The sequence below is a fragment of the Oratosquilla oratoria genome, chromosome 1 (assembly GCF_046742065.1).
Source record: "Oratosquilla oratoria isolate Oo_2021 chromosome 1, ASM4674206v1, whole genome shotgun sequence".
Lineage (NCBI taxonomy): Eukaryota > Metazoa > Arthropoda > Malacostraca > Stomatopoda > Squillidae > Oratosquilla > Oratosquilla oratoria.
This window is the reverse complement of record NC_134777.1, coordinates 10,861,034-11,005,212: the sequence shown is the minus strand read 5'-3', so window position 1 is coordinate 11,005,212 and position 144,179 is coordinate 10,861,034. Positions and strand designations below refer to the sequence as shown.

The window sequence follows — 144,179 nt, the reverse complement described above, 5'->3', positions numbered from 1 at the left end:
ATTACGCTATGGTATATTACGCTATGGTATATTACGCTATGGTATATTACGCTATGGTATATTACGCTATGGTATATTACGCTATGGTATATTACGCTACGGTATATTACGCTATGATATATTACGCTATATTACATCACGCTTATTTACGTTATGTTACGTTACACTGCCTCCCGGAGCAAAGATTCACTCTCGACTCCCACTTCCCGTGTGGTTGCTACGTTATCGATCTTTCCCGGCCACCCACCCGTCCCCTCGTCCGGGACGCACGCCGAGTCTGAGCAAAGCCGACAGAATGTTTACGCCTTCCCACTTCCCGAGGGAATCGGGAGGTGGGATCTCTCATTCCGCAGGAACAAGGAACGTCCTTGTCTTGAGATTATGTTGAGCTAAGGAGGAGGAGGAGCAGAAGGAAGAGAGGAGGAAAAATTACTAAGCGGAGAAAGAAGACAAAGAGCACACAGAGAGGATGTGGCTCAGATGTGTAGCACATCAAGTCTATGGTTCCTTGACTTAGAAATTATCATATTCTCATTTTACATGATAACTTTCCTTCAGGCAGACAAGTCACGCTCGAATGGTGTTCTCCATTTGGCAAGTTCTATATGACAGTGCTCCTGACCGCCACGTACGACGTGAAGCCTTGCAAGTACAATACTGTTGTGTGTGTGTGTGTGTGTGTATTCACCTGGGATCTGCTGCAGTCTCTGTCGAGACAGCCAGACACCACCCTACGGCAGTGAGCTCAGAGCTCATTATTTGCCGGTGTGTGTGTGTGTGTGTGTGTGTGTGTGTGTGTGTGTGTGTGTGGATCAGGGAGACTATAGTTAACGGTCGGACCGATCCAGCAATTACTGACACAAAGGGAATTGACATCAAAAGTGACGAAATTTTCACACTGAATGAGAATCAGATATGAAACAATTGTCTCAAACTGCCAGGAAGTAGATTTAATTTGGAAGTGTGTAGAAACAATTTCGCTAACCGTGTATCAAACGCGTGGAATAAACTTCCTGCAGAGGCAATGCAATGTAGTGTAGTTCGTAGTTTTAAGATTCGTTTAGATAAACACCTACGAAATATGCTGCAATGCCTGCCATTTTATTTATTTAGTAATTATTTGTTTTTGCTACATATGTATCAAATGTTTGAAATTATTGTTACTTTTCTGTTTATTTATTATTTATCATTATCTATTTATTTGATTATTCATTTATATACTTCTTTATTTGTTTATTTATTTTTTCAGCATCGGACCTGGTAATGGACCAAAAGATATGTTGGTATGTTCTTTTGTGTGTGTGTGTGTGTGTGTGTGTGTGTATTCACCTTGGTCTTTGGATCACGTGTTGTACTCGTGATTGACAGTTATTAACCTCCCGGATAAGAGCTCAGAGCTCGTAGTTAGTTAGTTAGTTTATTATTTAACATTAGTACATGAATATATACACAATCACATACACGTATGTATATATACTCGTGCATACATATACTTATAACTATATACATATACATATAAAAATGCGCGGGCCACAAGCCCGCCGCTGGGCTTACGCCCCGATATTTTGCTACCATGTTTCAGCGAGGGGCGGAATGTCTCGCATGATGGTTAGCAATTTGCTAGGTGTGTTAAGAGCCCGCCTGACCAAATGGGCGGCCAAAGCTTCCTCATCCTGTGGGCCCTCGATGGGTTGCTGTCTTAGTTGAGCTGTGGCGGGGCAGTGAACCAGGTAGTGTATCAGCGGTCGACGGCTCTGGAGGCCGCAGTGTTCGCACTCCTGACCACTGAACTCGGGCCGTAGCTGCTCCAGCGTGCCGTACCCGAGCCGGAGCCTGTGCAACCGAACTTGGTCGGCTCTAGTTAGCGGACGGCCGCATTGTAGCGGCTGGTAATTTGTGGTGGCAGCGTACCATGCTGCCTGCCGCGAGGTTCTCTCCATGGTGCGATGGTGGTGATGAGCGGAGTGCCAGGTGCTCCGCTTAGCCTGCGTCTTGATCTGCAGGCTGGGGAGGACGTAGCAGGATACTGCGGGCATGGTGCTAGCTGCTCGGGCTGCTGCATCCGCCAACTCGTTCCCTCGGAGCCCCACGTGACTGGGCTCGTATGACCGATCTATGGGTAATACTGTGACCTTACACGCACACACACACCCAACTCCCCACCCATGAGAGTTGGAGTGTGTGTGTGTGTGTGTGTGTGTGTGTGTGTGTGTGAGAGAGAGAGAGAGAGAGAGAGAGAGAGAGAGATTCACCATGGTCTTGGATCACGTGTTGGAGTCGTGATCGACATCTATTACCCTCCCGCAAGAGAACTCACATATGACTGGTCTATGGGTAATGATGTGACCTTACACGTCATAATCCTGTCCAGTATTCGTGAAGAGTTGGAATCCAGGAATAAAATACACATAGATACACAAATACCCGTACACATATACATAACCCGTAAAAAAGAAATATAGAGGAATAAATGAATATAAAAATAGATATACAGAAAATGACAACCAACCACCACAGAGTTGGGGGAGAAAGTTAAAGCGCGCACCTGTAGGAGTATAGGAGGGACAACACATCACTGCTGGCCAGGCGCCCTCTGCCCAGCCTGTCCCTAGTGCTCTCGTAAATGGGTTTCAAGTTGACGGATTTATTGACACTGGACTGGTAACTTGCCCAAGCTTCTAAACATAGTCTCACACCTTTACCAGCCTTTTTATACTTGATGCCTGCATTCTACCAATCCATCTCGTGTCGTTGGTCTTCGCAGTGTCTCAGCATCGCCATTTTTACCTGTGCCGTTTTTACCTGTGCCATTTTTGCCTGTGCCGTTTTTACCTGTGCCATTATTACCGTGCACCGCCGATCTCATATTCCTCCTATTCACTGCCCTCCGATGTCGTGTCGCCAACTTTTGACTTGTCTCTCCTACATGATGGGTCTCTCAATTCTTGCACATTATATCGTACACCACCTCCATCTACACCTTTCATCTTCGTCAAAGCCCAATGCAGTGTGTTCATTGGTTTGTGCGCCACTTCTTCCCCGTGTTTTCTCAGCAGTCTCGCTGTTACTTCTGATGCACCTTCACACACGGTATCGTGATTCTCGACGCGTTACGGTTTCTCTCGCTCCCTCTGTAATGCTTCTGTGACGTCATCGTCCACCTGTTCACCACTGATCCGGGGTACCCGTTGTCTCCGAAGACCTCTCTAAGGTGGCTCTTCTCCTTCCTGATGTTCTCACTCGTGGAACACACTCTCTCCCCTCTTGACCACAAGGACTTAACCACGCTTCTTTTCCATCGGGTGACAGCTGTCATAGGCGAGAAGCCGGTCCGTGTGTGTAGCCTTCCTGTGCACTCCCGTGGTCAAAGTGGAACCAACTCTCGTAACCATGACGTCAAGGAAACGCTCTTCCGTATTCATCCTCCTGGACTGGTGTCCAACCTGGTGATAAATGTACTGTCTGGCTAGCAAGCGTCGATTAGGAGATCTTTTCCAGGGCGGCACGCATGCTGTTTATATTGACCCCCTTTGCTATCTTTGTATATCCCTGAAGACGAACCTCGGACAGGGTTCGAAACGTTGGAATAGACTTATTTTGACGAGTCCAGCGTTTACTTCGTTCGTCTGTATAACGGGTCCTGGACTCCAGCTCTTACGTAATATATATATATATATATATATATATATATATATATATATATATATATATATATATATATATCGTACGTGGAGGAATTACTGCCATATGGAAGTCAATGTTATTATACAAACGAATTTCATGGTTTATAGGTAACAACTCACATGCAGTTGCGAAATCTATCGCTATGGCTGCGTAAAGATGTTATCAGTCCCTGATCAATGCAAAATATTATACATAAGTGTCGAATTGTGTTGTGTAAGTACTGATCTTTTGTACTGAATCTACTTGACGGTTTTTGTGGCATCTCCAAACATTTGACTTACGAGTTTTCGTAAGACAATCGACTCGGAAAGCCGTTAACATTCCGCCGTTATCTTGCACTTGGCAGCACAGCGCCGTTGCGAGTCCACGTTATCTGCATGCAATTGCTTGTGTGTACACGTATGTGTACAATATTGAGTTACGTTACATATCTTACACATGTAGTTAGTAAACTGTAGCTATATACGAATATGGGTTTTCTTGCATCATGAATTTCCTTAAAATGTGCAGCATTGTTCCTGAACTGTGAACTGAGCAGCGGACGGGAATAACAACTAATCTAAAAGGATGGGTTACCTTTGCTGGCCCACCAATCTTGTACTCGTAAATGGCAAAGAACCTTTTGGTATATGTATGTATATCCTTCTGTTGTTCAACACTAAATTTCACATTCAAAATCCGGTACAGTACAGTAAGTACATAAGTTGCGCACAAATTAAATTAGACGATACCCCCTAGAATATACATACTCTTTTGGATTTACGATTTTGCAACTACGTAATCTTCTGCAAGGTCTGTTTTTAAAATGAATTTTATGTTATCCATAACAAACCTTGCCTCAGCTCTGCACTCTATCCGAAACCGGGTCACAGTATTTCAATCTATATCAATATAAGAATCAAATTCTTTCCAAGAGCTTCCCTTCCCCTGCCACACTAACCGTCTTCGAGAAAAAAATAATATGGAATAAAAAATATAAATAAAAGTGCCTTGGAATGTATGGCCAATCAATGTCAAAATATCGCTGAAAATATTCTCGCAAAAATGCAATGGGAAAGGATCTTAGCATATCCACTGATTCTCCTCAAACAGTATGCAAACATACACACGGTTATATTTTTCATTCGTGTTCTTCCTTTACATAACGTTCACTGAATCCTCCAATTAGATAAACACCTTTGGAAAGTACTGGAACGATTCTCCGTTTATCTTTTTTTTTATCTTATTTACTTGCGTGAGTGTATGGTTATTAATTTTATCTATTCACATTTCCATGTTGTTTATCTAATCATTAAACTAATTTATATATATTTCTTATATTTGCATATACTTGATAATTTACCTCTTCCATCGTCTGTTTCAGGGTCTGTGGGCGGGAGGTCTTCTTATCTGTAATCTAATATAATCACTTGAAACACTCCTTATATAAGTCATCTCTGCCTGCAGGAAAGTCCAATGTATTTACGTATTTTCCTTGTGACACTGTGCCACTGCATTCGAATATTCAGTAAAATATATATGTGAATTTGGATTTACATATTTATGGACAATATATTATTCTAAACACAAGAGGTGGCAACACTGTCACTATCACTTTTGTTTTACTTTAGACAAGATAATATGTAGTTCAGACTCTCTAATGCAGGTGTTCCCAAACTACGGGTCATGAGCCTTTATCTGGGGTTCATTGAGGGACCATGTATGTACATTTAGCCACGCTGAGCCGCGTACTGATTTGCTTGTATAAAAAACAGCTTTCTCTTTTAAAACATACTATCAGATCAATCTTTGTCAATAAATATCGATAAACAAAAAATATATATTTTGTTATTTCTCTTTCTCTGCTGTGGTTGATAAAGTAATGTATCTGCAATATTAAAAATTAATATTTTTCAGAAGGCTTATAAAGGTTGTGGTCATTGTAGTTTTGGTAAAACTGAAAGGGGTCGCGTACTGCAAAAGTTTGGGAAACACTGCTCTAATGGCATGTAATGTTGATCCCGTCAGGATTTTCACTTGGAAATGTAATATAATTTCAAGAATGGAAACCGATATTTTTTATCAATGAAAAATAGTGCTTCCACAATGAAATACAAAAATGGATATGTAAGTGATTCGTGTATCGCTGTAGCTCAAAGGACTGATGCACTGGCATGGGATTGGACAACACAAACCTTGGTTGCTTGTCACTGTATATACCAGATAGATGTATAAATAAATAAGTAAACAAGTTAATCCTTCAATCAACAAATGAATAGATATAAATAAGCAAACAACTAGGTAAATTATCAATATATAAATGTTTGGATCTATTGGTGAATTGATCATAATATCACCCGACCGAAGGACCCGTCCATCTTCGTGGGGGGTAATGTTCACAACAAAACAAATTAATTTGTCTCAGTGAAAGGTCCATGCAGATCTATTAGACGATCTTGCTCAGCTATGGCGTGGTTCACTAAATTTGATAACCTCGTTAGATGTTGGCCAAACATAATGTAAAGGGCGTACCCGTTTCGATAAGATTAATCAATACATTCAGTATATTCTTAATCATCTTGCCAGAATGTCGAAAAGTAAGTCCAAAGAAATCGTCTGGTGTTAGCTATGATAAAACTGGTACATAACGAAAATTCCAACCGGATTGCACTTCTATTTCTATTCTGGCTATCACCATGTCATCTTACTTATTTTCTCGGCAGCCATTTCATTAACCTTCAGGACAACTTTCGTAGAATGTGAGTATTATGTCCGCCTTAACACTGCCAAATGAAATATTGCAAATCTGAAAATAATTTTACATTTTACGGTAATTTTAGATTTGCTACAAAAACAGCTATGTTAGTCGTCATTCAACGAAGAGAACAGAAATCCTTAAAAAAAGAAGTCGTTATGACGTCATCCACCCCATCACCCAGCCCTTGAAAAAAATCACAACAATGCACGTTCACCAGCAAGGACAAACACTACACATAAACAGGGTATCATAAGCTAAGGAGCTCCATCCGAAAAGTAAGAGCTGTCGAATGAAGCACGTGAGACAGTTGGCTATGTTCGTGAATATAAATTAATGAATTAGATATGTGCGATAGCCACCGGATTGGACTGGCTAGAAACAGCCTTATCAATTCACATATTTTTTTGCAGAAACCACTGGGAAATGAAAAATACTGATATTAGTTTAAATCCATTAATTACGTGTAATAGACTCCGAGATCGAATTTAATGTTAATTTCTAATTAAAAATTTGGTATGGCCTGCATGTGGGAATCGTTTGTCTCCAATTTTGAGCAATTTGTATATGGATTTTTTAAAGACAATTATTACCTGACATTCTTTCTACTAATACAGTTTGGTGTAGATATGTTAACGACATATGTATTTGACCTATTGATCAACCTTTGGATGCTTTTACGTAACAATTTAATAGTTTGGTGCGTCCATTGAATTCACAGTTGAGATAGAAAATAATATATTACCATCTTTAGATGTGAAAGATATTTCAAATTTGAAGTTTATAGAAAACCAACCATTCATTTTTACTCTTATCACCATGGAGTCACACCAACTTGTCCGTTTTTTATCAATGTTTTTGAGAGCTTTTCGAATATCTCCCACTGAGTTTCTGGATAAGGAAATAAAATTTATTTATGACATTGGGGAAAATTTTAAATATACGATTGACAAGGCACAAAACAACTAGGAAATATTTTCTTAATACTTCTCATGTAAAACAATTTAATCATAAGAATGTTAACAATTCCTTATCATGAGAATTTAATCAGTCTTCCTAGCATACCTAAATTTGTTGGTATCTAGGTGTTTTTTAAAAACAATGTTAAGAGCTTGTTGATTAAAAATTCACTGAGAGAAAAGGAAGGTTGTGTATGCAGCATACCATGTAAAGATTTTAATTTTATATACATAGGCCAAACAGGTAAAGGTCTGAACAAAAGAATACACAAATACAGCATTAGAACGGGGCAATTGTCAAGTGGACTATTTGTTCACCAAAAGGAATATGGATAACTTTGACTGGAATAAACGAAAAGTAATTACATCTTGTAATGATATTGTAGAAACTTTATGGAATCTTGTTATATTAAAAAAAAAATTGAAAATAATATGGGTTTATACAAACTGGACAATTTTATGTGAGATAAAAACGCATATCTCCCGATCTAACAATATATATATACACACACAATATTCACAATCATATAGTGCTTAACACGTACACCACAACACTCAGAGATGATGTATGACTCGAACTATTGGTCCTGCTAAAACCTTACACCAGCGTTTCTCAACCTTTTTACCCTTGCGTAACCTTTAAAATAAATTGTATGTCTCAAGGAACCCCTGCGCAAAAAAAAAAAAATATATATATATATATATATATATATATATAATTGAAAGTGAAAGAAGTTGATGAGGAGATATGGCAGAATTTACGCCTTAACGTTTCGACCCGCAGGGTCTTGATCACAAAGCTAACAACTCAAACGTAACAGGATGTTTTATACACGGACGGGTCATCTTACGGGACGCTTCGGAGAGCTTGCTATTTTATTTGCGTATTCTTTTGTTATTAATAGGCTTGTGGCTTTTGCTAAACATATAAAGCCTTCTCTATGGTTAATGTTGTTATTAGTGTTGATATAAGCTGCCTCAATTGTCTTCCTTAGTTTCTTGGATGATCCTTTGTTTAATATGGTTGTGTTGTTCCAGTCTGGGAGGTGACCATGTTTATCCACATGCATTACTATGGAGTTAGATGTCCTATGGGCTTTTACGTCATTTTTATGTTCATTTATCCTTTTATTAAGTCCGCGACCAGATTCACCAAAATATGAAGAGGGACAGCTTTTCTCCCATATCACCTCATCAACTTCTTTCACTTTCAATCTTATTTGTCATAATATAGTCAATATATATATATATATATATATATATATATATATACATATATATATATATGTATATATATATATATATATATATATATATATATATATATATATATATACTGACGTAAGCGGAGTAGGGAACACAGACTAGTTTCGTAAGTATGCTTGAAAAAGCATACCTGCGAAACAGACTCCTGTGTTTCCTACTCCGCTTACATCAACCTGATATATACAATATCTTTCTCATTTGATTTTCATCGTAGTAATAAGTTAGATAGGATGATGTCTATTTTACATTATTACAATAACCAAGAATATGTCGTGCGTGTTAATTATATTACGTATATAAAATTAAATAAGAAAAATCAAAAGTGTATTATTTTATCTCACTAGTTCTCACGGAGCCCTAAGGGTCGTTTTGCGGTGCCTCAGGGTTCCGGGGAATCCTGGTTGAGAAACGCTCCCGTACACAAACACGCACGTGTATGTGTGATTCACCGTGGTGTTGGATCACGTGTCATGACTCGTGATCGACAGCTATTACCCTCCCGGAAGAGAGCTCAGAGGTCATGTATGACCAAACTCTAGGTAATGCTGTGACTTTACACGCACACACAATTCCCCGCCCACGAGAGTTGGAGTAACGACTCGCAGCGCAGCGATACTGAAATTATTTCAGCCCTGGGCAGGATTCGAACTCGGACCGCTGTGGCAGTAGTTGCGAACGTTATCACTGCACAGCGTGTGTGTGTGTGTGTGTGTGTGTGGACACTGAACCCAGTACGTGATCCAAGACCCCGACCACACAGGTGTATACTGTATGATTAATGTTATCAGGTGTGGCTCTTAATTCTATGACTTCAGGCTGCACCACTTGTTCCCTCAATGTTTTGCAGACACGGTAGATATGAAAGCCTATAGAAACCATGCAATGCTCTATTCACATATTCCTGAACACAGCAAGTCACTTAAAATTGATATATTGTCAACAAGACTGTCTTTATATAAAAACATAGACACCTACATTTATTTTCACAATAGACAATTGTTTTAGCTCGTCTACTGAGCCTGCCTTTTCGGAAGCTTCCAATGCATGCACGGATAATTTCAATACTGTCAAGATAAGTCGATGCCGCCAAAGACAAAGAGGTCGTCACCCGATTTAGGAAGAAGAAAAAAAAAATGACGTTTATTCTTCTGGTGAATTGATGCCGTCGCATCTAAGAATTTTGTTCTGTTTAATTGTAACGGGTACACCTTCCATATCAGTAGTATTTTCATTTTTTTTTTTTTTTGGTGTCCTAAGTCGTCCAGTCAGTTGCAAAGGGATTAGACTCTTCAACTTGTTGAGGTGTCTTCACATTTGATTTGGTTTTAGCTAAAGTCAAATGCATTCACTTACAATAACTGTTCAAATTTAACAGATAATAATTTTAGCGCCACGACATACGGCCCAATGAAGTCGTTAAAGAAATAGGAATGGTAGAATTGATTCAGTATTCTCTTCTGACTGGAGACTAGTCTTCTTATCTCAGAACGAATAATATGTGACTATGGGCCGTAGGGGTGTCACGAGAGTCCATACGGCATTAACTGCCTAATACGCATGCGGTCAATATCCCCAGTCGGTGCTAGATTTAACGGCCACAATGCTATCGAATGCTTGACTGACGCCATGTTCCGGTGATGAGTCATGGCGTCATGTCGCGTCGCGTCGGTCTCTTCATGCGACTGAACTTCAATTGCACTAACCATCACCAACCACCATGGATCCTTCTCCTTAGGTCAGAGGGCGATAGACAAAATATTAAATTAAGCTTTTATGAGGCCACGTTGCCAGAGTGGCAGGAATAAAAAAAAAACGCATTTTTTTCAGTTTTGTTTAATTTATACCTTCTCACTGGCCAGGCTGGTGAGTACCAGGCGCTGGTCGACCGTTCGGCGAAAATGAATAAAATTATAATAAAAAAGAGGAATTTTGCCGGTCTGTATTTTATTTTGATATCGGGGTTTCCAACAATGAATAAAAGAGGCTGACATAAACAACTTCAAGTCACCCCATTTCTCCCTCCTATCTCAAACAAGAGAAACATTGACTTGCCCGTTAGTACGATAATTCTATCCCCTGTTTGAATGCAAGGGGAAGTGAGGCGTCGATGGAAAACTGGAACTTGAAGAGTTCGAGTTTGGGTAAGGTGATTGGGGAGGGAAGGATCCGACGTTAGTGAAGTGGAGTTGGGAAAACAAAGGTTGAGAGGGAGGATGAATGCAAGGGGGTAGGTGAACGTCCTTAGCGTCAACAGGTATTGCATGTCTGTCTCTTTCAAGTTGATTACCCAGGACTCGGTGTACACATAGGAGGTTGTCAATGTGCGTGACTCCACACACTTGTGCTTCCCTCTCCTCCCTTCTTCTCCTTAGCCTCTTTGTTCTTTGTTTCTTGTATGCGTTGTTGGGTATTTGGAGTTAAACAACTATGTATTTCCTAGTGCCTCATGGTATCTTTCGATTCCATCTGTTACACAGCAATTGGTAATGATGTAAATGATTTTCATTACTTTTGATAATGATTATAACAAACGCAATAGTAATAATAATAATAATAATAATAATAATAATAATAATAATAATAATAATAATAATAATAATAATAATAATAATAATAATAATAATAATAATAATAATAATAATAATAATAATAATAATAATAATAATAATAATAATAATGAATAATAATAATAACACCAACCAGAAAAATTATAACACATTTTGTTGCTGATAATTCAATAGCCAATTTTTTCTTCTCGCTAATTCTGTTTCCATTCCCTCGACTTTATTGTTCCCGTGGTAGCATGACTCGCCTTTGCAAGTGCCTGATAAAGTATTTATATTCTTATTATAGTGGTTGCAATAGTAGTAATAATAATAATAATAATAATAATAATAATAATAATAATAATAATAATAATAATAATAATAATAATAATAATAATAGTAATAATAATAATAATAATAATAATAATAACACCAACCAGAAAAATTATAACACATTTTGTTGCTGATAATTCAATGGCCAAATTTTTCTTCTCGCTAATTCTGTTTCCATTCCCTCGACTTTATTGTTCCCGTGGTAGCATGACTCGCCTTTGCAAGTGTCTGATAAAGTATTTTTATTCTTATTATAGTGGTTGCAAAGCTGTTTTATTCTCCCGAAAGAGCCTAACACTGCCAGTCGCGACCAATTTTAATGTGTTACCCCAGAATGTCCACATGAAGAAGCGTCACCCCGTGAGATCCCACCAGTACGCCGAATATCAACAGTGAAATAAATGTTAGGTTAGATTAAGCTGAATGGGGGTTATGGTTATTGTCATCAACTTATACAACCCAAGAATCGTATACCCAGGATGGGCCCACATGAAGAATCGTCACCCTGTTGAAGTCTGTGACCCGTTTTGATTAACCCAACACCGACGTGCATGATATTTCGTGTACGTCAGACTGGCGCCAGGTTACTGCCAAGGTCTAAATAAAGGTTACTGCTATCCAGAACTCGCGCATTTGCTTTCTTAGTGTGTACGACCCTAACAACAAGATCAATAACATCGTTTGGAGGTGGGTTATGTAGTAAGAAGATTACCCTAAGTGACTTGGAATTTAAGAGAGGCAGAAAGGAAAAGTTGACGCGGTGAGGAGGGCAGCGGAAATGAAAAAGATGTCAGATAGAGCTGTTGAAATATTATTGTGGTGATTTAGACACATGGAAAGAATGAGTGATGAAAGATTTGTAACAGAGGTGTGGAAGGCAGATATGCGGGGAGTGAACTTCAGGGGTGAAGGGGGCCCGGGCGCCGTGTTGAGCAAGGGAGGGAGAAGGCAGGAAGTAGGGATGAGTGGAGAATGACTGTGTAAGGATGATACTGTTATGCAAGGAAGGGAGGAATGGGGGAGTAGGGGTGCTTATGTGTGAATGAAAAAATTGATTCAGTCTGAAGGGATTTCTCCCCATCTTCTCTTTTTCTGCATGGTGGGATGTACTGTGTCTTGCTGTATTGCGTTTGACCCAGGGCAGTTGACGGATGCAGGGGTGACCCGTCATCCACAAGGAGCCGAGATGTGAGGGGTGGTGGGAATATAATGGGTGAGAATAGGTACGTGCCCCTTGTGAAAAAAAACTATTGATATATAGCTGCGTAGATAGATAGAAGTTAACAATTAGGGTTGCCCATTTCAGTTAAATAAGATAATTTTCCAGTGGACTGAATATGCGTCATGTTTGGAGGGAAAGTGATGCCGACTTCTAGTCGCCACTAAATCGAGCTGACTTGGCAAGACATGGCGTGAACACAGCCCGCTCGTGATCCAGTAATACACGTTTTTTTAAACCCTAAACGTGTTTATTTTTTGCGTATTTATCAATGCGGCATGGAGTATTTTTTGTACAGAACATAAGATAATTCGTAACAAACATCATAAATGACGCGTCAACAGTAGCACATAAGGCAGTGGGGGTGGAAGGGGTTGCCGGCGTTGGAGATGGTGACGTTATGGAATAGTGGGAACAACAATGGAGTTAGAAAACAAATTGTGGATACGGATGGGGGTGGCACAGGAACGGCGTTTAAACAGGTGACAGAAGCTTATCAACGCAGTAACCACTATCACTGATAACTTATATGACGTTTGCTAGAATATACATTTTAAGGTATGCCACTGATACGAAAGGGTTGAATCGATAATGGTGTAATGTGCATGGTGACAAAGGTTCTCGTGGTAGTGTGTGTGTATGAGAGAGAGAGAGAGAGAGAGATGTTTGTAGGATTGCTAACTGGTAATCCCACAAATGAGTACCGATGACTGGCACTGTGACTGCGGTGGTGGGAAAGACGTGGCGAGGTGTGAATGGAGATTGATGTTTTTACTACTTATCTGCTTGACATAATCTCTTTTCCTTCCGGGCATTCTGTACCTCATGCCGTTCTTTAATGCATATTTTCCTCAAACGAGACCAGGAACACCTAAATTTCTTTTTACAGTGTGTGAGTCATTATGGCCTTTGATCACATGTACAGCAAGAGCTGCTACCTTCCCGTATAAGACCATAAGATCTCTGGGTAAATTCGTCGCCATATACACTCGAGGGAGTGAGTAATGGCGCGCACTTATAATATAAGCTTTTGCGTCGTGAGGGGGCCGCGGGTTCGGTAATGAATAACAAGACCCCACAACCCTAACCACCACACCAACAAGCCATTGCAATGCCTACAAGTGCATGAGTTGCATGTTGCGGAATTCGAGACGACGGCCAACAGACTCGTCCCAGGTTCCGGCAGATAGTGATTGGCAGCCCTGCGTAGTTGTTATTATGACGCGGAAGGTTATACGACTGCCCGTAAAATTTCATATCGTGGTCTAAAATTCTGTTTCAGACACGAAGTACAATTGTTCCTAAATGTCTATATGCATTTTTCTGCTTCCTCAACACTGAAACAGCGCCTATATTTTGATGTGTCACTTCTTTCTAGACAGTGAGTCACTTGCTTGTGTGTTGGCTAGAATACATTGATGTGAACGCTTGACTCGAATAACTAACTCTTGGGATGACGTGCGCCGTCGTAAAATTTAATACCCGTTTCATTATTTTCCAGGATAATAACTCCTCAATATAGAAGGGTTTAATTGTAATAACCACATCCACGTCCTTAGCTGAGGGGTATGATGGAAATGAACTAGTTAGCTTTAGGCAGGCAGTTGAGATAAAAAGAAGGGGTTAATCTCCGCTCTACATTCATTAATAAAATAGTCTGGCGATAGCAAGAATAAAAGGATGTTGTACACCCGGGATGGATCAGGATCAATTCAACCCTGTTCTCATCGGAGAGTGGGTGCCACAAGAAGTAAAAGAACTTGGCGCCAGCACAAAATAAGGAACGCGTGCCCTTCGATACATACGGGGTCGAATCGAGATAGATTTGACTCTTGACTTCTTTTTTTATTTTTTCAATTATTATTATTATTACTTTATTTACTTATTAATTAATCTATTTATTTGGGGTTGTAACTCGCCCAGACCTCGACCTTGCGGCGATCCGAAACAGTTCATACAAAAGATCAAGAATGTCGACGTGATGCCACTGTTAGGAGAGACGTGCTCAGAAGAGATTAGGAAGGGAGAGCACCGTCAATCTTAGGTGGCGCTACAGGGAGAGTGTCACAATAAGCGGGCGGGAATCAACATAAACGGATTAGTCATCATGGTAGGGAAGGGTTTAATAGAGAGGTCTCGTTCTTGCCGACGGGGTATCAAAGAAACGAGTGGTCGTTTGACAAGGAGGATCAAGAAGTAATTGATCGAGAAGCATGCAATCGAGACGACTTTAACCCATCAAATACAAAGCCTCTTCACATGAACATGACGTTAGACATGCAGCTCCGAGACCTATGGTCTTTACCTCCCTTTTCTGAGGCAGGAAATGGAGGCGTGGGGATCCTTGAGGCAGCAAACAATGCGGATATCAAGGAGTCGTTGAGCCACAAGTGAAGTGAGGAGAAAGGAGTGGGAGAGAGGTGGGGCGAGGAGTATAAAGGTTAAAAAACCGTTAGACTCCCTAGGTATTCTAGCTATTATTAATTATTATTATTAGTATTATTATTTATTATTATTATTATTATTATTATCATTATCATTATTATTATTATTATTATTATTATTATTATTATTATTAATTATTACTATTATAATAATAATAATAATAATAATAATAAGACGAAGAAATTTATCTAGCAATAAATCGAATACATCAAATACAGATAAAGAAAAACATAAATCAAAATTAAAATTAAAATTGCCGAGGATAACAAAAAAGCATGAGCTTATTTCCATTGTGGTCCTCAATGTAATTAAACCTAAAGACATTACAACGAGACAATCCAATCTAGATTAACCCTACGTGTGAGGCTACTAGCACGTAGAAAAATATTTGTAAACGAAAACAAAGGTTAGATTATACAGTAAATTTAATGAATACATGGGGACATGTGTGCGTATGCATAGTCTCTCTGTCACATACACAAGCTATGCCAAATTTTTACATATGATGCAAACAACACGAAAAGTGAAAAAACAAGGACTGTCGGCTTTTGCAATATATATATATATATATATATATATATATATATATATATATATATATTTGTGTGTGTGTGTGTGTGTGTGTGTGTGTGTGTGTGTGTGTGTTGCCATCTTGACAGGCTGTGAAAGAGGCCAAGGGGAAAAACACACAAATAGGACGAGAGTTTATTCTTTATCTAGTTTGGCACTATTGTGCTTCTTCAGAAAGAATGTTACACTACAGAAAATACTAGCAATAGATACAAAAAATGTGTGGGTAATGAACTAGGATAGGTCTGAGTAAAGGAGGCTCTAACTCTTGCGCGTTGGTCGTACTGACTCTCCGTGGGATGCTTCTGGTGATCATTCGTCCCGTTTTCTTCCATTCTTTTACTGCGTGTCGTGCTGTTGTCTCCGATCATTTTATGTCACTTACTCTATTGTTCGTACGTGTGTTGGTGGCTATGTACAGAGCTTCTATCCACATCTCTTGTGACGCAGGTAAGAAAATTAGTGACCTTATCAAACCAAAGATAGAAAATAACAATACCAAAAGTTTAGTTTATAAAATTCCATGTTCGGGGTGTGACAGTGCATATATATTGGCAGTGCCGCATTTCAATTTCTGCATGTCGGCCTCCATTGGGTCTCCCGATGCTGATGACTTAGAATTAAAGTATGTTGTGGTTGTTAAAATATATCTCTAATCACTGGGACCCATTCAGTGTTGTACAAATACATTCCCGCGTTTCTATACCTCCAATTGTACTATGATAGTGGAGATGTGTTGAACGCAAAATTTCATGTAAGTGTATGTAACAAGAACATACAAATATATAAGAAAAGTTGCGCTCAACTTACATCTCTCTTGATAGCGTAGTTGGTAAGTTACTGCGGCACTTGTCATGTGATTGCTAGGTTCGAGTCCTTGGCAGTACCGCATTTCAATTTCTGCATGTCGGCCTCCATTGGGTCTCCCAATGTTGATGGCTTAGAATTAAAGTGCATTGTGGTTGTTAATATATACATATATATATATATATATATATATATATATATATATATAACATAAACACTACATTCTGAAGAAGCCAAGAATAGAAAATTAACTTGTATAGAAAAGAGAAGTATCGGAATGGGGGAGGCGATCAAGATGCAGACTGGTTAAACGAAAATGGGAATATAGTCCTTACGTTGTAATTTCTTTAAAATATCACTATAATTCAAATTAGGACTAAAACATTTTTGTGATAATCTTAATTTATAATCATATATCAATAGTGAAAATACAGGGAGTTTTGTAAGGTCAAACTTAAAGTCACTGTGCCTCAACTCGAAAACGGGCACACAAAGGTATTGCAGATATACCGGATTGGGGAAAAGTTGTTAAAGGCAGTCATGAGGTTTTGTGAGAGTAGTTAAGCCTGTGTTAGAATAGGGGATAGATAGGGCGAGTAGTCTGAGGTAAAGGTGGTGATGCGACTGGGATGTGTCATGTCGCCATGGCTGTTCAATGTGTACATGGATGGGATGGTGTGGGAGCTAAATGCGAGAGTAATGGGCAGGGGGTTAGAGATGGTTAGAATAAATGGGGGAAAGGTGGAAGCTGAGCCAGTTGTTCTTTGGTGACGACACTCCGTTTGTGGCAGGGTCGGAGGGGGGTTAAGGGAGTTAGTGACGGAGTTTAGGGGGGTATGTGATAGGTAAAAGTTGAAAGTGAATGTGGGTAGGAGCGGGATGATAAGATGTAAAAGGGGAGAGGGTAGCAGAGAGTTGGGAGTAAGTCTTCTAGGAGAGAAGCTAGGAGAAGTTGATGGTTTTGAGTATTTGGGGTCGCATGTGACAGGGAAGGGAGGAGTGGAGATGGAGGTAAATAGTAGATTGAGAGAAACAAGTAAATATCTTGAGGTATTGAAATGTGTCATGAGAAATGGGCATCTGGTAATAGATGCAAACAGGCGATTATATGATGGGTTGGAGACTTGGAATTTAAGAGGGAAAGAAGTTTGATTGTGAGATGAAATATCTGAGAAGTATGGAGGGGTTACAAGATTGGATAGAGTAAAAAACGAGGAGGTGAAAGGGGATGGCAGATAGGGCTGATGAAAGAGCATTAGGGTAGTTTGGACACATGGAAATAATGAGTGAAGTATTTTTAGTAAAAGAGGTGTGGAAGGTAGAGGTGGAGGGAATGAACTTGAGGTGAAGACCGAGGATGAGATGGATGGTTGGGGTGAAAGGGGTACTTGACTTTTGAGCAGGAATGAAATGTCTGTTGAGCAGGAGACAGGGGTGAATGGAAAATTTCCTGTGTATAGATGATACTGTCATGCATGGAAGGGGTGGGGTGGGGTTAGGAAGTGGTTATGTGTAAATGATATTTTGACGCAGCCAGATAGAAAATTTCCCCTTCTTCTCTATTTTCCGCATTAGGGGACGGAGAGGTGGGTTGCCGATTAAATGAAGCAACCTTGCTGTGGATGTATTGTGTCTTATTGCATTGCCTCTGACCCAGGGCAATGGTTGGGAAACGGATGGCACTTTCAACCAAGAGGAGCTAAGATGAGAGGGTGGAAAGGGTAGTGGATAGGAGTGGGTACTTACCTTTTGACGGCTATCTCCCTTATAAGGGAGGAAAAACTATTGGTATATACAGATTATATTTTTCTAAACCTGTATGGTAAATAAACACGTTTGTTGTTTTTATCTCTTGTGTCTTTATTTTTCTTTATTTTGTATATTGGTAAATGATAATATTTTTTGTATTCACTGTATTACACATATATACATACGCCAAGGGAGGTAACCAAAGTCAAAAGGCATAAATCCACCCCCACCCATTTCATCCCCACATACTTTACTCCCACTCACCACTCACCCCTCCCTCTTTTCTTGGCTCCTCTCGGATGCATTTCACCCACTACCCTGGGTCAGAAGCAGTGTCGCAAGACACAACACATTCACAGCAAGGCCGCTTCATTTAATCTGCGCAGCCACCTCCGTCCCTTTCGGGCCGCGTCACAATATCATTCACACATAACCTGTTCTTAACCCCCCCCATCCTCCACCCACTCCCTTCCATGCATCATAGCATCATCCATACACAACGTTTCTCCACTCACCCCTATCTTCTGTCTTCTTCCTCCCTTCCTCAACAGACATCCCCCTATTGTTCAACGCCCCTTTTACCCCATCCATCCATCTCATCCTCGGTTGCCCCCTCCTGTTCACTCTGTTAATATGTACATAGAATGTGTTTCTGGTAACCCTCCGAATTTTGCTGGGAGCTTGCCGGGTATTTTGTAGTTAGAACATAACTTGGAAGATTAAAGCCAAGAACTCCGCCTGAGTTTCTTTCACCACCAATTGCCAATGTAGTGTATCAGCACCTAATTTCTGGTGGGCAGCGGAGGGATAGGAGAAATACAAGAGGACATGAAAAGAAAATCAAAAAGGACAGTTATAGAGGAAACCTGAAAAAGAACAGCTTTCCACACACATTGGTGGATGTCCGGAACATATTGGACGAAATAATAGTGTGTGCAAAAACCATACATGAATTTAAGAGCAAACTAGATATTGCGAGATACAAAGACGGGACACCACGAGCGTAGCTCCCCTTCCCGTAAGATACAACTAGGTAAATACACACACACACACGCACCCCACACACACACAAACACACACACACATTCTTCTGCTTCGTCCTACACTTCCTTCTCCTTCTTCCTCTTCCCTTCCTTCTCGTCATTCTTCTCTCCTCCCTAATTCGTTTTCCTCTTCCTCTTCCTCCTCCTTTCTCTCCTCATCTTACTCCTCCTCTTGTTCCAATTTGATTTCTCCTGTTTTATGTTCCCCATTTTCTTCTCTTTTTTCATAACAATACCTTTCTCCTCCCTTTCCTAGTACATGCATACATATACCAAAGGCTTTTTCCGCCTTACATGGGGGTAACCAAAAAGGAAAAGGCATAGAAACCACTCCCACCCATTCCATTTCCTATATATTCCACTCCCCTCCAACCTCCTCCCTCACTCTTATCTTGACACCTCCTGGATGACGGATCATCCCTGCATCCTGTCCACTTCCCTGGGTCAGAAGCAGTGTCGCAAGACCTTTATCTATTTTTTTTCTGCACACTCCTCTAACAAATTCTTTTCCATGGTCCCTTCTCGCTTATCTCCATCCTTGTCCTTCCTTTATTCTCGTCAGTCCTCCTCCTCCTCTTCCTTCTCTTCCTTTCCTTGTCCTTAATAAAATTGTTGTTGTATTTTCCTAAACTCTAGGAAAGAAGACTGCCTTAAGTATATATGTAATTACACGCGTGTATGTACTGGTATGTATGCATGTATGTATATATGTATGTGTGCATGTATGCATTATGTATGTGTGTATGTATGCAGGGCCCTTGAGAGGAAACAATGTGCTGGCGCGAGACAGCCCCCCCCCCGGGCCTTTCGGTTCGAATCCTGCCACCGGCGAAGTTGACCCAAGGGTGTGGTTCATTAAACTCCTAGCTACAAAGTCCTCTGTAAGGGGGCACCGTCCTAGCCTTCCGATGGGAGGAGTTTGTGACGTTAAACCATATCACATACAGAAACAGACTCCCATACTTGCACTTACAATCACACACACACACTCACACACACGACTCGAAGGCGCAGTGGTTGCGTTCGCAATTGCTACTACAGCGGTCAGAGTTCGAATCCCGCCCAGGGCTGAAATAATTTCAGATGTGTGTGTGAACTGCGAGTCATTACTCCAACTCTCGTGTGCGGGGAGTTGTGTGTGTGTGTGTGTGTGTGTGTGTGTGTGTGTGTGTGTGTGTGTGTGTGTGTGTGTGTGTGTGTGTCAGGTCACACCATTACCCATAAACCGGTCACATATGAGATCTGGGCTCTCATCCGGGAGGGTAGTAGCTGTCGATAACGAGTCCAACACGTGATCAAAGACCATAGTGAATTACACACACACACAGACGTATTTTTTGTCTTTTGTAATTCGTAATGGTTTCCGTGTACTCCAAGCGAAATGCAGATTTTCGTTTGCGCGTGTTTCTGTTTGGGTACGTGTGTCCGGCTCCTCCAATTTTCGGTTTGAATTATTTTGCCATTTCTGCCTCTCCTTGCGTCTGCCCTTGCTCGCTAAGCTGCACTCTCTCTCTTTTTGCCCTACCCAACCCACCCATGTCCCTTCTTCGCCCTTGCCAACCTCATGTGAGTTACTCAGACGAACCTAACTTGAAGTGACCTAGGCTGACCTGACCTAACCTAACTCATCCTTACCTAGCTTTACCTCACCTCGCCTAACCTAGCCCAGCCTGACTTGGCGTAGCCTAGCCTAACCTAACCTCACTTGACCTTACCTAGCCTAGCCTAACCTAACCTCACTTGACCTTACCTAGCCTAGCCTAACCTAACCTCACTTGACCTTACCTAGCCTAGCCTGTACCAAGCCGGCACTCCTGGTAAAAGGCCTATTTTACCATCTGTAGAGACCATCACTCCACGAATGACGTCACCACCTGGCGAGTCGTCGTTGGAGTCCCTTGGAGGCGGCGTTGTTATGGTTTCCCGGTCCGGTTCTTGGAGTCCGGACAGCACCTCCGACGAGGCTTGGCTTCCCGAGGGGATGGACTGGAACAACAAGAAGAGGAAAAGGGAAAGTCAAATGACAAGTACCGGGTCTAGTGGTTTCTCGTCCAAGAAAAGAAGATACCGTCTTCGGAGCGACACGAAGAGAGAGGAGTCTTTTAGAATATTAAATGAATTTATGATAGAAAGCCCAGAAGAATGGAGAAGCGGCCCAGAAAGCCCTAAAAACAAGACTGAAAAGGATAGCCCGCAAATAAGAAAGAGGAAACCTTTTGAGGGTGATAACAGAGACGAAGCACCCATTAGTAAAAGGGCCCGATTAAAATTTGTCACTTACAAATTACATGGAGAACGGGAACCCTCCAACATAACTCGAACCGGATCTGGAGAGTCTGAAGAGATCAACCGGGAAACCATAACGGGAGGAATTGAGAGCGTCCAAACGTAGACGGGGACGTTTGACGCCAAAGAAGTCGGACTCCAGACATCCCCTCCGGAAGTCGGGAAGAGACGTCCAAAGACCGAAGCCATCGTCTTCGAAGAAGAGGCACAGGTACGAGAAGCTTCCGACAGCGAGGGATCGTCCGTTGTCTTCCTCGGTTCCCTCACAGCGGCTGAAGCCCGGGAACTTCGACGCCCTGAAACACTGCCCTTAGACTCCTTCTCAAGTGACTCCGAGGATGAGGACGACACGCCGCCGAGAGGAAGAAGACTCTTCTTTGACTGTTTCCCTTTCTGGTCTTGTTTCTGAGGAGCCCGTCTAGAGCCCATGACCCTGCCCACACACACACCAACACTACACAACAAAATACACAAAACACAAACCACATTTTAAACACAACAAGCAACACACAACACACTTGAACAACACACTACACACGACTCAAACATCTTAAAAACGAGTTTCGATTAAAGCTGTTAGCTAACACCACCTTGATGGTGGGACGTTAGCTAACGATAGCGCTCTTGGCTCTCAACGCGAGAACAAGAGTTCGATTCTCGAAGGCGCCTTGGTATCGATTAAAGCTGTCAGCTGGCTCCTCCTCCTTAGGAGATGCCGGCAACAGACGGCGCTCCTGCCTCTCGTCACCGAGAGCCCGAGTTCGATCCTCCAAGGCGCCTTGGAAACGCAGACAACACCTTACACAACATTATACACTATTTCACACTCTGAACAACACGTCTTACACAACACTTACACACGCAGGGTCTTCCAGCCCCTCAGCTGAATAACGAAGCCGAAGTTCGACTTGGTCAACTTTTCAAAGTGCGGTTCATAATACCTATACATGTATACATACATACACATACATACATACATACATGTATATATATATACATATACACATATATATATATATATATGTATATATATATATATATATATATATATATATATATGTGTGTGTGTGTGTGTGTGTGTGTGTGTGTGTGTGTGTGTGTGTGTGTGTGTGTGTGTGTGTGCACGCGCGCCCGACTAAATCCCCTAAAGAAGACGATTGATTGGATAGCCCCATCGTGGCTGGCGATCATGACGCTCGCATTCGTCGTCTGTGCATCGCACGGAACAACCGTTGTTCCTCGAGTCCTTGGTTGACAAGGAGCTGCCTAGGGCGTTTTACAACATCGTGTGTCGACGTTTATTGTCCCAGTTGCACATCTCGAGACATGGGCAGGGTCAGCGCGGGATAATTAATGGTTGCGTTTGTGATTACTGTTGTCGTTCTCGTTTTCTTCTGAGTAACATTTTCGATGCTCGGGACGTAAGTACAAATACACACACACTCGCGCGCGCGCGACTTAATGGCGCAGTTGGTAGTCTCAGACTGTCACTACGGCGGTCCGGGTTCGAATCCTGCCTAGGGCTGAAGTAATTTCAGTATCGCTGCGCTTCGTGTCGTTACTCCAACTCTCGTAGGTGGGAATTTAATAATAATAATAATAATAAAAGGTTCATTTCAATTGCAGTAGTACACTGACAATAATACATTACAAAAGCTGATTAGAAATATAAAACTTAGGGTATATACACGGTACAAGTTGATTATGTGCACAATGGATGGGATGGCACTGTTTTTGTAGCGGTCAGTCCTTGGCGCTTTGATTGGTACGAGCCTATTTCTGTGTCTAGTGGCGTGGCGAGTTGGTGGAGCGTCGGGAGGGAGGAAGTGACGGTGTCTAGGGTGGGAAAGCAGGCTTTCCCCAAATTTCTTTAGTGCCTCACCGTGCCGCTGGGACACCCTAGATAGAGTAAGGGTGGTAAGAGCGTGGTCGTAACCGCTGTACTCCACGCCCAGGATGATCCTGCACGCTCTCTTTTGTACCCTCTCCAACTTTTGTCTCTGTGTGAGGGTGAGTGAGCTGGACCAGGCTGGTGAGGCATACATGAGGGTGGGGAGTATGAAAGCTTTGTAGACCTCCTGTAGCTCAGATGTAGGTGTTCCTAATGATTTTAACCTGCTAAGGATATACGGTTTGTAAGACGCTGTCCTGACTATGTTGGTCACATGTTGGTTCCAATTTAATAACTGATCGTCGAGTGTGATGCCCAAGATCTTGGTGGATTGGACCAGTTGGAGCGGGTAGGGGCCCAATGAAAGTTGTGGAGGAGCCACCGCCTGTGTGGAGGTACAAAAGTGCATCACTACGGTCTTGTTGGTGTTGATTGTGACGTTGTTGTCTTCCGTCCACGTTGTGTGTTGTGTGTGTGTGTGCGTGTAAGGTCACAGCATTACCCATAGATCGGTCATACGAGCTCTGAGCTCTCTTTCGAGAGGGAAATAGCTGTTGATCACGAGTCCAGCACGTGATCCAAAGACCATGGTGAATACACACGCACACACACACCCGCACATATACTAGGATATTAACACTATATATATCACGTATTAGCACTTATGCCTATACGACCAGACGAGGCAATTAGCTACAAAGACAATTAAACCAAAATCAGAACCTTCCCCTTTCACAAATAATGGCCTGTACCTTTACTCTGACTGGCGCTGAATCAAGACAAATTCTTCATCATCAGAGCTGGGCGCGTTCCTCGGTGCGCTCCGCCTCAGTTTGGCAGCGGGCAGCGCTCCCAAACTATTAATGCAATATTTCTTCCCTCATTCACTTTCATGTGTCTAAACCATCCCAATAGTCTTTCATCAACCCTATCCCCCAACTCCCTTTCCACCCCCCTCTCCTCCTCGTTTCTCACTCTATCCAACCTATCAACCCATACATCTCTATCCAACTCTATCAACTCATGCATTACATCTCAAAACACATTACTCTTCCTCTCTTATGTTCCATGTTTCTGCCCCATATAGTGCTGTCAGCACAATCACCCTTTCATATCATCTCCTCTTAGCATCCATTCCCCAAATGTCTATTTCTCATTACACTTTTTAATCCCCCAAGGCATTCCTACTTCTCTCAATCTACATTCTACCTCCACCCCTTCCCTCCCCAATACATGCGCCCCTCAAGTATACTAACGCTATCCACTTCCTCCAGCCTCTCTCCCTTACTACTAACTTCCAATCTAATGCCATCCTTGCACATTTCATTGTTATATTTTTCCCCATATTCACCATTTACACTCGTGTTGTTCTGAACAAAATTCTTGTGCAGCCCGCGCTCATTCTGTTACCTACTGTGAACAAAAAATGGTGACCCTGCGACAGAGGTTATAGATATTCATTACGATGAACATTTAGCACTTGCATGTGATGAACGCCATATGACGTTCATGATAGGTGGAGCAATTCATTAACAAACAACTGTACGAGAAATGAGCCCGAGAGGGTTCAGCCAGATGGGACAGTTTGTTTGTCTACTTGTTGTTTTATATCAAACTTTGCTACAAAAATAATCCATTGTAGTGACAAGGATATATGTCCAAGTTGACTAATACCAGAAGTGCAGTACCAACTGCATAGGTACTAGAGCTGTTGAGTAGTATTAAGCCAAAAATGTCAGGAAAGTGCTTATATATTTTTTTCTTTCATACCACCTACACAGGTCCCGTAGCGGCTCTCCGGCGAGCTTTGGCAACAATGCACCTCTGACTAATGCGAATCGTGGGAAAAAGTATCGTACGTGTACACCTGTGATCCAGGGGCACAAATGTGCGAAGCAAAAGCACCAGCTTTGCTCAGTTCGGAAATAATGATAAGAGTCAAATCCATATCATTGAATTCAGAATAACGCGAAGTCCAAATATGTAATCCTATTCCAAGGTATTTTGGTACGATAACGCATTTTACATATTATTGCTATAACACTTATCACCATCATTATTATTGTTGTTATTATTATTGTTATTTTTATTATTATTATTATTATTATTATTATTATTATTATTATTATTATTATTATTATTATTATTATTATCATTATTATTATTATTATTATTATCATCATTATTAGTAGTAGTAATATCATTACTATTATCATCATTATTAGTAGTAGTAATATCATTACTATTATCACCATTATTATTAGTAGTAATATCATTACTATTATCACCATTATTATTATTATTGTTATCATTATTACTGTTAATTATCGTCATCGTTATTATTATTACATTTCGGGCCGCGCGGTAGGCCACTGAATACCGTGTCGAACTTAAGGGCGGGTCATATAATACGTGCAGAACTGGAAACAAGTCGGCCAACTAAGACTGACTGAAGGGAAGAGGGTAGACGGCGACAGACATGTATGGGTAGCTTACTGCAGGACCTTGGAACGGGAACGAAAATTCACGACCTAACGAGACTGTCTCAAGATCAAAGACATGTCACCTCGGTAAGGTCATAAGATCGATTCCCGGGACCCGCTGCGGGATAAGTCGCGACGGTTACCGACAGCCCTGGCCAGGCGGGGAGGCGACCCAGCATCGGCCCAAAATGGCTTGCCTGAACTGATAAGGTTTCTCACTTCCAATCACGTGGGATATGGTGAGTTTTTATCTATTATTATTATTATTATTATTATTATTATTATTATTATTATTATTATTATTATTATTATTATTATTATTATTATTATTATTATTATTATTATTATTATTATTATTATTATTATTATTATTATTATTATTATTATTATTATCATTATTATCATTATTATTATTATTATCATTATTACCTCATTTATTTACTTTTTAATCCAAACGATGTAACTCGTATATGGCAGGACCTTGTGTTGGGCTTAGGACTACCTCGATGGTGTATACACTAAGTACCCTTTGAACAGAAGCATGGAAAGGTCAGACCTAAATGGGAAAGACAGGAAACAACATGGTACTGACATGAGAACAGTGACTGAGGGCACTTAGTCATCTCAGTCCCGCATGAGTATCACATGATTCACATCATGTAGTTCCTTCAGAAAACGGAGTCGCTCCTGTCATCGAAATACAAGCAAATAACTGCACATAAATACCATAACTATTGTGTGTATGCATTAGTAATAATAATAACAAAATTATAGCACATGCAAAAAATGGATGATGATGTAATAATGATTGCGATATGCCGTGTGTTATATTTGTGTTTAGATAATCACAAAGGACCTACAGTCGGAATAAATGGAAAATTAGAAATAAATCTATAGCCCTCCTGAAGAGGGCTACTATTAGCCGAAATATAGAAGTTACACTTTCTTCTAAGTTCCCTTTTATTCAGACTGTGGGTTCTTCGTGGTTATTTTTACAATTATGACATTTTTGTCCAAGTGATTATATTTTTAGGTTTTAGTGGAAACTGCCTTACGACCAGGCATGCCAACCCTTCCGGCTCAGTATGAATGCAGCAGGCCACAGGATCGAGCTACCGTGCGTTGAAGTCTGTAACAGCAACAGCATTTTACATTATGGAGTGCTTTTAAAAATTATCAACATCAGGATTCAAGTGACAGTATGTGAAATATATCAAACAACCATTTTAGTTTCAAGGCATTCGTAAGAAAAGTATTATTTTTCACATATCAGTGTTGGACGGAAAATTGCTTACTTTTGCATATTTGCAAAAGTGAGCAAATTTCCGTTCAACACTGATATGTGAAAGATAATACTTTTCTATAAAAATACTTGTCTATAGATCATGTCTATATAAAATACGGGGAAATACATATAAAGTTGGAAAATGACAAAACACTAGAGATCGACTGTTGGCACCCAAGAACTTCGAAGGAAATAAATATGTTGCTCTCGTATTAAAAAAATCAATAGGAAAACAAAAGCCACAAATACAGAGGCTAAGGCTTTCCTCGATGTAAAGAAACTGTTGGAAACAAAATCCCACAAAACGTCATTTAGAAAACGACCGTAATACATGAGAGCCAACAGTGCTTCACATGACTAATCTACTGAAATATTACAACATAATTATGTAAATTACAACAATATTAATTGTGTAGATAACATTCATCTGAATTTTGAAAACAGAATGGTTACTGTCTCGCAGAACAGACTAAACTCATTTCACATGTAAGAACAGTAAACTATGTAGCAGAAAAAAGAGCAATCGCGCATGGGCTATTTTGAATTGTAAAGGTTTCGTCTCGAAAGATGTTACGAGTGGAGTTCCCCAGGGGCGTTTCTATTTATGGTGCAATATAAATTAATGCATTGATTGTGAACGTCAATCTACGGTCACTAAACTCGCTGATTATTTAATATAAACTGGATATTGAAAAACAAACAGAACAATGTTCTCAAAAATGTCAGCTGAAGTTTTATCAAAATGAGTGCAAAGACATGTGGAATATTTTCATTCACGCAACTTTAAGTACCCAGTTTGTATCACAATTTGTAAAAAGAGAAACTAAATCATAGTATACTATTCGCCTCAGAAATGCTAAGGCAAACTAAGAAAAAACCGTCTTCAAACTGCACAGAATGTCGGTGCACTATTGTATTCACTGTCGTCATATATGAACATGTATTCTACTTTGCCAAGTTTGCGTTAAATCATGGTAATGATATACTGTATACAGACACGTATTGAATAATACTCGTGATCGATGCGTTCGTGCATTTACATTTTCCATACACTTCATCAGACGGCCTGTGATAATTATAGACACTGCTCTGAAATTAATGCAGTCAAACTTACATCGCACAACGACAGACGGGTACTTTTGCGGCAGCCTGGGCCTCATTTGCACACATGAAAAACGAAAATTATTACATTACATGTTTTTGCTCATGGATAACGAACAAACTTGCGAACACGGAACACCTGCAGTCCTTGTGATCGTGCTATCGCATACTGATGTACCAGAAAACATTAATTCTGTTGTTCGCTGGTAGAGGAAAATGCAATGTCTTTTTAACTCTTAGTGGAATTACAAATGGAGTATATTGACTACCAAAATTCCAGTTTTCAATATAATCTTTCAAATTCATTCGTGCTAACTGTCATCCTACGTGTTCAGCAATGAAAACACTAATTTGATGCCCCATATCCAATACATGTGGCATTACCGTACATGATGCGACATAAACCCCAAGTTGGTCTTGTAAACTCGGACATAAACTAATAATAATTCCAATGCTCGGTACATAGGGAATCTCTCACACCCATCTATTTGAATTTTCAGCATGTCAGGGTAACTTCTAGAAGGCGGTACCACTATTATCGAAGTAGCGAATACCAATACTGATTACTTTAATGTCCAGTATTGTTTATCTTTATTGTTTTGAAGAAAAATAATTGCCTATATATGTCCGCAGGTGCTGGCGAATTTTTATTACGCATCTAATTTCTGCTCGCCCGCTGCTCAGTTATGTGCCCTTGACCCACTACATATTCGCTTCGAACCTTCTACTCCGATCTTCGGACTCGTTTCCTGATATACGCCGTCGACTAATAGAGGAATGACAACAGTCGTGGTCTGCTGCTTCACCCTCAAAAATCCAATGTAGACAATTTAATGTCTTATAATTCATCTCATCGTCAGGGTATCATTATTCGATTGCGTGTTGGTCCCACACTAAACACTCACCTTGAAGAGGGAAGTCATTCTACAAGACATTGAGAGTGGAGAATTACCTCGTAGAGATCTCCTCTGGTAATTTTGAGTAATCTCCCAAGTCTCTCTTTTATTCAGTCTTTCCTAGTAAATGATTCGCATATGCTGGCTGACAACAAGGTAATATTACTGTTAGGTGGATAGGGAAAAACATGTGATTCAACAGGTGTGCCCAGATATGCTACACTGCATCCGAAACCTAGTGTTTCCACAAAAATAAGATTAGTTTCGTTTTATAAGTGGCCAATTTCCTTAAATTTCCTTACATTCGTTTTTCAGTTTCCTTGAAAATATCCTTTGGTAATAAATAAGAATAAGAACTATTTCTTTAATGAATAATTGCTCCGTAATATTTTAACATAAAAACATTGTAGTCTATTTCGAATGATACAGCGCTGAAATAATCATCCACATAATAAGATATACAGACTATACAGAAGACTTGTTTATGTACCAATTACCTATAATTTGATGTTTAAGTAACAACATATACTAGTAAAATATAAAGTACTTATCAAGAAGTAAATATGAACTAGCTCTGACAAAATTGCCTAAAAATATAAGAATACTGTTTTATTACTTTGCTGTGGCCAGTGGTGGACTGGAAATAAAGATGTCGGTACCGTAAAATAAATGGGACCTAGCTTTGACAAATTATGATTAAGATATAAAGAATACTGCATTAGTAATTTGTTATGTAATAACCAATGAGTGCAATTCTAATTAAATAAACCCTTTCTGGGTACTCACTCGTCCAGTACTCGTGTAGTGATTGTTATATAATCTAAGTGCGTAGTTAGAATCAGCGCCATTTCGCGCATTTTTGTGCGTCATTAAACCAAGTACGTACTGTAACCATTTACACAAATGCGGCAGTGCCATTATACAATGTAATATCACATACAATTGTATATATTCAATCTGTGCCCTTTTTTCCTGTACACATCGTGTATGTAGATGCTTCATATATGTATTCATGTCCATAATATAACTCTATTGTGTACGTTTATGACATCAGATTAGATCTGGGAACCCAGTATGCGCGGGAGGAAATATCGCATCCTCCTACACAGGTATCGTCAGCAAGCTGCCGCATGTATTTAGTGCTGCTGGTGTGTGTATAATGTAATCGCATTCGTGATTACCTGAATACATACCACAAGCTATGTCACTCACTGTATTATCGTTATCTTTCTCCACGTACAACAAATACACGTGCCTAGATTAGCAGTTGCTACTTTGTGGACTGGGCATAGTACAAAACTAATGAAAAGTCCAGTCCGCAACCTAATAATTGTGATTGCCAAAGTTGTATCATTAATAGTGCGACACACCATGTCTCTTAAATTAACAGTAATTATTCTCCATATGAAATCTGTTAATAAATTTCTGCTATAAACGCCGTCCCCCCCCCCCAATTCACCAACCTCGCAGTACTGTAATTTAAAATGTATGAAACTAAAATGACAAGAAAAAGTGAGGAAATCAAACATGCCACTCAAATGTAATCGTTAACATACTCACAATACTAGATACTTCACAATTTGCATCGATATTTTTTATACCAACGAGGGTAGTACAGAAAGTATTATTACTGTGGTACCGATGCGCCCACCCCTATTTCTAAAAACGATCGGGAATGATAGAAAAAACCTATAAATAGTTGTTCAGTTGAAATAACTTGTGGTTTGCTGAATAATGTGATGGTTATCTCCCCTTTCTCAGACTTCTAACTTATACCAAATCATGTTCATTATACCAATGTGTGTAACATGATGTGGTATAAGTTAGAAGTCTGAGAAAGGGGAGATAACCGTCACATTATTCAGCTAACCACAAGTTATTTAAACTAAACTGTTTATGGAGTAGGCTGGGTCTATTTGAGCCTTTTGCAGCGAGTATGTATGTGAAATATTTACTTCAGTTGTTTGGAGAGAGAATTATTCCATATCACTTTTGGGGTGGAGAACTTACTGGTGTGGTGTAGTCGACATACTCCATTGTGTCCTTTAAGGTTTCTCCTAGAGAATTGTGTCTTTTCTTGGAGTGGAAGGATTGTAAGTGTTGAGTTGGGTGAGAGGTTGACTTGGGGGTTCGAGTGGCACGGATGTGGGGACAAAGGTTTGTGTAGGGAGTTATTGTTTCAGGTTGGTGATCCCTTAGTGTGTGTATTTGAGTGTTCAGCTGCTGGTTTGTAGCATCTATATGTGATGCCTGGTCTGATCAATCTGGATCATATTCATCTATGGGCTTCTTTGAAACTGATGCATTCTATGTCTGAAACAGGACATTTTTCAAATTAGTATACTGTATAGTGAGGATGATGTAGGGTGATCTTAGTTATAGTTTGCACCTTTAACTGAGTTTGAGGATAGGGTACTATGTATGGGGCCTAGTTAGGTAGGTTGGAAGCTGGTTGAATGAAGGTCATTGTTAGTGTGGGGATAGTGATCTTTGTACTATTTATTGACCCAATATACTTGTATCACTTTTGATCATCTTACTGTTCTTTCCATTATTTCTTTTGTGTCGTATTGAAGTGGTGGAATGTGGACCTCCACACACTGGTTTGTTTTATGTGGCTGCCATGGCTGTTAAGTCTTGACCTCTTGATTGTTGTTGTCATTCTCTAGACCAGTGGTTCCCAACCCCAGGGTCGCGAGGGTGTTTTTGAGGGTCGCCAGAGGGTCTTTTTTAACTTTTTTTTTCATTCAAGTTTCAAATGTATTTAAATTCATTGTGCTAGTAAATATAAACTGAACTATAAAAACGAAAGTTTATAAACATTATGCAAGTACGTTGAAATATAACATGAAATGGTTGAATTTATTATTACAATTAGGGTCGCGACTCCAGGCTAAGAGTGGATTTAGGGTCGCAGCCAAAAAAGGTTGGGAAACACTGCTCTAGACGGTCTGGCTGAGCAGTCCCGTCTCCCTGGGGAAAGCCATGGCTAGAACAGATTTTTCCCACAAGTTCCCTATAGAATGTATATATTGTGTTGTTGGCATGCATGACAATGTACAATGTTATGTGTTGTATAGTATGGGGTGAAGTGTTGCATCCTGGACAGTTATCTGTGATGCAGTCATTGTGGTCATCCAGCTTAGAAGGGCTGGATAGCGGCCACACTGGAGACAAGCCAGGTGGACCCTGTCCTTTCAGGGTAGAGAGGATTCATATCGCTCACTGTTCCATCAACAAACTGAAAGACAATAGGTTTCTGAATGTCAGATCCCCTTATATAAATTTCTACTTAATTCTAATTCCATATATTACAGGAGGTTCCATGTCTTCAAACTCATCCTATACATTCAAGGGACATTTCTTATTCTTAGTAGGTTTCAGGCCATAGAATCTTGGGTTGTCCAAATGTCAATTTCAACTTGATATGGATTAAGTTGGTAATTGGCAGGGCTGGGTAGGCTTAGTTATGTAATATTGCTCAGTGAGATTGGGGATGTAATCACTGACTGGGGTGTTTAGGTCTATTGATAATGGTGATAGTTGTGATTTGGTGATCATCATCCCTTGTGGGGAGGGTGGGCAAGTGTTCCAGTGTTACTATTGTAGATTGTTCTTGAATTTGTGAGGTGTGTGTGGGTATTCATTCTACTTACAGGGAAGTGTTGGACAAGAGGGTGGGACAGCAATGGAGGGACCTTGGTTTTGGAAGGAATCTTGATCCCTCCCTGTTGTTTATTGTTTGGTTATCATTAATTTTCATGCCATGTTCAGGTTACCTTGCTGGAAGAGAATTCTTTGCCAGGTAAGTTTAGGAAGGCAATATTTAGGGCATTTTTTTTTTTCTAACAATTTCCTCATAAAGAGAGAGCAGAGTGAATCCTAATTAAGACTGCTAAGTCATGTAGGCTGCTACTGAGCTGTTGCTCTCTAGTCCCAGCATAGGTCAATCACCTGACCTATACTACTTGTAGGTTTGTTGTGACTATGGGCTCCCAGAGTTCACAATTTCCTGTGCCGTGCAAAATCAGCAGAAGATTTTTGGGTTGTTAGTTGGAAGAATGTGATTGTCAGTAGAAGAGAAATCTGACAGTCTCGATCACTCCCTCACTCTTAGCACCAACTCCTGGATGGGAGAATCCAGGGGCACCAGAGGTGGTGAGGTGATAGTAGATATTCCTTCAGCCCACTTCTGAATCCTGCTTTGAGCTTTTGCATCTATTTTCTTTGGCAGGAGCAGGGCGCCTGACATGGGTAAGTGCTGCCCCCCCCCCCCCACTACCACATCTGATGGTCACTAGCACAATTCACAGGTAACATTCATCCACAATACAATGTTACACATCATTCATACACACAACTCATGATAAATAAATAATGCATTAAAAGTACATTAGGGGGAATTTGCTTGACCTTATTTTCACCAAAAGTGCCGTCCCCCCAAAACATGCCACCCCGGGGCATTGTCCCCCCCTTCCCCTCCCCTTGTTGAGGCCCTGGGCAGGAGGTGAGGTAGAAAGGGGTGCAAGATCTTGAAAAGGGTAGAGAAAACCTCACCCCTCCACATGTGGGGTTGAGTAGACTGGTCCCAAAAAGGATTGCTCTGGTGTGCAGGTGGCTGCTGAGTTGTACTTCTGCCTTGGTCCCAGTACCAGGGGACCACTCTGCACTGCCCCCCCATATATGTTGTGACTTTAGGCTTCCAAAAATCCCCATCTGTCTCCACCATTGGCAGTGAAATGTGATCGAGGTGCACAATTTTCTTACCTTAGTGCAGGGATGACCCACCATCCAGGAGGAGCCAAGAAGAGGGATTGGAGTGGGTGGGGATGAAATGGGTAGGAGTGGATTTATCCCTTTTGAGTTTGGCTACCTCCCTTGTAATGGGGAAAAAGCCCTTGGTGTATGAATGTACTTCTTTGCTGTAATTTAAGCACACTCAGACTTTTTTATTTTCATAACTTCTGCCTGATATTTCTTTCATTCTTGTTGATCATGTTTCTGGCTTCTCTTGAAGAAGTTGTTGGGGCAGTAATGATTATGTGGTCTTGTCAGGATGGCAGATCACATAAAACCAAGGACATTTCCAGCATATCCTTCATGATAGCATCATGCACATCTAACAATTTCCTCGATATAAAGTTGAGGGAGTTTCTGGTAAAACCTTTGTGATGATATTATGCATACACTACTTTTTGCATGATATAATGGACTACTCTGGAAAATTGAGGGCATTTCCAGTAAATCCTTCATAACATTGTGCACACAGGACTTTCTGGTACCTTACTAGAAATTTCCATTCCATTAAACTGACTTTACTTATTACTTTTTTACCAGTCATGGGGTGTTGATCACTCCCATGCTGTTCTTGAATGTTGCATGTGACATTCAAATAAAACTAGGGCAGCAGCGAAGGTCGAGAGGAACAGGACTTTATTTCCCAGTTCCACTATTAGGGACCAATTTCCTTGAGACCTCATTTTCCCCTGGAAGTGAAAGTTAATTTCAAAGGGAGAACTTTGCTGCAAGAGATGGTCCACTGGTCCACTGGTGGTATTTAGGACTAGGAATCTCGGATACATCATATCAAGATCCGCTTTGTTTCAATACGAGTTGAGATGTGACCTGGAAGAGCAGGGTAATTCAGGGAACTCAATTTTGCTTAGCAGCATTGGAGTGGTAGTCAATGGCTCTGGTTCTTAGGTGATTCAATTTCAGTGGCAGTGGTAATAATTTCCCTCAGTGATGATGGGGATGGGGTTGTCTCTTCGATCATGAGGTGTCATGGAGTAGCGATGCAGCAGACTTTGGCTTTGGGAGACTTACTGCTCCCTCTCTTGTCTTTACTACAGTTTTAGAAAAGGTGCTTCATTGAACCATGGCCTTGGCAAAGTTGAACAAAGGGCATGGTTCATTAAATTCCATGCTACAAAGTCCTCTGTAAGGGGCACTGTCCTAGCCTTCCGATGGGAGGAGTTTGTGACGTTAGACCATATTATGGGTGACCTTGCTGAGGATGAGAGTGGCTATGTTTGAAGCACCTTTTCTCTTCTCCCCATGTTGGGTGGGCACAGAGGGTCATAATAAAGGCTGCTCAGTCAGGTAACCTGTACACAAACTGCAATACCTCTCAATCCCAATGCAGGGCATCCACCACCTGTTGTGTGGATAGTAACTAAGGGTTTCTAAATGTCACCATCTCCTGCTACCCACTATCATGTACCATTGCCTGAGGACTGGGTAAGTAATGGAATGAATTCAAATTACCTTTAGCTAGTTAAAATTTTGACAGTAGTTAAGCATACTGTCACTCTCAGCCAGTATTCCATACAGAGTACCCCCATCTCAGTAAGTACTCATCCCAATGAGGTGGTAAGGCAGCAATAAGTCTTTTTCCAGGAGGTAAAGTCTGAAGAAACTTCTAGTCATCCTGTATCATGTCATAAAAGGCAACAAAATGGGGCAAAGTGAGCAGATTAAGTATTCCTCATTTTCAGCAGAAAGTATGCTTTGACTTTGCAACCACATATGAGGTGTATTAAGACCTTTTGCGTATTTCTTCCAACATGTCACATAAACTCCAGACCAATGAATGGCTGCCAAATGGTAATCGCCAGTTATACAACAATGACATTCTCCAGAGTTAACTGATGGAATATCTGTTAATCAGGCATTAAATAATATTAATTTGGCTTTTACTCTTGGATGAAAAGAACTTCCTTTTGGACTGCTATCTCTTGCATATGAAACTCTACTGCTCATTTCCTTTTGCTGACATACACACTGGTGCAAGTAAAAACATCACATACTTAAGAGACATAAAGGTGCGAGTTATAAGAGATTGGTTCTGGGTAATATATAATAATTGTTACACCGAGTTTCACTGAATGGAAATTCTAGAGCCTCACACCAACTGGCAAGTGATTGGGTTCTTCCACAGATCTCTCTCTCTCTGGGAAGCTACTTTGGACAGTCATCTTTGTTGTATTGGTATGTTTGTTTGTTACCAGCTGGAAGTAGAAGGGGTACAGTCACCAGTTGTAATTAAGCAGACTCAATCTGTTTAAAAGTTAGTATTTAATAATGCTTAGCATATAGTATCAAGTAAAATGAGAAATATTTCCAAAATCTTTCAAGGAGAATAATTTTCTCAAAATAACGAGTTATATAATTTTACTTTTTCCATTTTGATAAAATGTCCTATCATTTGTTTATACATACAAAATTTTTATATGAAGCAATGGATTTGATGCCATAAAACAAAGGCATAGTTACCCACCAGCTTGAGGAATGTTGAATTACCAATTTATTATTCTCCATGTTCAACCATTTTTTTGCTGCCTGGTGACATCTGTCTTGAGTATTAATTCTGGGACATTTCTCACCCCTATTCCATTCTATATGGGTAACTTATTACATATATCTTACAATATTGTCAAGCTCAGTTAAGGCAGTTATATCTTCTATATGTTTTGGCTGCAGGAGCTAATAGGTCACAAGGGGTTTGGTAGTACATCGTTGAACAAGTATCATGCAACTCAAATCATAACCTAGACTTTGTCAGAAATACAAGAGATCATGATTTGGGGGAAATTCATAAAAATTGCCCCGGTCACATAGTGCAAGTTTGGTTTGAGATGATCCATGTGTATTTTTAAGAGGGAATACACCAGTGCACAGTGCTGGGAATTTCCTCTCACCATCTACCTTCCCTCCTCCTACCCAAAAATGATGCACTTTTCAGCCAGAGTCAATAAGACGAAGAATAACACCAAGTGGCCAAAAAGCCACAATAAGCCATAATTCACTGTTTATGAAATATATATGAACTATTATGACAAATGATTACACAATTCTGAAGATACACGATGGCTTGTGTCATAATTATTTTTCCAGGGTTTGATGTGTCCCCTTCCAAACAGGTATGTAGGTTTGCATTTGAAGGTGATTGTTGTAAATACCCACGAGTATTCAAACATTAAATGGATGGGATGGTCACCAATATTTAAGTTTACATTGTCAGCATAACTTATTAAGGAAATAGAAAAATTTATTGGCAATCATATATACACCACAATCAATGTTCCCTTTAATTTTTTGCTTTGAGCATGCACAGAAATTTCCTTGTGTTTAAACTTTGCCTTCTGAAAAGTATGTGTGCACCCATGTGCGTTACCGTCTGATCATTTAAGCAAATATGCACAATTTGTAAGTTTGCATTACATATTTACCTCCAATTATTGGTTTTGACGGTTGGCAAGTTACTTTATTTTTTGATTAATTTATAAGTTGATGTTTGGGTGGAGCTTCTTTATTGAATGGATTCTAATATAATTTGAAAACCTTGTGTGTGCACATTTTTTCTTTATGTGTGCTAGTTGTAAACGCACAGCTTAGAGGGAACATTGACCATAATGTGAGCTCTTCTAGAATCATTAATTAAACAAGGAGATAGGTTCCAACCTTCTTTTTGGTCAGAACATATAAGTAATATTCCTGCATTTGTGAAGATGATACCCATGGTTGTAAAAAGCTATCAGCTGAAAGAAGCAGTATACTATTTTCCTAGTAAATGCATCAACAGACAATCTGTTGCATTCCCGCAATGAAGTTCCAATATATAAGTAATATTCCTGCATTTGTGAAGATAAAACCCATGGTTGTAAAAAGCTATCAGCTGAAAGAAGCGGTATACTATTTTCCTTGTAAATGCAACAACTTGAACAGACAATCTGCTGCATTCCCACAATGAAGTTCCAATATATATTTTGCAAGTATTAATGTGCACCTACACAAATAATATCTACAACAATTATTTCTTACAATCTGCAAGCATAAAGAAACAAATCAGAACTAATATCACACTTAAGAAAGAAAGAAGAAGAAGAAGAAAAAAGTAGTGTGATGGTGGATCGAGGTGACCCTTTTATGAGGCACTTAGATGGTGTGAATGTTATTTGAATTTTAATGGGCATGTTGTGAATGGATTCTTTGATTCAGGCACTCCCCTTAGGCCGGTCACACACATGCAGTTTAAACTGACAGTTACAACTGTTCAGTTATAACTGTCAGTTGAAACTGCATGTGTGTGGGTATCTCAGTGATACTGAGATATCCACACACGTGCAATTTCAACTGACAGTTATAACTGAACAGTTGTAACTGTCAGTTTAAACTGCACATGTGTAGCCAGCCTTATAAATGGTGGCTGGATGAACCAAAGTACAAACCATATATTTTAAAACCCATTTAACACCCCTCCCATCTGGAAGAAAATTAATATAAAATAATATTTGATCCCTCTGTAATACTGCAGTTAGAGTTTGCTGGAAAATAACAGTTCACATTTTTATAGAGCTTGATAAAAATCAACATTATTTTTCATCTCTTTCAAATGTCCATGATATTCAATCCTTACAAAGTTACATAGTTTACATTGGAATGGCAAAAACATTAAAAGATGAAACACTGATATGAAAAAACAGAGCTGGGTGTTTTACTGCCAGACAGATAGTGTGTTACCGTAAAATCGGGGATGTATTGCTGTCAATGTGTTACCGATTTTCATTTTCTTAGAGTGGTCCGCATTACTGCATGTGTATATGTAAACATATATATATACACACACACATACATCCCCCACCCACTCCCTTCCATGCATTGAGGGTGAAGATAATTTTGTTTATTTAATCTGGCTATCATCAGATCAATGTACTTAGCCAAGGAAACCCCTTCCCACACACAAAAGTTTACGTAACAGCAAAGTGGGATAAATATAAACAACAATTCTTTATCACTTGAGAAATTTGCATATTACCTTTGTGCACAAGACTGGAATGTGTACGTCTTGTTTTTGTTCTCTACATATATATATACAAAACTTGCTGTCAGTCTATAAATGGTTACTTTCATAATGAGGTGACTCGATGTGGGTTAGGAACATCCTTACCCTTTTCTGTAACTTTGATCACACTCTTTCTTCACTCCTTCCTGCTCAAACCATGTGAAACCTGTACCTTGTTCCCCAGCAATACTCCAGTGAACCCTTCTTCTCATGGAACGGCCAACACCTTAGTCATCGACTCAGTCACACATTCATATTTTCACTTGACATCACGACCATACACTCTTTTGGCCTTACTCAGTTTTTAGTTTTCAAACACCACAAATTCATGTATCTTCTGTATACTCTCATCCATTCTTATAACCACCAGGTTCTCCTCCTATACTTTTTTTTTCCCAGAGCCATCCAGTCTAGTCCATTTGTAAATCCTTGTCATATTTTGTAAAGTCATAATTTTTCTATTCTGACACAGGTATGGTTGCAAACCAAACTCTTGTCATCTTATCTTCATTGAATTTCCAATGTCACTATGCTTTGAGGTTATCTTTGACATGTTGTGGTATCATCTGAGAGATCTTGGAATGTTCATCTGCAATTGCTGTGGCCAATACACCAGTAGAATTTCTGTAAGAATAAAGAAAATTATAATTATATGGATGAAGAGATGATGAGAAAACTCATTGAAACCCTGATATGTCCAAGACTGGAAATGCGTTAGTTGTATGGTCCCTACACAGAGTGTAGATTATAAGCAAGACTGAGAGAATACAGCAACCAAACTGGTCCCCAGCCTGGCAGATAAACCATATGAGGAAAGACTACAAGTACTGGGTCTACCAAGTTACATGCTATGCATAGCTGGGAAGGTTTATGGGAGGGTTTTGACTGAGAGGATTAGGAGAGGAAAAGAGGGAATAATTGGTGAGGAACATTGTGGGTTTAGAAAAGGTAGGAGTTGTGTGCATCAGATTTTTGTGATAAGGCAGACACTGGGAAAGCTTTCGCAAAAGGTAAGGATGTTTTTTGGGCCATTACGGATTTGGAAAAGGCTTATGACAGGGTAGATAGGAAGGCACTGTGGGAGGCACTGCAGCCATATGGGATAGGAGGAAAGATGTTAAAGCCGTCAAGAGTTTTTACGAGAATAGTAGATCCTGTGTTAGAATTAGAAATGGATTTTTTTTTTCTGGACACCCTTACCTATGAGGAACATTTGCATGATATGGGATTTGTTCTCCTTTAATATCTGTCATTATGCCTCCTGCAGCCTCTAATACAGCCTGTGGTGCACATGTGTCCCACTTCTTGCATCCTGGACTAGCAAAAACATACGCATGAGCAAGGCCCTCCAACAACAACATGACCTGTAAGCATAGAAGAAAATGTATTAAAATGATGAAGTTTGGAGTGCCAGGTAAAAATCATAGTGGAAAGTTGACTGCAAATTTGTTTAGGAAGAGAGCTGATGATAATTAAGTGTTTAAGAAAAAAGTCAAGCATAAGTACACATGGGAAAGGGTAGTGGATGGAAGAGTGGTTGATAAGGCATTAATGAACTATATAGTGGTATTCAAAAGAAAAGGAGGAAGAGTTCTGGTTGTTCATGTTCTTAGGGGAGAGAGTGGGGGGGAATATCAGATCATTTCTGGGGAGAAGATAAATTGAGAATGGAGGATAGGTGGAGAAAGAGGAAAAGGGAGGAAGGTGGAGAGGTCCCTAGAGCAAATGGTTTAAATGAGAAGGAGTACAAGGAGAAGCTGAGAGCAGTGTGGGAGGTGGTGAAGGATAGAGTAGAAGTAGGAGTGAAAGAGGAATGGGGGTATTTCACAGAGGGAGTGACAAGGTGTGTAAAGATACATACATACACCAAGGCTTTTTCCCCCTTACAAGGGAGGTAGCCAAAAAGGGAAAGGCATAAAATCATTTCCACCCATTCCATCCCTGAATACACTCCACACCCCTCCACCCTCCCTCTTATCTTAGCACCTCCTGGATGACAGGTCATCCCTGCACCTTGTCCACTCCCCTGGGTCAGAAGCAGTGTTGCAAGACACAGCACATCCAGAGCAAGGGCGCTTCATTAAATCGGCGACCCCCCCTCTCTGTCCCCCCATTGCATAAAAGGAGATGATGGGGAGAAATCCCTTCGGGCTGTGTCAAATTTTGCTCACACATACTACCTCACCCCCCATCCCCCCACCCATTCCACCCCATGCAATCAAAACATCATCCATATACAACCATTCTCCATTCACCCTTGTCTTCTGTAAAGATGGTATGTGGAATGAGGAGGTTGGGAGAGAATAGAAGGAAGGGTAGTGAGTGGTGGGATGATGAAGTGAAGAAGGTAGTAGAAGACAGGAAGCAAACATTCAGGGATTGGTTGCAAAGGCAGACTAGAGAAACATACGAGAGATACAAAGAAAAAAGTGTAATGAGGAATAGACATTTGGGAATGGATGCTAAGAGGAGATTGTATGAAGGAGTGATTGTGCCAATAGCAATGTACGGGGCAGAAACATGGAACATAAGAGAGAAGGAGTTTGAATGTGTTTGAGATGAGGTGTCTGAGAAGTATGATAGGGGTTACTAGGCTGGATAGAGTAAGAAATGAGGAGGTGAGGAGGAGAACAGGGGTGGTAGGGGAGTTGGGAGATAGGGTGGATGAAAGAGTATTAGGACGGTTTGGACACATGGAAAGAATGAGTGAAGAAAGACTAGTAAAAGAGGTATGGAAGGCAGATGTGGAAGGAGTGAACATGAGGGGGTGACCTAGGATGAGATGGATGGGGTGAAAGGGGCTCTGGGGAAGAGGGGAATGTCTGTTGAGGAAGGTCGGGAGAGGACAGAAGACGGGTGAATGGAGAATGGTTGTATATGGATGATGTTGTGATGTATGAGGTGGGATGGGTGGGAGGATGGGGGGTGAGGTAGTATGTGCGAGAAAAATTTGACGCAACCTGAAGGAATTTCTCCCCGTCTTCTTTTCTGCATGAGGGGACGGAGAGGGGGAGTCACCGATTTAATGAAGTGGCCTTGCTGTGGATGTGCTGTGTCTTGCGATACTGCCTCTGACCCAGGGCAGTGGACAAGATGCAGGGATGACCTGTCATCCAGGAGGTGCCAAGATAAGAGGGAGGGAGGGTGGAGGGGAGTGGAGTGTATTCGGGATGGAATGGGTGGGAATGGTTATTATGCCTTTTTCTTTTTGGCTACCTCCCTTGTAGGGGGGAAAAAGCCTTTGGTATATGTATGTACAAAGAAAAAAGAAGAGAAGCAAAACTTAAGATAAAGGAGGCAAAAGGAAGAGCAGATGTAAAAGGGGGAGTTAACCTCTTACAAGTCAAATATCTGCGCTCACATCCGGTTGGCTGATGTATGATGATGCATCACATTACCCGAATTACAAAATATAAAGTTATTGCTCTTATAGTTGTTCTCTCTTATCCTGAATAAACATAACATCACAGAAAACATATTCAAGCCTGTTCACAGAATATGGGGATGACTCGGCTACAACAAAATATAATCAAGAAGCCAATGCCAGCCATCTTGTATACCCCACATGCAGCTCATGCTGCATATATAGGAGTCGTTGTATTCAAGAGTTTAAGTATAGTAACAACTACCTCACAGTTTTTTTTTTTTTTTTTTTTTGTAAGATTAATATACTCATATAAGATGATGTATTTAGTCATAGTCCTACCCTACTAAACATTCAAGGTAGGTCCATCCTCAGACTTCCATTAGAAAACAAACATGGCATCTCAAAGTTTGCATTGAGCTATGAGTTGTCTGTAGTGTATCACATCTTGAATCTCAATATTGATGAAGCCAAATGCTTTAAAACTTACAGATATAATATAGCACAAATAACTTATCTATGTAACTTATTTATGTAGTATTAACTAAAAACAATGAATATCCTAAGAGTTGACAGTAGTTGTCTGTAATTAGTACAACTCTCTATTTATATACATTACGTTCAACCCGTGATGTATATAGGAAATGGAATGGGTGTGAGTTGTTTCTATGTCTTTTTCTTTTTGGCTACTGCCCATGTAGGGGGAAAAAGCTCTTGGTATATGAATGTATGTATGTATGTTCAAGACCTGTAAATGTACCCTACAGACAAATGGCTTCAATGGACCAGTAGCCCTCCCCCCCCCACATTTTAGTCTGTAGTTTCCAAATTCTTCTGTATTATTTTCTCACTTATCAACATTCACTCCTAGTGAATGCCATCCAGGAGGAACCAAGATAAGAAGGAGGAGGGTAGAGGGGAGTAGAGTATGTTGGGGATGAAATGGGTGGGAGTGGTTTATGCCTTTCTTTTTTGGCTACCTCCCTTGTAAGGGGAAAAAAACCTTTGGTATATGTATGTATCAACATTCACCCAAGCTTATACTTTTCTTTTAATTTACCTTGTGTCCAGCACCTCCAACTCGAAGTACTTCATCAGGCTTCACTGCAGCAATAGCATCATTAACTGTGGAAGAGGAGTGTGACCGTGTTGTGGTGACTATCATCTTCTCTTTGGGTGGTTTTGCGACCACTAAGCCACCTAGGCCCCCATCCACCACACCCCAGATTGTTCGCCCCAGCTCTCCACTGCAAAGAAAACTTTATTCTAGCATAAAATCATTAATAACATTTACAAAATCCACCTGTTGAACTAATGCTTACAACATGGATTTAGTACAAATATTAAAGTGATTCTTAAAGTAGAACATAAACCATTTTACTCAAATATACTTATGTTAATGGTTGAGTTCACGTATACAGCAACATGTTAAGTCAATAAACAGAACAATGGTGCTCATTTATACTTGCCAGTGAAAGTGTTGCTTATGTATGGAATAGGGGAAAATCTGTTGAGTATGGTAGTAAAAAATCAAAACATTGATCTTACTAGTGATGTGTGAAGGCTGGAAATGGCAGGTGTAAACGAGGTGAAAGTGAAACTACATCTGGATTGTATGACGTTACCATGATTGTTTAATGTGTATATCGATGCGGTGGTAAGGGAGTTAAATGTAAAAGTGCTTGGTAATTTGGAATTGGTGTGTAACAGTAGGGGGGGGGGTGTTGACGTGTCAACTGTGATATCACGTTCTCATCAACATAACACTAAGCCATACACACACACACACACCCAAAGAGTTGTGTGTGCTGGCTGTGATGTCACGGCCTTGCCATGTCGATGGTCTTTGGCCACAACCCTGGACAACCTAATGTTCATGTGAATGACCCTCCAACTTTGGAACCTACTTAAACATCAGATATGGTATGGGACAATTTGAATGCTTCACATTTGGCAAGAAGAGTGTTAATCCCATCTGAATCAAGTGAATGGATAGCTAGAGCCTGAGACATAATATTCATTCCAGTGATTTGAACGATATTCAGAGTGGAGATAAGGTTTCCTACAAACATGTGGGCAGTCATGAGTGGCACGGCACTGGAGTTGTGATAGGTAGAAATGGAAAACAGATCTTGGTGAGACATGGAGGGGTCTACATGAGAACTCATGGGTGCAGACTGACGCAGTACAGGGGCTAGTTGTAATAGGAGGGAATCTGTTCAGTGAAGTGGACAGAGATGGCCAGGAACTGATGAAGAACATGAGGATGTGTGAAGAGTCTGGAGATGGAACCAAGGTCAGTTCTGGTACTGTATTGGGACCTAAGGAAGCCAGTATCTGACAATGACAGAAATTCTGGGGGACCTGAGATCTATGAAAATCAGAATGCACTAAGAGACAAAGCCACCAAAACTAGGTGGGTCATAAGATATGAGACGTACACAATACCAGTGGGTATTTGATAATCCAGGTGAATTGTAACCAGAGCAGGAAAGGCAACTGGAAAATATAAAGATTGGTATAAAGTAAAGAGAAGGGAAGTTAAGCATAAGATAAAGGAAGCAAAGAGGAGAGCAGATGTAAAGTGGGGTAAGATTATGACAGAAGATTTTGAAAGCAATAAAAAGTTGTTTTGGAAGGAAATTAAAAGAGAAAGAGGAGGCGAATCAAGTAGAGATGAAAAGGTAAAAGGTGCAGATGGAGATATGATAATGGAAGAGAAGGCAGTGAGAGGAAGGTGAGCAGAGTATTTTAGGGAGTTGCTAAATGTGAAGGGGGAAAGGTTGTTGCAGTGGGAAGCGCTAAGAAAATGAATGATGAGTGAGGAAAATGGAGGAGAAATAGGGAAGGATGAAGTGAAAGCAGCTGTTAAGATGATGAGAGCAGGTAAGGCACCTGGTCTGGATGGATGCCATGCAGAATGTCTGAAGAAAGGAGGTACAGTTATGGTGGACTGGCTGGTGAGGTTATTTAATGTTTGTTTAAGAGAGGGTAGAGTGCCGTAGGACTGCATGTATAGTTCCGCTTTACAAGGGAAAGGGGGACAAGTGTGAGTGTAGTAGTTTCAGAGGGATCAGCTTGTTAAGTGTAGTTGGGAAGGCTTATGGGAGGGTCTTGATTGAGAGGATTAGGAGAGGAACAGAGGGAGTAATTGATGAGGAACAGTGTGGGTTTAAGACAGGTAAGGGTTGTGTAGATCAGATTTTTGTGGTAGGCAGATATGCGAGAAAGCTATATGAAAAGGTAAGGATGTTTTTTGGGCTTTTATGGATCTACAAAAGGCTTATGACAGGGTAGACAGGAAGGCACTGTGGGAGGTATTGCAGATATATGGGATAGGAGGAAAGCTGTTAGAGCAGTCGAGTTTTTACGAGAGTAGTAGAACTTGTGTTAGGATTAGAAATGGAGAGAGTGAATGGTTTGAGGTAAAGATGGGACTTCGTCAGGGATGTGTTATGTCACCCTGCCTGTTCAATCTTTACATGGATGGGGTGGTGCGAGAGGTGAATGCAAGGGCAGTGGGTCAGGGGTTGGAGATGATTAAAGAAAATGGAGAAAAGTGGGAGGTGAGTCAGTTGTTGTTTACTGACGACACTGCACTTGTAGCAGGATCAGAGGAGGGATTGAGGAAGTTAGTGACAGTTTGAGAAGGTGTGTGAAAGAAGGAAGTTGAAGATAAATGTGGGCAAAAGTAAGGTGATGAGATGTACAAGGGGAGAGAGTGACAGCAGGCTGGAAGTGAGCATTAAGGGTGAAAGACTGGAGGAAGTGGATAGTTTTAGATACTTGGGTGCAAATGTGGCAGGAAAGGGAGGAGTGGGAGTGGAGGTAGAATGTAGATTGAGAGAAGTGAGTAAATGCCTTGGTGGATTGAAAAGTGTAATGAGAAATAGAAATCTGGGAATGGATGCTAAGAGGAGGTTATATGAAGGAGTGATTGTGCCAACAGCAATGTACGGGGCAGAAACATGGAACATGAGAGAGGAAAAGAGAAGGAGTTTGAATGTGTTCGAGATGAAATGCCTGAGAAGTATGATAGGGATTACTAGGCTAGATAGAGTGAGAAATGAGGAGGTGAGGAGAACAGGGGTGGAAAGGGAACTGGGAGATAGGGTTGATGAAAGAGTATTAGGATGGTTTGGACACATGGAAAGAATGAGTGAAGAAAGATTAGTAAAAGAAGTGTGGAAGGCAGAGGTGGAAGGAGTGAATATGAGGGGGCGTCCTAGGATGAGAAGGATGGATGGGGTGAAAGGGGCATTACAAAAGAGAGGAATGTCTGTGGAGGAAGGACGGGAGAGGACAGAAGATAGGGGTGAATAGAGAAGGGTTGTGTATGGATGATGCTGTGATGCATGAGGGGGAGTGGGTGGGGGATGGGCGGTGAGGAAGTATGTACGAGAAAAAATTTGACGCAGCCTGAAGGGATTTCTCCCCGTCTTCTCCTTTTCAGCATGGGGGGACAGAGAGGGGGGGGTTGCCGAATTTATGAAACGGATTGCTGTGGATGTGCTGTGTCTTGCGACACTGCTTCTGACCCAGGGCAGTGGACAGGATGCAGGGATGACCCGTCATCCAGGAGGTGCCAAGATAAGAGGGAGGGAGGAGGGTGGAGGGGAGTGGAATATATAGGAAATGGAGTGGGTGGGAGTGGTTCCTGTGCCTTTTTCTTTTTGGCTACCCCCTTTGTAGGGGGAAAAATCCTTTGGTATATGTATGTATAAAGTCAAGATAGGATTCAGATGGCAGTAAAAGTTGGGTGGATTTTCGCAATGACTATGTCTTCAGATGGTGGATGATGATGTGGAAATGATGGTGCTCTTTAACTCTCAAGAGGTCTGGTGTGGCAAGAAAAAGATTAGAAATTGGCTACATAATGTTTATGAAGAAGTGGATGATTTTGGGAAAAGGCCTTATTAGTTTGGTGGGTGGTGACAGAAAAGATTAAGGAGGGTCTGATAAAGGCATGCTTGGTCACAAGAAGGTTTGAAGAGGACACAATAGGATTTAGGAAGGATTCCCCCACATGTTCTAAGGAAGCAGTGCATTTACTGTTGCCTCTTGCTACTACCAATAATTGGGACAATCATACTCTGGATGTTCAAGTGGCCTACCTAAAAGGAAATAGAACTGATCAAGTTGCCCTGCGGCCACCACCAGAATTTGCCATGCGGCACTTTATGAAGACTGAAGAAAATGCCCGAGCAATGCCGCTAGATATTGGTATCTGCAGGTAAAGGTTTTGTTAACTGATCTAGGTGCATCAGTGTAGTCATTGGATCTAGCATTATTCTCCTGGAAATGGAATGACAAGATAGAGGGAATATGCACATATGTTGATGACTTTCTTTGGGCTGGTGCACCTGAATTTGAGGAACAGGTGACTGATAATCTGTGCCAAACATTTTTCATTGGCAGCCGTGAGTCCAAAGCCTTCAGACATGTGGGCCTGAACATTATCTCCAATAAGATGTAGGACCAATTCCAGTATGCTTTAACACCTGTGACAAAAGGGATTAGGCAGCAGCCATCAACCATGAAATTCAGTGAGCTTTCAGAATCTGAAAAATCAGAATATAGAGCACTAGTTGGTATGCTTGTCTGGACTACCAATCATACTGGTCTGATATTGCATTTGCTGTGTGTGCAATGAGTGTCGCTTGTAGCAAGGCCACAGTTGCAGATCTCCAATGGCTCAATAAAGTAAGAGGCAGAGTAATGACTGACCATATAGGAATGTACATGCCCACGATGGAGAAGATTGAAGACACAGAATGCTTCTTGGACACTTCTTTTGTAAATTTGGCTAGCTGTTGTTCACAAGGTGGTTTTGTAATTTTTTTTAGGGATGGTAATGGGAGGCATTGCCGCCCTGTTGTCTGGCAGTTGAAGAAGATCAAGAGTTGTTAAATCTACTTTCTCAGCTGAAATGTTGGCATTGTTGGATGGAGCTGAAACTGCGGTGTACTTAGTGAAGATTCTTAGTGAGATCTCAGGATGTGGAAATCTCAGCATCAAATGTTTTGTTGACAACAAGAGCCTGGTGGATGAATGATCTCTATTCATGTGGAACTGGTGAAGACAAAAGATTGAGGATTGATATGGTGGTCTTGAGGAACATGATGGAAAGTAGAGAGACTGAAGAGATGGTCTGGGTAGACACATCACAACAACTAGTAAAGTGCCTTTCCAAAAAGAGGGCATCAACTGAGCAGATGCGTGCAGCAGTCAGCTGGGATTAAGTGTGGGTCATATTCAAAGGAATATTCGCTCCACACATTTCTTTTATAAGGTCTACTTGGTACTGAGGGTTCATAGGACAATAGTCTTGTTTATATATAGATTTACATACTATGAATATTGTACAAGATGCTATCCAAGAAAAAATTTGCTCTGTCAGCCCAATACATCAAGAAATATAAAGAGAAAAAGAAAATGACTAGTGTGTAGATGTGTCGACTGTGATATTATATTCCCGTTGACATGATGCTGCGCCCCCCACACATGAGTTGGTGGAGTGCATGTGCTGGCCTTGTCATCACAGCTGTGGGTAAAGATGTTGGCTGAGATGGTGAGAGTAAGGTTATGGGTGGGCATGTAGAACAGATCCAGGTGTTTGTGTATTATTTCATGTCAGCAAGCATTGTGCCACATCAGGACATACTAGGGTAGTCTTGGCATGTAGGGGGAAGGAGTGACTGACAAATGGGATGTGGAGGGTGGAAGTGGGTGGAATGAATAGGGGAAAAGGATGCCTCAGGAGTGTTTGTCAAGCAGGGAGGAAAGAGTGCAGCAATTGTATCTAAGAGTAGTTTTAAAAAATCAGTTAAATGTTATCCTTTAGACACTGTTCTTTCTGAAGAAAATAGTTTATATGTTTAATTTACACTTCTTATAATCCTAATTTACACTTCTTATAACCTAGCTTTTACTATGACAATCTTTTCCTAGTTTTTATATGAGGACCACAGTGGAAATAAGTCTTTTGACTTTCTGTGCCATCCTCAGATGTACAATTATATGTACTATGTATAATATTGAGTCTTATATGTATTGTACTTATTGTATGTATGATTGTATCCGAATAAAATTCAATTCAATTCAATTCAGATGGAAATGGAGGGAGGCTGTGAATGGATGAATGAATAATGTGGGCAGAACGGGTGTTTTTGCCTGCTCAGTAAAACATTTTAGTAGATGAGAAGGAGGGATGCCATATAACGAAGAAGTGTGAATGAAACAACTCTGGCTGTAGGGCATTACAAATGAGAGGAATGTCTGTTGAGGAAGGATGAGAGAGGACAGAAGATAGGGGTGAATGGAGAAGGGTTGTGTATAGATGATGCTATGATGCATGAGGGGGAGTGGGTGGGGGATGGAGGTGAGGAAGTATGTATGAGAAAAAATTCTGCATTCACCCATCTTCTGTCCTCTCCTGTCCTTCCTCAACAGACATTTCCCTCTTCCCCAAAGCCCCCTTCACCCCATCCATCCACCTCATCCTAGGACGTCCCTTCATGTTCACTCCCTCCACATCTGCCTTCCATACCTCTTTTACTAGTCTTTCTTCACTCATTCCTTCCATGTGTCCAAACCATCCTAATACTCTTTCATCAACCCTATCTCCCAACCTCCTTTCCACCCCTGTTCTCCTCCTCACCTCCTCATTTCTCACTCTATCTAGCCTAGTAACCCCCATCATACTTCTCAGACACCTCATCTCAAACACATTCAAACTCCTTCTCTCTTCTTCTCTTATGTTCCATGTTTCTGCCCCATACAATGCTGTTGGCACAATCACTCCTTCATATAGTCTCCTCTTAGCATCCATTCCCAAATGTCTATTCCTCATTACACTTTTTAATCCACCAAGGCATTTACTCGCTTCTCTCAATCTACATTCTACCTCCACCTTCACTCCACCTTTTCCTGCCACATTTGCACCCAAGTATCTAAAACTATCCACTTCTTCCTGTCGCTCTCCCTTAATGCTCACTTTCAGACTACTGCCACTTTCACCCCTTGTACATCTCATCACCTTACTTTTACCCACATTTATCTTCAGCTTTCTTCTATCACACACTCTCCCAAACTCTGTCACCAACTTCCTCAATCCCTCCTCCGATCCTGCCACAAGCGCAGTGTCGTCCGCAAACAACAGCTGGCTCACCTCCCACTTTTCTCCATTTTCTTTAACCATCTCCAATCCATGACCCACTACCCTTGCACTACCCCATCCATGTATAAGTTGAACAGCCAGGGCGACATAACGCATCCTTGACAAAGTCCCACCTTTACCTCGAACCACTCACTCTCTCCATTTCTAATCCTGACACAAGCTCTACTACTCTCATAAAAACTCATAAAATATGACTAATAAAAAATTTATCCGCACTCTCAATTAGTAAACAAAATAAGAAATTTTCTTAAACGAACATGTGTTTGAAGAAAATAGCCATGAGGAACTTAACACTAATATCAAGCCTTGTTTCTTTAGAGGGACGAAAGAGGGAAATAAATAAGAATTAGAAACTACATAAAAACCAAATTAACAATACCCAGGATTCTTGTAGTTATAGTACGGCTGATGAATGATTCCTCCTATAGCCTTACCGCCGGTTGCAATGCCGATCAATACCGTCACATGGTCCAGCAAACCTAATGGCATCATCAGGAGTTGAAGTTTAAATTTGTCTGTATAGTTCAAATTTATCACCCACTTTCAGAGTAAATAAAAATCAGAGATGAAGTAATCCTTATATTTCGACCACTATCTGTGGTCCTATTCAGAAGAGGATCACAATTAGTGGTCAAAATATAAGGACTACTACATCTCTGATTTTAATTTACTCTGGAAGTGGGTGATAAGTTTGAATTCTACTTATGTGCTATTACATTATGTTACTCTGATTGTCTGTATAGTTGTGTGCATCCATACAAAAGGTTCTGCTAAATACATGTGCAATTCTGGAGATTTCTGGATTCAAACATATAAATGAAATCCAGCAGTATTGAGTGGGTTGCACATGCTACCCTGGTTACATTGACATGCAGTTCCTTGTCATCATGTGCTTCAAAATGTTATCTGCATAATTTTACTTCATATCATTATCATATATATATATATATAGATATATGCAAAATAACCACAGGAGAAAGGAAACTTGTGGTTATTTTGCTGCATTTTTTGTATCACGGTGATGTGATTGCTTGCATATATATACCGTATATATATATTTATTTATTTAAAAAATCTGGAATAGTTAGTAAAGATTAATTTCAGTAAAAATTATGAAAAAATATTGACTAATTTAATAAGATTCAAAAAGCATATTAATTTCATGGTATCTAGGAATATTATAAACAACATTCCTTTCTATTTTAATAACAATTAAATCAATTAAAAATTTACTATTAAATTAACAATTAAATCAATTAAAAATTTACTATTAAATGCTTTTGAACAACACAAAGCTAGACCGACAGAAACAGTGTCTAAAGTTACTATCATGCCTTTTCTATATATACATGAAAAATAAAGTAAATACAAGAAAGATAAAAAAATACAAGGATAATAAATATGCCATGCTCAAGTTCACTTCACATACAATGGAAAACATCAATCATCCCTACAAATATATCTTCCACAAAGGACCAACAATGTGTATCCACTAGTGGTGGTCCTGTATGATGGCTGTTCAAGAAAACCATCACATCAACTGCCCATTTTCAACACCTATCACCTCAATTGGAGGTGGAGTCTTAAGAGATTGATACTGTCTGTGAAATGGGCCCAACTATTAGCTCAATTTTTTCTGAGAACTCACAACCTGTGGCTACTCCATCCGTCCTCTTCCTGTCATCCAGTGACAAAGAAACATACACAAGAGGTCATGGAAACAAACTGAGAAAGGCTAGATGTCTAGAGGATGTGAAGAAAGACAAAAACCCACAAGCATTGTTTCTTTCCTATATACTGCAATTAGGGAAACTTTTAGTGCAGTGTTATCAGCAAACAACAACTGGCTCACCTCCCATTTTCCTCCATTTTCTTTAACCATCTCCAATCCTCTGCCCATTACACTTGCCTTTACCTCCTGCACCACCCCATCTATGTACACATTGAACAGCCATGGTGACGTGACATCCTTGACGCAGTCCCACCTTTACCTCAATCATGAAGCGAAGAATTGGTGATACTTGTGAGACGTAGTGTGAAGTGTGTGTTGTTTAGGGTTCTGGCATGGATCTGTCTTCCTGGTTTTTTCATGTGATGTTCTATTGGGAGGAATTTGGTTTTCTGAATGTAGATGTTCTACAGGGTTTTGGTGCAACCTGACATCACTTTCAGTACCATTCTGCAGTGTTTGTAAATTGTTTATGTTAGATTTGCTGATTCCTCATTGGAATCGTACACCATATCATGGCTGCAGTATCACAGATTGGCAGATGACACCAGGACAAAAGTTACTTCAGACCCTCCAATGGTAGTATCTGGAAGTATCAGCCGCACCTCCACTTCTTGATGGGTTATGGAAACGTTTAGCAAAGAGATCATACTCTGATTTTCATGTTGCAGGACCACCACTTGTAGTTACCCATCACAGGTTCATGTTAATGGGGATTAAGAACTATAACAACATAAATTAAACAGGTATGATGCTTCTTGAGTATTCATTAATGAAAGTTAATAAAAAGGTGCATATCAAAAGTGGCGTGAAAGTATATTCATGTGGTTCATCATATCTGAAGAACAAGCAAGTGATAAACTATAGTATTTCATGCAAGTATTAGTAAAACAACACTCCACATAAGTTATACTATGGTAATTTTGGATTTGCATTAAGATATAAGAGCCTCCATCATATTCACAGGAGTTATGGGAAGCAGAGCCCCGTGTTTGCTGTGCAAATGCCTACGAGCAAGTGCACACATACCTAATATGCTATACATATTACTAATAATGTTGAGATTATAACGAGTTGTCAGAAAGAGTGAATAGGTTTAGGATCAACTACGTATTTAGGTTTAGGTGAGGTGAAAGAAGATCATTGTAGAGTGAACACAGCAGCAGCAACAAAATGCCATGGTCTTCTTGAGAACATTGTAGTGGTCAATTGAGACAGTTTCCTCTTCATGTTGTCAAACAGTCTTGAAGGGGTTGGTTACACTCCAATCAATGGTGCTCATCACTTTCAATGCCATTACAAATGATGTCTTGATGCCATGATCATGGCATGAAAAGGAAAGAACCGCTCTATAAGGAAGGGGTCGATGAAGGGGAAGTTGAAAAAAAGGAGGGATTTGGGACGGAGGAAATGAGCAAGACAAGAGAACGAGAGTGAAAAATGGGAATGAAAGGGATTAGTGGTGGGCCTTGAGAGTTGGGACGAGGGTGGGAAGGAGAGAGCTGAAGGAAAAGATGACGTAGGTTAAGAGAAAATGAGGACAAAATGGGAAGGATGTTGTGGCACGTACGAGTTGTCATAGAGATGGGCGTTGTGCTGGGGCAATTCTAGCGAAACTAGAAAGGTTTAGCGAAGGAGGACGAAGAGGAGGATTGGGATGAGGATGATGAGGATGCGAAGGAATGATTGGAGAAAGCAAGAAGGAGGGAGTGGAGGTGAGAGTGGTGAGGGAGGAAGATGAGGAAGGAGGGGGAGTAATGTGGGTAGAAAAAAGTAAATGGTCTCGAACCACGCGAAGAAGAGTTCTGCAGCCTAAGAGGAGATGTCGAGACGCGTTTTAGTCAAAACCGGCCGGGAAGAAATGAACGAAAGTTTTTTTTTTTTTTTTTTTTTAATCAGCACTTGCATCCTCAGGGACAATATCGACCCTGAAAGAGGGAGTCATCATGATCAAGACATCAATGCCATTACAAATGATGTCTGTGTCTTGCGACACTGCTTCTGACCCAGGGCGGTGGGCAGGGTGCAGGGATGACCAGTCATCCAGGAGGTGCTCAGATGAGAGGGAGGGTGGGAGGGGTGTGGAGTGTATGTAGGGATGAAATGGGTGGGAGTGTTTTTATGCCTTTCCCTTTTTGGCTACCTCCCTTGTAAGGGGGAAAAAGCCTTGGTATATGTATGTATGTATGTACAAATGATGTGTCCACTTCAAAGAAAAATGGCTTGAGCTGTGTGCTCATCTTCATTGCCTCCCCCCCCCAGGGCTTGTTGCTGCTGGGCATGGTTTAGATCCTCTTTTACCTACTCTTCCTTGCTTACCAACTGCACAAACTCAACCAATTCTTCTTGGGCATGGGCCATGTCATGTCCTTTCACCAGCTTTCTAATCTCCTCCTGCTATATACTTTCAAATTCTTTATTGCTAATAAACCTGTCCGAGCAGAAATCCCTCAAAATCATGAATACACTTTAGCCACAGAAGCCTCTAACAACCATTTACTGCTATCTCAGAGCACACATCATTAAGACTGCACCACCATGAAAAATTCAGCTGTGGTGAATACATATACCAATGGCCTTTTTCTCCCTTACAAGGGAGGTAGCCAAAATCAAAGGTATAAATCCACTCCCACCCATTTCATCCCCACATACTCCACTCCCATTCAACCCCCTCCCTCCCTCTTTTCTTGGCTCCTCCTGAATGACGGGTCATCCCTGCATTTTGCCCACTGCCCTGGGTCAGAGGCAGTGTCGTGAGACACAGCACATCCACAGCAAGGCCACTTCATTAAATTGACGATCCCCCTCTCTGTCCCCTAATGCAGAAAAGGAGATGGGGAGAAATTCCATCAGGCTGTGTCAATTTATTTTTCACACATACTCCCTCATCCCCCACCCACTCTCCCTCATGTATCACAGCATCATCCATATACAACCATTCTCCATTCACCCCATCCCCTGTCCTTTCCCGTCCTTCCTCAACAGACACTCCCCTCCCTCCCAATGCCCCCTCACCCCATCCATCCCATGTTGGCCCCTCATTTTCACTGCCCCACTTCCACCCTCCACACCTCTTCCACAACCTTTCTTCACTCATTCCCTCCATGTGTCCAAACCACCCCATCTCACTCTTGGGCTTTCTGTCAAGTTCACTATCTACCTCTGTTTTTCATACTCACTTCACTAGTCTTTCCACACTCGTTCTTTTCATATGGCAAAAACTACCTCAGCACTCTTTGATCTACCCTATCCAACAGGAAGGTAAAGGATACTGCTTTAAACATAAAATACTATACACTGTTACTATCTATTATGTAAGATTCTAATTCAAGATATACATTTACATGCATAGATACCATCACTAAACACACAAAATGCAAGCATGGAGAAATAAATTGCACATGTCACAAAGACTAAGTTCTTTCTAGAGAGACTATGAGGGTAACAAAGAAAAATGTAAAACACCCAGACTTTATGAGGATAGGACTAACTTTGGCACTCCAAGCCCAGCTGCTTGCATACACCCTGATGACCACTAAACCAACACTGAAAAGCTTCTCATCCAAAATGCCGCAAAGAAAGGAAGGAAAGCCATTCATGGTTATTTCTGTCTAAATTCTACATTCTTTTTCCAATGATATGCAAAATTCTTCTTGATCAGTATTGTGATTAAAATATACAAGAATGATTGATGAAAATAACAATCAATATCTACTTTCTGATGAAATGTGCTGCTGGAGATAATATGTAAATACTTGATAAAACATATTCTGACACGCTAACATCATTCTATATAGACGTGGCCTGCAAATGCTACATATTTCCTTTTATGAGGAATGTTGCTTTGCCAAAAAGGTTATCAAAAATACAGAAGTATAAGAATTCCCAGTCTTGAGTATGTAAAAACTGATCGTTTCAATTCATAAAGAGAAAAACTTAAAAAGAGAATTAAGGGACAGGCTGAATGAGCATATATACAACTGCTATATAACAACAAAGCATTTCTTTCTACAAATTATGATAAACAATACTGTAAATCATTACCACAGAAGTTACAGTTCTGGTGACATTTTCTGACATACATCCTAGTGCTTACCTTGAGTGTATTCAGAAGTCCCATCCAAAGGGTCTACCCAAACCACCACCTGTAGAATATGGACATTTTAGCAAATGTGGCTTACAAGAAGCATGCGCCTAAATGCCAAATAACCTTGGTCGATTAAGTGACATTTGGCAGGTTTTCTATTATCAGATATATATATATATATATATATATATATATATATATATATATATATATATATATATATGTATATATATATATATATATATATACATACATACATACACCAAGGCTTTTTCCCCCTTACAAGGGAGGTAGCCAAAAAGGGAAAGGCATAAAAACACTCCCACCCATTTCATCCCTACATACACTCCACACCCCTCCCACCCTCCCTCTCATCTGAGCACCTCCTGGATGACGGGTCATCCCTGCACCCTGCCCACCGCCCTGGGTCAGAAGCAGTGTCGCAAGACACAGCACATCCACAGCAAGGCCGCTTCATTTAATCAGCGACCCCCCCCTCTCCGTCCCCCCTTGCATATAAGGAGAGGACGGGGAGAAATCCCTTCGGGCTGCGTCAAAATTTACTCACACATACTATCCCACCCCCCACCCCCCTGCCCATTCCTCCTCATGCAATCACAACATCATCCATATACAACCATTCTCCACTCACCTCTGTCTTCTGTCCTCTCCCTTCCTTCCTCAACAGACATCCCCCTCTTCCCCAAAGCCCCCTTCACCCCATCCATCCACCTCATCCTAGGACGTCCCCTCATGTTCACTCCCTCCACATCTGCCTTCCATACCTCTTTTACTAGTCTTTCTTCACTCATTCTTTCCATGTGTCCAAACCATCCTAATATTCTTTCATCAACCCTATCTACCAAATCCTTTTTCACCCCTGTTCTCCTCCTCACCTCCTCATTTCTCACTCTATCCAGCCTAGTAACCCCCACCATACCATACATACATACATATATACATACATACCAAGGGCTTCTTCCCTCTTACAAGGGAAGTAGCCAAAGTTGAAAGGCTTCATTCCACAACCATCCATTTCATTCCCACCCACTCCACTCCTATTCACCACCCCTCCCTCCCTCTTTCCTTGGCTCCTTCTGAATGATGGGTCGTCCCTGCATCTCCCCCATTGCCCTGGGTCATAAACAACACAGTCAGATACAGCACAGCCACAGCAAGGCTGCTTCATTTAATCAACTACCCCCACCTCTCCATCCCCTCGTGCAGAAAAAGAGAAGACAGGTAGAAATACCTTTGGGCTATGTCAAAATATCATTCTCACATAACCACTCCCTAAACCCTCCCCAATCCCCCAAGGAGGAAGTTGAAGATAAATGTTTGTAAAACTAAGGTGATGAGATGTACAAGGGAAGAGGATGGCAGCAAACTAGAAGTGAGTATTAAGGGAGAAAGACTGGAGGAAGTGGATAGCTTTTTATACTTGGGGTGCATGTAGTGGGAAAGGGAGGAGTGGAGTAGAGGTAGAATGTAGATTGAGAGAAGCAAGTAAATGCCTTGGGGGATTAAAAAGTGTAATGTGAAATAGGAATCTGGGAAAGGATGCATAGAGAAGATTATATGATGGGATGATTGTGCCCACAACACTGTATAGAGCAGAAACTTGAAATTTAAGTGAGTCAGAGAAAAGTTTATATGTGTTTAAGATGAAACATCTGAGAAGTATGGTAGGAGTTACAAGGTAGGATAGAGTGCAAAACAAGGAGGTGAAGAGAGCTGGTGTGGAAAAGATGGCAGATAGGGCTGATGAAAGAGTATTGGGTTGGTTTGGACACATGGAAAGAATAAATGAAGAAATATTAGTAAAAGAGGTGTGGAAGGCAGAGGTGGAGGGAGTGAACTTGTGAGGACAACTGAGGATCAAATGGATGGATGGGGTGTTGAACAAGAGGGGACTGCCTGTTGAGCAAGGAAGGGAGAGGCAGGACATAGGGAGAATGGAGAATGGGTGTGTATAGATAAATCTATGATGCAAGAAAGGCAGGGAGTGGGGAATAGGGAGGTAGGGAGTGGTTATGTGTGAATGATATTTTGATGCAGCCTGAAGGGATTTCTCTCCATCTCTATTTCCCACATGAGGGGATGCAGAGGGGGGGGGTGTCACCAATTAAGTGAAGTGGCCTTGCTGTGGATGTACTGTGTCTTGCTACATATCTTTTGACCCAGGGCTGTGGGCGGGAGACAGGGACGACCCTTCATCCATGAGCTACGGGGGGAAAATATTTTGGTATATGAATAGGCAGACTTCTCAGGAATCAATCCCAAGCTTCCTGTATTAAGAGCAGGAATGCTACCCATCATTCCATGAGGGCTCTAATACACACACACACACACACTTCAGCGAATGGACGGCTTGGATAACGTTCTGAAGAAAACTGAAGTCTGTGGATCCCAACGCAAAGAGAAGTGCCTAGTGTTTTTGCAGGGTGGGGGGGAAATTGCTCGTGGAGTAGTGGGAACGTAGGGAAAGAGGAAAAGGGGAGGGATTACTGAGGGAAATGGAAGGAAATGAGGAGGGAGTAGACTTTGCCCAGACAGACAAGCGGAAGGTAAACAAAAGACTGAGTGAGGATCAAATGTCTAATAAAAATGTAAAGATTAGAAGTATAGAGAGGAGCAATACAGAAGAAAGTGACGAGAATATGTTCCAGGGATTTAAAGAGGGTGGGGGGGACACAACCCCTCCCCCCCGACTGATAAGACTAGAGGAGAGAGTTGATAAGGTGATCGAGGACTTGGAACGTAAGTTAGGTAATGTAGACTCCATTTTCCAGAGAATTGAAAGGTTGGAACAACTAGAGAAGGCTAACAGAAACTTAACTGAAGAAATAGAGGACCTAAAAAGACAGTTAGGAAATGTAAAGGAGGAGAATGAGAAATTGAAGAAGAATAGTAATGAAAATAGAGAGAAAATAGCTACAGAAGTTAAAAATTGGAGAATAACTCAAGAAGGGAATAAGGTTTCATTCACTGACATAGTCAAACAGCAATTGAAAGAACATAATGAAGACTCAGTTATTAAAGTGATGAGACAGAAGGAGAATATAGTAAGAGAATTAGCTGACAAAAAGAAATGTATAATTATATTAGGAATGGAAGAGAAACATAACCCAGATAGAACCGCAAGAATCAAGGAGGAAAATGAAAGAGTAAGCAGTTTATTAAAATTAGTCCAGGAAGATGAACCAGAAATTATAAAGGAAATTGAGGAAAAATTCAGACTCGGAAAATATAGTACAGATAAGACCAGACCAATTAAGATTAAATTCAGGTCACAAACAACGGCAGAGAAAATTCTATCCAAGACAGGGAAACTAGCAACAAATGATCAATATAAAAAGGTATGGATAAAAAGAGAAATGAATAAGGCGGAAAGAGAGGCAGAAAAGCAGAAAAGAATTGAAGCTAAGGCAAAAAACGAGGAAAGAACGGAGTCAGAGAAAGAGAGATTCTATTGGAGAGTAGTGAACATGAAAATAAAGCAGTTCGACATACTAAAGAAAAACATAAGGGAAACAGAGAACACAATGGAAGTGGCAGAAAACTAAGAGTGTCTTACACAAATATAGATGGATTGATAACAGGATTGAATGAACTGAATGATTATTTGAAAGAAAAAGAACCGGACATAATGGGAATTGTAGAAACAAAATTAAAAGGCCCACTACCACCCAACAGTGTAGGACATGATACATACAATTATTGGATTAGAAACAGAGAGAAAAAACAAGGGGGTGGAGTTATGTTCCTGACTAAGAAGGATATAAACGTGAAAGGTGTCATATATGGAAAGAATACAGTAGAGATGATTATGATAGAAGTGGAAGACCGAGATAAGAAGAGCAGAAAATTTGTGATCAATTATGTGCCTCCGAAAACAGCCTCATGGGAGGAGAGTGAACATAAAAGTATGTTAGAGGACACAAAGATAGCATTAACTAAAATAATGGAAGACGGAGGAAGAATAGTTATGATGGGCGACTTTAATTGCAAAGAGATCTGCTGGGAAGAAATGACAGTAAAGAGTGGTGATGACTCATGGGGAAATGCTCTACTTGAGATGATTACTGACCATTCAATGACACAATGGATACAAGAGAACACTAGGTATAGAAATGAAGAAGAACCATCGAGGCTAGACTTAATAACTACATCTGAACCTAGAATAGTGGACAAGATTGAATATAAAACACCAATAGGTAAAAGTGACCACATATTGATTGAACTGGAACTTAATGAAGAAAAATATATGAAAAGAAATGAACAATATAGAAAAGGAAGAATGATGTATGAAAAAACAAACTTTGATAAAATAAGAGAATTCTTCCAACAAGAAAACTGGGAAGAAATATACAAAGAAGAAACATCAGTGGAAGAGAAATGGAATATTTTGACAAAAATTTACAAAAAAGGAGTGGAAAAGTATGTCCCAAGACAAAAACAAGAAAAAGAATATGTAAAATGCTGGTACAACAAAAGTTGTAGGGAGTTAAAAGACAAAAGAGACAAAGCCTGGACCAGATGGAAAAAAGACAGAAGACCTGAAAAATGGAAAATATATACTGGTTATAGAAATGAATATGTACAAAAGTGCAGAGAGGAAAAAAGAAAATATGAAAAAGATGTTATAGAAAAGTGTAAAGATCAACCAAAACTATTCTACAGATTTGTAAACAATAAACTGAAAAACAAACAAGACTTGGAGAAATTAAGACAAGGAGGAGTTGAATACACTGAGGAAATGGAAATGGCAGAAATTATGAACAAACATTTTAAATCAGTGTTTACAAGGGAAAATATACAACCTGAAGAGATTGAGTGGAAGGAAAAAGTCCCCCCTATGGAAGAAATAGAAGTAACAAAGAATGAAATATTGACACACTTGGGTAATTTTGATGTTAGAAAATCGCATGGGCCAGATGAAATAGCAAACTGGATTCTGAAAGAATGCAGGAATGAACTGGCAGACAAAATACATAGCATAATAAGCAGTTCCTTAAAAGAAGGAAAAGTTCCAGAAGATTGGAAAAAAGCAAATATAGTACCTATATATAAAGGAGGAAATAAAGAAGAACCTACCAACTATAGACCAGTCTCTCTAACAAGTACAATAGCAAAAATATGTGAAAGAATTATCAAAAGTAGATGGGTAAAATACTTGGAAAAAAACAACGTACTAAATCCAAGGCAATTTGGATTCAGACAAGGACGATCATGCGTCACCAATTTAATATGTTTCTATTCAAGGCTAATAGATATAATACAAGAAAGAGATGGATGGGCTGATTGTGCATTTCTAGACCTAAAAAAAGCTTTTGACAAAGTACCACATAAGAAGCTGCTTAAGAAATTAGAATATGAAGGAGGAATACAAGGTAAATTGCTAAATTGGATGGAAGACTTTTTGCAAGAAAGAAAAATGAGAGTAGTGATAAGAGATCAGCACTCAAAATGGAATGAAGTAATAAGCGGTGTCCCGCAGGGAACAGTTCTGGCCCCAATAATGTTTGCTATATATATTAATGATATGGATGAAGGAATTGAAAGCTATATGAGCTTCTTTGCAGATGATGCAAAATTACTGAAAAGAGTGAAAACTGAAGAAGATTGTGAATCACTACAGAGAGATCTAAATAAAGTACAAGAATGGAGTAGGAAGTGGGAGATGGAGTTCAATACAAAAAAGTGTAGTATAATGGAATTTGGAAAAAGCAAAAACAGAATAACAGGATCATATAATTTGGGAAAAGAAGGAATAAAGAGAGTAGAAAGTGAGAAGGACCTGGGAGTCATTGTTATGAATAATATGTCACCTGAGAAACATATAAATAAGATTTTTGGAGAAACCTATAATTTAATAAGAACAATCAAAGTGGCATTTACATACCTGGATGAAGAAATGGTGAGGAAAATCCTAATCACCCTGATAAGACCAAGATTGGAATATGCAGCAACGATATGGTCACCAAGTACAAAAAAATGTATAAAAAAAACTTGAAAGAATACAAAGAGCAATTACAAAATTGGCACCAACACTCTCAAAACTATCATATGAAGAGAGACTACAAAAACTTAAACTACAGACACTAGAGCAAAGAAGAGAGAGAGGAGATTTGATAGCTATTTACAGAATCATGAAAGGCATAGAAATTACTGATAGAGAGAATCTGATAAAATGGGATGACAGAAATACAAGAGGACACGGAAAGAAAATAAAAAAAGACAGCTATAGAAGAGATTTGAAAAAGAACAGCTTTCCTCACAGAGCAATAGACAGTTGGAACAAGTTAGATGAGAAAGTGGTGTGTGCAAAAACAATACATGAATTTAAAAATAGTTTAGATAAAATGAGATATGAAGACGGGACCCCACGAGCATAGCTCCCCTTCCCGTAAAATACAACTAGGTAAATACAACTAGGTAAATACACGAGTATCTTTTTCAAAACATCAGCTATAAAGTTGACAACTTTTTATTACTAACCTCTTCTTCCTTAAGAGCCAAAAGGTGTGGAGGGCAAGACATAGCTACAGAAGGCAAATTATTTACATCTAATGTCCATCCACATGATTCTCTTTCTGGTTCATCTTCTTCTTCACCTGTGAGATAATGTCATAATTAATTATAGGTTGCTAACCCTTATTCTATTCATTTTGCTCCCTCATGAAGCTTCATGACTGATGAAGAAAACAAAACCTCTCCCTTTCCTCCCCTTGTGACCATGAAATTTGGTCATATCTTTCTCCCTTAATGCAACTGTAATGTGCTCAGATATGTTCATACCCACACTCCACAAGGCTTACCCAGTCATGTCGGGGTCATGACAACATCTTGACTACCATTTCTGGCTCTTAGCAGCACATGCATCACTATTTATTGCAGTGTGGCTCTACAAATAAAGTATCTTTTCTTCTTGCCCATCTCTATTATGAGATGGTCACTGCAACACCCGTTTCCCTTGTAAGGGTGGTAAAGCCCTTGTGAATGACATGATGGAAGATACAAGCTAAGCCAACATGTTCGTAAATGATGCAGAAATCATGAGAAGAGTGAAAAATGAGGAACTGTTGGCTATTGCCATAAAATCTAGAGACTATTTCCACATGAACCAAGAAGGGAAAACTAATTTCAATACCAAAAAAATGCAAAGTATTGGAAATGTATACATACATACACATACCAAGGCTTTTTCCCCTTTACAAGGGAGGTAGCCAAAAAGGGAAAGGCATAAAAACACTCCCACCATTTCATCCCTAAATACACTCCACACCCCTCCCACCCTCCCTCTCATCTGAGCACCTCCTGGATGACGGGTCATCCCTGCACCTTGCCCACCGCCCTGGGCAATATGTATAATAGCTACAAAAGACCATCTTTAACTTATTACAAAAGCAAAAGAGGAGGAAGATTTGGGAGTATTGATATAAGACAATCTGTCATCTAACAGACATATCAGCAGGATTATGGGAGAGACATATGGACTGCTGCAGAAGATTAAAGTGGATTTTCTCTATACTGATTAAGAGATTATAGAAAAACTCATAGAAACCCTGATCCATTATGGACTAAAATATGCATCAGTGGTATGGTCCCCCACACAGAGTGAAAGATATAAGCAAGATTGAGATAATACAAAGGGTAGCAACCAAAATGTTTCCCAGCGTGGCAGACCAAAAGTACTGGGTGTGCCAACTTTGAAAGATCAAAGAGAAAGAGGCGATACGACTAAAGTACTCAGGTTGCTAAAGGGGATAGACTACTCTGACAGAAGAGATCTCGATTAAGGATAGGAGGACGAAGTCATGGGAACAAATTTAGAAAAACTACTTAACTAAAGGATGTGAAGAAATTGCTCCACCATAATAGCCATCTAGATCCAACTATGCAAATGATTATGGGAATAAATCACCATTGCCAAGAACTGGTAAAATCAAAACATGTTACATTACCAATTATTTTAATCTTGGGAAACTGTTTAGCCAAGGAGCCAATTATACACTGCTGTGCTGCTCTATCGGCTTCTGTCTGTAGGTCATTTGCATGCTGAAAAGAAAACAATAATCAATACAGATTCTATACATCTGGGATAGCACTTATTTTTTTTAACTAGTCAGACGGACTAGTTAGATTAAAATTTGGCTAGTCCGCAAGAATTTTGACTAGCAAAAAATAAATAAATAAATAATCCGCCTTGTTTTTTAATCACATGACAATGTTAATTCTAGGAGAGCCCGGGTATTATTGAATCATTAATTCACACCCAACATAAACATTATTCTAACCCCCCTCCCCCCGAAACCTATCAGCAGTCATGGGATTTCAGATCGAGTGACAATCAACAATCTCCTTTACCTGTTGCCTACTAACCCAGGCTGAGACTGAAATATCTTGGACTTGGGTCTAGATTTTAATTTAGACCATACATACATACATACATGCATGTGAGTGTTATAACACAAGGAAATCAATTCATAGTCAACAATGAAGTCAGGTTAAAAGTCCAACGACATGGCAATCGCAAGTCACTTCAGTCACTGTGACTAGCGACTCAAATGATAACACTATGCAACAGATCAGTCATTTGAAACAAATACTCCATTGCAGTTCAATAATTCAACGGCTTTTGCACATACTGGTGCAAACTTCGTAATAAATTTCTTCATGGAGCTGCTATTATGATATTTAAACAAGACAGATGTAACACAAATGCCTGTTTTGTCTCAAAAGCGCTTTTTCTAAAGCTGACACAAAAACATATTCTTTGAAATTTCTTTTAATATGCAGCATAACTGGGTTACCAGTTATCACACTAATAATATATTTATTGAACAGACTAATGTTCAAGTTTCAAACATTTCATAACACCCCAAGGGTTCCTTTATGTCGAGTGAAACAATGCGTTTCTGTAAATTCTTTGCCTTTTCTTTGTCATCATGACGCAATGAGCGGGGGCGCCACATGTTTTTAAGGTTGGTGACACCAGCAAATCGTATTCACAGCGGCGGCGCCAGGAATTTTTAGTTGGGGAGGCTAAGGGGGGGCTAATAGTAATATGATAATACACATATATTATCCTCATTTCAGAAGGGGAGGGGGTTAATGGTTGGGCTAGCACTGATGGCTGACAAATCTTTAGCCCAGGCAATTAAATATTCCACTTAATAAAATTATTTCAATAAGTGTTTTAAATTTTCAATTTGCTCATTTCAGTTGGGGGGCTTAAGGGGGGCTGGCCACTTTTTTTGGGGGGGGGCTCAAGTCCCCCCCCAAGCCCCCCCTGGCGCCGCCACTGCGTATTCAACCCATTTCGCTTAAGTATCGGAACTTACACAAATAATAAAAATATAAATAAACGTTAGTCAGAATAACGTCTGCAAAGTGTACCACACCTACAGGAAGGGTTAGAATTCACAAGAACCTGGACAGATTAGATAAAATGGTTTATCTCGTTTTCAAATGCATGCTATGTGCTCGTGAACAGCTTTCTCAGCATTATTTGAAATTACAAACTAAGAGACATGTACACATTTTACATAATTTACATTGCCTATGGCTAGATGACTTTATTCAGCTGAGAGACAAAACGGGGTAACGATATGCCAATTTAAAAAAAAAAGTCCCAGTTTGGTATCCCACTGTCACCGATTAAAATCATATTTACCCTCCAAATTAGAGAACCAATCTTTTAATACATAACTGTTCACCTATACGAATCACATAATCATCACAATCTAATTATGATGGGAAATATCATTTCTTCATGAGCAATAACCAAGCGGTGCCTGGGCAATGTTCTCAGGCGGCAAATCAATGAATTTTAAGTAATAACGTGGCGGTCTGCTTCGATGAAACGCTACAGTGAGGTATCACGGAAACTGCTCGCGGTCTGCCTGAGGTTGAGGAGTGTTGCACGAGCGAGCAAATTTGCCCTTTATCATCGTGACAGAGCTTGATGCGATACAAGCCCACAAAGCTGTAACAGCGGAACCCGTGGTAAAAGTTGTATGATAACGTGACTTAGATAGATAGATAGATTTATTTGGCAAAGAATCAATATACATGAAGTGCAGATAATGGCAAGAACACATAGTGCGAAATAATAATTGCAAATTGCCGAGGATAACACAAAAAAGCATGTACGCTTATTTCCATTGTGGTCCTCAGTCCGAAAGGATGTTACCAAACACCCAAAAATATCAACTACATAAAACACGCTGTGAAATGTATGTGTATATATATTAATGCAAACATTACAACTTCCAAATATAAATAACGTATAGTCTTTTACACCTACTTCCCAAAACTTAAATCGCCATTGTCTGAAGCAACAGCGAGGCATAACATAGATGAAAATACAAATAGAATAGTATTGGACTTCCCGTCTCGAATTTCAACCTACCCATGTTATTTTATACGATTATGTAACGCATATTTTATTTCACTGCAAATGTAACTGAATGCCCACATTGATTCCAGATGAATCAAGCGATGAAATTGGGACGCGTCAGGATGAAACCGCTAAAACCGCGGGAGATCGTTTGCTAGTCGAAATGGTAACTAGATGCTGAGCTAGCAACAGTGGATAGGTAGACATGAGGAGAATCGAAGGTGAAGTGGTGACCAATAATGTGAAGAGGAGGGAGAAAGATTGAATGATACTAATAATAACAATAATCATAATAACGGTAATAAGAATTATAAAAAAAATCGCCAAAAATGTGCTCAAATATAGCAGTGCGAAAACGTTTGTTATTGAAGCCGTCCATGAACCAAATCTGACTGGTCAAGTATATAAACTGGTCTATGTAATTTTCACGTATTTTCATTTATACCAACAACCGCGTCCGAAGCAGTTCGTAAATTTATGGTTACGTTTTTCAAATCAAGGGAGCCAGTCGTGATCTTTTTGACAAATTATTTCACCATTTCTGAGAAATTTGAGATGGCATATTGTAATTGTGTGAGCTTGAGGGATGTCCGGCAGCGTTAGGAGTCAGAGGCAGTGTCGTCGTTTTGAAGAATTTCGTCTGCTAAAGAGGAAAACAAGCGACGATCGCGGAGCAGCGGAGAATATGAATTCGTCATCTTCAGTCAATGAGGAATTATTCCTCATATCGATATATTTGCCGATTCAGCCTTTTAAATGGGAAAATTAATTACTTAAATGGTGTATTAGAATATAATTTGCATCCGTTTCAACATTAAATACAAAAATATGAGGAAATTAATAAATATAACATAACGATGACTTGTCAAATAACGAGAACAAAATAGAACGAAGAACTGACGCCATTAATATGATAGAGACTTATAGAAATATAGAATATTATATACCATGAAATTATTTACATCCAATATCATAATAAACTTCATAAATGTGAGGATATGAGTATGTATAACATGACGATGACGTGTCAAATAACGAGAACGTAAATGTGGAGGTACTAAGAACGTAATCCCAAATGAAGAAATGTTTAAAATTGTTATGTAATTTAGATGTATATAATTGTTTTGTTGTTTCTTTTATATTGTAAATATTACGGTTAAGGAAATGTAAATAATGTTTGTTTTAAAAACATTTATGGATGGGAATTAAAATACAGAAGTTTATCTTTAAACATATGTTTTCTTTGAATGCCTCTCACATAGAAAACGTGAGGAATCCTGACGTCATTGTGTTTTGAGGAATCACGGAAACACTGGACTCAGAGGTACACAGCAAAAGCCATCGAATCAGTTCCGAGTTTTCTCAATTATATTCACAGTGGATACACAGGACAAGCTGCTCATCCTCTCATTTGGTCAAGCTGCAACTGATGACGTAAAGAATGATGTGCTCAGAGCAGAAATTGACACAGCAACACGATTCATTGCAGACCGGCTGAAGAATAACAGGGACTTCTTCGAGCCTATCAAAATACTTGGGCGCATGGCATAAATAAATGAATAAATAAAAACAAATAAAATAATAATAACCGCCGTGAAATTACTGGACACTGATTATTGACATCTCAAGAACAACTGGAACGCCACGTTTTCTTGTTTGAACTGTATTAACGAATGGAAACCCATATATTCATCTTCCTCTGCTGGAAACATTCCATCCATTGACAATGCATGAACATCGGACATCCTAAAATGCGTCCAAAGGCGTCCAATCACTTTAAATGTTTATGAATTTGGCTGGAAACAATTCAGAAATAAATATATATTGCAAGTTTCATGTCCTTTGTGCCATTAACAGTGAAGTTATCTACATTGGAATTTGTCCGATCGAGATAGCGTCCAGACCTCCTGGCCGCCATCTTTGTTTTCACGGTTTCAGATCGGGTCGGTGTAAAACATGGAACCAGCACTTTCAACTAAACAAAAAGTGAAAGAAAGACAGACGTAAAAAACAATAAATTTACTTTTTCATACTTATAGTATACAGAACATAATTGCATAATCGCTATTCACAAATGCACAGAATATAAAATAACTCAAAAGATAAAAAATAAAATAAAAAGATTATATGTACTCTTTGAATTCCCGACAGTACAATATTTTCATAATCGATCAATAAAAGCACACTGCCAAAAATGCAAAGAACATTCCTCAAAATAATATAGCAAGCAATTAAAAATTAATTCGTGGTTGCTTTATAGTAACGGATGTTTCTGCTCGACAACGTTTCCTTTGCCCCGCTTGGCGGCAATGGTTGTGGTTTTCGGAATGTTTACCTGTCCGTCTGTGGACGTAATCGAGGTTTCCTGTTGCTTCATTGTGTGGGGCTATGTGGGATCCTGCCATTTGGTCTCCAGACATTTGATCTTTGGACATTTGGTCTTCTTCGTTAACACTGGACATTTGGTCTTCAGACATTTGAGCTCTGGACATTTGGTCTCCTGATATTTTGTCTTCTTCGTTAACACCGGACATTTGGTCTCCTGATATTTTGTCTTCTTCGTTAACACTGGACATTTGGTCTCAGGACATTTGATCTCCAGACATTTTATTTCCAGACATTTGATTTCTAGACATTTGATCGCCAGACATTTGATCTCCGGACACTTGATCTCCAGACATTTGATCCCCAGACATTTGGTCTCTGGACATTTGGTCTCCAGACATTTGATCTCTAGACATTTGGTCTCCTTCGTTAACAAAAACCGAATATGGTCTCTAGACATTTGATCTCTGGAGATTTGGTCTCCTTCGTTAACAAAAACTGGACATTTGGTCTCCACATGAAATTTATCATTAGTACAGATAACCATATATTTGGCGAAGAAACTTAGCAATAAAATATTCAAATATGCTTCTTAGGATTATATGGTTAGTAATTAAATGGTTAATTCTGGTCAGGTACTTATTCTGGAATAGGTACTTCAGTACCTATTCGAACCCCAACGGCGCAACCCCAACATACTCTCTAGGTTTACGGTGGAAGGGGAAGAACTAAAAAACGCGAATGTCTTCAAGTATCTTGGTAGCATTCTCTCTTCTACCTGCGAGCTTGAACCAGATATTCAGAACCGCATTCGCCAGGCCACAGTAAGCTTCGGCAAGCTCAGGGAGAGGGTATATACAAACCGAGACCTGACTGTTAAAACCAAAGTCAAAGTGTATGTTGCCATCTGCCTTCCCATTCTACTGTTCGGCAGTGATTCCTGGACGCTTTACAGTAAACAAGTCCGCAGACTGGAGGCCTTCCACATCCGCTGTCTACAGTGCATTTTAGGCATCACTTGGCGTAACCGTGTACCACACGTCGACATTCTTCAAACTGCTAACACCACAAGCACAGAGTCAATGATAATTAATCACCCGCCAGTTGCGCTGGGTTGGACATGTCATACGAATGCCAGAAAATCGTCTCCCTCGACAGGTTCTCTATGGTGAACTGAGAGATGGGACCCGTGCAACTGGTGGACAGAAGAAGAGGTTCAAAGACCAACTGAAACGAAACCTTAAAAAATGCAATATAGAACCAAACCAACCGGAAACCCTTGCCTTGGACCGATGTACCTGGCGCTTAACCATCAAGCAAGCAGCTGAAACTTTCGAGGAAAAACGCACAGCTACCAGAAACCTCCTGCGACCCCGCAGGCATGAGTACCAGGCCCAAAACCCTCTTCCACCTGGAGACGGTGTCCCATGTCCAACATGTGGAAAGCGCTGCGCCTCAGAGTTTGGCTTGAGTAGCCATCTGCGCATACATCAGTGACATCGATAATGATCTTACCAATATTTTGCTTTATAAACTTTCAAGAGAGAGAGGACGTCTTCGTCGTCAACGACGGACTGCCTTAACTAACTAATTCTGGTCAATTAATGGGTACAGTAAATGGTGTACGGATGCAATCCCACAACCCAAATCCCAAAAGTCGCACCCGAATCTACTTATCCACACATAAAAGAAATATAAATATAATGTTAAATTAATATTTCATGTCAACATATCGACATTTGGGAGTTTATCAGTTGTTGTTATGATGGTTTATCAGGTGTCTGTACTACTCTAGTCACTGACAGCTACTTCAGTTCTGCAAGGCATTGCATATATTCGGATTGGTCATTCTCGATAGACAATTTTTCATCACAACTTTGCATAAATATGATGGGGTAAACCTTATTTGATTAATCAGAAGATGAGAAAAATAAATAACTAGGGGGTTTTGGTGAACTGTATTCGTGAAGGTGTTAATTGTTGAAATAAATTTCACTATAAAATACCACATGATTGACAATAATGATTAAAACGGTGAAAGGAAATTAACTGCACAAATGATTCGGTAACACCCTTTTATCCAAACTAACTCAGGTAAGCATAAGATTCCAGTTTAGCCGCTTACAAAAGAAATAACAGAAACGATGTTATATAGAATTTGAAAATGTTTGATCTGTATAGCAATTATACTGCCTGTATAATTCCTCCAAGCCCCAACTAACCAAATTCTGCAAACATGATAAAATAAATTGCCTTTCTGGTGCTATGTTAAGTCTTGTGATGAGCCATATGATTGACTCTTGAAGGAAATATGGGAAAAAATTGAAAGTGCTGGTTCCATGTTTTACACTGACCCGTTCGGGAACAGTGAAAACAAAGATGGCGGCCAAAAGGTCTGGACGCTATCTCATTCGGGCAAATTCCAATGTAGATAACTTCACTGTTAATGGCACAAAGTACATGAAACTTACAAAGACGACTCACTTGCAATATATATTTATTTCTGAATTGTTTCCAGCCAAATTTATAAACAATTAAAGTGATTGGACGCCATAGGTCGCCATCGGACGCCTTTGGACGCGTTTTAGGCGTTATTTGCGAAGTGACTCATCAAAACTTCGGCCTGACAATTTAATACCTTTATTTCCTGTCCGTTTTGTATTTCATACAAAGATACTTTTAAATTCGAAATAATATTTCAAAATACAGGCTTGTAGTCTGTGAAAATATGTTAAAAAGTTTTACGTGTTTTTTTTTTATATATTTCTTATTATCGATACGAATTTTGTAGCCCAGTTGTAGTCCTTCCAATCTAATAGCTTTACTTGAAATAAGGAAATTGTACAGAAACCGCATATTCCTAGTGTGGGCAGACCAGTGATTTATATGATTGGTTAATCATGTTTATTTGCTCTGATGAATAAATACAATGGTTAGATGATAAATACATCAAAATTATTTTAATTCTATACTTTAGTAGGCTTTCCTTCATTTGCAATAAGCATAATTTAAACATTTCTTAGGTTACTTAGGTTAAATTCTAAACAAGTCTGATAAAAGCTTAGCATTGAAATACTGTCGTCGAACTCTGGAATTCGGCTGCACCTCAAAAAGCCATAGTATACTTCACAAAGGATCATGGGCAATAGATTTTGACTTTACGCCATCATGACAAAAACAAATCTGAGCGAGCCGCCACAGTTATCACACCGGGTTTTCACTCCCACGTCACACCTTTCAACCTTTATTTGAATAACTAGAATATGACTTCGCTTATACAAATTTAGACTTCTCTTACAACATTTCAACAGTATGACTATCATTCGTTTAGGTTCACAATCTCTTGGTTCATCATTCAGTTTATATATGGCGGATAAACATACTGATATTTGGAGATTTAAAAATATAATATTGCACCTGAAGCCGTTTTTACTCAAACGAACTTTCGACTGTGACTTACAGAAATTTGGACTTCTCTAACATTTCAACAATATGTCTAACATTTGCATATTTTTACAATATCTTGGCTCATTATTCAGATTGTATATGGCGGAAAGATACATTGATGTTTGGAGATTGAAAAATAAAATATTTGTACCTGAAGTAGTTTCACTCGAACGAACTATCAACTGTCGGCGCTGGTAGCTTGATTCAATAGTCTCGCGTTAACCACACCTACAACTGAATGATGACAGAGGAATGTCCCTATTTTTGGCAATATTTCCAGTATGGAATTTACCAAACATTTTGAGTGTGCACAGAAATTTGCTTGTATGCAAACTTTGTCTTCTCTGAAAAGTATGTGCGGACCCATGCATATATATATATATATATATATATTATATATATATATATATATATATGTATATGTATATATATATAAACTTTTCGGTTAATATTCCAAAGAATAATGGAGAGATTTTTCGATGTGCTGGGTTAGTCCTACCATCTTTTCATCCTTTTGCTACCTGGACATTCTGAACCAACCCGAGTGTTTCAGGGAGTCAAACGTATAATTTTCGGAGCCTTGTGTACATTCCAGAACTGCAAATGCTCTGCAACATACCAGGAACCTGGCAATCCATAGAGGGGGGCCGGACTGTGTCGTCAAACTTTCTTCTAGAATGTTTTAGAAGTCTAATCTTCCCAAATCGCCCGAGGCGGTTATTCAACATCACGCAACCGCCACATTCACTTTTCTCTTTATCTACCGATGCAAACGTTTTTTTTCTTTCTTTTTTTTCGCCCCCCTTAGACAGTCTGACGTAGGCAAGCTGATTTGCGTGCATTTCCTTGACATCTCAAGTATGTGCGTGTGTATTTACCTAGTTGTATTCTACGAGAAGGGGAGATATGCTCGTGGTGACACGTCTTTGTATCTTTCAGCATCTAGTTTGTTCTTAAATTATTGTATGCGTGCGTGCGCGCGCGCGCGTGTGTGTGTGAGAGAGAGAGAGAGAACGTCAACATTTCGGTCAATAGTAACCTCTCCGCAACCAAACGGATGACACAAATTAATAAGATAGCCTGGCGACAGCTAGAAATAAAAATAGTCACCCGTGAAGTATGAGGTTTCACAGGGACGAATAAAATAGTTGGGTCACTGGAAGTAAGCGTAGGACAAAAATGAATACATAAATAAATAAATAAACAAAAGCAAATAAATTAATAAAATAAAACAGACAGGCCAGAATAAAATGAGAAGTGCTACTGTTATACAGTCATTGTGTAAGATTGTGGATAAAGTTCTCAGAACTGCAGTTGCCTCAACTATCAAGTGCCCCACCTGCCCGTCGCGGATCGATTGCTCATCCTGACGACCCGGCATGACGTCACGTCGTTCCTTGTGCTGTAAACCAAGGGTCACATCCGCCACGGACATTACGAATCGTTCCTGATTCTTGTACTTTTGGGTCGTGGTAGGCAAAAATCCTATGCCACTGATCAATTCGTTCTTGCAATTGGTGGTTCTCTATTATAAAGGTGGAGTGGGAGCAAATATCATATTTGAAATATAATAAAGATGTATAATGTAACTGTATGGAATCATCTTGCAGGTTCCTCCTATTGGATTTATTTTCCCGCCAATTGAGCGTGCCGACGTCGTGGACTTGTGCTCTGTATCGTGCCATACTTTTGCATTAACAATACTTTGTGGACTTGTATAAGTTTCATTTACCCACCATAAGGGAGGAAAACCTTTTAATCCCTGTAACCTACTAATAGTGGTCAAATGAAGAACCACGATTTGTATTTTATCAAAACGTTAGAATGGGGTGAAAATGCAATATTAACAACTACCGTTGTGTACACATTACTCACGAACACTTTTGGTTGAAATTCCGCATAGCAACCCCTCCCCTTGAGAAACACTAGAGGTCGATGATTTATGGTGTGATTCATGGGAATCTGACATTGATTACCGCAAATCAGTCTTTTTCTGTTTTTTTTTTTCTAAAACAATATACGATAATTGCTTTCACCTTTATTACGCCATCAATGTTTACGTACATGACCATGGGCATGTATATAACATTACCCAACCAAAAAGTATTTCATCACGAAAACTATACTTTGGTGTAATTAATGAGTTGATCTGGAATCGAAAAATACAGGCATAGGTTAGGGAACAAGTTTTGTAAACCTTTCCTTACCGGTACTTATTAATACGTGTTCAATTGTAATAATGACACTCCAGCAGCTAAACGTTCCTAGGGAAGGGCATTCGATAAATATACTATCCTCACACGAAATGAATTTGCTCGAACTAGTTCTCCAGTGCCCTTGTGTTCTTGACTTGCATGTATTGGATCTTGAATTGGTTACATTGTACTCAAAGAAGACATATCAATGTTCTCCATCCCTTTTGGGTAAATCTCATTGCTAATTTCCTCTAAGCCCAAAGTGGACTTTGAAGTTATTAATTCATAGTTCCATCATCAACCTGGGAATGATGAAATTGTACCTCCATATTAGCAGAATTGATTCACCCTTTTGGGTACTGAGGAAGGCTGGCTTCCATCTTGAAAATAAATTCTGATGGATTCCGTCAAAATAGCCGGTGATTGTGGATATTTTTCTAAGAAAATTAATATACATACATATATATATGGGGATCAGGTGACAATACGCTATTTAGAACGATTGATTTAACGAAACTGCCGTACTTTCTTTTTAAGACCTAAATCTTAAATTACCCAGTTTCTCCTTTTCTACTTGTGTTTATCAAGTGTAGCGCGACGAGATGATACATCAGCATGGGATAAATTCTGGAAGGTTTTGGCCTTGCTGGTTATGCGATTACCCATGATGCAACAACTGGCTACAACCAAAAACCAAGGGCGTCTGACTGTACAAGAATATACTAACGCAGAATCAAAAGAAACGTCAACCTTTTACTAATAAAATCCAATTTAATTGTGACAGGCCACTTTCAATCTGAATTAAAAATATTGAGCATTTTATTGGACAAAATCTGAAATCGCCAAAAATTAATTATACGACCTCGGGGATCTCCCAGAAAACGAATTCGAGCCCTTCGGTCGCTGAATGAAATCGCCTGACATAAACACAAATAGTATGAAGTGAATCCATTGTCTGTTCAGACCTGTGGCCAGGATTTGAAATGTGGATTAAATTCTCAAATCCTGATTGAAATACATAAGTTCATGCAAATTCAATTTCAAAACATGAGAGTAAATAGGCCTTTCTAACTGCAGTCGTTGTGCAAGACTGTCTAAATTTTAAAAAGAGTCAACATCGACAACAGCACTGAAACCTGCACGGCATCTGGGAAGCAACGTTGAGAACTCCAAAAGAAGGATTGTGGTCAATCACTGGAACAACATTTGGACAAAACAAAGAAACTAATACAACGATATACAAACAATGCATACGCTCAGTGATGAATTATGCGAGTCCTGCATGGGCTCCTAATCTCAGTGAGACACACCACAACACCCTTCAAATCATACAAAAACAATTACAGGCTGCACAAATACAACACCTACAGACCATTTACACCATGCAACAAAAGTCCTCAAAGTCAAGGACCACCTTGACATGAGAGGCACACAAACACTTGCCGCATCCACCACAAACACATCACACCCGCTACACTACATAGCAGAACACCCACACACACACCAAGAAACATTAAAACAACACCCAAAGACCTGTATCGCACACAGATACTCTCTTCTCTTCCTCCACAACCACCAAATACCAGCCTCCGGAAACATATTCATAATCATATCACTCATCGCTCCATTTACACACTGAAAGACAACACATTGCTGCATGCCAGACCCCCTGATATCCACCCTTCTGAATCCTCTCCCCCACGAAAGGACAGAGTCCACCTGGCCAAACTGCGGTGCGGCCACCACCCATCACTTCTAAGCTACCAGAAGAGGCTGGATAACCGCATTGTGAACAGCTGCCCAGCATGTAACACTTCACCCCATACCATAAGACTGCATTATACACAATCATGCGCGCAAACAACTCAACATACACTCTATAGAGGATTTGTGGGAAAACCCAGTTTCGACTGTGGCATTCCTTGGAGAGACAGGACTGTTCGGACAGACAGTCTAGGGAACGACAACAACTCCAAAAGAATTATTAATCTACTTCTCGACGTCTTTTGACAGTTTGGATCATCCTCAAGTAGAAGGATGTTATGGTTGGTGGATACATGGGTTTACATGCAAAATGTGGACTGTTCTTGGACACACGGGCAAATCAACACAATTTTTTTTAAATAAAGCAACTCTCACCTTCCTCTCGTAAAAGAAAAAAAAAAGAAAATAAAACCAGGCGTGGTTTGATCTAGGCCGAATCCCAGAGAGTAGTTAGATTACATTTCAAAATGCACATCTTTCCTCGAACATGTGATATGTCAATGCGTGTCCCTCGTCTAATACAAGACAAGTGAAAATACGTCGTACAGTGGCGATAGATCCAGATATATCTGGTAACGGTGGGGTGGGGGTTTGGCCAGAAAAGGCGCTTCGATTTTGGTGAACTGGTTTTACATCAGTCAACATCAAGGTCAATGTTCTACACTGTGTTTTAGTGTGCGGGAAAAATACATATCCTACATTTATCAAAGACAACTTGTTTTAACGACAGGATTTTTGTGTGCAGTCATATATCACCACGCAAAATCATCTTATATAATCATAGGTAAATACTGACACTAAGCATATTCGATTGGTGAAATCTCTCCTAATAATACTAATAAAATGCTGTCAACTTTCGAATATTTATGTACAATCACTACTCACATGCTAACGATTTTTCACTCTACGGCCATTTGGCTACACTATAATTTCACAAGTTATTTTTTCACATAGTTAAAATCTCAATTTTTGTGTTTCATTGTTCAGTCGTAATTCTATTGCAGAAAATAATAAAATAAACGAAGAGAGCTTCTTTCGTGAAAGCATTTACAACTATTATTTGGAAATTTTAGAATAACTGACGCGTGTGTGTCTGATACGTATCTTCAGATGTATCACTTAAGCAATTCGGCACTGTGACAGGTATCTACCAGGCAATGGCGGTTATACATAACCTCCCCCTCAGCAATCCATCCTGTCGTGTATACTTATCTTACGGATCACAGGGGCGTCAAATTAGAATACAACGAACGCTCTGCGACATGCTCTTCGTTACATAGCCAGTTGCAAGATCTAAGAATATAAGGTCTAATCACTTCCGACCGAATTTCGAGGGAGTTGGCGCAGCGGGCCCGTGAACGTCACCTGGCTGCTCAAAGTGGGGTTAGCGGGTCCTATAGCTGTCAGTTGAAGCTGGTCCGTCGTTCGAAAATGACGTCGCCTTCGCTCGCACTGCTCCACGCAATTAGTTATATTCTGACAAATATTATATAATATATATATATAAACATATATAAAATATTATAGTTCCTGTCTATATATTTATGAATATTTGATATATGAATATATGATATATGAATATATGATATATAATATATATATATAATATAATATATATATATATAATATATAAAATATTATAGTTCCTGTCTTCCTTGGCGTTTCACAGTTTTCTTTAGTGTATCACAAAGAGAAAATGGACTCATCCAAATGACGTCAAAAGCTGCGCAGAAGTATGTAAACGGTTTGACCTGTATATTTAGACCTTGGCCAGTTGTTCCTTTAGTCATCACTCCAACGCCCTGTTGAAATTATGTGAAACTACAATGTGTTGCGCGCATAAATGTCCGATCTTTTATTTATATTGGTACAAAACCCAGAAACATTTTCCTGTTGTTCCATTCATACCAACAGAAGCATCAGTACGACCGATTACGAATTCAATAGTCACGCAAATAAGAAAACGGGCAAAGAAAACAGGTTTGATCAAGTTTTTTCCCGATTACACTGCATCACTCCAGTCACCACTACTATTAAAAATCATATCTTGCATTGACTATTATTTTGGATCACAAATACATTTGTATATTATAAACGTACAGTTATGGAACACCATGACTGCAGTACTGTAGTGTATACTTCATATTGATTTCCATATCTCAGTTACACTTCACCCCATCAACGGCTCAAAGGCTCAGATCATGCTTGCCTCGGCCGATTTTCGATTTTTTTTTATATATAATTTGTCTTGCACAAAATGTAAGTACAACAAGCAAAATTACTCACAGCTGAAAACATACTTGTGGCCATTCGTCAGTCTAGGAAGGGTCATTAGAGTATCTTACATAAAGATTTTAAAGAAATATGTTATGGGAATGTACCGATATAATTCCATAAATTTCAAGATCACCTTTGTGCAAAACATTTTGATTTCGTGCTACTTTTTCATGGGAATACTGGTTGTGTAATACATTACTTTTTTTTACTTTTATGGTTCCATAGTCGATTTGCGAGTTTTGTTCTGCCAATCAGCGAATTAAACAATATACTTCCAGAATGGACCAGAGATAAATTGAACACGACTGTCCTGCGTTCGCACACACCAAACGTGCCAAATAATAAATCAGTTTAGAATAAACTGGTTAACTTCCGCCACCGTGAGGTCTCACAGAAATTAATGAAAAATTCCAGCGGTAGCCTGGATATAAATAATCGCACGAGAAACGGATGGAGGTAGAGACAGATTATGGATATGTCAAATTACAATGACTCTTGCCAATAGAAAGGACCTTTCAGTCCACGGGGAGATTAGGTACCGAAAAAAGACGTAGATCAATTGAAGAAACAAACAAATACACAAATATGTAATTGGTATGGAAACTGAACAATCAGCTGACTGATATGTTTGGGACTTTTAAATCAGCGTTACTATCACCCACATTAGGGCTGGCAATAAGATTATATCTATTTATTTTTGTAGACTAACAACTGTTGTATATTTTTCATAATATACAATCATACAATACGTGAAGTTGCATGTAAACTACTGATACATCGTGAAGGAGTGGTGAACTACCACTGAGGATTTTTTATTTTATTTTATTATATTCGAGTAAATCACACGTGAACACTTGACCTATTTCGGCTACCGGAAGCAGCCTTCTTCAGGAAAGTACAAGACCCCGCGGCTTCTCCGTGAGTGACGTCATCTGGCCCATCATGTAAGCTGTCCATGTTCTTTTTACATTCCTTCCTTCTGTTAAAGAAGTATACAAAACATGTCTTACCAATGGGACCTTTCGCAGTGAGCGATTTGATACCAGACACCGCCAGATTTTGTAATTCTTGCCGGAAAATAAATACTTTTTTGGACAAGTTTTGTGTCTGAAATTTAAGTAAATTAATTTCATGATTGCAAACGGCATATAGCATTGTTTGAGCCTCTATTTATGATTACAGATAATATTCATAAACAGCCTGTAATTGTATCAAGCCAAGCAATCTGTCATTTTCTATCGACTTCAATGGATGTATACTGATATATACTTTCATTTGAATGCACCAAACAAAAGGCAAATCCATGTAATGTATAGAAAATATAATTTTGCATCGAAGACTTAATTTTTCCGGTACGATTACTAACCCTCGGCTTCTTGAGTCTGACGTGCAGTCTGCCACGGCACACGTAAAATTAGTCATATTTGTTTGAAAATAGCTCCCAGCAGATCTAAGAGGCTATTTATACAATCGTCGTTCACTTCAGTATACTCGTACGTCCGCCAGCACTGTTGTTATCTTTTACAAAGGATTACAAAGGCGGAGCATGCCGACAGGAGACCTTTTGGTCCATATCTAGGTCGGATGCGAAAAAAAAAATCATAATGATAATAAAATGATAAATAAAAACTATAATAATGTAAATAACAAATAAAATACATAAATAAATGCATAGGTATAGTTAAATAATAAACAAACAGGTGAATAGTAAATAATAATATACATACATAAACAAAGGCTTTTTCCACCTTTAAAGGGAGATAGCCAAAAAGTGAAAGGCATAAAATCACTCCCGCCCATTTCATCCCTAAATACACTCCACACCCCTCCCACCCTCCCTCTCATCTGAGCACCTCCTGGATGACGGGTCATCCCTGCACCTTGCCCACCGCCCTGGGTCAGAAGCAGTGTCACCGATTACCTTCATATACAGGACGTGACAGTGATATCCATTATTTTTCAACACTCAGATAAAATGCACCAACCGAAATCAACATCCTCTTATTTTTGCTGCTCATACTTACTTCAGTAAAAATAATTACCTATTTTTTTTAGTTTTATCTTATAACTAAATTAACAAAGCCTTGTCACATACCAGTAAGTAAAAATTATAACACTAAGAGTCATGTTTTTATGCAGCAATTTATGTCGTATTTTTTAAATATCTGTTTCCAAATTAGCTAAGTCACCCCTCTGCCTCGTGAAATCCGAGAGAGCTTTCGCAGTCAGGCTCGTAGATTCCTATTAGCGCTAGAATTTTCAATTGTCTCGGAATTCATGAGGCAGAGGGGTGACTTAGCTAATTTGGAAACCGATATTTAAAAAAAGATACGCCATAAATTGTTGCATAAATGTATTTAAAATTAAAAACATGACTCATAATGTTACAATTTTTACTTACTGGTGTGTGATAAGGCTTTGTTAATCTAATTATAAGGTAAAACTAAAAATAGGTAATTATTTTTTAATTATTTTACTGAAGTAACTATGAGCACTAAAAATAAGAGGATATCGATTTGGGCTTGTGCATTCTATCTGAGAGTGTTGAAAAATAATGGATATCACTGTCACGTCCTGTATATGAAGATAATCAATGAGATAAAAAAATAACAACAGTGGTGGCGGACGTACGAAGTTAATAACAATTTTGTAAAGAATAGCCTCTTAGATCTGCTGGGAGCTATTTTCAAACAAATATGACTAATTATACGTGTGCCGTGGCAATCTGCACTTCAGATTCAAGAAAAAATAAGAGGGAGACAAAGTTTATCGTATCGAAAGAATTAAGTTTTCGATGTAAAATTATATTTTCGATACATTACATGGATTTGCCTATTGCTTGGTGCATTCAAATGAAAGTATATATCAGTATACGTCCATTGAAGTCGATAGAAAATGACAAATTGCTTGGCTTGATACAATTATAGGCTGTTTTACGAATATCATCTGTGATTATAAATAGAGACTCAAACAATGCTATATGCCGTTTGCAATCATGAAATTAATTAACTTAAATTTCAGACACAATAATGTACAACAATACACCTCTGTAATCTTATAAAACTTGCCCAAAAAAGTATTTATTTTCCGGCAAGAATTACAAGATCTGGCGGTGTCTGGTATCAACTTGCTCACTGCGAAAGCTCTAATTGAAAATTCTAGCGCTAACAGGAATCTGCGAGCCTGACTGCGAAAGGTCCCATTAGAATATCTTGTACTTCCTGAAGAGGGCTACAGCCAGCAGCCGAAGTATAGAAGTCAAACTTTCTCCCAATTTTTTTTACTCCGACTGTGGGTTGTCCGTGTGATTCACAAACGTGTTACTACATTTGGCTCTAATGAATATTCGAGTAAACTTAGGTACAAGACGATATTTGGAATCCCGCCCTATTCGGCATTTCGTCACGATCCCTTTGGCTTGGATGTTTATCATCAACTCATCATACGTCACGGACGAACTGCATCTCTCGCATGGCGACGATAATCCCAGTTTCCCAGAGTTGCATTTCTCACGCGACGACGATACTGCCCAATGTCCCCGGTAGAATAAATTGACCTGCTCCAACCAGAAATTCTGTGTGCGTTCCTTTCGTCTCCTCCATTGAGGGGTTATCTCTTGCTGAGACTGCCCTGTGGATGGGATTAACATCAGGGAAGTGCCACATGCCAACATAACATAAAAGAGACATTCTCAGTTGATGCAGAGAAGAGGCCTGGACTGAGCCTCATGAAGCAGTCACTAGCTTGATACAAAGTCATACCAGCAATACTCCACAATTCCCCACAGGCATATGGTAACCAAAACACCATAGGCCATGCTAATCCCTCAAAGGATTTCCTACCATGACCCATTACTACCATGCACTACAATACCGAGGTAAGAGAGAGAGAAAGAGATATATAGAGAGGAAGTGAGAGACGGAGTTAAAAAAAAAACGGAGAACAAAGACAATCATAAATACTACACAACACTCTTTCCTAGAATATAGTACAGTATTGGGTCAATAATCCCTGTAGGAATCCCATGGATCCACAGAAAATCCATGAACACTCCACAATGCACTGAATCAAATGCCATCTTGAGATTAACATATGCTGCAATCAACATTGGTTGAAACTCATGTCAGTACTCCACAAGATCACAAAGCACTAGAATCCGACAAGATTGTACAGCCTGCTCAGACCTCAGGAACTTAGCAGATAAGAGCAAACCCAACCTATCAATAGATGGGTGAACACCTTGCTGCAGTCTTACTAGTCCCTTTTACCTTTTCAGAATGCCCAGCCTCTTTTTCCTGTCAGGGGAATTGGAGTTGGACTGCCAAACAGTAAACAGCACTGCATGCAATCCAGAGATCAGCTCTGTGCTGAAACTGCAGATGTAAGCCATCTTTCCACCCTTCAACATACAATCTTCCTAACCTCGTTTTGAAAGAGCAGTTTCATTTATCAATGGATGGGCAACCAACACCTGAGTCACCAACCCAGGAAAGATCACCACATGGAACGTCAGATATGGACAACTCAATGAACTCTATAACCATCCATGTCTGACATCAGTTGCCCATCTGCTGTTCAGATAGTGTTTACTAAATCACAGGGAAAAATAGTGAGTTGTTGTTTGGATGTAGCAAGAATGAGACAGTACGAGTATAAGATGAGGTGTTGGGTTTCCTCTGTGATGGTTGCATCTGGGGCCTATTCTATGCTGGTACTGCCTTAGTGCTAGATAGTGACCTGAACATGTACAGTATGTAGTACAGTACATGTATTTCTTTCAAAAGTTATTTGGTAAGATTGCCAAAACAGTGCAGAATTTGCTTTTGTAAAATCTGAAACAATAATCAAAGTACATACATACATATACCAAGGCTTTTTCCCCCTTCCAAGGGAGGTAGCCACAAAAAGAAAAGGCATAATCCGAAAAACACTCCCACCCATTTCATCCCTAAAAACACTCCACACCCCTCCCACCCTTCCTCTCATCTGAGCACCTCCTGGATGACGGGTCATCCCTGAACCCTGCCCACCGCCCTGGGTCAGAAGCAGTGTCGCAAGACACAGTACATCCACAGCAAGGCCGCTTCATTTAATCGGCGACCCCCCCTCTCCGTCCCCCCTTGCATATAAGGAGAGGACGGGGAGAAATCCCTTCGGGCACTGCAAAAAGGCAGGTTTACAGAAACCCAAGAGATGAAAGGTTTTATAATAAATATAAGGATAATATCAAGCAAATCATGTAACATTAGTGTAGAAACTAAAATATATATCCATGTACTACAAAAACAAACCCCAGCAGTCATACATTAGCCGAGTTACTTCAAAACAGTAAATCACATTTCATATATAATGTAGCCGAGTGGGTTGCGTCATTGTTACTAACAGCGAAGGTCAAGGTGATGGCAGTTTGAACCCTGCCACTGGCAAAGATGAACCAAGGGCATAGATGTATAAATATGTGGAATAGCTTAGGTGATATAGCCCAAGCTCAAACAATACATAAGTTCAAATCTAAATATGATGATTGGAAATCAAAGATATAGATAAAATTTGAACTGTACATGAATGTTAGAAAATTAGAGAACAAGAGACATGACCCAACAAGCTTTACTACTTTCCTGTACACTACAATTAGGTAAATACACACATATTCATTATGTGCAACACACCATTCTTGGTTTCACTTGACATGCACAACACTTTCCCATACAACCATTACACATACCCAAAAACACACTTCAAACATACTACAAATAAACAGAATTATAAATACATGGAGCTACTTCATTTTTACATGAATACAACATCCACATAACACTAATATAATAAATTAAACTGTCACACAACACAAAGGTGGCCTCAGAACTCTTAATACACAAAAGCATACCCCCCTCTCTCTCTCTCTCTCAAAAAAAAAAAAAAAAAAAAAAAACACTAACAGACATGAATACAAACACAAATAAAGAAAAAAACTTACATCACAAGTACTTACATACCACCTACAACATCAAACCTGAGGCTTCATCTCTCAACTCATTAAACCACGTGCTGGCTGGTGATCTGAATGTGCATCACTTAATTTGGCTAAACACAAACAGCAGACTAAAGAGGACACATTATACTAGAACAACACTACAACCTAAACATATTAAATTCCAGCAACTTCCTCAACAAACCAACACCTGACATAATACACTCATCCTTCCTAAAAACCTGACATGGGAAACCATACAAGACCTCCCATTGGATCACTTCCCAATAAAGATTACAACAGAACTAGAAGAGAAAATGCAACCTACATAATAGAGGACATTCTTGAGTTACAAAAAGGCAAATTGGCAAGAGTACGCAGAAGATAGAGAACAATTTAGAAATCTCCAACATAAACTAATTTCCCACCCCAAATAGAGCAGTGAACAAAATTACAGTGACCATCTAGAAGGCAAGCAAAAGACATTCCCAAGGGCTACAGCATTTTTTGGAAGTGTACACCTATGCAAGCATTAGAAAATTGAATACTGATTTTGTAAATTATAATACATTACTATGTTTTTCTTAGTAGATGTCAGAAAGAAAGAAAGAAAAAAAAAAGTTGCTAAAATCAAATCACTGAATGAAGATGCAATCAATAGCAGTGACCATAGGATCTGGAATACACCCTCAGTACATTGCATGGTATGTGTTTTTAAAACAGTGCTACAGAGCTGAGATTCATTCATCTCCTAACACTATGCAACTCCTGTACACCCCCAAAGTCCAATTGGATACAAAACCAGCCGTCAATATCCCTGATGACAATAACCCTGATGACCTATAGAATTATAAGTATTGCATTACTAAATGCAGGCTATGTAGGCTAGGTTAGAATAGATGAATTTATTATGCTTTAATTTCTTTGACTACTGTATCTATCAAAACAAAGAAGCAGCCCTGGCAGCTCCATTCATATGTGTATCACTTTTAATAACCTTTTTTGTTATTGATTTCCACCAAGAAAAATGTATATTATGTGGATTTATTATAATCTATTAAATTAATATTTAATTTTCTAAGGCTATATCGCATAGGTGTGCACTTCCAAAAATTGACCAAGGCGACAAGAAATGATACAATTTCAACTACACAGAAGAAATAGCCACCCTGAAGAAGACAAAAGAAAAAATACAACCTTGCGGAATATAAATAAAAAAAGATGAACTACATCAGTTAAACAAAAACACCACAAAACTAATAAATTACAGGTAGAAAGAAAACTGGGAAAACATAAACACAACAGATGGGAAAACATAGCAAATTATAGAGAGTGGTAAATACCATCATAAACTGATGTTCAAATCCCCCTTGAACACAAGAAGCAGTTGGAATAACCTGAGATAAAATACGATCACCAAAACAACAGTGACGGGGCAGTGTATACAACACTTTTTTAAAACTTGTTTCAAATCCATGATTATAGGAAAACAATAAAAGAAATACAGTAAATCAAACTGGATACAGATGCTTCCCACTTCCACTAACAAAGATGTACGAAGGGCAATAAATACATTTAAAAATTCCCATGATGAAGGCTAAGAGAAAATCTAAAAAATCCAAACACCTTGTCCTTGGCCAGGCAACTTGAAAACGACAATAATTCACATCACTATATTTACAAAACGCATTATTAATATTTCATATCAAGTGTTACATTCATCGCATAAATCAGCCATATATTGTTACACATCTATATAGCTCAGAACAAAATACTATGGCTGTATTAAAAGAATGTATTATTATGTAGTGACAACTTACCTCTTTCTCTACTATGCCTAACTCTCCTTTTTTCATGACGTCTCTGATGATTTTGCCTGCCTGGTTAGCTATGGCAACGGATGACGCTATCAACCGATTTAAGAGAGGGGCAGCTTGCGTTGTCAAAGACATTTTCAAGTTTCTTACGGAACACAGGCTCTGTGTACCACCTCTTGCTTATTTGACTTCTTATTCACTTCTGCAATGTTATGTTTCTACAAAGTTCCTTGTCAGACCGGTATCTGATCATCTTGTATAGTCGTATATTTAGTAAAAACTCACTTATTGCGTTATATATGTATATATATATATATATACAGTATATATATATATATATATATATATATTTATATACAGTATATATATATACATATATATATACATATATATATATACATATATATATATATATATATATATATATATATATAAAGATAAATGTAGTAGCACATTGGTAAATAACACAAGAAACCCACAGTCAGAGAAAATAAACTTCGAATAAAAAAAAGATTCTATATTTCGGCTACCAACTGTAGCCCTCTTCAGGAAAGTACATGAGCCAGTGGACAACTAGAACTTATAAGCTAAAGATACAAAGGAATGTGAGGGAACATGGACTGATGACATTACTCACACGCGGGGTAAGATGGGGTGGCGGGGGAGGGTGAGGGGGGTTGTAAGCTTCGGACAAGCTTATTGGCCGCCGCGCGGGAAATAATATCAGAAGTCCACTGCCCTTGATCTATGTTGGGTACCTTCGGAGGTATGCGGAGCTCAGTTTGGGCAACACTACTCTAGAAGATAATGGTGGAAGGGCTGTTGCACTGCAACCCCACAAAGTTTGATTGTCTCTCCCCGCGCATAACACTTGCCACCTACAACGATACCCAAGGGTGATCCTATGGGCGATAGATTCCGCATTTCTCACAGGAAGCAGCCGGGCTGCCTTGTACCTAATGGCAAAATAGTACCACAGCGCTGATTCTGAGGATTAAAGATTGCTGCTGTTGTCGGCCCTGGCCATCAATCTGACCTTCTTGATGGTGGCGCCCTTGAGCTGTGTCATCGTGGGTGCCAGGGATAGTGTGATCCTGCTGGACCTTGCCCTTGCCTTGGCAGCATCGTCCACAATAGTGTTCCCTGGAATCCCAATATGACTGGGGATCCAGTGAAACTTTACAGACCTCTCATGCTGGTGAAAGAGTTTCAGCGAATGTTGGACTGACGTCGTTAAGTAGACGTCATCCGTTGCCTTCCCCTACCAGATGACGCCAATAGCACTCTTTGACTCCGTGTGGATCACGACTGCCACCCCTGCCCAGCAGAGAGGCGTGATCCTGGGCCTTCGGGGTGGCAGCAAGCTCAGTCTGTAGAGTGGAGCTTCCGTCACTCACTCTACATAGCGTGGTCGCCCCCTCGGTGGTTGCAAAAACCGCGCTACACCCTCCACAGAGACGTCTTATAGTCTCCGGGACCATGGGCCGCAACTGTGCCGCGTCGTACTCAGCCTTCCTCTTGTTCAGATGGAAGAGTTGGTAGCTGGCGCAGGGAGATTATCACGACGGAGGGGTGGGGTTATGGTCTGGATGAGGCTTGTCCAGGGACCGACATCAAACCCGTTCCCGATGCTCGAAAACGTGGATCGCACTCACCGTGTGGGCCTTCCAGGAGTGGCCGGTGGAGTGACCCTTGACGTCCAGGGCACTCAGAAAGGAGGTCTTGACTTCATTCTCCCTTGGGTCTGTCAGAAGTCGGACAAGAAGACACGAAGCCTCTCCGCCCGAATGCGAAGGGAGGTAACTCCCACCTGTCTATGATTCACCACACTGGTCCATGGAGTGGCCACAGTGATAACGTGGCGAGCCTGGTTCTGGAAGACTTCGAGATTGTTCCACGAATTGAGGCTGAGGGGGATGAGAGCCATAATGGCATGGTTCACTAATGAATACACCGCTTGGATATGGTACGCCCGGAGGACCTTATCCCCGGCACCCAGCCGGGACCTTGTCATGGTTTTGAGGGGAGCTAATCTCGTCCTTGTGGCTTCACTGAGGTACCTGACCTCCGGAACGAAGGGGAGACTGGAGTCGATCTAGATGTCCAAGTATTGATAAATGGGCACTTAGGGGAGTATGTCGCCTTCAAGGGTAAGAGGGGTTGTTGTTGTGTCCGTGTCTTCAAACTCGTTGTTCTGGTCTTGGGTGTCGAGGTCTTTAGTCCAACCCGTTTGCATTCCTGGGGGAGGCAAGTAAGTGCCTACTGAGCCCTATGACGGAAGCAGCCGCCCCAATGACCGCTAGCGTGAGATCGTTCGCGTAGCGTGGGGGGCGAACATCTTCCCCTAGCTCGAGGAGAGCCAGGTTCTCCAAGCCAAAGATGTGGTGAGAAAATTGAACGTAGCAATGAGCAAATCTTTGTGGTGTGCATGTACTCCACAGACATGCAATCGGGGGTTGGATGGTACTAGGACCTGACGCTGATGATCAGGAAGGTCACCTTCTTCCAGCAAAGGGACCACAATTAGGTCTAGTCTGATCATAGCGTCGGGTCAGTCACCGCTTATTTACCGCCTGCCTCGCAAGCCATGCAAGTCCTCCTCTGTACTTGTGGCGCGTCACTAGGCCTTCGTGGTCGGTCTACCCCCATTTCGGGGGCCACGACACGTCCGTCCTCAGGCCGACGCACACGTACCTTCACCAGGATAAGAGCACAAGCCAATCCGAGCTTCATTCTCTCCCTACGTCACCTCGTCCAAGTAACACACACCATATGTTTACACCTGTATGCCCGGGAGGCAAATCAAACATGCCCTTTAAGGCGTCAATTAAGCAGGCGTGCTTAGTGCTGCTGGACTTAGTGCGAGTGTAATGTGATACCTGCATTCGTAATTGGCTTTATACACTCCACGATAACCACGCCACTTTCTCTATCCTTATCCACACTACCCCATAAAGGTCTGGGTCTGATGTGTCGGATCGGGTGTTTGTGTTTGGCGTGAAGTCTTTCTAGGTGCCTCGTGCGTAGTTTGTGTTAATGTTGATAGATCGGACGGATATTGGTTCAATGAGTAATGCTCACGTGACTACTTTCCTCCATTGACTGCGGTTATTTGCTCCAACATGTTGCGTCCTTCTGTCATCACTAAAGAAACTGAAACTACCCATACTATAGTGTAGACGAGCACGAGGGTGATATGATTGAAATATTCAACATCCTAACAAGAGTGTACGATCTGGAAGTATGTCAAAATATTGTTGTGCTATAGGAAAATGACAGAACCAGGGGACATCTTATGAAAATAGTGAAGAAAAAATCAAAGTTGGATAAAAGGAAGAACTCATTTTATAACAGTGGTTAATAATTGGAATGCTTTACCCCAGTATGTGATACTCAAAATCAGTTATTAAAATTGAGTCAAATATGGATAAAACACAGGACAAACAAGATTCATTATATAATTATAGAGCTGAAATTCAGTATAATAATATTATTCAAACTGATACCACCACTTATTCATTTCAAAGTCCAGAGCTGGAGGCCTAAGCTTGGCCTCTTCCAAAAGACTACTGTGAGTTGCGAGATGTGAGAAATAATTGCGGTGCTCGCTGTTAAATCCTTTACATGCACATGCATTATGGAATTTTGTCAGACAAAATTTAGTGTTCTCTGTGTAATTATTTTTCATATTTTGTTCTTGTCGTCCTGCATAAGTACCTTTATAAATTTCGAAAGAACTCTTTCACTGCCTCGAACATCTTTTCTTCATAATATTAAACATTCTCATCATATATATGCTTCCTTGCATGGTGAGCCATGATCCGTCATAATTTTCTGGTAAATATGAAGATTAGTGTTTCACGAACACTTCTTTATGTTTTGTTGTACAAAGTGTGTTAATTCTTTTTAACTACTCAGGTGCAGTCATTCTTATTTACATTTTATTTAGCTAATCATGCCCATTTACTCACAATAGAGATTATGTAAGATACGTAACTTGACTAAAGCATACCAAGATATGTTGAACAACATGAAGAGTATCAGAAATACAATGTCTTCAGTCCTTGGTAACATACAGCACATAAGTTTATGTTGATAAAACGGAAGTTAGTTATAAGATGAATGAACTTTGAATTATTGTACGAGTTTGATTGCTATGACGACACAAAGAAAATGTTTTAAGTATACTATAAAATTATATTATTTTACGTAGTAATTAGTCGTTATTTTGAAAAATATGCTTATAGAAATACCTTGATTACATAACAAACACTTTTATATTTAGAAATATTAGTAGTCCTTTTCCCAAAGACTCATAAAAATCATATATGTATATGTTTCTCGAGATATCTGGCATTTGCCATCACTTTTGTGTATGTGTGGCACTTGTACGGAGAAGTCTTCAACAGCTGACTAGGGTGATACTTGTAGGGCGATTATGTGGATATTCACAAGAGACCCAGCTAGTACTTTCCCATATGAAATTCTAGACCCAGTTGAGGGCATAGAAGAAAAAAGTGTATGGCGGCTGCATAAAGGAAAAAAGAAGGTAAGAAATTCATAGAAAATTGAGAATAGGAGGCGAGAAGTTACCTTGTCTTTCACTGACTGGGAAAGTAAACAATCTCTACGGTTTGCCTAGACGTCAGTCACTAAAGTTGACATAATATAATCGTTAATACGGGAAGTATGATCGTAATTTGAAAACGATACTGTATTCTCTGCAGGGTTTCTCAATTGTTCGTGTTTCTAACCTTCAGGTTCGTGTCAGTCACTCATAATGATAGTCATAAAATGATAATAACTGAATTTGAGTTAATATAGTATTACAGTAATTACTCATTGTTTTCTATCTTACTGGCTTGGCAGGTGTTATCGTTCAGGTTAACCAGATCTCGGATGGTTTTCTTACAAGATTGTTTTGTTTGTTTTTATTTTGCAGGTGTGTATACACAGTCACATATAAAAATTATGAGGATGGCAGGAAAAATAATTTGACATTTATATCCATTATGGTCCTCACACAAACAAAGAATCCAGATACAAGAAGTAATAGAACTAAGAACAGAACATGTTAAATCATAATAAATAAGTACTTAAAATAAGAATCAGTGACATGACTCATTATTATGTGCAGAAAAAAAAACATCACTAATGTATAAAGCTAAGATCAGAACATGTCAATCATAGATATAGTAAGTTCTTACCCTACCGTACTGCACTTTACCGCAGCCGTTGGGTTGTGTGACTCTCTTTCATGACTTCTTTCATACAGAGATATTCTCATGGTGGTGGTGACTTTCTGAGGGTAAACAAGACTGTAGACAGTGAAAAGTCAAAGCTAGGCCAATTAAAAAAAAAAGAAAAAAAAATCAATATTGAAAGGTCAATGCAATAAAGGCAACTAAAATATATGATTATTTTTTATTATAATTATAATTTTCTTAATTAGTATTGTTTTTTATTTTAATTATTTTTATTGAGTATTATTTTTTTTTTTAAGGTTTCCTCTTTTTGGACTGCTGGTTTTAGTTAGATGATGGCTGTATTAGTGCATTAATGATTATAATGAGTATCACCAAAACTTGTGTGATATATTGAGTAATAATTGAATAAAGTCTAGATAGATAAGGAAGTGTGGTCAAACTTAAATATACTGTAATCCAAGGCCTGTGGAAGTATTTTCAGTATTTTGTTGGTGCCTTTCTATCCCTGGGGACAGTAGCAAGTCAAAGAAGCAGAGTCGTAGAGCTGATAAAGGAGAGATCGAAGGATGCTTTATCGTGTCATTGTCAGATACGCCGGCTAGACCGTAATTTTGCTCCAGTAGTCCGACTTCCACCAGCTGTGTCAATTTTTTGACTGTCCATTCTGGTCATTCTCCCTTCCTCTACCCTTCGCACTTCGGAGTTTGAGTTTCGAAGTTTCGTAGTTTTGAAGCTTCAGAGTTTCGAACTTCAATTACGCAAATTGGTGATACTCTCGCAAACCACTCGGTTTCTTCAAACTGTAATTGATATATTAGTTAATCAGTTGTTTATGTATTTGTATAATTCAGCCAAATTTTATGAGTCACAAGTGATCTGTGACAGTCATCCTCTCAATTCTATACAGAGTATTTTTATATCTGTGTTTACCTAGTTGTATCTTATGGAAAGGGGAGCTACACTCATGGGGTCCCATATCTGTAATCTTGCAGTATCTAAATTGCTCTTAAATTTGTGTATGGTTATAGCACACACTATTGTTTCATCTAATTTATTCCATACATCCACCACTCTGTGGGGGAAAGCTGTTCTTTTTCAGGTCTCTTCTATAACTGTCCTTTTTGAGCTTTCTTCCATGTCCCCTTGTATTTCTCTTATCCCAATTTTAGTAAATCTTCTGTCAAGGACTTCCATACCTCTCATGATTCTATAGATAGTCAACAAGTCACCTCCTTCTCTTCTTTGTTCCAGAGTTGGAAATTCCAGTTTTGACAATCTCTCTTCATATGACTGAAATTAAACTATGGATAGTAGTAGATAAATGGCTCTGTTCTTTTGAGTCAAGATTAGTCTCTGATCATAGAAGAATGATGAAGAACTAGGGATGTCAAGGAATTCTGTGATATTGACTTCATAGAATTTCTTCAATAATTACCTTACATGTGGCTTGATTGTACAAACCAAAGGATTCGTTCCCTATCAGAGTGGTAAGCAGCCCCAAGGCCCCTGGTTCAGGATCATATGTCAGATGACACCATGCTTCCTGGAGTGTACTACAGGCCAATCCAGTGACTTAGGAGCAGTGGGTCTTTTGAAGAAAGGCTTGGGGCAGTAAATTGATTGATTGGTGTGTACAGTAGGTTATCTAGGGAAAGGATAAGCACAGATTACAACTTCCTGTATGAATTGTACTTATGATAAAAGTTTTTGGTGCCATCTGTATGTCTAAAGGTTTAGTTGACTGTATTTTTCCATAATACATGATTTATTCCAGTAATAATGAATAAAATAAATAAGTAAATGTGTAGGTACCATGTATAGTTAAATAATAAACAAACAGGTAAATAGTAAATAATAATAAATTGACAGATAAATAATAATAAATGAAAATCAAGCAAATAATAATAAACAAACAGACAAATAATAACAAACAAATAATATAGAATAAATGGCAGTCATTACAGCATCTTGCTTAGGTGTTTATCATCTGTCATTCCTGCCATACTTGTAGCATTAATCTGTTAGTTCAGTGGATCTTCCCTGAGACTAATGTCAGTGCTGTATAAAAATTATGGAACGACATTAGCATATGCTACAATATAAATTTATTTTGACTTGAGTTTTGCACTGCTGGCCATGGTTAAAAGCTGAAGTTATTCATTATATGTACTTGTCTTCAGCTGGTGGGATAACAGACATTCTGAAGAAGAAGTGAACCATTAGTGAATATTCTTTAACCTTACAGAATGGTGGTGGAGATGTTAGTGTGTTTGTGTGCGAGGTGCGTGACGGAAACACAACTCATCTGGACGTGGCTCGTGCAGCCGTGAAAAGACTGAAGACGCTGCGACACCCAAGCATTCTTACTTTTGTGGACAGTCTCGAGGTAAGATATCACTGCTACAGTTTGTTATTGGTAGAACAAAGACTGAACATTCATGTTAGCAGTAATGGGCAGACAGTATTTAGAATGTCAGAAGGTATGGATTATGTGCTATTGAGGAAGAGGGGATAGCTTTGGAGAAGGTTGTGTTGAGTGGTGATGTGGAGATGAGTATTTGTGGCATTGAAAGATTTTTCTCTATTTGAGTCAGATATATCTGTAAGGTCAAAAGTGAAGTGTGTTCTGCAGCTATCTTTCCAGAGGTGTGGAGTTCAGCTTAAAGGATGTCTGGAAAAGGATGCTCGTTTATGTTAATGGTGGCTCATTTTAATAGTTGTTTGGTTATTTTTTTTTTTTTAATGTTCATTTGTTTTGTTTTTTATGTGTTCAGGTCATCCTTGTACTTTGTGAATTTACATATACATACATATACCAAAGGCTTTTTCCCCCCTTACAAGGGAGGTAGCCAAAAAACAAAGGCATAGAAACCACTCCCACCCATTCTATCCCCATCCACCCACCTCCCTCCTTTCCATCTTGGCTCCTCCTGGATGACGAGTCATTCCTCCATCTTGCCAACTACTTTGTGTCAGAAGCAGTGTCACAAGACACAGCACATCCACAGCAAGGTCACTTCATAAAATTGGCAACCCCCCCTCTCCGTCCCCTCATGAAGAAATGGAGAAGATGGGGAGAAATCCCTTTGGGCTGTGTCAATTTATTTTTCATACATACTCCCTCACCCCTCATCCCCCACCCACTCCCCCTCATGCATCACAGCATCACTCCCAACTCTCACACACACATGCTGGGTTTTAATACAAAAAAGCAAATATTTGTTGATGCCTCCTGCTACATTTTTTATTTTTGCTTTCTACCAGAGTGAGAAATTGGTATACCTGGTGACGGAATCTGTATCACCGTTGCTGACATGGCTCCAAGATGCATCCTTAACCCCAAAACACAAAGTCAATGCAATATCATGGGGTCTACTACAAGTTATGGTGAGTGTAGTGGAGCTACTTCAGAGTATTACCTGTCGTGTAGCCATCAATACAGGAACTTCTTTTGTTTTGACTAAGAACAAACAATTTATGGAGCTTAGGGGTTGGATTCTGGCCTGAAGATGGACTCGGTTATTCAGGATCTTCTTCAGTTTAGAGTTTGACCCTTGTCAACATGTGTGTGCTCATAGCTGGAACTAAATCCATTAAGCTTAGTACCATGTGGAAGGGGCTAACCCATAGAATATAATAATGCCTGTGTAGGTGTCATGAGGTGCGATTAGTGAGCACTGAAATGATTGGCTGGATTAAGAGAAGGTTAGATAAATTTATCAATGGGGATGATAGGTGGTAATGGACATGGATCTGCTTAGTGTAGACCTTATGGTCTCTTGCAGTCTTCTGCATTCTTATGTTCTTATGCTTCAACTTGGTCACCCTACTATAACCTCTTCCATACAATGATGCCAGTGTAGGGATCATAAGGCATGAGTGGATAGACGAGGATGCCAGCGTCAGCATCTTGATTATATTTATTTAGTATTTGTAGTTGAAAGACCCCCGTATTCTGTGAACTGGCTTGTGATCTTGTTTTCTATAGTTATTAATATATTCAGAGTGAAAGAGAATGAATAATAAAACTCTGACTTTATTTTTTATAATGTGAGTATTGTGATGCATCACCGAATTATCATACCTCAGGCATCTGGTGCTGTGTGCGAGAAATTTACTCGTATTGAAGAGGTTAATGTATATAGAGACCTTTGTCCTTATTAGTAATTTGCATGTATTCTTTGTAGTGCTCAACTTAAAATTTCATACTCAAAGTATTGAATTATAGTTGTCAAATATATTTTTGTCATATTTTGTTGATTACTCATTATTAGCTATTCCCAATAATTTGTTATCTTTTCTTTTTCACTTGCATTTTAATGAGAATAAATTCAGTTATTATGTATAATGTATTCTTTCTTACCACAGAAAGGTTTGAGCTTTCTGAACAACGATTGCAAATTGATACACTACAATGTGAGTGCATCCAGTGTATTTGTAACCAGTGGTGGGGAGTGGAAATTAGGAGGTGTGGAGTACACGAGCAGCGAGTCCAGTTTCTTCCCTGTCAAGATTGTTCCACAGTTAGATGTGTATGACCCACCAGAAAAACATGACCCCGCTAAAATGAGAGTGACAACCAAATGGTGGGTATTTTTTACCAAAGTATAAGAAAGGATGCATGAGGTGGAATGGGCAGGGGGATGGGGGGGGTGAGGTAGTATGTGTGAGCAAAATGTGACGCAGCCCGAAGGGATTTCTCCCCGTCTTCTCCTTTTATGCATGGGGGGATGGAGAGGGGAGTCGCCAATTTAATGAAGCGGCCTTGCTGTGGATGTGCTGTGTCTTGCAACACTGCTTCTGACCCAGGGCAGTGGACAAGGTGCAGGGATGACCCGTCATCCAGGAGGTGCTAAGATGAGAGGGAGGGGAGTGGAGTGTATTCAGGGATGGAATGGGTGGGAATGATTTTATGCCTTTTCCTTTTTGGCTACCTCCCTTGTAAGGGGGAAAAAGCCTTGGTATATGTATGTAGGGAAGGCTTATGGGAGGATCTTAAGAAATTGAGAGGATTAGGAGAGGAACAGAAGGAGTAATTGGTGAGGAACAGTGTGGATTTAGGACGGGTAGAGGTTGTGTAGATCAGATCTTTGTGGTAAGACAGATATGTGAGAAAGCTATAGGAAAGGGGAAGGATGTTTTTTGGGCTTTTATGGATCTGGAAAAGGCTTATGATAGGGTAGACAGAAAGGCACTATCGGAGGTTATGCAGATTTATAGGATAGGAGGAAAGCTTTTGGGAGCTGTCAAGAGTTTTTATGAGAGTAGTAGAGCATGTGTTAGGATTAGAAATGGAGAGAGTGAGTGGTTTGAAGTAAAGGTGGGACTTCGTCAAGGATGCGTTATGTCGCCCTGGCTGTTCAGCTTATACATGGATGGGGTGGTGCGAGAGGTGAATGCTAGGGTGGTGAGTCAGGGATTGGAGATGGTTAAAGAAAATGGAGAAAAGTGGGAGGTGAGCCAGCTGTTGTTTGCGGACGACACTGCGCTTGTGGCAGGGTCAGAGGAGGGATTGAGGAAGCTGGTGGCAGAGTTTGGGAGAGTATGTGATAGAAGAAAGCTAAAGATAAATGTGGGTAAAAGTAAGGTGATGAGATGTACAAGGGGTGAAAGTGGCAGTAGACTGGAAGTGAACATTAAGGGAGAGCGACTGGAGGAAGTGGATAGTTTTAGATACTTGGGTGCAAGTGTAGCAGGAAAAGGTGGAGTGAAGGTGGAGGTAGAATGTAGATTGAGAGAAGCGAGTAAATGCCTTGGTGGTTTAAAGAGTGTAATGAGGAATAGACATTTGGGAATGGATGCGAAGAGGAGACTGTATGAAGGAGTGATTGTGCCAACAGCACTGTATGGGGCAGAAACGTGGAACATAAGAGAGGAAGAGAGAAGGAGTTTGAATGTGTTTGAGATGAGGTGTCTAAGAAGTATGGTGGGGGTTACTAGACTGGATAGAGTGAGAAATGAGGAGGTGAGGAGGAAAACAGGGGTGAAAAAGGATTTGGGAGATAGGGTTGATGAAAGAATATTAGGATGGTTTGGACACATGGAAAGAATGAGTGAAGAAAGACTAGTAAAAGAGGTATGGAAGGCAGATGTGGAGGGAGTGAACATGAGGGGACGTCCTAGGATGAGGTGGATGGATGGGGTGAAGGGGGCTTTGGGGAAGAGGGGAATGTCTGTTGAGGAAGGAAGGGAGAGGACGGAAGACAGAGGTGAGTGGAGAATGGTTGTATATGGATGATGTTTTGACTGCATGAGGAGGAATGGGCGGGGGGGTGGGGTAGTATGTGTGAGTAAATTTTGACGCAGCCCAAAGGGATTTCCTCCCGTCCTCGCCTTATATGCAAAGGGGGACGGAGAGAGGGGGTCGCCGATTAAATGAAGCGGCCTTGCTGTGGATGTGCTGTGTCTTGCGACACTGCTTCTGACCCAGGGCGGTGGGCAGGGTGCAGGGATGACCCGTCATCCAGGAGGTGCTCAGATGAGAGGAAGGGTGGGAGGGGTGTGGAGTGTATTTGAGGATGAAATGGGTGGGAGTGTTTTTGTGCCTTTCCCTTTTTGGCTACCTCCCTTGGAAGGGGGAAAAAGCCTTGGTATATGTATGTATGTATATGTATGTATGTATAAGAAAGGAGCAACACATTTCCTTCAAGTGTCATACTTAGTTTCCAATTTGCTTATGATTTTACTCCTCTCTTGCACCACTTCAATCACTCTTGAGTAAAAGCTGTGTGTATGTGTGTTTTATATAAAGGTGTCTGAAAGTGCATATTTTAATAATGTGTATTTCTTTTTCTTTCAAGGTCTGCAGACATGTGGGGCTTTGGCTGTCTTATCTGGGAATCCTTTAATGGCCATCTGGACAAAAATACTTCCCTTAAGATGACTGCAAAGGTACGCATATGTATCATATTATTTCCTGTAACAAGTGATTTTGTTATGTGTAGCCATATCTGTAATGCATAATTTGTGCTGAGCTGTCCAAGTTACAGATGTATTTACTCTACAGTGAAATAAAAAAAATCTTTTTCACGTACCCCATTTGCATTCTGTGCCACAAAAAATCTTGAAAGTTTATAAAGGGTATGATTTCTTTGTACATGAAAGTGATCACTTAGCTAATTTGCAAATTCAGTTTGGTTTTATCATAATATGTGTAGTTTTTTAAGATCTGTTTTATGTATTAGGTAGAATGTAGATTGGGAGAAGCAAGTAAATGCCTTGGGGGGATTAAAAAGTGTAATGCGAAATAGACATTTAGGAATGGATGCTAAGAGGAGATTGTATGAAGGGGTGATTGTGCTGACAGCACTGTATGGGGCAGAAACATGGAAAATAAGAGGAAGAGTTTAAATGTGTTTGAGATGAAATGCCTGAGAAGTATGGTAGGGGTTACTAGGCTGAATAGAGTGAGAAATGAAGAGGTGAGGAGGAGAACAGGGGTGGTAAGGAAGTTGGGAGATAGGGTGGATGAAAGAGTATTGGGATGGTTTGGACACATGGAGAGAATGAGTGAAGAAAGATTGATAAAAGAAGTGTGAGAAGCAGAGGTGGATGGAGGGAACATGAGGGGACATCCTAGGATGAGATAGATGGATGGGGTAAAAGGGTATTGGGAAAGAGGGGAATGTCTGTTGAAGAAGGACAGGAGAGGACAGAAGATAGGGGTGAATGGAGAAGGGTTGTGTATGGATGATGCTGTGATGCATGGAAGGGAGTGGATGGGGGTAGGGGCTTTGGGAGTGGTTATGTGTGAACAATATTTTGACCCAGCCTGAAGGGATTTCTCCATGTTTCCTCTTTTTCTGCATGGGGGGGACAGAGAGGGAGGAATCACTGATTAAATGAAATGGCCTTGCTGTGGATGTGCTGTGTCTTGCTGCATTGCTTCTGACCCAGGCAATTGGGCGAGATACTGGGATGACCCGTCATCCAGGAGACAAGAAAAGAGGGAGGAAGTGGTGGTGGATGGGAGTGGAGTACATGGGGATGAAATGGGTGGGAATAGATTTATGTCTTTTGACTTTGGCTACATCTCTTGTAAGGCAGAAAAGACCATAGTATATGTATGTATGTATGTATTATACAACTCAGCATTGTACAAAAACTGCTAATTGAACCCACATTATAGGGGGTTTACCCATAAACTATAGATAAAAACGTTAACCCAGGAATGTGCAGAAACTTTATGATGGGCAGGTGCTCAGTATTGGAAAAGCACTTCATTATATAGATACATACATACATATACCAAGGCTTTTTCCCCCTTACAAGGGAGATAGGCAGAAAGGAAAAGGCATAAATTCATTCCCACCCATTCCATCCCTAAATACACTCCACTCCCCTCCACCCTCCCTCCCATCTTAGCACCTCCTGGATGACGGGTCATCCCTGCACCTTGTCCACTGCCCTGGGGCAGAAGCAGTGTCGCAAGACACAGCACATCCACAGCAAGGCCACTTCATTAAATCGGCGACCCCCCTCTCCGTCCCCCCATGCATAAAAGGAGAAGACAGGGAGAAATCCCTTTAGGCTGCGTCAAATTTTGCTCACACATACTCCCTCACCCCCCATTCCCCCACCCATTCCACCTCATGCATCACAACATCATCCATATACAACCATTCTCCATTCACCCCTGTCTTCTGTCCTCTCCCATCCTTCCTCAACAGACATTCCCCTCTTCCCCAAAGCCCCCTTCACCCCATCCATCCATCCATCTCATCCTAGGACGTTCCCTCATGTTCACTCCCTCCACATCTGCCTTCCATACCTCTTTTACCAGTCTTTCTTCACTCATTCTTTCCATGTTCCATATGTCCAAACCATCCTAATACTCTTTCATCAACCCTATCTCCCAACTCCCTTTCCACCCCTGTTCTCCTCCTCAGCTCCTCATTTCTCACTCTATCCAGCCTAGTAACCCCCATCATACTTCTCAGACACCTCATCTCAAACACATTCAAACTCCTCTCTTCCCCTCTTATGTTCCATGTTTCTGTTCCACACAGTGCTGTTGGCACAATCACTCCTTCATACCATCTCCTCTTAGCATCCATTCCCAAATGTCTATTCATCATTACACTTTTTAATCCACCAAGGCATTTACTCACTTCTCTCAATCTACATTCTACCTCCACCTTCACTCCACCTTTTCCTGCCACATTTGCACCCAAGTATCTAAAACTATCCACTTCCTCCAGTCACTCTCCCTTAATGCTCACTTCCAGTCTGCTCCCACTTTCACCCCTTGTACATCTCATCACCTTACTTTTACTCACATTCATCTTCAGCTCTCTGCTTTCACACACTCTCCCAAACTCTGTCACCAACTTCCTCAATCCCTCCTCTGATCCTGCCACAAGCGCAGTGTTGTCTGCAAACAACAGCTGGCTCACATCCCACTTTTCTCCATTTTCTTTAACCATCTCCAATCCCTGACTCACCACCCATGCATTTGCCTCTCACACCACCCCATCCATGTACAAGTTGAATAGCCAGGACGACAAAACACATCCCTGACGAAGTCCCACCTTTACCTCGAACCACTCACTCTCTCCATTTCTTATCCTGACACATGCTCTACTACTCTCGTAAAAACTCTTGACAGCTCCTAGAAGCTTTCCTCCTATTCCGTATATCTGCAAAACCTCCCATAGTGCCTTCCTGTCTACCCTGTCGTAAGCCTTTTCCAGATCCATAAAAGCCCAAAAAACATCCTTCCCCTTTCCTATAGCTTTCTCACATATCTGTCTTTCCACAAAAATCTGATCTACACAACCTCTACCTGTCCTAAATCCACACTGTTCCTCACCAATTACTCCCTCTGTTCCTCTCCTAATCCTCTCAATCAAGATCCTCCCATAAGCCTTCCCAACTACACTTAACCACTTCAGTACGGGACTTAAATCTCGCGGGCAGCAGCCAATGCCAGCCGTATGACATGTCGTAATAATACTCGCATCATAAAATATAGTCACCGCTTATATCGATCATTCTCTCTTTCACCCGCGAATTTTGAAAACCACAGAGAATGGGATTCAGGGCGCATTTGGGAGAATGTAAAAACACAGGGGCGACTACAATAAATATAATCAAGACGCCGATATGGCAGCGTCGCGAATCCACTTGCTCCTCATGACGCCTATGTGTGTGGCACCGTATGGAAGGGGTTAACAAGTTAATCCCTCTGAAATTACTACACTCACACTTGTCCCCTTTTCCCTTGTAAAGTGGAACTATACAGGCACTCCTCCAGTCCTCCGGCACTCAACCCTCTCTCCAGCAAACATTAAATAACCTCACCAGCCAGTCCACCATCACTGTACCTCCTTTTTTTAGACATTCTGCATGGCATCCATCCAGACCAGGTGCCTTACCTGCTTTCATCATCTTAACCCCTTCCATACGGTGCCGCATACGTAGGCGGCATGAGGAGCAAGTGGATACGCGAGGCTGCCATATCGGCGTCTTGATTATATTTATTGTTGTTGCCCCTACGTAATGACATACTCTCTAAACTGTCTTCATCACATTTTCTATGGTTATCAAAATTCACGGGTGAAAGAGAGAACGATTGATATAAGCGGTGACTATATTTTATGATGCGAGTATTATTACGACACATCGTACATCTGGCAGCTAATGCTGCCCGCGAGATTTTGGCCCGTACTGAAGAGGTTAACAACTGCCTTCACTTCATCCTTATTTCTCCTCCATTTTCCCCACTCATCACAGTCATTATATAGATATACAGTGTATTTTATAAGTGAGTATGCTTGCTTATTGAAACCAAAGGGTTATGCCTATTAGGGAACAGATCTCCCTTTAAAAATGGAGATATTATATAAATTTCAGAAGGGCATTTTTTGGGGCAAAATGACTTAGAGGCAGGTACTTGGACCAGTTTACCAATTACTGTGACAGGTTATTTTAGTTGTCAGTAATGTGAAGTGCTTTGCTGTATGCCTGTAATGATTTTCCTTAATATGCTTTTTTTCATCCCACCCTGGCACCTTGGTTTTGTACTGTTAACATGTTAACAAGTGTTATGTTCTGTTTTGCAGCTACCGAAAGTGTTGCTACCAACATATTGTGAGCTGGTGCATTCCAACCCGAACAGTCGCCCTAACCCAAAGGATGTCATTGAACAGTTGAGAAGACCAGGGCAGTTCTTCCACAATGACCTTATTGAAACCCTCATCTTTCTTGAAGAGATTCAGATCAAGGATTCCAATGAGAGACAAAAGTAGGTATAGTGTCAGACATTATTGAGAGATATTGAGGTGGTTATTGTCTGCATCAGCAGCAGGGTCACTTCATGCTGTGTAAATGAAGCATCCCTGCTGTGGATGTGCTGTGTCATGGTGCATTGGTTCTGACCTTAACAGTGACCTTAAGCTTAATAGATATAATGCAAGGAAGGGGCAGATGGGTAGATTGTGCTTTCCTGGACTTACAAAAGGTGTTTGATAAAGTACCACACAAAAGATTATTAAAAAAACTCAATACAACAGGAGATATACAAAGAAAGCTATTGAAATGGATGGAAGATTTCTTGCATGGAAGAGAAATGAAAGTGGTGCTCAGAGATAAAATTTCTACTTTGGAAGAAATGATAAGTGGAGTCCCACAGGGTTCAGTACTGGCTTCAATAATGTTTGTTATATATGTAAATGACATGGATGATGGTGTAGGATGTTACATGAACTTCTTTGCAGAGGACACAAAACTACTAAAGAAAGTAAGTATGGAAAAAGATTGTGAATCGCTACAGAGAGATCTGAACAACTGGGAATGGAGTCAGAAGTGAGAAGTGGACTTTAACATTAAGAAATGTAATATAATGGAATTTGGAAAAAGTAAAAAAAAATATCAGGACAGTATAAAATCAGTGCAAAGGAAGTAAAGACAATTGGTTCTGAAATGGACCTAGGAGTAATCATCATGAGACATATCCCCAGACAAACAGATAAAAAAATAGTTGGAGAAACCTACAATTTGTTAAGATCAATAAAGGTGGCTTTTAATTACTTTGATAATGCTGTGACCTTACATGCACATACATCCCCAACTCCCTGCCCACGAGAGTTGGAGTAACAACTCGCAGTGCAGTGATACTGAAATTATTTCAGCCCTGGGCGGGATTCGAACTCAGACCATTGTGGCAGTGGTTCCAAATGGTCTGTGCCATTGAGTATGTGTGTGTATATATATATTTTTTTTTTTTTTTTTTTTTTTCTTTTTTTTTTTTTCTTTTTTCTTTTTTCTTTTTTTAATCCCCTATGTGATATATCCTTATAGATTCTTCACTGACCTGGGGACCAAATTGGACAACATACCTGATTACATGAGTAAAAACAAGATCCTGCCTGCCGTCCTAAATGCCCACGAGTTCTCAAATGTTGGCTCAGTTGTCCTCACATCTTTATTCAAGGTATTGTTGTTTTAATTTGTTCATTCCTGTTGTAAGTAAGAATCGAGTTTGATTTTGAATGACTCAGTTGATGGGAAAGACTGTCATTTCTGGATATTGTCCACACAATTTTATTCTGTTTTATTTCTCGCAGATTGGAAAACTCCTAGATGAAGCAGATTACCAGCGACAGATCCTTCCATGTGTCATCAAATTGTTCTCTTCAAATGACCGAGCAACACGATTAAAACTTCTACAGCAGATGTCTTCCATTGGTGAACACATGAGCGCGCAAACGGTCAACGACCAAGTGTTTGCACCCCTTGCAACAGGATTCCTGGATACTAATCCTACCATCAGAGAGCACACTGTCAAGGTACATACATACATATATACATATATACATATACCAAGACTCTTTCACCCTTACAACAGAGGTAGCCAAAAAGAAAAAGGCACAAAATCATTCCCACCCATTCCATCCCTAAATACACTCCACTCCCCTCCACCCTCCCTCCCATCTTAGACTGTCAAGGTAAAAAGAGGAAAAAGACTATGAGGAAAGTGATGAAAGGTCTTGATGCTGAAGGGAAGGATAGGCAGAGGGTGTATTGTAAAGGGGAATGTGGGAAAAGGGAAGAGGCTGGGGGTGGTACATACATACATGTATACCAATGGCTTTTTCCCCCTTACAAGGGAAGTAGCCAAAGTCAAAGTCATAAATCCACTCCCACCCATCTCATCTCCAACATACTCCACTCCCATTCACCATCTGTTCCTCTTCCTTTTCTCGGCTCCTCCTGGTTGAGGATGGTAAAGGAAGCATAAATGAGTAAGAAGGATAATGAAAATAGGAACAAGGAAGGGAGAGTATTAGAGAAGGATTTTATATTATGACACTGATGACCAGTGCTTCTATCCTTAAGCAAAATGTTGTGCTGAAGAGATGAAATCATAGAGGTGATGAAGGAGAAATTTAAGGTGGATGGGAGTGGAGTATTTGGGGATGGAATGGGTGGGAGTGGATTTTATGCCTTTGTTTTTTGGCTACCTCCCTTGTAAGGGGGAAAAAGCCTTCGGTATATGTATGTATGTAACAAAAAAGGAATAGTAAAAGTTAAAAGTTATCAATATTCATCTTTGTGGGAAGATTACATTCAAACTTTAAATTACTGGACCTTTATTTAATGAATTTTGGATTAAACAGACTCCATCTGCTGCTGGAAATTTGTTTAGAAATGGATGTTTTGTCCAGTTGCTAATAGTCATTCTTCAGCAGCTGTGGGTGGGAGAAATTTATATCGATAATAGACATGAGAGGTTATAACTTATTTAGGGGAATGAAATTTCTGTTACGGTATTTGTTACAAAGTTGAAGATTGTGGTAATTGTTGGCGTATGATGGTAGTCATGGTGTTGGTAATCGTAGTTGTGGTGTTGGTAATTGTAGTGATATAGATAGTGTTAGTAGTGGATGTTATGATGTTGGTTTTGATAGTGGTTGATCTAGTAATCTGGATGATGTATCCATGGGATAGTGTGGGGAAAGATTAGGAAGGCTTAAAGTGTACCGAATGCTTGTGCATCCTTACTCTGTGTAATCAAAGTAGTTCTTGATTTGAATGACATGGTATGGACTCCCAGATGTATGATAATCTAATTGATAGATGCAGGTTTCTTGTGTGAATATGTTTTGACATTTATTACATTTGAGTTTGATGGTTTTTAACTTATTCAATACAAGTCAAATTCATGTGTGCAGCATCAGATGCCTGATGTACAATGATTCGATGATGCATCACAATACTCGCATTATAAAATATAAAGTTACAGATGTATTACCTGCTCTTTTTCACTCTGAATATTAATAACCACTGAAAATACGATCAGGCCAGTTCAGACTATGGAGGTCACTCAGCTACAACTACAAAATAGATATAATCAGGATGCCAATGCTGGCATTCTCACATGCCCACTTGTGCCTCATGATGCCTGCATAGGCATCATTGTATGGAAGGGGTTATTTAGAGGCAACATTTATTGTCAAACCATTCAATACCCTTACCTCTATATGGAATTGTAACATTGATGGGCTGGCACGTTGTCATATGAATGAGCTCAGGATATCTGTCAGCTTTAATTGTAATTACTCCACCTTTTCACTCGAGGAGAGCTGGTGGTCAGCACCTATATCCCTGCTCCTGCTGTTGTAAACTGGTGACATAGAAACAATTCAGCAAGAATACAGCATAAACAGCAGCCTTGTGTTTCTTTGTAGAGATCTGTGTAAAGACCAAAGGATAAATGCCAGCCACTGCTTTTGCTCAGGTTGTCTAATCTGTGAAATTTGAGGCATCAGTTATTATAATCATTGCTTTTTCTTTTTCAGTCCATAATGCATCTAGCACCAAAACTAAATTACAATAATCTAAATGTTGAAGTTATGAAGTATTTTGCAAGATTACAAGCCAAGGATGAACAAGTAAGTATTATCAAATAGTTTTCTTCCTATAATTTTGTGGGTTGGGTTTAAGTTGTGCATACAGATACATTTGTTGTTAGAACAGAGGCAGCAGCATACCAGCTGTGCAATAACAGGCTATTGATAAAAATGGGAGAGCATAATATCACTTGTTTAGTATTGTCTCAACCATAATAAGGGCTTCTATCTGTGGGGCCAATATTGCACCAAAAAAGTTTAATAATTGAAAAGATGGAGGTGAAATTTTAAGTAGAGTATCCCCAGTGGTAGGGGAGAAAGAAGACTGCCACATAATGTTCCCTCTTGAATTGTAAAAGGCAACTAAATTGGGACGGAGTATAGGACTAGGCATCCTACTCTCTGTAACCCCAACAGAACTGTATGGGGCAGAAACGTGGAACATAAGAGAAGAAGAGAGAAGGAGTTTGAATGTGTTTGAGATGAGGTGTCTGAGAAGTATGGTGGGGGTTACTAGGCTAGATAGAGTGAGAAATGAGGAGGTGAGGAGGAGAACAGGGGTGGAAAAGGATTTGGGAGATAGGGTTGATGAAAGAATATTAGGATGGTTTGGACACATGGAAAGAATGAGTGAAGAAAGACTAGTAAAAGAGGTATGGAAGGCAGATGTGGAGGGAGTGAACATGAGGGGACGTCTTAGGATGAGGTGGATGGATGGGGTGAAGGGGGCTTTGGGGAAGAGGGGAATGTCTGTTGAGGAAGGAAGGGAGAGGACGGAAGACAGAGGTGAGTGGAGAATGGTTGTATATGGATGATGTTGTGACTGCATGAGGAGGAATGGGCGGGGGGGTGGGGGTGGGGTAGTATGTGTGAGTAAATTTTGACGCAGCCCGAAGGGATTTCTCCCCGTCCTCTCCTTATATGCAAAGGGGGACGGAGAGGGGGGGTCGCCGATTAAATGAAGCGGCCTTGCTGTGGATGTACTGTGTCTTGCGACACTGCTTCTGACCCAGGGCGGTGGGCAGGGTGCAGGGATGACCCGTCATCCAGGAGGTGCTCAGATGAGAGGAAGGGTGGGAGGGGTGTGGAGTGTATTTAGGGATGAAATGGGTGGGAGTGTTTTTATACCTTTCCCTTTTTGGCTACCTCCCTTGGAAGGGGGAAAAAGCCTTGGTATATGTATGTTGAATTGTAAAAGGCAACTAAATTGGGACGGAGTATAGGACTAGGCATCCTACTCTCTGTAACCCCAATGGGACATTCCTAAAAAAAGCAAAGGCTGAAGAGGGTGTGGGAGGAGTTTTCCAACCAGAACCCTAAGGTTTAGGTCTATTGATACGCATGGGTGTGGTACAGATGAGAGTAAAAGGGAAGAGATAGGTTGTATGTTTGTGAGAAGAAAGGTGGATGTGTTGACACTGAGTGAATCTAAGTTGAAAGGGAGGGGCAAGTATGAGTTTAGGAGTGTAGTTGGGAGGGTGTCAGGAATGAAGAGAGGGCAAGGGGGAGAAGGGGTGGCTATAAGTGAAGAGGTAGGTAAGTGTGTGGTGGAGTGGAAGGAGGTTTCTTCAAGGTGAATGTGGATTAAGGTGAAATTGGGAAGGGAAATGTGGGTCTTTGTAAGTGCATATGGGCCTGGTAGTGAGAAGAGTGTAGAGGAAAGGGGGCTCTTTGAATAGTCTTAAATGAGTGTATAGAGTATTTAGGGAGAAAAGTCAGTGAAGTGGTATTGGGAGATCTCAATGCTAGAGTAGGAGATGAACCAATAGATGGAGAGGTTGTAAAGTGTGGAGTGTCAGGAATAAGTCATAGTGGAGAATCGATGGTGATGTGTCTAAGAGATGATGATACCTAACACAGTGTTTAGGAAGAAAGTACATACATACATACATATACCAAGGCTTTTTTCCCCTTACCAGGGGGGTAGCCAAAAAGAAAAAGGCATAAAATCATTCCCACCTATTCCATCCATGAATACACTCCACACCCATCCACCCTCCCTCTTATCTTAGCACCTTCCGAATGACGGGTCATCCCTGCACCTTGTCAACTGCCATGGGTCAGAAGCAGTGTCGCAAGACACAGCACATCCACAGCAAGGCCGCTTCATTAAATCGGCGACCCCCCTCTCCGTCCCCCCATTGCATAAAATGAGAGGACGGGGAGAAATCCCTTCGGGCTGCGTCAAATTTTGCTCACACATAGTACCTCACCCCCCATCCACCCGCCCATTCCACCTCATGCTATCACAACATCATCCATATACAACCATTCTCCATTCACCCCTGTCTTCTGTCCTATCCCGTCCTTCCTCAACAGACATTCCCCTCTTCCCCAAAGCCCCCTTCACCCCATCCATCCACCTCATCCTAGGACGTCCCCTCATGTTCACTCCCTCCACATCTGCCTTCCACACCTCTTTTACTAGTCTTTCTTCACTCATTCTTTCCATGTGTCCAAACCATCCTAATATTCTTTCATCAACTCTATCTCCCAGCTCCCTTTCCACCCCTGTTCTCCTCCTCACCTCATTTCTCACTCTAGCCTAGTAACCCCCATCATACTTCTCAGATACCTCATCTCAAACACATTCAAACTCCTCTCTTCTTCTCTTATGTTCCATGTATCTGCCCCATACAGTGCTGTTGGCACAATCACTCCTTCATACAGTCTCCTCTTAGCATCCTTTCCCAAATGTCTATTCCTCATTACACTCTTTAATCCACCAAGGCATTTACTCGCTTCTCTCAATCTACATTCTACCTCCACTTTCACTCCACCTTTCCCTGCCACATTTGCACCCAAGTATCTAAAACTATCCACTTCCTCCAGTCGCTCTCCCTTAATGCTCACTTCCAGTCTACTGCCACTTTCACCCCTTGTACATCTCATCACCTTACTTTTACCCACATTTATCTTTAGCTTTCTTCTATCACATACTCTGCCACCAACTTCCTCAATCCCTCCTCCGATCCTGCCACAAGCGCAGTGTCGTCCGCAAACAACAGCTGGCTCACCTCCCACTTTTCTCTATAAAGCATAATTACACATGGGAGAGAGTGGTGGATGGAAGGGTGGTAGACAGGGCTTTAATGGACTATATAGTGGTATTCAGGAGAAGAGTAGGAAGAGTTTTGGATGCACAGGTTCTTAGGGGAGAGAGTCGGGGATTATCAGAATTTTTTGTGGAAGGTAAGTTTAGAGTGGAGGATAGAGAGAGGAAAAGGACAAAAGGTAGGAAGGTGCTCAGAACAAACTGTTTGAATAAGAAGGAAAAGGAGTACTAAAATCTGAGAGAAGTGTGGGGGATGGTGAAGGATAGAGTGGAAATGTGTGTGGAAGAGGAATGGGGGTGTTTCAAAGAGGAAGTGACAAGGTGTGTGAGGATGGTGTGTGGAACAAGAAGGATGAGAGGGAGTAGCTGGAAGGGTATTGAGTGGTGGGATGAAGTGAAGAAGGTAGTAGAAAAAAAGAAACGAGCATTCAGGGACTAAATGATCTTCATTAATTTCTTCCCCATTCCACTCAATATTATACTGGATAATAAATCCTAATGTTCACAGAATAGTCCCATGACTGACAGTTAATGTTGCTAATGCTCACAGCAACATGGGTGATGACAACACCAGAAGGTAACTTAATAATTTGGGACAAAACTTATGTTTGGACCAATATACGAGTCAAGTCAATTATAGGAACAACAACTAATATAAGTTCTTGTAGGATAAGAGAAAAGTATGAGAAGCATGGGGGGGATGGAGAGGGGGGTCGCCGATTTAATGAAGCGGCCTTGCTGTGGATGTGCTGTGTCTTGCGACACTGCTTCTGACCCAGGGCAGTGGACAAGGTGCAGGGATGACCCGTCATCCGGGAGGTGCTAAGATAAGAGGGAGGGTGGAGGGGTGTGGAGTGTATTCAGGGATGGAATGGGTGGAAATGATTTTATGCCTTTTCCTTTTTGGCTACCTCCCTTGTAAGGGGGAAAAAGCCTTGGTATATGATGTATGATAAAAAAAAAAGAGAAGCAATTAAAAGATACATGTAGATATGTATATTTTACTTTGTCTCTCTTTCAAAGGAGGCAGAAAGGAGAGCAGAAGTAAAATAGGGGAGGAGTATGGCAGAAAATTTTGAAAACGAATAGAAAATGTTTTGGAAGGAAATTGAGAGAGGAAGGGGAGGTGAATCAGTTAGGGAAGAAAAGGTAAAAGGTACGGATGGACAGTTCTTGACGGAAAGATAGGCATTAACGGGAAGGTGGGTGGACTATTTTAGAGAGCTGTAGAATCTGGAGGAGGTTAGGAAGGGATTGGTGGTAGCAGTGGGAGACACTAAGAAACACATGGGAGAGGAAAGTGGCTGAGAAATGAGGAAAGATGAGGTGTAAGTAGCTCTGAAAATTATGAGAAGAGTTTAGGCTCCGGGATGTCATGTGGAGTGTTTGAAGAAGGGAGGTACAGTAACAGTGGACTAGCTGGTGGTGTTTAATGTATGTCTAAAGTAGAAGACGGGGAGAAATCCCTTTGGGCTGTGTCAGTTTATTTCTCACATATACTCCCTCACCCCCCATCCCCCACCCACTCCACCTCATGCATCACAGCATCATCCATACACAACCACTTTCCATTCACCCCTATCTTCTGTCCTCTCCCATCCTTCCTCAACTGACATTCCCCTCTTTCCCAATGCCCCATTTACCCCATCCATTCATCTCATCCTAGGTTGACCCCTCATGTTCACTTCTTCCACCTCTGCCTTCCACACCTCTTTTACTAGTCTTTCTTCACTCATTCTTTCCATGTGTCCAAACCATCCCAATACTCTTTCATCAACCCTATTTCCCAACTCCTTTCCACCCCCATTCTCCTCACCTCCTCATTTCTTACTCTATCCAGCCTAGCAACCCCTATCATACTTCTCGGACACCTCATCTCAAACACATTCAAACTCCTCCTCTCTTCCTCTTGTATGTTCCATGTTTCTACCCCATACAGTGCTGTTGGCACAATCACACGTGCACTATTCAAGATTTTAAGAAAAAACTTGATGCTGAAAGATACAAAGTTGGGTCACCATGAGCATAGCTCCCTTCTCGTATAATACAACTAGGTAAATGTAATCTCCTCTTAGCATCCATTCCCAAATGTCTTTCTCATTACACTTTTTAATCCCCCAAAGCATTTACTTGCTTCTTTCAATCTACATTCTACCTCCACCCCCATTCCTCCCTTTCCTGCCACATTTGCACCCAAGTATCTAAAACTATCCACTTCCTCCAGTCTCTCTCTCTTAATACTCACATCCAGTCTGCTGCCATTTCCTACCCTTGTATATCTCATCGAAAGGAGGAAGTTGAAGATAAATGTGGGTAAAAGTAAGGTGATTAAATTAAACTTAATATGCTCAGAGTGGCTGCTGTCATAGAATTCACGCAACTAAAGGAAAAGTCCATCATTTCTAATACATGGGCCTCATCAAAACCCTGTTCACATTATATCTCCCATCTTGGCATCTTAGAGATGAAGAGTCACTCTGTACCTCTCCATCTCCTTGCCACCATGGGGGTTAAGTGCATTGCATTGAGGCACAATTTGTCTTTCATAGACATCAGCTGAAGCTGGTTTGTGCTCACAGCTTCAGTGTATGGCATGGAACATGTATGTCCCCAGAACAAGACCAAAATGTTGACTAATATTTAGCCACTGACTGTTGCCACCTTGCTAGGTGCTGCAGAATTCCAGAAAAGTGGATTTGGCTATAAATTAATAATTTCATTCATTTTGCCCTCTGTTGTAGTGTTTTGTTCCCTTTCTTCCCTAGCGTTTCCTTAACTTTAGAACATGCTGGCCTTCCCACCTCATCCCATGAACTAAGCTCATAGTTTAACTTCTTCCCCATCTTTGGTTCCCAGGGTGGCATCCGAACTAATACAACCGTGTGCCTTGGCAAAATAGCATCGTACTTGCACCCTGAAACACGCCAAAAGTGCCTCATATCCGCTTTCACCAGAGCCATGCGTGATCCCTTCCCCCCTGCAAGGACAGCAGGTATTATGGCACTTGCAGGAACCCAGCAGTATTATCCACTCTCTGATGCAGCTACAAGGTAGGTGAAAAGAGTTGTAAGGTTGTTGTTGTTGTCGTTCCCTAGACTGTCTGTCCGAGCAGTCCCGTCTCCCCAAGGAAGGCCACAGCCGAAACTGGGTTTTCCCACAAATCCTTTATAGAGTGTATGTTGTGTTGTTTGCGTGCATGATTGTGTATAATGCAGTCTTCCATTATGTGTTGTATGGTATGGGGTGAAGTGTTACATCCTGGGCAGCTGTTCACAACATGGTCGTCCAGCCTCTTCTGGTAGCTTAGAAGTGCTGGGTGGTGAGACACACCACAACACCCTTCAAATCATACAAAACAAAGCCCTAAAAACAATTACAGGCTGCACAAATACATCACCTACAGACCATTTACACCATGAAACAAAAGTCCTCAAAGTCAAGGACCACCTCGACATGAGAGGCACACAAACACTTGCTGCAGCCACCACAAACACATCACACCCGCTACACTACATAGCAGAACACCCACACACACCAAGAAACATTAAAACCACACCCAAAGACCTTTATTACGCACAGATACTCTCTTCTCTTCCTCCACAACCACCAAATACCAGCCTCCGGAAACATATTCATAATCATATCACTCACCGCTCCATTAACACACTGAAAGACAACACACTGCTGCATGCCAGACCCCCTGATATCCACCCTTCTGAATCCTCTCTCCCACGAAAGGACAGAGTCCACTTGGCCAGACTGCGATGCGGTCACCACCCAGAGTTGTAAGGTAGAGCATGCTTGCTCCAGTGAGTTTATTCTAAAGGTGAGTGCAAATAGTCTGAACACTAGAAAGGTACAGGGAAGAAGTTTCACTACCATACCATTTCAGACTTAATGCTTATACTGTTAAATAATTTTACTGCTAAGCAATTTCTTTCAAGTTATTGTTCATATAATTGATAGATAATTCATATGTTGGTCCAAAAGTAAGTTTTGTCCCAGATTATTAAGCTACCTTCTGGTGGCAATGTTGTCATCACCCATGTTGTTGTGAACATCAGTAACATTAGCTGTTAGTCATGGAACTACTTTGTGAACATTAGGATTTATTATCCAGTATGATATTGAGCAGAATAGGGAAGTAACTGATGAAGAACATTGTAGGGTTAGGAGAGAAGGAGGATGCATAGATCAAAGTGCTTGTAATAAGATATTTAAGGAGATTTATCAAAAGGTAAAGGTATTTTTTGGGCTTTTATGGACTTGGAGGTGTATGACAGGGTTGATAGAGAGGCATTTTAGAGTGTATTTTGGATGTATGGGATAGAGTGAAGTCTGTTGAAGGTGGTAAAGAGTTTTAACGTGAGTAATGGGGCATATGTGTAGGTTGGGAATGGAGAAAGCAAATGGTTCAAGATGAATGTAGGGCTATATCATAGTTGCATGTTGTCATCATGGTTCTTCAACGTATACATTTGGATGGAGCATTAACCTCCTCCATATAATGACGTCAATGTAGGCATCATGAGGCTGAAAGACCCCTGTATTCTGTGAACTGGCTTGTGATAGTGTTTTCTGTAGTTATTGATATATTTAGAGTGAAAGAGAATGAATAACAAAGCTCCAACTTTATATTTTGTAATGCATTTGATGCTGCGTGCAGAAATTTGACACGTATTGAAGAGTTTAAGGAGGTAATCATGAGAGTGCTAGGATGTTTGAGGCTGGAGAGACACGAGAAGTGAGCAAGTGTTGTTTGCAGATGACACTTCTTGAGGCTGATTTAATGAGACCTTAGCAGTTGAATTTGAAAGGAGAAAGATGAAAGTAAATGTGACAAAAGTAAAGGGATGGAACATACAAAAGTGGCAGATGGGATGTGAGTGTGAAAGGTGAAAGGCTGGAGGAAGTGGAGAGTTTAAAGATTTTTGGATCACATCAGGCAGTGAACAGAGGAGTGGTTGGGGATGTCAATTATAGAATAAAAGAATGAGGGTAAACTAACTGGCTGTCAGGCCCTAATATGGAAGTACTGTGCTTTGCAGAAACATGGAACATAAGAGAGGAAGAGAGAAGGAGTTTGAATGTGTTTGAGATGAAATGTCTGAGAAGTATGATAGGGGTTACTAGGCTAGATAGAGTGAGAAATGAGGAGGTGAGGAGGAGAATAGGGGTGGAAAGGGAGCTGGGAGATAGGGTTGATGAAAGAGTATTGGGATGGCTTGGACACATGGAAAGAATGAGTGAAGAAAGATTAGTAAAAGAAGTGTTGAAGGCAGAGGTGGAAGGAGTGAATATGAGGGGGTGTCCTAGGACGAGATGGATGGATGGGGTGAAAGAGGCATTACAAAAGAGAGGAATGTCTGTTGAGGAAGGATGGGAGAGGACAGAAGATAGGGGTGAATGGAGAAGGGTTGTGTATGGATGATGCTGTGATGCATGAGGGGAAATAGGTGGGGGATGGGGGGTGAGGAAGTATGTATGAGAAAAACTTGACGCAGCCCAAAGGGATTTTTCCCTGTCCTCTCCTTTTCTGCATGGGGGGAACGGAGAGGGGGGGTCGCCGAATTTATGAAGCGGCCTTGCTGTGGATGTGCTGTGTCTTACGACACTGCTTCTGACCCAGGGCAGTGGACAGGATGCAGGGATGACCCATCATCCAGGAGGTGCCAAGAAAAGAGAGAGGGAGGAGGGTGGAGGGGAGTGGAATATATAGGAAATGAAATGGGTGGGAGTGGTTTCTATGCCTTTTTCTTTTTGGCTACCCCCCTGTGTAAGGGGGAAAAAGCCTTTGGTATATGTATGTATGTACTGTGTTTTGCAACATTGTCTTCAAACTTAACCACATCATTACCAGTCAAATTCTTGTGCATAGCATCGGATGTCAGATGTACAATGATGCATCATAATACTCTATTCATATACTGAAGGCTTTTTTCCACATACAAGGGAGGTAGCCATCATAATACTCACTTTATGAAATATAAGGTCACTGCTGATTTACTCATTCTCTTTTGCTTTGAATAAAGATAAACACAGATAATGCAATCAAGCCAGTTCAAAGAATTCAGGGGTCACTCAGCTAAACTACAAAATAAATGTAATCAGGATGCCAACACCGGCATCCTCATATACCCATTCGTGCCTCGTGATGCCTATGTAGGCGCAGAGCTGGGCATGTTCCTTGGTACGTTCCTCAGTGTGTTCTGCTTTAGTTTGGCTGCGGTCAGCGCTCCCAAACTATTAAAGCAATATAGGTGCTGGTATAGTTTGTGGCCTATCTTTTGGATGTGGCTTACCTTTTGGATGTGGCCTATGAAATTTTTCTTTGGTATAGTATGTGGCCTACTGGACTTTTATTTCAGTATGAGAGCACTAACCATGGCCAAACTAAAGTGGAACGCATTGAGAAATGTACCTAGGAACACACCGAGGAATGAGCCCAGCTCTGTGTAGACATCACCATATGGAAGAGGATAACAGTGTGGTGGGGTGTTGAGATGAGAGGGGCATTAAATTAAATTTGATGTACATGAAGTGGGTGTGTGCTTTGAATCATCCATCCCATTTACAAAAGGAGAAAGGGCTTTGAGTATATATTTGTGATTGGCTGGATTAACAGAAATCCACCAACAGATTATTTTGTTTTTTCTTTTCCTGTAACAGAGTGTTGCCAGCACTTAGTCAGTTGACCCTTGACCCAGAGAAGTCTGTAAGGGATGCAGCTTTCAGGGTCATCAAAGGCTTCCTGAGCAAACTAGAGAAAGTTTCAGAAGACCCATCTTTGAAGGAGGAAATGGGTAAGTGGGGAATATGTTCGTACAAGAGGAGGCTAAGGACATCCTGCATTGGTAGTTTAAAGGACATATGGCAAAATGTTTAATAACCAATGTATGGAATTGAGTTATGAAATTAGTCATTTAGAAGGCAAAATCTTTTGTAATATAGTATTTTTGTATTTTTGGAATATTACTTTGCACCTTTGTAAACATTCATTTTGTTTTGCAATTGGGTTTGTGAACAGACGTACTCATGTGATGACATTAAAAAAATCTATTCAGGAGATTTAATTTATATAGTTATTTATTTATTTAATTACTTGCTTATTTATTTAGTTATTCATCTCTCTGCATGACATAGTTAAGCTTCATATGCATAATTTTTTTTTTACCTTGCCCATGAGAATTGGCACCAAGTATTGTCATAGTTTAAGACTTTTTATTTCTTCTTTTAACTTACACTTTGCTACTAGAACTCACCGAATTCTAGTCATGCAACTTTTTTCATATAAAATGGAATGTTTTGGAGGCTTTTCTTTTGGTATGTACATACATTTATCTTTTTCAACAGTTGACCCTAGTGTCTTGATATTTGGTAAGCATCATGACCTGCCTTGCTGTCTTGTTGACTTAGATACAATAGATAGAGTAGATAAAGACAATATACTATTTTCAAGGATGATAAAAACTCTTTCAACAAGAGTAGTTCTCGTTTGTGTCTGAATATTATTGTCACAATGCAAAGATTTTGAATATTGAAATTTTTTAGAAAATTGTAGATTTTCTAGTTGTGTAGCTTACTCAGCAGTGTTATCTTCATTAATTACTAGGAAAGAAAGAGGGTGTATAGATAAAATTTTTGTAGTAAGACACAAGAAAATTTTGGCAGTGAGTAAAGATGTCTTTTGGGCTTTTGTGGATTTGTTGGGCGCTGTTATGAAAGTGTTGTCTTGCTGCATTGCCTATGATCCAGACAGCATGATTGGAGGCATGGATGACCATCCATAACATACTTAGGTGGGAGGATCAATGAATGGATGTTTGGATGGGTGTGGGATGGGGGTTGGGTTGTGTATGCTTTGACTCCCAGTATAAGAGATAGAAGACATAAGATTGGGATGAGTGGAGAATGGTTGTGTATAGATGCTGTAATGCATGGAAGGGAGTGGGTGGGGGATGGAGGGGTGAGGGAGTATGTGTGATTGATATTTTGATGCAGCCCAAAGTGCTTTCTCCCTCTGTTCTTTTTTCTGCATGAGGGGATGGAGAGAGGGGATGGGGGTCACCAATTGAATGAAGCGGCCTTGTTGTGGACGTGCTGTGTTTTGCTACATTGGACTAGACACATGTTTCAGAGGGTACAGAAAAAATACAAACTCGGCTACACACTGGAGACAGCCACCATAAAAGAAGAGAAACTGAAAAGCAAATCAGAACTCATAGGACAAGAAAAAGAACTGATGCATCACTTAAACAAAAACATAAAACAAATAAGCAGCAATGAGAAAGAAAACTGAGAAAGTTGTATAAATACAATAGGTAGGAAAACAAATAACAAACAAGTGTTTGTACTCCATCTCCTCCACAACCTCTTCCTCCTCTTTCTCCTTCCCTTCCTCCCTCTCCTCCTTCTTCTGAACAACTGTAAAAACCTTAAAAAAAAGAAAAAAAAATCTACCCATGAAGCAGTTGGAGCAACCCAACAAAAAATATTTACACCAAAACACTAATGTAATATCATTAACAAGCACTTCTTCAAAACCAATTTCAAGCTCACACCTTCAGAAAATATGAAAATAACTAAAGAAATGTGAAAACTCAAACTTGAAACAGATGCAGTGCCACCACCATCTACCTACAAGAAGAATGGGGAAGGACCTTTAAAAATATTTAAAAATTCCCATGCAAAAGGCCCAGATAAGGTCTTAAACATCCAATTAAAACATCTTGGCCCAATTGCAATAAAGGTAGTATAACCACTCCTGGTTGTACAACAACATTCCAACAATCTGGAAAAAAAGTCTATATAACACCATAAAAACAAACAAACAGGGAAAACCCATGATCTTACAGATTGTGATATTCAAATTCTTGAGTGGCCTGGTAACTCACCAATTTAAATCTAAAAAAATGCCTGGTCATGCATGAAACAGAAGCTTGATTCCATGGATGCAATATCTTCATTACCATGACTGATAGAATCTCATAACCCATTCAGTACAGTGATGCACAGTATAGATTCTATTAAAGCAAATGATAAATGTCCTTATGCAGTTTAGAGTTAAGAGTCACATTAAGGATTTCAGTACATGTACATCGAAGTAATTAAGCTGGACTGATCATTTTTTTCTGTAAATGGTACATACATATACCAAGGCTTTTTCCCCCTTACAAGGGAGGTAGCCAAAAAGCAAAAGGCTTAAAATCATTCCCACCCATTCCATCCCTGAATACACTCCACACCCCTCCACCCTCCCTGTAAATGGTAAACAGCATAAAAAGGATCTGTGCCAACTTTTAGGAAAATCCATAGGGAGAAAAAATTGATGCCTTTTATTTTTCTTATATCTTAGTAACTAGAATAGGAGACACTTAAGCATTGCTTTTTTTTCCCATATACTACATACCTATACCAAAGGCTTTTCTCCCCTTACAAGGGAGGTAGCCAAAAAGCAAAGGCACAAAAACCACTCCCACCCATTCCATCCCTAAACATACTCCACTCCCCTCCACCCTCCTCCCTCCCTCTTATCTTGTCACCTCCTGCGGTGGGGGGGAAAGAATACTGCCATCAAGTTTTCCCATTTGAGTCATAAGAGGTGACAAAAATGGGAGGGGGATTAGGACTAAGCATCCTTCTCCCTGTAGCCCCAAAGGGGGGACATTCCTAAAAAAAGTAAAGGCATAAGAGGATTCTGACCCTGTATATTACAATTAGATAAATACAATAGAAGGCCCATTCTCCCTTGTGAGGAGTGAGGCTGAATCAAGTTATGCATCTACCTGACACCCATCCCATGCACATTTATTATCCCTTGTATCTTAACTCCTCTGGAATCCAAGGTCATCCTTGTCTCCTGCCCACTGCATGGGTTAGAAGCAATGCAGCAAGATGTAGTACCAGCTGAAACTGGCTTCATTACATGACAACTCTGCCTATGTCTTCTCACTTCCTTACTCTACAGACATTCTGCTTGTAGCCAAGGCTCCATTCACCTCATTCTAGGTCTTCCCCTCAGGTTCATTCCATCCACCTCCACCTTTCATATTATTTTGTAAATTCCACAGTTCTTTTGATAGCAGCCTAATGTAATGGGCATGCTGGTTGCAGTGCACTGCTTTAGAATACTGAAAAGTCACACCAGTGATTTATTATAATTATCAAAGGAAAATTGTGAAGAAGGGTTCACTAGCTGTTTTTAGAGGTCATCAGTTTAGAGTGATTTTTTTTTTTATGTTCATCCATTTTCTTTTAGTTTGTCAAGGTTTGGTATAGTGATATATATATATATATATATATATATGTTTTTGTTTTGTTATCATTTGTCTGTCTGATTTTCATTTATTATTAGTTATATGTCATTTTATTATTATTTACTATTTACCTGTTTGTTTATTATTTAACTATACCTATGCATTTATTTATGTATTTTATTTATTTACATTATTATAGTTTTTATTTATTGTTTTGTTATTATGATTTTTTTTCGCATGCGACCAAGATATGGGTCAAAAGGTCTCCTGTCGGCATGCTCCGCCTTTGTAATCCTTTGTAATATATATATATATATATATACATATATATATACATATATATATATATATTTTTTTTTTTTCTTTTCTTTTTTTTTTAGAATAGACTAGGAATGACAATGTTGAGTTAATGGACAGAAGTTGGGGAACCTTGATCTGATGAATATAATAGATTCATCATATATACTGTAATTTAATACCAAACTTATCAAGGATTATGGAGATGGATTTTTGATATGTGATAGTATAGTGTGTGGACTCATAACTTTATTCTGAGTCTCTGGATTTTGTCCACTTCCTCCAAAGTCCATTAAATGGGGGTCTATTGAATTAAGGATCAAGTGTACAACACAGTCCTAAGTTTCTTCCTTTAGAAATCTGTGGGAGCAGGTAAGGTACCTGGGTTAGCTGGGTGTCATACAGTGGCCGAAGAAGGGAGTTACAGTAATAATGGATTGACTAGTGAGGTTGTTTAATGTGTGTCAAAGGGAGGGTAGAGGGGCCTGAGGACCGTTGCCAGCCACTGTGGGGTTGATTTTCCAGTCATTAAAATTTGAGGCAACATTTAATTAATCAATTAGAAACGGAAATGGCATATTGAGAAACTCAGAATATATTAGATATGAAAACTTATACTGTTGTTGCAGATATTTTTCTTGTTTGTTAGACTGACTTATTTTCCTATGCAGAGTTGTGCCTGGTATTACCTAAGTGATTTTGCATTGTTATGAATTGTACTTTCCCTCATCATATATAATATCATGCCTTGTTATACTAGATTAACCTGACTGACTGCATTGTTTACCATCAGAGCGAGAGGTAACGAGTGCCAGTTCTGCCTCTGCCCAGACGCCATCATGGACTGGCTGGGCAGTTGGAGCTTTAGCTTCTAAATTCTACAAAAGCTCTATCAGTAATCAACAATCATCAGGTTTGTAAACTTTTTTTTCACTAGTTTTATGCATTTCAGATTATGGGAAACTGTAATGTTATAACACATTTGTAAATACAGTATCCCCCCGCTATTCGTGGGTGTTACATTCCTTCCCCTCCCGCGAATCCTGAAAATCCGCGAATTATTGATGCAGTTTTAAAATGCCTATGTATGATATTATATACACTAAAATATGCTTCCCAAATACATTCTAAAGACAGTCTTACTCATTAATACAGTAATAATTACATATAACACACCAAAAATTTGAATTCAAACAATCACTTTGAAAACCCGCGCACGACTGAGAGAGCTGCTTAGCCTCTCGTGCATGAAGATGCTTGTGACGTCACGTCGTCTGCAGCCAATCAGCAGGAAGGAGAAATGTAAAGCTCGTAACTGACATTGTTATTTTAAGATTATTTACTAGTTATGAGATGAGGTGTCTGAGAAGTATGGTGGGGGTTACTAGGCTAGATAGAGTGAGAAATGAGGAGGTGAGGAGGAGAACAGGGGTGGAAAAGGAGCTGGGAGATAGGGTTGATGAAAGAATATTAGGATGGTTTGGACACATGGAAAGAATGAGTGAAGAAAGACTAGTAAAAGAGGTATGGAAGGCAGATGTGGAGGGAGTGAACATGACGGGACGTCCTAGGATGAGGTGGATGGATGGGGTGAAGGGGGCTTTGGGGAAGAGGGGAATGTCTGTTGAGGAAGGAAGGGAGAGGATGGAAGACAGAGGTGAGTGGAGAATGGTTGTATATGGATGATGTTGTGATTGCATGAGGAGGAATGGGCGTGGGGGTGGGGGTGAGGTAGTATGTGTGAGCAAATTTTGACGCAGCCCGAAGGGATTTTCTCCCCGTCCTCTCCTTATATGCAAGGGGGGACGGAGAGGGGGGTCGCCGATTAAATGAAGCGGCCTTGCTGTGGATGTGCTGTGTCTTGCGACACTGCTTCTGACCCAGGGCAGTGGACAGGATGCAGAGATGACCCGTCATCTAGGAGGTGCTAAGATGGGTGGGAGGGGTATTTAGGCATGAAATGGGTGGGAGTGATTTTATGCCTTTCCCTTTTTGGCTACCTCCCTTGAAAGGGGGAAAAAGCCTTGGTATATGATGATGATGATTATTTACTAGTTATACTGTATCATCTCTTTTCTAATTTTTTTTTCTTCTATATTTAGTGACATTGTTATTTTAGAGTTATTTACCCGTTATACTGTATCATCTCTCTTTTCTATTTTTTTTTTTTATATTTACTGACATTGTTATTTTAAAATAATTTATCAGTTATACTGTATCATCTCTCTTTTCTATTTTTTTATTTTATATTAACTGACATTGTTATTTTAAAGTTATTTACCAGTTAGGGTAAATGTGAGCATTTTTCTGCTAAAAAAAAATGGCCTAAGAAATTCATGAAATTGCCGAAATTATGAAAAAAAAAATTGAGAACAAAATCCGCGAGTATGTGGGGCAGCGAACGGTGAGCCTCGAATGAGTGAGGGTATACTGTATACCCACTATCGGAGAAATAATATCAGAAGTACAGGAGAGGACTACAGATAGTAGTCGAAATATACGGATCTCCTGTACTTCTGATATTATTTCTCTGATAGTGGGTTTTAGGTGTATATTTCAGATCATAATTTTTCACTTGGATGATAATTTTATGCAAAGATTATACTTCAACACTTTCCCAACATTACTACTAATTAATTTTTGGTGGTGCATTGCCAACATGGAAGAGGTTGTCACTTTATACATTCTTCTCCAATTCTCTGTTATTCACACACATATTTTGCTTCAGTCACCCATTCCACCCATCTTTTCCTAAGTCCATCTCATGCACTCTTTCCTAGTGCTACCAATGCATGCATCTGTCAATGACACCTTCCATCCCTACTCTTATCAGGAACATACCTCCTCAGGTTGGCCAGTTCAATTTTATCTCTCCTGTCCATTCACAAATTGTGTTATTCCTTTATTCCTTATTTTGTCATATTTTATGACTATACATAACACAGAGATGATTCATTTCCACTGCCCCTATACAATTCACACGTTCATTACTCAGGTTGCTGGATCAGGCCCAGAAACTCATCAGTAACATTCATTAACCCAGGCAACCATGAAAAAAAATAGAATAGATGATTAAATAAATATATAGATAAATAAATACCTGAACCCTTCCATTGGAAAATAACACAGAAAATTTAGTCCTTTCTTTTTATACTCGTGCGACCTTCAGCATGCATGACAAAGATCTGACAGTAGGCCTAAATAAAATAGTACATAAAAAATAAGTAAACATACTAAGATTAATTGCAAGCATGGACTTTGGATACATACATATACCAAAGGCTTTTTTCCCCCTTACATAGAGGGGTAGCCTGGACTTTGGATAACAAAAGTAAATTTTAATTACTGTCTACGAACAATTCATAAGAACCACAATTGACTATACTTCCATAGCTTGGTTCCCCAATAGTCAGCAAAACAAACATAGACCCATTGCAAACTATAGGAAACACAGCATTGAGAATATTAACAGGATGCACCAGAAGCCTACCCATATGATTATATGAAAATGGTAGGTACACAGTTCTATGCTTGAAACCTCAACCCACTTACCATATTATTACATCACACAAGCACAACCAGCTGAACATAACATAAAAGGAATACTCAGCATACTGCTAAACATATACAACAACCTACCAGATGTAGCACGCAGTGAATCCACACAAAAACACATTCACACTCAGATCATAAAACAGCTCATTAAGACAATATTCGACCAAACCCTCTGACCTCAGCCCCACAATAAGAAAAATCTTAAGAGAAGCAAGAACCATACTAGCACTCTTGTGTTCATGACACTATCCAGCTCTAGGACAGTACCAACACAAAGTAAGTCTGGCCATAAAATCAAACTGCCCGAGATACAACCATCACACACAGGACACTGAACACCTCATACTATACTACCCTACACCACCCCTAGACAACACAATATTTCTTCCTTCCTTAAGTGACTTATGCACTTGTCTGGTGGCCATTGCCAGTTACCTGAAAGCCATGGGTCTCCTGCAAAAAACCTGGAGGTAAAGAATTGATTGATTGACTATATATGTTCACACATGGTACTACAGTGAGTCCTTATACGGTAATTCTATATCCGGTAAATTCACAGTTACGGTATTTGGTAATTACTACCCTCGATTCTATTTACGGTAAGAAAAATTCACAGATACGGTATCTGCTAGATATTTTGAAGAGGAAAGAGCAGGGAGAAGGTACATCTGCCATATCCTATTATTACATGTTATAATGGGTTCGGTATACGGTAATTTCAATTTGCGGTAAGGTTTTCAGGAATGCATATGTACCGTATAATGAGGACTTACTGTACACTTAAACTATGTTTCTTTTTTAATAACATCGTATTTTCCCCTCCTAGCGGCACCAAGCGGTACCCCCAATCCGTCAGCTGGTAGCAGTTCAGCCAATAGTGGTTCATCCTCTCAATGTGCCACTCCGTCCACAATCAATAGCAGTCTTCATTCCACACCTTCACAAGATCACAGTAAAAAAGAATTACAAGAAGAGGATGAGTCTGACTATGAGGATGAATGGAGCAATACTGAATGGAAGGCAGTAGTAAGAATGCTTTTCAATGGTTATTTTGTCAAAGTAATGGTTCAGTTTTTAAATTGATATATATCATGTGGTATGTATTTAGTTCTTCATGGAAAAAGAAGTCACGGGTCTAATTCCGAGTTTCTGAGTTTATTCCTAACCGGTTTTGCTCTATGCTTCTTCACATTCCTCTGAAGAAGCATACAGGGAAACCAGTCAGGAAGAAACTCTGAACTAGACATGTGACTTCTTTTTCCACCTTCATCAACATGTCACAATGTACCAGCATTTAGTTCTTCATTTGGTATTCTTGTGAACCCACACCCAGTTTTTATGTAGTCTTCTTCATTTTCTGTGTTTTAAGTGTAGTTTGCTGATATGCAGATGGTATGAATGTTTTTCTTTTCTCCAAGGACTCCTCCCCAGAACATCAGATCCAGACAGCTTCTGTCCCGGTTGAAAGCAACACCAAAAAACAAGACACAGTATCACCCCCCTCTGTGTCTGCAGTTTTGTCCATGGGTGTAGAAGACTCGAAGGCAGGTGATGGATGGGATGAGGAGGATGACAACTGGGGAAGTTTAGAGGATGTAAGTATCTTTTGCTTTCTTACGGGACTTATGCAATCCCACTTTGTTTATGTGCTGCCACTGGTGATGGTGTTGTGACTTTTAATGCTTTGTGTTGTATTGAGAGAAGTAAATTTTTGGGTTGCTCTTTGTACATACAGAGGTTGCAGTTTACCCAAGATGCACATTTTTTTAGTAGTACGTAATTGGAGTAATTTGATGAACAAGGTACAAATCAACTCATAAAAATAATTTCATACTTGTCATAGTATAACTAAAGGACTTATATCTTATTATTATAATGGAAATATGTGTCATTCTGTCATTTAAGGAGAAAACTCAGTGAAAAAACACTTCAAATATCTATGCCCAAAAATATCTGTTGATGAGGCACTTTGCTTAATATATCAGGTCATAGATGAGGACAGTATGGTTTCTATAAGCCAAGTTTTTATATGTAGTCATTTATTAATTACCCTTTAGCTTTCTTGAACCAACCATTGTTGTATTACCTTTGTAAGTTGTAAAGCAAGTACTAGTACCTTTAGTAAATGAAAAAGTTATAGATGCTTATGTTTAAAATGCTTGAGCTTTTTCTCATAAGGTTGAGATAACCACCACTTTTTCAAACATTGTCTGTCCTAGAGATCAAACAAGGAGTGGTTAATGATGACATGCTCAGAGATTTTATCATTTCCAATCTTATAGTAGCTCAAGCACTTTAGTATCGCATTCTTTGCGCATGTGTATGTCTTACCTTTGTGCCATAGCCTGTTATGAGCACCTCGAATTTGACGAGTGCCAAGAGAGAAGAGGAACAGCAACCAGAACCCTCAGGGTGGGATGTCGATGATACCTTTGAGCCAATGGAGGACACAAAACCATCTTCAGCCTACCAGTGGAGCAACACCAGTGATGACTTCTTCTCTTCTGTTGCTGGTTCCGAGACGGTGAGGTGGCATGCCACTCCTTCACCTAAGGGCTCTGAGGTTCCTGCTTTTGACTAATCTCTTGCTTTGTTATATATCTTGAGCTAAGGTGTATTTGACTGAAATAACATTGCTAGGAATAGTTCCGAAAAACTGGGTGAGAATAACCTGGGTAGGAGAATTGGTAGCCAGAAAAGTGGATGACAGAGCAGGTGCTTAGAGAGATAAGGTAAAGATATTTGCACAATTGGCAAGGCAAAGATTAATACAACTGTGCAGGTCACGGAAAAGGTTAGGAAAGTCTGTTGTTCATCAGCAGGCTTCAGATGACTTTATTTTCCAGTGTTGCATGCCATACCATGCCACAGTCATTCACTGAGGTGGATGTTTGCATTATTATGTTATCCCTGAAGTGTTTCATTTTTTCCAAACACATTCTGGTTTCATGTCAAAAGATCTGCATTTAACCATGCATCCACAATATAGTACATTTAAGAAAACAAAGACATTCTATGAATAACAGAGTAAAGTATTAAGAATAATGATTAGCTGCACACTAGCAACACCATGAGAACATCTATACTAAGAAACCAAAATCCTTACAATAGAGCAACACATGAGAATGATAAGCACTTTTGTATCAAGGGCCCTTGAATTTTCCCACCCTATATATCTTACAAACACAGCCCACTGAGCAAAAAAAAAAAAAAAAAAAAGTAAGTTCCAATAACCTCTTTCCAGCACCTCAAACCATGCCCATGCAAAGATGTCTATGCACTCAGGCCACAAGCAAGCACTTCACAATAGACTTCAAAAAAAGTGTGGAAGGCAGAGGTGGATGGAGTGAACTTGAGGGGAAGATTTAAAATGAGATGTATGGTGTTTAATGTATAACGTGATCGAAACTGGTCTATAGTTTGATGGGTCTTCCTAATTTCCCATAATAGAATGTCTGTTGAGCGGGGGAAGGTGAAGTCAAGATGTTTTTGATCCCTAGACTGTCTGGCTGAGCAGTCCCACTTCTCTGAGGAATGCTACAACTGGAATGGGGAATTCCCACAAATTCTTTATAGAGTATATATTATGTTGTTGGCATGCATGATTATGTACAATGCAATCATCCACAATGTGTTGATTAGTATGGGGTGAAGTGTTGCTTCATGGATAGTTATCTGTGATGTGATCATCCAGCCTCTTCTGGTAGCTTAGAAGCACTGTCTGGCCAGCTGGACTCTTTCCTTTTGGGGAAGAGAGGATTCAGAAGGATGGATATGAGGGGGTCAGGCATGCAGCAATTTGTTGTCTTTCAGTCTGTTGATGGAGCAGTGAGTGATATGATTATGGATATGCTTCCGGAGGCTGGTGTCTGGTGGTTGTGGAGAAAGAGAGTATTTGTATGAGATATAGGTATTTGGGTGTTTTTTTTTTATGTTGGCATGTGTGGGTGTTCTGCTATGTAGTGGAGTGGGTGTGCTGTGTTTGTGGAGGCTCCCACAAGTGTTTGTGTGCCTCTCATGTTAAGATGATCCTTGACTTTGAGGACATTTGTTTCATGGTGTAAGTGGTCTGTAGGTGTTGTATTTGTGCAGCCTGTTATTGTCTTTAGGGCTTTGTTTTGGAGTGACTGTACCCCGTCTGGGGTATTGGTTGCATGTTATTGCAAGGTAAAAAACTACTCAGTGGCATGCAGCTGATATTTTAGGGTCTATATGGGGCACCCCTATGGACCAGAACCACACATTATTTTGTCCTGTGTCAGAGGAAATATCTACTCACAGAGAAATGAAGCTACTTTACTATACTGCAACTGTCCCTCTGTTATGTTGTCCCCCCACTCTTAATACTGTCCAGTGCTACTTCTCTGATTATATAATTCCATTTTACCTAACCCTGTGGTAGGGGAGAAAGAATACTACCACCAAGTCTTCCTACTTGGGTTGTAAAAGGTGGCTAAAATGGAATGGAGGATAGAACTAAGCATCCTGCTCCCTGTAGCCCTAAAGGGTAAATTCCTAAATGAAGTCAAGGCATAAGAGGGCCTGTGAGGAATTTTCCAACCAGAACCCTAAGGTTTGGGTCTTTTAATGTTTGTGGGTGTGGTACATGTGAGAGTAAAAGGGAAGAGATAGGCAGTATGTTTGTGAGAAGAAAGATGGATGTGTTGGCAGTGAGTGAAACTAAGTTGAAAGGGAGTGATGAGTTTGGGAGTATAGTGGGGAGGGTGTTGAGAGAGAGGTGAAGGGGTGGCAGTATTAGTAAGTGAAGAGATAGGTAAGTGTGTGGTGGAGTGGAAGGAGGTTACTTCAAGGTTAATGTGGTTGAAGGTAAAACTGGGAAGGGAGATGTGGGTCTTTGTAAGTGCATATAGGCCTGTAAGTAAGAAAAGTGTAGAGGAAAGGGAGGTTCTTTGGATAGATTTAAATGAGTGCATAGAAGTTTTAGGGAGAAATGTCAATGTAGTGCTATTGGGAGATCTCAGTGCAAGAGTAGGAGATGAGCCAGTAGATGTAGTGGTTAGGAAGTGTGGAGTGCCAGGAAAAAATTGTGGAGAGTTGATGGTGGAGATGTGTTTAGCATACACATGGGAGGGGTTAGTTGATGGAAGGGTGGTTGTCTCTGAGCATAAAAGAATGTTGTATAAATCTGGTCCATAGGGGGGCCACTAAAGTTCATGTGCAAAGGATAATGTAAAAGAAATGATAAGACAGGATTTTTTTTTTTTTTTTTTTTTTTTTTTTTTTTTTTTTTTTTTTTTTTTTTTTTTTTTTTTTTTTTTTTTTTTTTTTTTAAGGAAATGGGTAGATCAGGTATTTGCACTGAGATAAAGTAGTGAGAAAAGGAAGTAATTATTCATATGTTTTATGGATCTAGAGAAGAATATGATAGAAGAAAGGAAAGGATTATGAGGCTATGAGAATGTTTAGAGTAGAGGAAAATGATATAGAAATCAATCTCGTATGCAGGAGATCCATGGCTCCTAGGTAACTGGCAGCAGCCTTTGGTTGGGCACATAAGTCATACATATACCAGAGGTTTTTTCCCTCTTACAAGGGAGAGGACAGAAGACGGGGTGAATGGAGAATGGTTGTATATGGATGATGTGATGCACGAGGTGGAATGGGCAGGGGGATTGGGGGTGAGGTAGTATGTGTGAGCAAAATTTGACGCAACCTGAAGGGATTTCTCCCCGTCTTCTTTTATACATGGGGGGGACAGAGAGGGGGGGTCGCCGATTTAATGAAGTGGCCTTGCTGTGGATGTGCTGTGTCTTGTGACACTGCTTCTGACCCAGGGTAGTGGAAAAGGTGCAGGGATGACCCGTCATCCAGGAGGTGCTAAGAGGGAGGGTGGAGGGGTGTGGAGTGTATTCAGGGATGGAATGGGTGGGAATGATTTTATGCCTTTTCCTTTTTGGCTACCTCCCTTGTAAGGGGGAAAAAGCCTTGGTATATGTATGTATGTACAAGGGAGGTAGCCAAAAAACAAAGGCATAAAACTCACTCCCACCCATGCCATCCTCAACATACTCCACTCCCATCTACCCCCTTCCCTCCTTCTTGTCTTACCACCTCCTGGATGATGGGTCATCCCTGCATCTTGCCCACTGCCCTTGGTCAGGAAAAATATATTGTGTTGTCCAGAGAGTATTAGTGTGAGGCATTGTAGAATGAGGTGTTCTGTGTGGTTGTTGCATCTAGAGCAATTTAAATACAGTATTTGACTAGTCCTATCCTGTGTTGGTACTGTTTCACTGTTGGATGGTGTCTGAAACAAAAGCATGTCAGTGTGGTTCTGACAGTGGTATTCTTAAAGAAAATCTTTCCTTATATAAATCTTATGTGAATCCTTGGAAGGAAAATATTTATATAAGGAAAGATTTTAAGAATACCACCGTAAGAATCTTACGGAGGTATTCTTAAAAAAAATCTTTCCATATATAAATCCTTGGAAGGGAAAGATTTTTATAAAGAGATGTTTTTTCAAGAATACCACCTTAAGAATCTTACGGTGATATTCTTAAAAAAATCTTTCGTTGTATAAATATTTCCCTTTCAAGGATTTATATAAGATTTATGTAAGGAAATTATTATTTTTTTTTTAAATACCACCATTATTTCACATGAGAAGAACTTTTCTGTCTGGGAGGTGTTGGTGGAGTATTGAATTTCATAATCTGTCATAATCTGTCTTAGAAATGGTGAAGAATTGAAATGATAGGCATGTAGTGTGCGATAATGGGCAGTATGGAAAGCGAGATGGTTGAGATGAATATTGGTTGAGTCAGAGTTCATAACGACACCATGGCTGTTTGATTTAGTATACATGGAATGACAATACTGATATTTGCCTTGAGCACAGACTGAAACCTGCAGTCCCACAGTTTGTTGATAGTGATTCTTAGGTCTTTTTCCAGGAGGTGCTCAGATGAGAGGGAGGGTGGGAGGGGTGTGGAGTGTATTTAGGGATGAAATCGGTGGGAGTTTTTTTATGCCTTTCCCTTTTTGGCTACCTCCCTTGGAAGGGAGAAAAAGCCTTGGTATATGTATGTATGTATGTATGATTCTTAGGTCTTAGAGTAGATCTCTTTGGGAAGAGATGTTAGTTTGTTGTCTGTGTTATATTTACTCAATTGTAGTATACAGGAAAAGAGCAACACTCATTGGGTCCTGTCTCCTATTCTCTAATTTTCTAACATACCTAGACTCAAATTCATGTAGAGTTCCAACTTAATCTATATCTTTGACTTCCATTTAGCATATTTAGATTTGAACTCGTATATTGTTTTGTATTAGTCTGGGTCCATTTGTGTCACCTGTTTATAGCAATAAGAACAGATTAACAATCACCAGTTGTCAGTTTCCCTTATGTGGAAAGGTGAAGGAAATTGAAGTTGATAAAGCTCTTGGGCTCAGTCCTAAGACTGAGTTTCAGCCTGTTGGGGCCCCAATTCTCTAGATGGAGGTGAAGGAGCTGACAGGTTTTGAAGATGAAGGAACAGGGAGACAATTCTTCCTGTCATTTGTCTTCAAGGACCTCCTCTAGCAGGTGCCCATCATTGGTCCCTCATGTGCTGAGAGACGAAAGTACAAGAGTAATGAATGAAGGAGCTAGAGTTAGAACTACTGCATGTATAAATTGCACCGGGGCTTCAGTCACTCAATTCAAATGACCCATTTTTCACAAGAGTGCATCCTGTCGAATGTGTGAAGAGACAAGTGACTGACAGAAGGGAATGATGCAGTGATAAAAGGAGATGGAATTAGAACTACTGCATGTATGAATTGCACTGGGCTCCACAGTCATTCAATTCAAACGACCCATTTTTCACGAGTGCATCCTGTCGAATGTGTGAAGAGACAAGTGACAGACAGAAGGGGATGATGCAGCAATAAAAGTTGCAGGTGGGAGAAGATTGTTTATATTGTAACTAACATTATCCATTATTGGTATTCCCAGAGCTTAAACAGCAGCGGTAATAGAGCACGAACGGCAGCAGCAGCACCTTCTTCCACCCAGGGAGGATGGGAAGACTGGACATCAGCAGGTAAGGTAGCTGAAGAGACCTTTGACTTTACCACATACCTATGAAAGGTGGGGTCTACTTTTTCCATAATAATTCCTATCCACATACAAAACTTCGTAGTAAAAAGGTATGGATTTGGTTTCAGATACTTTTGCATCAGATTATGAAGTTCTCTGACACTTTGTGCTTTCATGTTTTCCAGCAAAGGATTAATCTTTCTAGTGAGCTATAATGGGGAAAAGTATGCTGAAACTTAAGACTAGTTATTTTTTCCAGTAGGTCATTTAGTGTAAACGTTGTAAAGATGATATAGTAATGATGAAAACAAAAATTGGCAGGTTCCCTAACCAAAGGCGATGAAGTACGAAGACAGAGGGAAGAACGGAAGCTTCAGCGTCAGAAGGAGATCGAGGCCAAACGAGCTGCGAGAGCAGGGCCAATGAAACTCGGAGCAAAGAAGCTTTAGTCTCGACTGGACTTGCAATTGGTTTCAAGTGCTGCATTTTTTATTAGAAGCATGATGTGACACGCAAATGAATTATAGGAGTATAGTGCCTCTTCCTGTTTTGTTCCATTAATGGGGCAACAATACTGTTGTACAGAAATCTTGCCAAGGACGACATTTTTTTTTTTTCCAAAGCAGCTGAAGTGTATATATACACCTCCAACAGCAATATCAGTATTTAGATTTTAAGTATATTGCATAAATCTGTACATGACATGAGGTATTCAAGTACTTATTGAAATTAAAAATCGGTTATCTTTTGAAGAAAAACATGGAAAATGTTACTTCTTGACCAGATTGAACTTGTGGAAATGTATATAGTTCAGTTGGATTTAGAATATTGTGTTTTGGTGCTGAGCAAGGTGAGTCATTGTATAGCTAGCTCTTCCTAAATGCTGTTGTTTTGAGCCAAATTAAGCATGATAGACACAAATTTGATAGAGTTTATATTATACATACATATACCAAAGGCTCTTTCCTCCTTACAAGGGAGGTAGCCAAAAAGCATAGACATAAAATCCACTTCCACCCATTCCATCCCCACATACTCCACTCCCAGTCACCCACCTCCTTCCCTCTTTTCTTGGCTCCTCCTGGATGACGGGTCATCCTTGCATCTCACCCACTGCTCTGTGTCAGAAGCAATGTAGCAAGACTCATCACCTCTCATCAGCATCTGTCTTCCTCCCCTCCTTTTCTTCTTTCTCCACTTCCATCTGCTGTCAATCTCCCTTCCACCAGATAAGGGTCAGACATTCCACCTCTCTATTCTCTTTGAATATTCATATCCAAAATCCCACCAATCCTTTTGGGCACCACAACATAATCCATTAACCACTTCAGTACGGAACTTAAATCTCGCGGGCAGCAGCCAATGCCAGCCGTATGACGTGTTGTAATAATACTCACATCATAAAATATAGTCACCACTTATATCGATCGTTCTCTCTTTCACCTGCGAATTTTGAAAACCACAGAGAATGGGATTCAGGGCACATTTGAGAGAATGTAAAAACACAGGGGCGACTACAATAAATATAATCAAGACGCCGATATGGCAGCGTCGCAAATCCACTTGCTCCTCATGACGCCAACGTGTGCAGCACCATATGGAAGGAGTTAATGCCCTCTCCTACCATCTACCCTGATATTTTTATTATCATTATTTCTCTTTCATTCTATACCTCCAACATCTTTACTTTCATTACTTTGTGGAACACCATACCTCCCTACATACTCCTTAACCCCTTCCATACGGTGCCGCACACGTAGGCGTCATGAGGAGCAAGTGGATTCGCGACGCTGCCATATCGGCGTCTTGATTATATTTATTGTAGTCGCCCCTGTGTTTTTACATTCTCCCAAATGCGCCCTGAATCCCATTCTCTGTGGTTTTCAAAATTCGCGGGTGAAAGAGAGAACGATCGATATAAGCGGCGACTATATTTTATGATGCGAATATTATTTCGTTACGTCATATGGCTGGCATTGGCTGCTGCCCGCGAGATTTAAGTCCCGTACTGAAGTGGTATATGACTCCCTTCCTTTTATTCCAGGTGCTCAGATTTGTTTAACCACTTCAGCACGAGTCAAATTCTCGCATGCAGCATCAGTTGCCATATCTATGATTCATCACACTACTCTCATTATAGAATATGAATTCACTGGTGTATTATTTGTTCTCTTTTACTCTTGAGTAATAATAAACACAGAAAATGTCCACAGAATCCGGGGGTAACTTATGTACAACTACAAAAAATATAATCAAGACACTGACGCCAGCAGTATCTTGTACCCACTCGTGTCTCATGACTCCTACATTGGCATCATTGTACCGAAGTACTTAAATTTTTATCTTGCTTGCTATGGTTGGCTTGAAATTTTTGTGTTTAGGAAGAGCTACCTGTAATACTCAAAATGAAAAAAATGATCTACGAAGTAGCAGATAAATTGATTGGAGATCTGAAGGAAACTGTAGGAGTGGGTCATACATTCCTTATAAACTGTGATTTTCTCGTGCAGATCAGGGCCAAGCAAGACCACTTGTTTTTCCATATATGCAGGGTGTCGCAAAAATGGTTGTAAACACTTTGATCTAATCTGTTCATCAAACTAAAGCCCTCTTCCTCTTCATTCAGTGGCAATTCTCGACTCATTCTTGTGTCACTGCCGTCTCTTCCATTAATAAGTATCTGTCATCTCTCTTTACCTTGTCCTCTCTAGCTGACTCGCCACTTTACCCTCTTTTCATTTCCTTTTAAAACTTCTTTTATTCAATAGATACTTCACAAGATCTAGACAACACATATGGAAAATATAGCAATGGTATTTGCTGTGTCCTGCTGCACTGCTTCTGACCCAGGGCAGTGGGTGAGATGCAGGGATGACCTGTCATCCAGGAGGAACCAAGATAAGAGGGAGGGAGGGGTGGTGAATGGGAGTGGAGTATGTGGAGATGGAATGGGTGTGAGTGGATTTTATGCCTTTTTTTTATTTTTTTTTTTATTTTTTTTTTTTTTCCTGCCTCCCATGTAAGGGGGAAAAATCCATTGGTGTATGTATGTATGTACTTTAAAAAACCCTCCATAAGGTGGCACCATCCTAGCCACCTTTGAAAGGTGGAGTACATGACAATAAACTGAATCAAACTGAATCATCACATATATATACTAAAGGGGAAAGGGCTCTTATAAGGGAGGTAGTCATGTATGTATGCACTTTGTGGAAAGATTATACCACTGCTGCATTCTTCACATACATTATTTAGATCTCGTGATGTATCAACAGGTTTTGAAAACAATAAAAATGTTTGAAAAGGAAAGGAAAAGGGGGCAAAGTAGTGAGTCAGCGAGAGGATGGGTAAAGGGTGCAGACAGATGCTGTTATTGGAAGAGAGGGCAGTAAGAGGAAGATGGGTGGAATATTTAGAGGTATTGCTGAATGTAGAGGAAAAGAGAGAATATCAAGAGCAGTAACCACATTGACCTAGATATGGACCAAAAGGTCTCCTGTCGGCATGCTCCGCCTTTGTAATCCTTTATATACAGAAAGATATTAGAAGTATTGAATTTGCCATCATGAAAGGAGAGAAGAGAAGGTGATGGTCATAGTGTTGAGGTCATTAAAAGGAGTAGATAAAAACTGACAGAAAATATTTCTTGGTTTGGGATGGGGTGGATGTTATGAGGTCATGGGGACAAATTGAAGGCCACCTGTCAGAAGGTCTTGAATGATGTCATAGAATCCTAAAATAGCATCAAAATATCATTCGCCCACACCCTTCCATGCATCACAACATCATCCATACACAACCACATCACATGTTAACCACCAGAAGAAGTATACAAGATGATCACTGTTGTTTATGGGTTAAAAAACTTTTAAAACTTGCTTGGTGGAATGTCAAATAATTTCATGTGGCTAAATGGAGAGGAGGTCTTGAGCAGCTATAATGGAGTCTTAATCAGTGAACCCCATCATTATGATGGTTGGTTTACAGATGCCATCTCATTTGAGATCCCTATTTTGTTCCTAGTATGTCTGGTTATCTAAACGGCATTGTCTTGTATTGATTAGTATAAAATCTGAGAAAGTAATAACTGCAGCAAAAAGAGGTTAGATCATGTTTACGCAGGAGGTTCCCCTGATAACTGATGTTCCTCAGAATTGAGTTGTTAAGTATAACTTGATGTTGAAGGGTTAAATGGTTTGGTGCAATGTTTACTAAATGGAATGACATACAGTAGTGTATAAGGAAAGAAATGCATATGTATATATGCATGTACGTAAAAGGTGCTTCCCCCTTACGGGGGTGGGTGGCCAGCCAAGGGATGCACCCGCCCTTCACCTATCCCATCCATTTGTTGCCCCCTTTGTCGTGGCTCCTTGTGAATGAAGGGTCATCCTTGTCCACTGCTTGGGTCTGAAGCAATGCAGCAAGGCACAGCACCTCCACAGCAGGGCCTGATGGCCAAAGCTAGTTTACTGCCACCACTTCATTGCATGGCAAGCCTAGTCTCCTCAAGAAAGAGAAATACTTGCAATAAATATACAGTTACTTGTATATAATGGCTGACTTAGGATAGTAACTGTGTGTGTCTACGGTCACATGTCAAATTCATCTTAAGACCGATTATTGAAAAGATCTGACTTTTAGTAGTATGTTAAGTGATTTCCACAACTAAACTTGGTAAAAAGTGGCTGAGAAGCCGTCTAAGCCTCAGACATGGATCGTTGGTTTCATGATAATGAGATTAGGCTGTTGAGGTGAAGCAATTGTGAAAACTTTTATGATCTGCTGTTTTTGGAGTGATCAGTCATAACTACTTGGCTTTGGTATGCTATGCAGTATCACAAATCTAATACATTGTTTATTAAGTGTCTGATGTTTGTTATAAATTTGTAGTAATGCTGAGCATGTTGAATGGGAGAAGGAAGAGAGAGTAAAGTAGGTCTTGTTTTGATATTATTGACATCAGGTAACTTATCAATTGAAAATTATGTGAATTTATTGTGGGCATTAGGCAATCAATGTAGAGATACAGTAAACAGTGTATACTTTCTGAATCTTCATCAGGCATTTACTTGTTATATATACATTGTTGTGGCATAAGTGTACAGCATAGACTTTGTAAACTCAAAGTTCTTAGAGAGGGAGAGTATAATTTAAATGCAATTACAAGTCCATGAACCATGAAGGATATTAAGCTCCATTGGCTCTGTGGTATTTGTCCTTTTTTATGTTTTTCATGTTTTATTTATATTCATTTGTATCATATAAACACCCAAGATTTTATATAAATATATAGATAAGGATTTTAGATGAAATGAATATATAAAGGTATTGAATAAAAGGAAATGGTTTTGATGTATCCTGCAGGATAACAGAGTTCTGTACTATTAAGTGTGGATGTCATTGTATGCACAAGATGTACATCAATGAAGGAATGCTACTTCTCTCGTACTATGTTGTGGCTGTAATATATGAATGCATTGTTCAGTATAATGGATTTAACTGGAGGAAGACCAACTGTTACCTCATCACCTTCTCACAGTGCCTTGAGTCACTGGAGAAGTTGATGCTAAGTGCGAGGTAGGAGCTGAGAATGACACTATATTCAGTCAATGTCAAAATTTTCCTCCCAACATTTAACTTCATTCTTCCCATCACTAATGTCAGAGCTGGGTACTTTCCTAGGTGTATTCCTTGGTGAGTTATGTTTTAGTTTTGCTGTGGTTAGCGCTCCCAAACTATTAAAGCAATATAGGTGTCAGTATAGTATGTGGCCTATGAAATGTTTCTTTGGTATAGTATGTGGTGTACTGGACTCTTATTTTGGTATGAACCTGTCTCATAAGCTTTAATAGTTTGGGAGCGCTAACTGCAGCCAAACTAAAGCAGAACGCACCAAGGAACACGCCCAGCTCTGACCAATACAAGTCACTAGCTCCAAGAGGTAGGGAGAGGAGAACAGTACCAGTTGCCAGCTCTCCATGTGTGAAAAAGTGTAAGAAATGCAGCTTTCACAGCGAGGTCCACAATATGTATTTCACCTAGTTGTAGTATCTAAGGTTGAAGCTGTGATCCTAGGATCCCATATTTTTGCCTCCATTTACTAGATTTTGCCTTAATTAAAATCATGTGTGTTGTTGGCATGGATTATATTTTCATCCAACTTTCTAACATCTTTTAAGCAGTCTTGCTTTTTCAACTTTTTATTGTGATATTGTGCCGATCCCATACCAGCTGGTTCTCTCTGTCCATTTTATCTATACCTTTATCTGATTTTAATCATGTTGCCTCTTCACTCTTCCAATATGGGAAGTCCCAGTTTTCTGTCTTCATGTCTTGTCATTTAGGTTTGGGATCATATTGGTTGCTGCCCTTTGAATTCTCTCTGATTTCTTTGACTTTCTTTGGGTGTGGGGACTACACAATTGGAGTATATTTTTGTCCAGGACAAATTTTTATTCTTTTTTTTATCATGTCTTCATGCATGCAATGGAAAGCCACTCTAATATTCTTCAGCAAATTAATAACATCTCTTGTTATTTTCTTTATGTAACTTTATGGTGGCTGATCAGATCTGAGTAAGGTCCCTGAATCTTTTTCTTCACACGTACTGCCTGGGTAAGAAGCAGTTCAGCAAGACGTACCACCTCAACAGGGACTGATAGCAGAACCTGGTTTAACCTCGCTACTTCATTACATTGTGATCTTTCCCACATCATCCATTCAAGAGCTTACAGACCAGACAAGAAGAAATCCTTCAATTTATCATCCATTTACAACCACTCGCCACTTACACTTATATCTGCCCTCTCCCTTCCCTACCTAACGCCCACTACCTCCCATCCTTCCATCCCTTTCTTGGTCCTCCTTGATGTACTCCATCCACCTCTGCCTTCCTCATAATTTTTCTTCTATTAGAATTCTTCATACATACATATACCAAGGCTTTTTCCACCTTACAAGGGAGGTAGCTAAAAATAAAAAGGCATAAAACCATTCCCACCCATTCCATCCCTAAATACACTCCACTCTCCCCCTTATCTTCACTTGTAGCAAATGTTTGTAATATATTTAACTTTACAAAATTAGTACATCACTATGTTATCTGATTCACTTTTGTATAAAAAGCACTTGAAACCTGTGGGACAGATTTGTGATAGTATGAGGTCATAAATATTGTATTGCATTATCCATATGAAAAGCCAAACATAACTTTTGAGTTGGAGCATTACAAAACTATGTCGCATGTTCATAGACTACTTTTTATTTAATAGAGATACATACATATACCAAGGCTTTTTCCCCCTTACAAGGGGGGTAGCCAAAAAGAAAAAGGCATAAAATCATTCCCACCCATTCCATCCCTGAATACACTCCACACCCCTCCACCCTCCCTCTTATCTTAGCACCTCCTGAATGACGGGTCATCCCTGCACCTTAATAATAGAGATAGCTTCTTTATACTATGTGAGATAAGATCTATGCTTGTAACCCAAAGTTTGTATGCATTAATTTTCATTATTTTCTACGTAAATGTAAAATGAAGGTGGGATGAAAAATCAGTTAATTTACAAACCATTTATTCCACTCGTAAAAGTCTGGACGCAATTTTTTTATCACAATGTTTTTTTGTAATATCAAAATGACAAATAGAGTTTGTTTACAAATAACAGGTACAATATAGGAATAAATAAGAATAGGAGAAAGAATGTCTGAAAATAAAGCTCAACCAATGCTACAGTATAACTTGTTGTATAAGTTGCATGTTTCATAAAATTTGCCCACAAGTAAAAGATGTTGCGCCAACAAATACCTCCAACACAGTGAGGATCTGCCATTTTCTGCCAAAACCTGTAAGTACAATGAAAAATTGAGGCACTTCAATTATTCTGGGAACCTTGTTTATAATATCTATATACCAAGAGCTTTTTCCCCCTTATAAGGAAGGTAGCCAAGTCAAAGGCATATACCTACTCTTACCCATTCCACCCCCATCCAACACCCTCTCAGCTTAGCTCCTCATGGATTATTTATGATAAGTAAAAAGCATACATATACCAAGGCTTTTTCTCCCTTACAAGGGAGGTAGCCAAAAAGGAAAATGCATAAAATCATTCCCACCCTGTCCATCCCTAAATACACTCCACTCCCCTCCACCCTCCTTCTTATCTTAGCACCTCCTGGATGATGGGTCATCCCTGCACCTTGTCCACTGCCCTGGGTCAGAGGCAGTGTCACAAGTCACAGCACATCCACAGCAAGGCTGCTTCATTAAATCGGCGACCCCCCTCTCTGTCCCCCATGCATAAAAGGAAGACGGGGAGAAATCCCTTCAGGCTGCATCAAAATTTGCTCACACATAATAAGCAAAAATGAAAAAAAATCCAAAATTTTACATTCTAAAGCCTTATCTATCATGATATATCACAAATATATATATATATATACACATACACACTCATAAAACAAACCTTGAAAGTTTTGTTGGCTCCTTACTTCGCACAAAAATAACACTAGACTTCAAAAAGACTTTGGTTTCTTTATTCAGCGGTACATCTTCATGCAGGAACCTAAAATAAGAAATTAGTTTAAACATAAATATTGATTTCATATTTTCAAAACAATCTTATAGTATACACAAATATCTCAAATATAAAATAACCTGGTCCTACCTGACCAATATTCCAATAATTTGAAACTGTGTGGGCCTTTCCATACCAATATCAATGTCTCTAAATGCAACTTGATACTCAATGCCTACAGGTATGTGGCATTCTGTTCTATTTTCTTCAACTAGATCAGTCTTGTTTGCAGAACTGTAGTAATATATCAATGGGTTAATATTAGCTATCAATCCTAAGAATGTCATATAAGTTAGCAACTTAACACCTGGAGTGTGTGAGCGATTTCTTTTAGGACAGGTGTTGTGTGGATCAGATTTTTGTGGTAAGGGAAATATGTGAGAAGGCTTTAGGAAAAGGTAAGGATGTTTTTTGGGCATTTATGGATTTGGAAAAGGCTTATAACAGGGTAGACAGGAAGACACTGTCGGAGGTATTGCAGATAGATAGGATAGGAGGAAAGCTGTTGTGAGCAGTCAAGAGTTTTTATGAGAGTAGAGTCTGTGTTAGAATTAGAAATGGAGAGAGCGAGTGGTTTGAGGTAGATGTGGGACTTTGCCAGGGATGTGTTATGTTGCCTTGGATGTTGAATTTATGTGGATGGGGTGGTATAAGAAGTAAACGCAAGGGTAATGGGCCAGGGATTAGAGATGGATAAAGAAATGGGAGATAAGCCAGTTGTTGTTTGCTGATGACACTGCTTATGGCAGGATCAGAGGGATTGAGATAGTGACAGAGTATGGGAAGGTGTGTGAGATGTACAAGGGGAGAAAGTGGCAGCAGACTGGAAGTGAGTATTAAGGGAGAGAGACTGGAGGAAGTGGATAGCTTTAGATACTTAGTGCGAATGTGTTGGGAAAGGGAGGAGTGGAGGTGGAGGTAGAATGTAGGTTGAGAGAAGCAAGTGAATGCCTTGTGGGATTGAAAAGAATAATGAGAAGTAGACATTTGGGAATGGATGCTAAGAGGAGATTGTATGAAGGCATGATTATGCTGACAACACTGTATGAGGCAGAAACATGGAACATAAGAGAGGAAGAGTTTAAACATGTTTGAAATGAAATGCCTGAGAAGTATGGTATGGGCTACTAGGCTGGATAGAGTGAGAAACGAGGTAAGGAGGAGAGTGGGAGTGGAAAGAAAGTTAGGAGATAGGATGGATGAAAGAGCACTGGGATGGTTTAGACACATGGAAAGAATGAGTGAAGAAAGATTAGTAAAAGAGAGGTGGAAGGCATAAGCATGGGGAGGGGGATCAAGGGTTAGAAGGTATGCATCAAGTCACAGCACATCCACAGCAAGGCCAGTTCATTTAAATGGCAAACCCCCCTCCATCCACTCACGCTGAAATAGAGAAGATGGAGGAGAAATCCCTTCGAGCCATGTCAAAATATCATTCACACATAACCGCTCCCTAATGCCCCCATCCCTTTCTAACACCCACTCCCTTCCATGCATCACAGCATCATCCATATACAGTGAGTCCTCATTATACAGTACATATGCGTTCCTGAAAACCTTACTGCAAATTGAAATTACCGTATACCGAATCCAAGTTTCGACTTATGGCAGACATACCTTCTCCCTGCTCTTTCCTCTTCAAAATATCTAATTTTACCTCCAAAACACGAGCGGATACCGTATCTGTGAATTTTTCTTACCATAAATAGAATCGAGGGTAGTAATTACCAAATACCGTAACTGTGAATTTACTGGATAAAGAATTACCGTATAAGGAGGACTCACTGTACAACCATTCTCCACTCACCCCTTTCTCACCTTTCTCACCCTACGCCTGGTAGGAATAATCCTGTCAGCGGATGCATTTCTCGAGCAAAAAATGCTTTACACTGCCGGTTTGCTAGACCTGTCACAGCAACCATCCTCTTTTGTCCGGGCTTGGGACCAGCATAGTACTGGTTAACACCATTCCTATGGCAGAGTTCTCCACTCACCCCTCTCTTTTGTTTTTCCCCTTCCTTCCTCAACAGACATTCCCTTCTTTCTCGTTGCCCCTTTTACCCCATCCATTCATCTCATCCGTGGTCACCCCCTCCTGTTCAGCACCCACCTCTGCCTTCCACACTTCTTTTACTAATCTTTCTTTACTCATTCTTTCCATGTGTCCAAACCATCCCAATACTCTCATTAACCTTATTTTCCAACTTTTTTTCCACCCTTGCTCTACTCCTCACTCTATCCAGCCTAGTAACCCCTACCATACTTCTCAGACCATGATGATCTCAAACACATTTAAACCAATCACCCCTTCAAACAATCTCCTCTTAGCATCCATTTCCAAATATCTATTTCTCATTACATTTTTTAAACCCTCAAGGCATTTACTTACTTCTTTCAATCTACATTCTACCTCCACTCCTCCCTTTCCTGCCACATTCATCCCGAAGTATCTACAGGTAAACGTCGACTTACGATGGCCGCGACTTACGATTGTTCGACTTTACGATGGCGACGACGACGATATGATATATTTAACTAAGATAGTATGTCAAGCGCACGTACGATAATTTTTCTAGCGGCTGGCAGCGCGAGCATCCCCGAGATGCAGCATCAGTGCGTTTGAGTCGTCTGTCACCAACATATATAATACTGAAAAATATTTTATAATTTTCTTTAAACCCCGACCAGAGATGGCGCCGAAAAGAAAACCATCCCCTGCTAATAAGAAGATAAGAAAAGCCATTGATCTCGATATGAAGATGAAAGTTATTAAACAACATGAAGGGGGAAAGAGAGTGTAATAATGCGTGATCTTCAATTGTCGCAGTCTACTGTGTCCACTATCTTAAAAGATAAAGAAAGAATTTGTGAAGCAGTGAAAGGTTCAGCACCATTGAGATCAACAGTGATAACTAAACAGCGAACTGGACCCATCCACGAAATGGAAAAACTTTTAAATGTGTGGATTGAAAGCCAACTCCAAAAACGTGTTCCATTAAGCCAACACACGTTGCAAACGAAGGCTCTAAGTATTTTTAATATGTTGAAGGAGAAAGCTGGAGAAGATTATACTCAGGAATTTACAGCAAGTACAGGTTGGTTTAAAAGGTTTAAGAAAAGGTTTCAGCTGCATAATGTTCGAATCACTGGCGAAGCAGCGAGTGCTGATGAGGAAGGGGCAAAAAGTTTCATTCAAATGTTGGATGACTTAATCATAGAAGAAGGCTATCTACCTGAACAAATTTTTAATGTAGATGAAACTGGCTTGTTTTGGAAACGTATGCCTGAACGGTCTTACATTCATAAGGAAGAAAAATCCATGCCTGGATTTAAGGCTTTCAAAGATAGGCTGACTTTGATGTTTGGTGGAAACATCGCTGGTTTTAAGCTCAAGCCCTTTTTAATTTATCACGCTAAAAACCCACGCGCTTTCAAAAATGTGAATAGGCATACGCTACCAGTCTACTACCGTTCTAACAAAAAGGGCTGGATGACTCAAGCACTTTTTGAAGACTGGTTCTTAAATTGTTTTATTCCTCAAGTGCGTGAATATTGTTTGCAAAACAATATTCCATTCAAGATTTTATTGGTTTTAGATAATGCACCTGGACATCCACCTCATCTCGCAGA

At 40.1% G+C, this 144,179-nt stretch overlaps 3 protein-coding genes across 6 annotated transcripts in view; 1 reads left to right on the top strand and 2 right to left on the bottom strand.

Annotated features, from left to right (window-relative positions):
• Positions 1-36,453: 36,453 nt before the first annotated feature.
• On the bottom strand, positions 36,454-86,932 carry LOC143032093 (3'(2'),5'-bisphosphate nucleotidase 1). Of its 2 annotated transcripts, XM_076196551.1 has the most exons (9): positions 86,705-86,932; positions 64,468-64,561; positions 63,002-63,117; positions 56,510-56,558; positions 55,905-55,967; positions 51,064-51,163; positions 43,566-43,752; positions 40,342-40,505; positions 36,454-39,765 (listed from the first exon to the last, which is right to left on the bottom strand). In XM_076196551.1, the coding sequence occupies exons 1-9, from the start codon at positions 86,834-86,836 to the stop codon at positions 39,669-39,671; spliced, it is 1,002 nt and encodes a 333-aa protein (XP_076052666.1). In that variant the 5' UTR covers positions 86,837-86,932; the 3' UTR covers positions 36,454-39,668. The 2 variants fall into 2 exon arrangements, with proteins under 2 accessions (XP_076052666.1, XP_076052672.1); XM_076196557.1 differs by lacking the exon at positions 55,905-55,967.
• Positions 86,933-91,087: 4,155 nt separating this feature from the next.
• On the top strand, positions 91,088-137,313 carry yata (N-terminal kinase-like protein yata). Of its 3 annotated transcripts, XM_076196528.1 has the most exons (18): positions 91,088-91,250; positions 94,154-94,294; positions 95,173-95,295; positions 96,277-96,494; positions 98,709-98,799; positions 102,972-103,153; positions 104,209-104,341; positions 104,475-104,696; positions 106,710-106,802; positions 112,672-112,865; positions 116,485-116,618; positions 117,169-117,192; positions 121,162-121,281; positions 124,750-124,949; positions 125,342-125,518; positions 126,268-126,447; positions 131,884-131,971; positions 132,289-137,313. In XM_076196528.1, exons 1-18 carry the CDS (start codon positions 91,140-91,142, stop codon positions 132,414-132,416), a joined length of 2,559 nt encoding a protein of 852 aa, XP_076052643.1. In that variant the 5' UTR covers positions 91,088-91,139; the 3' UTR covers positions 132,417-137,313. The 3 variants fall into 3 exon arrangements, with proteins under 3 accessions (XP_076052643.1, XP_076052648.1, XP_076052656.1); XM_076196533.1 differs by lacking the exon at positions 117,169-117,192; XM_076196541.1 differs by lacking the exon at positions 126,268-126,447.
• Positions 137,314-139,530: 2,217 nt separating this feature from the next.
• Positions 139,531-144,179, bottom strand: part of LOC143032078 (tectonic-2-like) — a 16,423-nt gene continuing 11,774 nt past the window's right edge. Inside the window, exons 7-9 of the mRNA XM_076196547.1 lie at positions 140,640-140,783; positions 140,439-140,537; positions 139,531-139,818 (exon numbers count right to left, since the gene is read on the bottom strand). Coding sequence (XP_076052662.1) covers positions 139,605-139,818; positions 140,439-140,537; positions 140,640-140,783 — 457 coding nt within the window. The 3' untranslated portion in view covers positions 139,531-139,604. The remainder of the gene's footprint in view (positions 139,819-140,438; positions 140,538-140,639; positions 140,784-144,179) is intronic.

What these genes read in the sequence shown, in the direction of transcription:
- LOC143032093 (XM_076196551.1), bottom strand. Translation starts at nt 86,836, where the DNA reads ATGTCTTTGACAACGCAAGCTGCCCCTCTCTTAAATCGGTTGATAGCG. An exon ending in TAGGCATAGTAGAGAAAGAG is followed by an intron (nt 64,562 to 86,704) that starts GTAAGTTGTCAC and finishes TTTTCTTTTCAG; the next exon opens with CATGCAAATGACCTACAGAC. An exon ending in GCTGGGCTTGGAGTGCCAAA is followed by an intron (nt 51,164 to 55,904) that starts GTTAGTCCTATC and finishes TGATGCCATTAG; the next exon opens with GTTTGCTGGACCATGTGACG.
- yata (XM_076196528.1), top strand. Translation starts at nt 91,140, where the DNA reads ATGTGGATATTCACAAGAGACCCAGCTAGTACTTTCCCATATGAAATT. An exon ending in GGGGTCTACTACAAGTTATG is followed by an intron (nt 95,296 to 96,276) that starts GTGAGTGTAGTG and finishes TTCTTACCACAG; the next exon opens with AAAGGTTTGAGCTTTCTGAA. An exon ending in GGAAGACTGGACATCAGCAG is followed by an intron (nt 131,972 to 132,288) that starts GTAAGGTAGCTG and finishes AAAAATTGGCAG; the next exon opens with GTTCCCTAACCAAAGGCGAT.